The 121,896-nt window shown below is 46.1% G+C and overlaps 5 protein-coding genes across 10 annotated transcripts in view; 2 read left to right on the top strand and 3 right to left on the bottom strand.

Moving 5' to 3' along the window:
- Positions 1 to 516: 516 nt before the first annotated feature.
- On the top strand, positions 517 to 22,003 carry CDC20 (cell division cycle 20). Its single transcript, XM_088447291.1, has 11 exons — positions 517 to 592; positions 2,912 to 3,126; positions 4,247 to 4,392; positions 17,038 to 17,134; positions 17,227 to 17,355; positions 17,506 to 17,702; positions 17,791 to 17,885; positions 19,698 to 19,929; positions 20,358 to 20,483; positions 20,593 to 20,710; positions 20,793 to 22,003. Exons 2-11 carry the CDS (start codon positions 2,919 to 2,921, stop codon positions 20,966 to 20,968), a joined length of 1,524 nt encoding a protein of 507 aa, XP_088303417.1. The 5' UTR covers positions 517 to 592; positions 2,912 to 2,918; the 3' UTR covers positions 20,969 to 22,003.
- A 15,327-nt stretch (positions 22,004 to 37,330) lies between these two features.
- On the bottom strand, positions 37,331 to 66,298 carry ELOVL1 (ELOVL fatty acid elongase 1). Its single transcript, XM_088447309.1, has 8 exons — positions 66,096 to 66,298; positions 46,514 to 46,590; positions 45,674 to 45,864; positions 44,161 to 44,241; positions 43,717 to 43,773; positions 41,022 to 41,127; positions 40,793 to 40,929; positions 37,331 to 40,666 (listed from the first exon to the last, which is right to left on the bottom strand). Exons 2-8 carry the CDS (start codon positions 46,569 to 46,571, stop codon positions 40,424 to 40,426), a joined length of 873 nt encoding a protein of 290 aa, XP_088303435.1. The 5' UTR covers positions 46,572 to 46,590; positions 66,096 to 66,298; the 3' UTR covers positions 37,331 to 40,423.
- Positions 66,299 to 77,991: 11,693 nt separating this feature from the next.
- LOC148506077 (uncharacterized) lies at positions 77,992 to 96,487 on the bottom strand. 2 transcript variants are annotated; one of them, XM_088447290.1, is made up of 3 exons: positions 96,414 to 96,487; positions 80,297 to 80,720; positions 77,992 to 79,266 (listed from the first exon to the last, which is right to left on the bottom strand). In XM_088447290.1, the coding sequence occupies exon 3, from the start codon at positions 79,179 to 79,181 to the stop codon at positions 78,654 to 78,656; it is 528 nt and encodes a 175-aa protein (XP_088303416.1). In that variant the 5' UTR covers positions 79,182 to 79,266; positions 80,297 to 80,720; positions 96,414 to 96,487; the 3' UTR covers positions 77,992 to 78,653. The 2 variants fall into 2 exon arrangements, with proteins under 2 accessions (XP_088303416.1, XP_088303415.1); XM_088447289.1 differs by lacking the exon at positions 96,414 to 96,487 and having other exon boundaries at positions 80,297 to 80,787.
- Positions 96,488 to 101,434: 4,947 nt separating this feature from the next.
- MED8 (mediator complex subunit 8) lies at positions 101,435 to 117,064 on the bottom strand. The gene is made up of 7 exons (XM_088447308.1): positions 116,955 to 117,064; positions 105,574 to 105,692; positions 102,994 to 103,138; positions 102,770 to 102,910; positions 102,601 to 102,682; positions 102,056 to 102,301; positions 101,435 to 101,973 (listed from the first exon to the last, which is right to left on the bottom strand). The coding sequence occupies exons 1-7, from the start codon at positions 116,958 to 116,960 to the stop codon at positions 101,909 to 101,911; spliced, it is 804 nt and encodes a 267-aa protein (XP_088303434.1). The 5' UTR covers positions 116,961 to 117,064; the 3' UTR covers positions 101,435 to 101,908.
- Positions 117,065 to 117,067: 3 nt separating this feature from the next.
- The window catches only part of SZT2 (SZT2 subunit of KICSTOR complex), a 187,260-nt gene continuing 182,431 nt past the window's right edge, over positions 117,068 to 121,896 (top strand). For 3 of the 5 annotated variants that reach the window (XM_088447302.1, XM_088447305.1, XM_088447304.1), the window contains exon 1: positions 117,069 to 117,185. In XM_088447302.1, coding sequence (XP_088303428.1) covers positions 117,162 to 117,185 — 24 coding nt within the window. In that variant the 5' untranslated portion in view covers positions 117,069 to 117,161. Of the gene's footprint in view, positions 117,186 to 121,896 lie in introns of all 5 variants that reach the window. The other 2 variants (XM_088447303.1, XM_088447301.1) reach the window with 1 other exon arrangement.

The following is a 121,896-nucleotide window of genomic DNA, read 5'->3' as shown; positions in this document are numbered from 1 at the left end:
AAAATGAGCTGATTGGTGGTTGTGGAGCATTCACCTCCCACTTTTATGACCTCACAGGTTTAGCAGGGCAGACCTGAGTTCAGTGTGAACAGGGCTGACCTGGGAGTAACCCAGATGAAAGGTGCAGTGTAAATGGATCTGACCTGGGTCTGACCAGGGTTGTAACCCTGTCCAAAAACCCAGGTCGGACCTGGGTTTTTGGTGGAAAAGAGGTATAAATGATCCACTGCATGCACCCGGGACAAAAAACAAGCAGGAAAACTATCCACCATCACTAGTACAATATACAACACTTTTCCTCAACGGGTTTGCTTTCGCCCCAAGTAAAGATGGCTGCTCAGAACTCATGGTGCTCACGTCACGTGCATACAGCGGCAGGCTGCAGGCCGCTTCGAATCAAGCCCTGCCCAGCAGACTGTGCAGTTGGCCCTATCAGAAAGCCGCATCGGTCGCGTCCCATGGTTGTCCTGGAGACCATCACTGCCGAATAGCCAATCAGGTGGCGCCGCGGCCGGAGTTTAAAGCCAGCGGCGGAGAGTCGTGCGCATCCGCTGTGTGACCGTTACTGGTGGCTGCTGAGAGCGGTGTGAGGGTGAGTGCAGACCCGGGGCTGGTGCCGTCTCCGGGGACCATATACATGGTGGTGTGTGAGGGGCGCCTGAGGGTGTGCAGCAGAGGGGGGCTGTGTTGTCATCACTGCATGTTTATCAGGCTCTCCTCTGTTATAAGGAGCAGACCCCCCCCCCTCCACTTTTCCCTGTGTATTGTGTTACAGTAGGTGTCTCAGGGCTGTATCACCTATAGAGCTGTGTGTAGGCTTTATATAGACTCCCTGCAGACTTAAACTCACCTATGTACTTATTAATACACCAAATCCAATAATAGCAATCTGTTATATTCTTACTGTTATCTCCCTCTCTGCTCACCAGTGGATGTATATTGTATTTGCCTGAAACTGTATTTTAGTCTGGATTCTTCCCTTGTCAGATAAGTGAGAAATATATTTATTACATTTGCTGTAGCAGGGCAATAATGCGCCCTGGGCTGGCTCTGCACATGTGATGTGCACTGTGCGGGGTGGCTTTTTGGTATATCTGCGGTGTCCCATTCCAGGCACCCTGCAAGACAAAGGTGGCAGCGATTGTGTAGCCCAGTTAGGCGCTGTGTATTGTCTGGTTGGCCCTACAGTGCGGCTGACTAGAAGATATCACTAATGACCACGGGAGCACGCAGATTGACTGTAAACACTGAATGATCCGGCTGATATGTTCCGATTTGGCCGGGAACAACCTATTTGGGCGATATCGCTCTAGTGTGTACCCAACTGAAGACTTGCTTACAGGGTGTTGGCAAGGTATGTAGTTTGGAAGCTGGCGGTTGAAATGCCGGCATGGGACTAATGATGGGCGTCAAAGTCCCGATGCCTATCATTACCCACCTGCTGAAATTTCTACGCCCAGGATACCGAATGAAGGTAAGCTGGTTGTCGGAACCTCTTAGCTGTCGTAAGGGGGGGGGGTAGGTTTGGGGGCGCCTGGGGGGACTTGGGGTTAGGCTAGGGGAAGGGAGGGTTAGGTTTATGGTGTGGGGGGGAGTTAGGGTTAGGCACCCCTAAGGGAGGGTTAGGGGGGTAAAGGATGGGGATAGCCTACTTGCCTCCGCTGTCTGGATCTTCACCCATCTGGCTGCTGGCGTCGGGATTTCACGGCCGGCGGTTATACATACCAGTTCCGTTGGCACTGCTTGTATACCCATAGTTATGGCCCTGATTTCTACACAGTTGCAAAGTGCATCTGTTTTTCTCTAATGTAATTCATGAAGTTTTGGGGCCTAGTTAAAAAAAAATATTTGCAAGATATTCCCTGGGAAGTTGTTTTTGGGGGGATACCTGCAAATATTAAGGATCCCCAGATGTACTTTGCTGTGGTCCTTCCATGTTTGGCTCCAGCTGCAGGCCGCATTCCAGAGCTAGGCCCTAATCAGAACTCCTCTCCAGATGGCGTTATCCTATGGCAGCCCGTGGGCTACAAACGCGTAAAAAATTTCTCAGTCTGTACCTGATATCCGAACCAGGAAGAAGTGTAATAGCTTTGCTCTATCGCACTACTTCTAGCTCTTTGCTGGGATGGGCTCTTATTGTCTGTCTCCTGGCAAGAGGATTTTGGTAAATTTTGCGTGAAGATATTCATCCTCACTTTGGAAATTTATGTGAAAAATATTTATTGCATTAAAAATGTGGATTTGTGATCTGAGGGGAAAAGCTATCTCATTCTACAGTGCTTTAAACCTATAAATAACTAATTACATTTGTCGCAGGAACTATACTTATGTCTTTTGCGTACACACTGGGCGATATTACTGAGCGAGTGCAATAGCTCAGTAATCGTGCACTATAATGTTGGAAATGACCAGCGATGCGCGCTCCCACTGGGCATTCCAACTTCAGTCATCGCCTGAACATGCCGGACAATCTGCCCATAACGACAGATTGGCCATGTTCAGGAATGATGGAGGGTGCCTGCACTGAATGACATATCGTTCAGTGTTTGCACTACAGGGGATCAGGAAAGACTGTATGATCACGATGTTGTAATCGTACAGTCTTTCCTAATCACCCAGTGTGTATGCCCCTTTAGTTCATGGCAAGACCTGGCCCCTGTGTCACCTGTGCAGGTGTTCACTGTTGCATACAACCTGTAACTCAAGGTCTATGGCTAGTTTTAGCAGCTTTAAATTAAGATTAAGGCATGAATATAGTTTATTGAGGAATTTGTGCTGGAAGCTGGGGTTATCTATCAAGGAACCTCCTGGGATGTGGGTTTGTGCGTTTATGGGGGCATGGGCTTTAGTTAAAGGGTGCTTAATGTTTAGTCACACTGACGTCCTACAACTATAATTTACCTTCTTGCAGTTTGATCATGGCACAGTTTGTATTTGAAAACGATCTAAACAGTATTCTAAAGCTGGATGCGCCAATCCCGAATGCACCTCTTGCAAGATGGCAGAGGAAGGCAAAGGAGGGGAACTGCTCTTCTGCGAATACGTCGGTGAACACTAGTGCAATATCGCCCATGAGAGCTGCAAACCGGTCTCACAGTTCCAGCAAGACCCCTTCAAAAACTCCAGGTCTGGTTTCATTTAATTTGTCTGTCTGAGCTAAATATACTTTCATATGTCATAGGTGAGGGTAATCTGTATTGCTGTGGGTTTCGCTGAAGAATCTCACCCTATATTGCGGCAGGTGGCTTCATGACGAGCGCAGTGCCTAATGGCTGTCCAACTTGGCTATTGCGCATAGTGCGGTCAGAAGATCAACAGCCCTTATGTGGTCCTCTGCAAACTGTGCTAATGGGCTAGAGCAGTGGTTCTCAAACTCTGTCCTCAGGACCCCCCACACAGTTCACATTTTCCAGGTCACCCAGCAGGTGCACAGGTGTATTCATTACTCACTGATACATATTAAAAGATCCACTGGTGCAGCTAATTATTTCACTAGTAATTATGTGAGGAGACCTGTGAAACATGCACTGTTTGGGGTCCCGAGGACCGAGTTTGAGAACCTGTGGGCTAGAGCCTCTGCGTACGTGTTACAGTTGCTCTGTCAGTGAGTAATTATCCATTTTCTCTGGCAGAGCCCCTGACATTAATAACCCCGTTCTGCTGCAGCTTTGTTTAATCGCTTTTATAAGAACAGACCAGAGTGAAAAACTTCAACTACGCAATTTCTTTAGTCATGAGACGTGACAACCGTTTCTGGCTGGTAAATGTTGAGTATGTATGAAAATACCTATTTCTTACTACTTTTAGGTCTGACATGGAATTATAAACTAAATGGTTTAATACACTGTCTAGTTCAATATATAGGTTTAATAACTGGGAAAGATTAAGTTGATTATACCATTTTCAGACAGGAAAGGATCTAGTAACTTGCTGGGTCAACCTGGGTTAAAGTACGCAGGACTTTGATTCTGGTCGCGACCAGAATCAGTCTTGGGGTCAACCCAGGTTGCAAATCCCATCACACAGAAGGAGGACCTGGGTTGACCTGGCAAATTATTGGGTCCAAATGCTTGACCAGGAATTTCATCTTCTGTCTGAAGGGGAGGGTGGGGGGGGGGTACTGGCCTGTGCTCCAAACGCTGGGTTAAAGTCGGACCAAAGCCCCGGCTTTTGTGTGAAAGCAGTATTACTGGTTTATTTTATTTTTAATATTCTATATTGGTGACTGCGTTATTTGTCTCTTCAGGCAAATCTCAGGGTAAACTGCAGGGTACGCCGTCCAGAGCTGGGGGTGACAGGTACATTCCCAATAGGAGCACAATGCAAATGGATGTGGCCAGCTTTCTACTCAGCAAGGAGAATGAGCCGACTGACCAGTCCCCCACTAAGAAGGTAATGCATATTGCCCACTCCAAGCCACCCCACCCCAACAATTGATGATTTGTAGATGACCCTCCTAGATAAGTGCATTTGGCTGTTAGTTACTAAAAGAGGACCACGCACTGCAATAATCTTCCAGATGGCCCTAATATCCCTATGTGCGCTTTCAGACTGAGCTCCTCAAAGATCAGTTCATTATATTTGATACCACAGATGCATTGTGTACATGAGTACTGATGCTGTTGGTAGTACTGATGTCTTTAACATTGGTCAGAAAACCTTGTTTAGTCCTAAACATTGTTTCGGAACCACTGATGGATTCTGATGTTAACCCATATTTCTACTTATTAGAAGTAAAGTAGTTACTTGACACTACAAACAAGGGATTTGAACACCAAACCTCCTGTATACCATGTTTCTACACTTATCTTGTGAGCTATCAGTAATAGTGTGACTTATGTGCACCTGGTCATTCAGTTAAATCACCCTGTATTTAAAACACACATTACAAGCTAGTTTTTGCCAGTATAAAACCATCAAAGCTGAGCAGAACTATGTGTAGTGATCAGCCACCACATCCAAACCTCTGTACCCACACACTATATATAGATCTGCTTAGCTGCTAGGGATTTATACTACCTATTACCTCTAGCTTCATCTAGTTGGACTTATCAGGCTTCCTATGCAGGTTCAAATAGCTCCAAGTGTTATAGGTCTCTGAGTGTGGAGTGACAGCTAGTCTCTGATATGGCATGCTAGGAAATGTTTCTTCTTCAGCGTCCATAGGGATCCGCAGGGATACCTTGGGGATATTATGGTTGGAAGACCAGGCACTAAACAGTTAAAGCTTCTACTCCCAGAATGCCCTGGGTCCTTCCCCATATATACCCCGCCCCTAGCCATAGGACTGCAGTTGTTCGTTTGGTGCGGCAGGATCAAGATGCACCTTTGTAACGGGAACTGCTCAGATCAGTCCTAAACTTCTATTTTATGTTTTCTGAGTTGGCAGTATCAAGTATCTGAATTAAGACGCACGTACTGCGACTCAATCTACCTCCGCCGGGCCGCAACATCAGTAATTGTGCTGGTGATTTCGTCAGGTTGTGGCTGAGCTTGGTTAGCAGCAATGCTGCGACCTGGACTGCACCGGATTCTTGGAGATGTCGGGTAAGGCGGTTCCTCGCTTACGAGGAATCTCGTGCGGCGGTCCTTTTGGTGTCAGACTCATCAGAAGGTGCTGCTGTCAGGTCCCGGGATTGTCCACGTCCTCACTACACCAGCAGGGGATCGGCGTCTGATGCGATCTGCTACCACAAGGCCAGCGTACCTGGCTGGTTAACAGGCTATGGGGAGGTAGGCGCTCCCCCCGATGCAGACGCAGTTCCTACGAAGGGTTTCGCGCGTCTGGGTTGCTCCACTTACCCGCCACGTGTATGAGACTCTCACGGTCTACGCTCAGTGCACCCTGTAGCAGTTGGTCTCAGGAGGGTCTGGGTCAGTCTCCCTGTATACCTCTCCCTCGGTTAAGACAGTGCTCTGTCCTACCATTTCTTTGCGTTGCTGTAGTTGTTTTAGAGCCGGTTGTAATTATATTACATATGCATTGTATGTGACTGTTTGCTAGCTGCTGTATTGACACACTTTAATTTCTGTATGTCAATTATAAATATTTATATATTTATTAGTAAGCAAAAGGGGAAACAGGAGTTCAGGCAGGTTTTATTTATGACTTGTCAGTTATAACTCACTGCCATTGCTCCATGTGACCCTCAACTACCAGGATGTGTAGGGGTTAAATTGTACTTCACATTTACTTGTGAAGACTGAGCTGCCCCCCCCCCCCCCCCCCCCTCTCTTCTAATTGGAGATGCCCGGCTGCAATTGATCATGGAAATGTTTGCTGAGGGGAGATTTGGTCTCACTCTGAGTATAACTTTCTCCTAGGACCAAGGTATGAGCACTGGAATCCTACTAACTTTTTGGCTTGTATGAGTTAATTCAGTCCCAATTTTGCAAATCTATTTATATGCATGTAGATCCTACCAAACTTGTGTTTAGGTAGTTTATTTTATTGCCCTTTGCAAATATATTGTATGCATTTTATGTGACTTATGCTAACACTGCTGTAAAAAAATTAAAATATATCTAATGTTTTTTTTCCTAACTACCTGGTGTATAGAGGTTTGAGTACTTCACATTTATTTTTATTGGTGAAAAGGGTCACATTGCATTGTTAACCTTACACTGGTTGTAGGTTAGTTGCAAGTATTTCCCATGTCTCAGGACAAGGGTAAACAGACTGTTGTCCCTGTGCGGGTTTCATGTAAATCATGTGCAGTTGGACTCTCAGGACTTCATGTTGGAAGTGATGGACTGTGTTGATTGTTATGCACCTGTTCAGGGGTCACCTTGAATATCCTCCTGGTCTCGGGTTTTGATGCAGTTAGTGAACCGCTTATCAACCCCCACACTGCCTCCCACTTTAGATTACCCACAATGATTACAGCCTGCTAGGTTTCCTTTTTCCATACATCCTTCCTGGATGGAGGGTTTTGTACACTGTCCAGTATCTGGCTTTGAGCATCTACCTATCTGCAGATGTTACAAGCGAATAAGGAATTGGCCTTCTGAGCATATAGATGGACTGCACCATCCTCAGTCCACCTTGCTTTGATTCTGATATATCCATCTGAGGAGGCAGAGGATACACTGGTTTCTCCCTCTGGGTCTATCTTTAAGAGGAGGAGCGTCATTCATCAGTGGATGTTCCCCCTCTAGCAGGGGCAGTTAATTCAATCCTCATTATAGAAGATGAAGTACCAGCTCCTAAAGCCTAAGAAACCTGGTGTTCAGACACCAAAACGTGATTTAGGCTGGATTCCTCAATCTGAACAGCTCACTTATCTTATGGGGGAAGCGTGGAACACTCAAGGTAAACTGTTCCAGATTACAAAAATACTATATTTCTACTTCAGGGTCCATAGGGTATCCACAGGATACCTTGGGGTATAGGTGTGACGTCAGTCGCAGGGCACCAAAGAGTTAAGCTTTCAGCCTCCCAGGATGCACTAGGTCCCCCTCCTATACCCCGCCCCCGAGCCAAGGCACCTCAGTTTAGTTTGGTGCCCGGCCGGAGTCGGGTGCACCTGTTGGAGTGGGGGCTAGAAGAGCCCCTGAAGCTTATTCTTCATGCAGCTGTGGCTGCACAACTGGATGAACAGCATGGACAGTCAGTCCTGACGTCCATGCTGTCTTCCCTACACCCCGCCGGTACCAGAACGCCGGTACTGATCCGGGGATGCTGGTGGGCGTCTGGGGTCACAGCTAGCGGTGACCCCAGATGCTCCGGACCATGGCCGGATTCAAGGGGGACAGAGGTAAGCAGCGGGGTCCCGCGGTGGGTCCCCGCTGATCACATGGTCCTAAGTCCCCAGGCAGGGGGCTCCCTGGGGACTGGCTGCAGCGTGGAGCCAGGCGACCAACCTGCGCTTCCACTACCCCCTGGGACAGCGGACCGCAGCAGAGCGGTAGCGCTGCGGCGTCCCAGGGGTTAAATGCATGCCAGGGGAGCGCGCCTTCCCTGTCTCACAGCCGGCGCCTCCCCCGCTGCACACAGCCCTCTCTGCATGCTGCCGACTGGTCCTGTGGCAGCGCTCCTCCCCCAGGCCAGCCTCCTCTCTGCTCCTCGGCGGCCATCTTCTCCAGAACGCATGGTGAACGCTGCTGGAAGCGCTGGAAGGAAGCATCGTGGTCTGGGTCCCCCCGCATACCTCTCCTCCGCTGTGGTCAGGTCTGTGTATGCAGCGCTGTGTCCTACCAGGCCCTGTGTCTGTGTAGTTGAGTGATCAGCGCTGTTAGTGCAGGAATTGTTATTTTTCTGCATTGTATGTGACTGTGCTAGCGCTGCTGCCTGTAATCTTTTCTTCTCTAAACTGTCAGCTTTATTACTGTCCCTGTTCTTTCTGCTAAAGCCCTTGCGGTGCGGTGCTGCAGGGTGGTCTCTCGCCTATTTAATACTTAATTGGTGAGAGAGGTCACATACGTGGTGCCATCATGTCTGAAAGTGATTTTCCCCTCCGGCTACAGTGTACCACGTGCAAAGTACCGTTAGCAGAGGGGGAGGGTAGCGCGGAGGGCCTTTGCCGGCAGTGTTTGTCCATGGCGCGGCCTATTACGGTTACAGCACCGGTACAGGAGCCGCCCTGGGCTTGTTTCGCTCAGGCGTTAACAGCTTTAGTGGGCCAGTTAGCTCCGCAGCCCGCGTTTACTCCGATGGGTTTGTCCCAGCAGTCTGTGGTGTCGTCACCCATGCAGGGGTTCCCACGACAATTGGTGGTACCCCACAGTCTCCCTATTTCCCCGCTCCCGGGTTCTCAGGAGCCAGCGTGGGTTAACTCCCTGACGAGTTCTGTACAGCACTTGTCGGATGTGTTGCAAGGGGAGTCTGTGATGCGGTCTCATAAAAGGCCGGTGGCGTCTCTGTCCGCTCCTTATGAGGATGACGAAGGGACGTCTGATGATGGGGAGATTCTAGATCCTTACGATCAGGAACCTCTCCATACTAAGGACGCTGATGCTAAGTCCAAAGTATATATTCCTGGACTTATTCGGGCGGTCCGCACAGCCTTGGTGATTGAGGACGAAGTTCCCCCAGCGGCTAAATCTAAGTATGCCTTTTTCAAAGATGTGAAGGGCGATGCCACAGTCTTTCCTCTTTCGGGTCAGTTGGTGGACCATTTAGAGGAGGCGTGGAAACAACCTGGCAAAAGATACCAGCCGCAGAGACGCCTGGCGGTGGCTTATCCGTTCGCGGATAATTATTTTGCGAAGTGGGAATCCCCTCCACAGGTGGATTCTCACGTGACCCGTCTTGTCCGTAGTGCCACATTGCCGATGCCATCCATGTCCTCCCTTAAGGATGCTACGGACCGCAAGGTAGAAATCTGCCTGAAGTCCGCTTATTCCCTTGCAGGGGGGGCAGCACGGCCGGCTATGGCTATTTGCTGGGTTGCCAGAGCGATGGAGCGCTGGGCGGATTCATTAGAGGCTTCTTTTGAATCCGACTGTCCGGCCGATCAGGCGGAGTTGATTGGCAATCTCCGTGATTCGGCCACCTACATCAACGAGGCGGCTCTAGACATTAGTACTCTGGTGTCTAGAATTTCTTCAGCAGCGGTAGCTGCTCGTCGCACCTTGTGGCTGCGATCCTGGAAGGCGGACGCAGATTCCAAGAAAGGTCTGGAAGCGTTGCCGTTTACCGGAGAAGTTCTCTTCGGTCCGGATCTGGATAAGATTGTGGCCACGCTGGCGGCAGCCAAATCTGCCTGTCTCCCGTCGGCCGCTGCTCCTTCCTCGACAGGCTGGCCCTAAGAAATCGGTCAAGCCCCGGAAGCAGGCATGGAGTACCAGACGTCCGGCCCCCAAGCCAGATGACAAGCCTGCGGCCTGACGGTCCGGGCCTCCCTTTGGGGGATCCCAGGGTGGGAGGCCGCCTGCTACAGTTCGCCCAGTGTTGGTCGACCACTACGACAGACACTTGGGTTCTGGAGGTGGTTTCCCACGGATACGCCCTCTCCTTCCGGCACAGACCCCCGGCTTGCTTCTTCACCACGGGTCTCCCATCAGACCGGAACAAGGCTACGGAGCTGCGGAAGGTATTGCACACTATGCTCCAGGCTGGAGTTATAGTGGCGGTTCCATTCTCCCAGAGGGGCCAGGGTTTCTATTCAAATCTATTTTTGGTACAGAAACCCAATGGGTCATATCGTCCGATTCTCAACCTCAAAGCACTCAAGTCTTTGCGGGTCCCGAAGTTTCGGATGGAGACCCTACGGTCCATCATTCTGGCGCTGGAACCTGGGGACTACTTGGTGTCATTGGACATACAGGACGCTTACCTGCATGTCCCTATTCTTTGGCGCCATCAACAGTTCCTCAGGTTTGCAATCAGCAGCGACCACTTCCAGTTTCGGGCGTTACCTTTTGGCCTGGCAACAGCACCACGTGTTTTCACCAAGGTGATTGCGGTCATGGCGGCTTCTCTGCGGCTGCAGGGAGTCCGCATGTTGCCGTATTTGGACGACCTGTTATTGGTGGCAGGATCTCCAGAGCTCCTGTTACACCACTTGGACCTGACCATTGCACTGCTGCAACGGCACGGCTGGCTAATCAACTGGCAGAAGTCCACTCTAATCCCGTCTCGGAGGATTCTGCATCTTGGAGCCTTATTGGACTCGGGACAGCAAAGGATCTTCGTGACGGAGGACAAGATCTCTGCTTTACAGTCAAGGGTGCGCAGTTGTCTGCACAGCCGCCGGGTGTCCTTACACTCGGCGATGAGGTTACTGGGCTCCATGGTGTCGGTGTTCGACATGGTGGAATACGCCCAGTTTCACTCCAGACCTCTGCAGCACCTGATCCTGTCCAAGTGGAATGGGCTGACTCAGTCTCTGAAGTCCCAGACGATTGTGCTCACCCAGGAGGTTCGCCTGTCCCTTACGTGGTGGTTACAGACGACCCACCTCAACAAGGGACGTCCGTTCTGGGTTCCAAATTGGGTCCTGTTGACAACGGACGCCAGTCTTCGGGGCTGGGGAGCAGTTTCGGGTCCACACTTGTTCCAGGGCAGGTGGACGCCGACAGAAGCGGAGCTTCCAATAAATATCTTGGAACTCCGTGCGGTCTTCAATGCTCTCCAGCAGGCACAGCGGTTTCTCCAGGGTCGCCCGGTGCAGGTCCAGTCGGACAACGCTACCACCGTGGCCTACATAAACAGGCAAGGAGGAACTCGCAGTCGGGCGGCTCTCGTAGAGGTCTCTCGGATCCTGGTTTGGGCGGAGCGCAATCTTCCGGCCATATCAGCGATCTTCATCCCGGGAGTGCTCAATTGGGAGGCGGACTTTCTAAGTCGCCAGGACGTTCATCCGGGGGAATGGTCCCTGCACCCGGACGTTTTTCAACTACTGGTGGACAGGTGGGGTCTTCCAGAAATCGACCTCATGGCGTCCCGGCACAACAACAAGTTGCCGGTGTACGGGTCTCGCACAAGAGACGAAGGGGCGTCTCTGGTGGATGCTCTGTCCGTCCGGTGGACGTTCCGGTTCGCATACCTGTTCCCTCCGGTCTCCCTTCTTCCACGGATATTCCAGAAATTCAAACAGGAAGGAGGGACGCTCCTGTTGATAGCTCCCGCGTGGCCCAGACGGCACTGGTTCTCAGACCTTCAGGGTCTGTCCGTGGACATTCCTCTGCGGTTGCCGCTACGACCGGACCTTCTGTCTCAGGGTCCTTGCCTTCACCCGGACCTGACTCGGCTGTCTTTGACGGCGTGGCTGTTGAGACGGCCATGCTGAGGTCCCGGGGGTTTTCCAGCTCTGTGGTGCGGACCATGTTACGAGCTCGGAAACTGTCTTCCGCGAGGATATACCATCGCGTGTGGCATACGTTCTTCCAGTGGTGTCGACCGAGAGGTTATGCACCGCGGGAGTTTCGTCTGTCTCGGATTCTCGCCTTCCTGCAAGCGGGACTAGATCATGGGCTTCGCCTTGCTTCTTTGAAGGTACAGGTTTCGGCCCTATCTGTCTGGTTTCACCGTAGGATTGCTACAATCCCGGATGTGCGCACCTTTATGCAGGGTGTTCTCCGCATTCAGCCGCCCTTTGTTCCACCTGTGGCGCCTTGGGATTTGGCTGTGGTCCTGAGGGCTCTCCAAGGACCGCCGTTTGAACCACTGGGCTCAGTGGATCTTAAATGGCTAACAGCTAAGACTGTTTTCCTTCTGGCCATTGCTTCGGCCAGACGTGTTTCTGAGTTAGGGGCTCTTTCTTGTAGACCCCCTTTCTTGGTTTTTTATGGGAACAGGGCAGTGCTCCGCACTCGGCCCGAGTTTCTTCCCAAAGTTGTTTCCCAGTTTCATATTAACGAGGAAATAGTTGTTCCGGCCTTTAACTCACCGGGTCTTTCCGTGGGTGAGGCCTCTTTGGATGTTGTGCGGGCCTTAAGGACTTATGTTGACCGCACTTCTTCGTTTAGGAAGTCGGACGCTTTGTTTGTCCTCTTTGGCTTCCGTAAAAAGGGTTGGCCTGCTTCAAAGCAAACTTTGGCAGCCTGGATCCGTATGGCTATTTCTGAAGCTTATCTTCATGAAGGCCTACCGGTCCCTCCTTCTCTGAAGGCTCATTCCACTAGGTCTGTGGGTCCTTCGTGGGCAGCTCGACGTGGTGCCTCGGCAGTTCAGATCTGCAAGGCTGCTACGTGGTCTTCTGTCCATACCTTCGTGAGGTATTACAGGTTTGACACCTTCGCCTCTCAGGATGCTTCCTTCGGGCGGCGGATTCTCCTTTCTGCACAGGAGCGTCCCCACCCTTAAAGGATACTGCTTTGGGACATCCCCAAGGTATCCTGTGGATACCCTATGGACCCTGAAGTAGAAAATATGAGATATGGTAAGAACTTACCCTTGTTATCTCTATTTCTACGAAGTCCATAGGGTTCCACAGGACTCCCGCCCTGTCGCACCTGTGCTGCAGATGGGCTTTGCTCTGGTCACCGGTTTTCCGTCTCCCTCTGGTGAGAATGTGATTCTTGTATGTGTCCAGATCTTTGTTCTCTCTCTTCCTTCTCCTCCGGCCTATGGCTTGGTAACTAACTGAGGTGCCTTGGCTCGGGGGCGGGGTATAGGAGGGGGACCTAGTGCATCCTGGGAGGCTTAAAGCTTAACTCTTTGGTGCCCTGCGACTGACGTCACACCTATATCCCAAGGTATCCTGTGGAACCCTATGGACTTCGTAGAATTAGAGATAACAAGGGTAAGTTCTTACCATATCTCATATTTTTTATTTTTTTAAACCTCTCCCACAGGGAGAGTGCATTTGGTAAGAAATCCCCCCTACTAGGGAAACTTACATACCTTCCTAAAGGGTTAATCCCCAGAAGGTTGTTTGCACAACTCCCCCATCAGATCCTATCAAGGCTGTTCACGCTCTGCTAAATTCAGGGGTGATAATCCTTTAGCTAACAAGGAAGGAGTTATTACTCAATTTATTTTTTATTCAGAAGCTATATGGATCTCATCGCTCTGGAGACCCTACAGTCAATTATGTTGGCAATGGTACCTGGGGATTTTATGGTTCCCTGGACATACAGGATGCATATCTGCATGTGCCTATTGCACTATTCCACTAAGGGTTTCTGAGTTTTGCTGTTCACCAGCAACATTACCATTGCCTTTTGGTCTGTACACAGCCCCTCGGGTGTTTACCAAGATAATGGCTGTCATGACTGTTCATCTCAGGAGTCAGGATACTGCCATACTTGGATGACCTCCTGATATTGGCAGTCTATGGAGGTTTTAAAACCTCTCCAGCTGACCATTGCCTGTCTACAGGAGTAGGACTGGATAATCAATTGGAAAAGTCTTCCCTTCCTCCAACACAGCAGATGGTACATCTGGAGCTGCTACTGGATTCCCTGGCACAAAGGATTTGTGTACCAGTGGACAAGTTTTCGGCTCTAAAATTGCAGGTGCGCAAATTGCTCCGGAATCAGAGGGTATCCATTCACTCAGCAATGCGGGTCCTGGGGTCCATGGTATCCACCTTCAACATGGTGGAATGTCCAGCTCCATTCCAGGCCTCTACAAAAATTGTTTCTCTCCAAGTGGAACGAACAGCATCATCTTCTAAGGTCTCAGAGGATCCTTCTCACTCCAGAGGTTCGTCACTCCCTCCTGTGGTGGCTGAGAAAGGATGACCTAAACCAGTGGTGTCAAACTCTGGCCCTCCAGCTGCAGTGAAACTACACATCCCAGCATGCAGTGCCACAGTTTTGCTATTAGGGCATGCTAAAACTGTGGCAGGGCATGCTTGGATATGTAGTCCCACAAAAGCTGAAAGGCCTGAGTTTGACACCACTGATCTAAACAAAGGGCGTCCATTCTGCATTCCAAATTGGGTGCTTCTCACCACTGACGCCAGCCTTTGTGGATGGGGGGCAGTGATGGGTCATCACACCTTCCAGGGAAGATGGACAATTCAAGAAGGTCATCTGCCAATAAACATTCTGGAACTGCAAGTAGTATACAGAGCACTGATCATGGCACAGGACCTGATTCAGGGTAGGCTAGTACGACGATGACTACAGTGGCCTACTTCAATCATCAGGAAGGCACAAGTTATGCAGCCATGAAAAGTGACAGGTTCTAATTTGGGCAGAACGTAATTTTCCGGCCATCTCGGCAATTTTCATTCCCTGAGTGCTAAATTGGGAAGCAGACTTCCTAAGTTGCCAGGACATACACGCCAGAGAGTGGTCTCTCCAACTGGGAGTGTTTCAGCTCCTGGTAAACAAATGGGGTCTACCAGATATGGATCTCATGGCCTCACGCCACAACCACAGGGTCCCAAAGTCCAGGTCCAGAGACCCATCAGCAGCATTTGTGGATGCGCTGGCAGTAAGATGGGATTTCAAGTTGGCGTATCGATTATCCTCCTATTTCTCTACTTCCAGAAGTTCTCAGAAGGTGGAACGGTAATACTGGTGGCTTCAGCTTGGACCAGACGTCATTGGTTCACCGACATACAGAATCTGTCCATATAGAAAGTCCTTATCCTCTTCCTCTATGGCAGGATCTGCTAACTCTGGCTCCTTTACTACATTCAGACTTACCTCGACTGGCTTTGATGGCATTGCTCTTGAATTTTCCATCCTAAGAGCAAAAGGTTTTTCCAGTTCTGTAATTTAAATGATGCTTAGGGTACGGAAGCCTGCCTATTACAGTTTGGTATTCCTTTGGTCAATGGTGTCCCATAGGAAATTTGATCCTAAAATATCCAGGATTACCAGGGTACTGTCTTTTCCTCAGGTGGGATTAGACAAAGGTCTACTCCTGGCTGCTTTGAGAGTGCAGGTCTCTGCACGGTCAGTCTGGTTCCAGAAGAAGATTGCTTTATTTCCAAGGAGTTTTGCAAGTTAAGCCTCCTTTTGTTCCACCGGTAGCACTGTGGGATTTGTCTTGGGTTAAGGGACTACAAGCTTCCCAATTTGAACCTTTGGACTATGTAGATTTGAAGTGGTTAACAGCAGACACTTTTTTTTTTTTTCACCAGGATAAAGCTGTTCTTCGTACAAAGGAGGGTTACCGTCCTAAGGTAGTGTCCCGTCTTCATGTGAATGAAGAAATTATTCCAGCTTTTCAGGCTCCAGACCTTTCTCTAGATGGAGCCTCCCTGGATGTAGTTTACGCTCTCCGTATCTATGTGGAGCGTACAAAGTGTTAGAAAATCAGATGCTCTTTTTGTACGGTTTGCACAAATGAGGATGGGCAGCTAATAAGCAGATTCTGGTGAGATGGCTACGCCTGACTATCTCTCAGGGGTACACAGGCTGATCTCCCTGTCCCAAGCACGATGACAGCACATTCTACTCTGTAGGGCCATCGTGGGCATTTAGTCGTGGTGCCTCCACAAAGTTGTGTAAGGCAGCCACGTGGTCTTCTGTCTACACTTTTCTTAGGTTTTATGCATCTGATACTTTTGCCTCTCAGGATGCTTCCTTTGGGCGATGAGTTCTACTTTCTGCTCAGGAGCATCTGCCACCCTAGGGGAACTGCTTTAGGACATCTCTATGGACCTTGAAGAAAATTAGCAGAAGCTTTAACTGTTTGGTGCCTGCTCTTCCAACCATAATATCCCTATGGACCTCGAAGAAAAGGAGTTATCTAAGCAAGTCTACAGGATGCCGACTGTCTAAATACCAGCGTCGAAATCCCCACAGGTTGGGATCCTGGCACCAGTATCCAAACCATCTGCATCCTGAATGGTAAGTATCAGGAGGCTAGCGGGGTTAGGTTTAGGCACCATGAAGTGGGTTTAGGGTGCGGGGAGATTAGGTTTAGGCACTAGGAAGGGGGGGTTAGGTTTAGGCATCGGGGTTAGGGTAGAGGTAGTGAAAAAACTTACCTTGCGTTCCAATGGGTGTTGGTGTTCTGGCTATCATGATGTCGCTGTCTGTATTCTGAACAGCAGCGTTCTGACAGCTGGAATATCATACCTAACACCTTGTGGGTATATTACCAAAGTGACTTCTTAAAGGGCAATAATTTCAAAACCAGGAGTGTAGTATTTTAATACTGTCCTTTTAGATCCCGTGGCCAGAACTCGTGGAATGCTGCGGCTTTGCTTATTAAGTATACCCCTTGGTTATGAGTGAGCTGTATTCAGCTCGTACATTAATTGCTTGAGAACTCTTCTATATGAAGCCCTGTTTAACTTCCAGTGATCAGGTGCAATGCAGGTGGTCTTTAAAAGGGAGTAGAGCTGGTGATCTAGCACGTCTATAAATGCAGAAAATGAGTATCTCTTTAATGCAAAAGTGTATTTTGCTTATGGCACAAGTTAAAGTAATAGGCTGCTTTTCAATGCTTAATCCAGAGGTTCCCAAAGTCCGCCGTAACAATCCACATTTTAAGGATATCCATGTTTGAGTAAAGGTGCCTTAATTAGTACCTCAGTCAATTTGATTTAACCATCTGGCCTCAAGCATGGCTATCCTTAAAACCTGGACTGTAATGGCAGACTTTGGGAACCTCTGGCTTAATCTGTGTAATATTTAATGCTGGTTTGAACAGGGCACACTGCTAATCTGCTTGTCTTATTGCAGGAGCAGCAGAAAGCCTGGGCTGTCAACCTTAATGGGTTTGACATGGAAGATGCAAAAATCTTGCGGCTTGGTGGCAAATCTCTTAATGCCCCCGAAGGTTTGTAAACGTACCTGCGTATTTATGGGGCTTTAATATGATCATTGCTTGCTAATAATATAATGGTTTCCTAACGCTCTCCTGATTTGCAGGTTATCAGAACAACTTGAAGGTACTTTACAGCCAAAAAACAACCCCAGGTTCTAGTAAAAAATCCGGAAGATACATCCCCTCAATGCCAGATCGCGTCCTTGACGCCCCAGATATCCGGAATGATTACTGTGAGTTATTGGGCTGGAAAGTGCCTGCTGTCTAGTGTGGCTCAGTAAAACTTTTATTCCATGTTGTACTTTGTACGGAACATACTTGTGGGTTTTGTATGGCACCTGGGGGTATATTGTGTTATCCAATGACTACATTCATCCTTTCAGATCTAAATCTAATTGACTGGAGCTCCCAGAATCACCTGGCGGTAGCGCTGAATGACTCGGTCTATCTGTGGAACTACCTATGTGGGGACATTATTCTGCTGCTGCAGATGGAGAACTCTGAGGAATATATTTCATCGGTCTCTTGGATCAAAGAAAGCAATTATCTGGCAGTAGGGACCAGCAACGCGGAAGTACAGGTGAGCCTGTCCGAATAATCCCTACTTGCCCAACACAGCATGACTGTTGCATGGACTAATTTTTGTATGTTGACCCTGCTCCCTCCAGCTGTGGGATGTTCAGCAGCAGAAGCGGCTCCGGAATATGGTCAGCCACTCCTCTCGCGTTGGTGCCCTCAGCTGGAACAACCATATCCTCTCCAGGTGAGCAGTCTTATGTTTGAGTTCATCCAAATGTATATTATAATGCGTTCACTTCCTGTTGTGAATTATTCGTCTTTTGGTTGCAGTTGTGACTTCATAACAAGGCTGTAAATCAATACAGGTTATGTTATCTTAATCTGTAGTAACTTGTAATATTTGGACAATATGCTGGGTTCCTAGTGATCACTTTTATGTGAACTTGTATTTATATCAGCGATGAGACTAGTTTAGTTACCAGAGACGCAAACCCCTCCAGTAGTAGTCTGACAATCTTCATGGTCATCCAATTACTGAGCAAATGTGGCCCTAGCTGCTTTAAGAGAATGTATTGCAGTGTTATAGCACTGCAACAAGGCTTAAATATACTTGATATATTGTATGTTTCTGACCTCAATGGGGAATTTCAAGAATCAACAGCCCAAGTGACTGAAGTGACCTTCCTGGACCAGCAATGCTGTGAGTGATTTGTGATTTAAGATCCCTCATGAGGTTAGTTCAGTTCATGAAACAATGACCTCTATAGGCTAAAGGTCTACAGGGGCACCTGCCACGGCCTGAGACCTACCAGTTAAAATTGTAAGTACCCACCTGTGATCTAAATGTTTCAGAACTATGACTGAAATGGTCTGAGTACACAAATGACTGAGCAATGTTGCCACAGAGAGCCCTTACAAAATGACAGCCGTAAAACTATGGGCTTCGGTTATGTCATCTCCCCTGAAAGCTCCCAGTCTCTGGAGCAGTGGTTCTCACTGAAGAGTGACCTTGACATACATGACACAAAGTTTGAGATATATATATTAGAGCAATGATGGTAAACTGCACTAAACTGAAGTACGAAGTGATCAAACAAGGTCTGTCTTTTAGCTTCAAAGTCTCCAGTAAAGGACCATTGCTCAAAAGGTCCAAGAAATAATTCAATAGTGAAACAGCGCCATCTAGTGTATCAATATCATAACCGTGTAGTTATTCAAGTGTAAGTGTTTTTCTTTCAAACTTCAATGGCAGCCCAACTCTCACAACCATTTAGTTTGTCATGGCTGATAGATGTTTTGGCACGTGTCCTATCATTATATTCAGGAGAATAACCACAGGATCAGAGAGCCGTTAAGTGTGTCTGTACCTTATTGTACCCACTCCCATTGGTTTTTACATACCTCTCCCCAATTCTCCTTAACCATTGTAGTTTACTGACCTTAGGACTCTTTTCGTCTTCATTTCCTTTTAGCTCCTATCGTAATCTGTAACCAGTGATTCCCGACCCTCTGTCCTCAAGGCACACTAACAGTTCTGGTATTGGTTATTTTGATTTAACCATCAGTGCCTCAGTGATATCCATGATTGTACACAAAGTCACTAAAACCTGGATTGTTGGTGTTCCTTGAGGGCATAGTTGGGGAACCCCTGCAGTACACAGTAGCTGCCGGCTCCTCTCTGACAGATATTGTGATACAGAGATGTCTGCACTGCTGCGGCTGCCTGCTCCTGGCTACTCGCTGCTGCTGCAGGAAGCCAGGGGGCGGATGGGACTCTACTTTCCTGCTTGGGCTTGTCAACTCTCTCCTCCCCTTGCTCTGCTGATTGGCTTGAGCATGTCCTGTGGGACGAAGACTCACACCCCACTGTCATTATGTGTGACACCAGGGACCATTTTGTGACACTTGCAGCGTGTCTCACACCGTTGTGACTCTTTATTAAACTATGCAGTCAGGTCACTTTCTGTCCCGTTCTGGTATTAATGGGATATTTCAGGACACTGCTGCTATACAGGCCACACTAGGCTGCTTACTAACTGTTTGGGTCTTGTTTCAGCGGTTCCCGGACAGGTCACATTCACCATCACGATGTCAGGGTTGCCCAGCATCACGTGGCCACCCTAACTGGCCATACACAGGAGGTCTGCGGACTGAAATGGTCGCCAGATGGGCGATATCTTGCCAGTGGGGCCAACGATAACTTGGTGAACATCTGGCCGTGTAATCAGGGCGACTCTGGAGAGTACACACCTGTACAAACCTTCACCCAACATCAAGGGGCTGTTAAGGTGAGACTGGACTTAGTAGAAAGTATCCTCAAATGTTCCCTCAACTTTATTTCATGCAATTCTAGTCCTGGTGCCTTACTGTGCTGTTCTAGCTAGCATTATGCCCAATGGCAGATCCACAGTAGATGTTTGTGACTGACTCCTTGTGAATAGGAGTACCTTCTATTTTGCTTATTTGAGTTGGTGATCTAATCATCCATTGTTCATATTGGGCTATATTGAACCATTATAGTAGTGATTGGTGACTCCTGTGCCCTCCCCACCCAACTCTTCTATTGGTTTTATTAAATCTGTGTTGTGGACACTACTTCAATCATCATCTGTCTGGTGCTTTTATATGAGTGCGCTTTTCAGTCGGTGCTTTTAGCCTTCGCCCGATAACTGCCTACGCTGCACTGGTGTTGGACTAAATCCAAACTCTTTCCTAGGCTGTGGCCTGGTGCCCATGGCAGTCCAACGTCTTGGCGACAGGTGGTGGAACAAGTGACAGACACATCAGAATTTGGAACGTATGCTCAGGAACATGCTTAAATGCAGTAGACACCCACTCCCAGGTATGTGTTTTAAGATCCTTTTCGATGTTTGATTGCACCAGCATCATTGTACCATCTGTGGAAACTCTCTGAAAGGCCAATTTTTATACCCTGGTTTTTTTTTTTATAGGTATGTTCTATATTGTGGTCCACAAGCTACAAAGAACTGATATCGGGGCATGGGTTTGCCCAGAACCAGCTGGTGATCTGGAAGTATCCTACAATGACCAGAGTTACAGAATTGAAGGGTGAGTTATCGCTGTCACAGTACCCATTTTGCCGGTCTCTATGTACAAAGTGATGACACTCTTCCCACTGCTCTATTTCCAGGACACAGTGCTCGAGTCCTCAGCCTGGCAATGAGTCCAGATGGCTCCACAGTGGCCTCTGCAGCAGCTGACGAGACCCTACGGCTATGGAAGTGTTTTGAGGTTGATCCAGTTACAAAGAAGGAAAAGGAGAAGGCGCGCAGCAGCAAGAGCCTCATTCATCAGAGCATCCGCTGAGGAACGTCACTCCTTGTGTTTTAAACTGCAAGCTGTACACTTACTATATTTGAAATAAATGCCTGTTCTGTTTTTTATATCTAATTGCGGTCAGCAAATCGCCTTGGTTTTAACTTCTCAATGAACCGAGCTTGGTTTTTTTTTAGCCGTAATGAAGTTGTCATCTCTAACTGACCACTAACTAAGAATCTATTTATAAAGGGACAACTGTCTTAAACATTGTTTGTATTTTTTTTTTTTTTTTTTTAATGTGCTGAATCTGTATGTAGTAAAATCACTAATGGCAGAATGACTATCCTGCACTACTCACCAGTGGTGGAGATTCTTGGTGTGACTTTGCCCTACCTCTCTATAAGATGACCTAATGGAGACTATGGGTTGCTGATGCAGCGCCCTCTTGTGTTATAAATGTAGCACTTCCTGGTGTCTTTATTACACAATTTACCTCTTGCACACTAAACTTATTTTGTTAATTGCCTATTCTCTGGCCACTGCCACCTATTTTTATTATTGTGCTATTACTGGATGAGGCACTTTACTTTCTGATGTATGGGAGGTTGACAGATTCTATGAACCACTCTTAATAAAGCTTTAGAAAATAAAGGTGTATTCTCATTGGGGGGCCTTTGTCTTGTGTGATATGTGGAAATAGTGCTTAACATAAACTTTAAGGTTATGGCTATAAAATGTACATCTTGCCTGTACTATGATCATGGCTTCCTTGTACTGGTAATGTGTACAGCTCCTGTGGTTATAGTATTTGGCCTGGTACTACATGGGCTTGAGTCGCATAGTTAGTGTGCTGGCGTTTTTGTTATGGGGCTACGGCTATTGACAGGATGTTAAACTAATGTTTAAGGACATGCTTCTCTGTATTTGAAGCATTTTTATTCCATCAAGTGTTTTATAACGTTGGGTTCACACTAGACTACTTTGTAAACGAATAGGCCCAAAACTACCAATCGTTACGATAAAATTCTTTAAGTTGTCCAGTGTGTACAGACCATGTCACTGACTATGCGCGCTCCCTACATGTAGGTTTGACGGACGATGGCATCGGCAAGTGTGTATGCACTTGCCGAAACCGGGTCCCGTCGTGTGTGAGATCAGCTTGTGGGGTAGATTATAGGTTATTTAATCTTTATACTATAGGAAACACTGGATTAGACCATGGCTATTGGCTGGAGTAGAGGGGTCTGAGCACCAACTAGTTAAGCTTTTTCTCCCAGCAGCCCTGGCTACTCCTCCTCCCCTATGCCCCAGGCAGGACAGTTTAGTTTGGGGTCTTGCAGGAGCAAGCACTGTTTCTAGAGACTGCTTTAGCAGTATAGCTTTTTGTTTACTACTTATAGAACTAGTTGGCAGCCTGTCAAAATGACAGCACATTGTTCCGCCTGTGTAAAGTTCTGTTTGAGTGCTCAAACAGGTCACTTTTCAGCTCGGGGGGCTGCTAGTAGAAAAATTAGCACCAGCAGCTGTGTGCGTCCGAACAGAGCAGCAATTGAATTGCTTCATTGGGTGCCATCTAGCACCTGCCGGTGCCCAACATGTGAATTCCCACCCATAGAGTTTAGGAGCAGTGTTAAATTTTTTTTTTTTTTTTGGAGGGAGGGAGATGTATGGGCAGCACTAGACTTCCTATGAAACACCTGCATTGGTGAGTGGGTCAATGTCTTTGGCTGGTCCCCTAACACCGGGTACCTTAAGACACACACCGGGGGTAGCACAGATGGAGCTCTCAAGGTAATAACAGTTCCCTGCTTGCAGGGAGATGTGCTGTAGCTGCTGGCGCCTCCACTAGACCACCAGGTCCCAGGCAATGCACTGGGGAATCTTGTTCAGCAGGGAGAGGTAGGCTTTCCCCATTATCTTCCCCACTCCCTTAGGGCGTTCTTTCAGTAAAGGCAGCCGACCATATGGATTCTCCTCCTTGCTCTTCCCACCCACACTAAGATGTTGAGCAGCTATTTTAATCTGTACCTGCTTGTTTGTCTCAGGAGGGCAGGTTTGTGGCTCCTGTATGGCTCCGAAGGTCAGGTTGTACACGAAGCTTCCTGCTGCGTAGGGGTTGGATTGTTGAGCATTAACTGCCCATTGTTACAGCATTGAATGTTTCTGTGCATGTAATTGTGTTTAGGAGTACAGTTTATTTTCCCCCTTTTTATTTTTTCTTTCTGACCGCTTAGAGCAGTTTAGTAAACCCTCTTCTGTTAGCCCCACATATTGTGGTAGGGTCACATTCATTGCACTTCCCCTTTTTATTACACACAATAGTTTACTTGGCTGGTGTGTGGGGGGGACTGCCCTCCTATACCATGTCTTCCAAGGACAAGGCACCCAGGAATGGGGGTGCTTCAGTGTTTAACTGCAGTACCACTGTATTTCCTCCTTAGGCTCTGGACTACGTGTCCCATGTGTCGCAACCAGGTGGTCAGTCGGCCATGACTCCTTCCCAGGAACCGGCTTGGCCTACCGCTTTAACAGGTAATGTTGCTGTTGGCTAATGGATTGGCAACCACAAGGCTGGATCCACCTTCTAGTATCCCTTCAGGGGCCCAGCTCCCTCCAAGTAGTAGTCTCGGGGTACCTTACAGCCCGCTGCCATGGATGCAGTACTTGCATTAGCGCAGATGTCTATCTTTTCAGAAGATGCTTGATAGGGACCACACTTCCAGACGCAGACCCTCAAGGAGAGAGTTCTACGCCCATCTGGTAATGTTTCAAACTCTGGTTTCCTCAACTCACAAGGACGTTATGTCCAAGGCTTCAGATGCTGAGACCTTCTATCCTGGAGGACTCTCTATCACAGATAGGTGTAGCGGAGATGGTGGATGGTAGAGGAGGAGCTGATCCAGACCAAAAAGTGCAGTGGGTGGATTCTTGATCCCAGGAGGTACCCTATGGTTTCTACAAATGCTTGATGGTGTTTTTATACACCCTTTTGTCTGGTACGCAGCCTCTTAATCACTTTTAAATTGTCACTCTAAATAAAATTACTGTATCACACTATTGCGATTTTCCCTTGTTTTTATATTTGAGGAACAAGAGGTACCATAGTGTTTGAAGAGGAAATTGAGTGGCTTATGTGACTTTGGGCAGACCAGTGTACTATAAGAAAAAAAACGTTTACAATGTTATTATAAAGAAACTTTTTTTAAATTGGATTTATTCATTTATGGTGACATTGGACTTGTATATATTTTTTCTCTATTTATTCGTTTATTTCATTCTAAAAGACCGATTCAAGAATTTTGCATCTGGTGGGGATATCAACAATTAATTTTGTATTATCAATTGAACAACATTTGTTTTAAATTCATTCCCTATTGAGTTTTCTGCGCAGAGTGCACCTATATATTTGTCTATCTATTTGGAGTGTCTTTGTGGGTGAACACTCAGCACCTTTGCAGCATTATTCTCATACTCGTGAAGCGCTTGGAGTATTAACATTTGTTTTCTGCTTTAAGGTGGTTAAAGCTATCCTAGGATGTTGTGCAGGTGCCTAAAGCTAGTACTCTGGTTTATCAAGCATCAGAGGAAGGTTTTGGCAGAATTCCCATCTTCTGAGCAGCTACTGGACCTTCCAGTGGAGGCACCACCCAAATAGGTGCTTCCAGGTTTCAAAGCGCATTGCCTCTTTCTAACCTCTGCTGTGGATCAGACAAAATGAAAGTCGTCTCCTCAGGTGGATGACATTGTCTGCCTAGTGCAGAACACTCCTTCCTATTCCAAATACAACAGCTTTTAAGGATAGGAAGTTGGAATCTTCCCTCAAAGTTATTTATATGGCCCTGGCTTCCACTTGGGTGGCTAAAGCCATCGCAGGTTGAACAGACACCCGTCAGGAGGGCCTCAGCTCGGGTACACAGTGGAATTTGCTATTGGCATTACTGGAATACAGCAGAGAGGTGGCAATAGATACTGGTATCCTAACTGCCAAGGTGTCTGCATCCACGGTAGCTGCTAAGTGAGTCCTCTGGCTTTGTCCTGTTGTGCTGACAGACGCTCTAAAGGCTCTTCTGTACAAGGAGACATTCTCTTTAGTCCAGATTTGGACAAGATTGTAGCCACGGTGGTGGTGTTAAAGACTACCTCCCCTCTGCGGCGGCTCCTTGGTTGCAAACTTCTAATTTTCGCTCCTTCTGTTTGCAGGGAAAGGCCGGCCTTTCCAAAGTTTCCAGGGTTACACTTTGAAGGATTCAAGCCCTGAACTGAACAGCCCTGGTCTACCAGATGTCCTACCACTTGCCGAAACGTGCCTCCAGCTTGGCTGGGAGATTAGCTGGTTTCTGCTGTTATCCAAGACCTGGATGGCGACCATGTCTGATGCCTGGGTGCAAGGTGGTTTCTCCCTGGGCTACGCCCTAACCTTTCAGGAGCAGCCCCTGAACCAATGTTTTTCAAGTGGATCTAGGCAAAGCAGAAGCACTGAGGGAGTCTATTTGCTCCCTGCTGACCTCCTAAGTAATAGTTCCAGTTCCTCTGTCTCAGAGAGCTCACCTCTTCTCTACATTTCACAATTCTAGCACTGGAGCCAGGGGATTTAATGGTCTCCTTAGGCATTCTGGATATCTGTTTGCATGTTACTATATGGCTCAGCCACCGGAGCTTCCTCAGGTTTTGCTGTCCAGGAGGAGCATTTCCAATATTGTGCATTGCCATTTGGTCTTTCCACAGCCCCTCGGTCTCACGATTATCATTGCTGCTCATTTATGCTGCAGAGGTATCGGAATTCTTCCTTCTCTAGGCAGCCTTTTGATCCTCGCCTGGTCTCCATCCGTTCTCAGCAACACAGTCTCTCAATATCTGATCTCCAGTCCCACGGAGGGATCATCAATGGGAAAAAATCCTCCTTGTCTCTGTCGCAGGAGATGTACCTTCTGGGGGCCTTGCTAGAGTCTAGGGTTCAGTGGGTCTTCCTGCCAGAAAAGCTTTGGGACTTACAAGCCAAAATTTGCAAGTTCTTAAGTCATCACTGTACACTCTTGCGTGCAGATCCTGGACTCTCTAGTCTCCACCTTCGACATGTTGGAGTATGCCCAGTTTCACTCCCGGCCACTTCAGATGGTGGTTTTGTCCCAGTGAAACAGATCCCATTGGCAGCTCATGACTGGTTCCATGGTGTAAAGGTTAGCACTCTGGCTTTTGAATCCAGCGATCTGAGCAAGCAATTGTCCTCTCTCAGGAGGTTTAGCTGTGCCCTTTGTGGTCTAGGTGCCCCACTTAGACAAGGGCTGTCCCTTTTTGTAGTCAGCACTGTGTCTTCCTCACTACCAATGCAAGGCTTCACGGTGGGGGGCAGTAACCTGTCAACAAACCTTCCAGGGTCATTGGACAGCTTCTGAGAGCCGCTGTCGATCAACATTCTGGAATTGCAAGCAATCTTCAAAGCTCTCGGCCGCTCCTCCAGCATTGTATGGTCCAGGTACAAGGAGGTAAAGGAGGAGGTGAGTCTCATTCTCATCTGGGCAAAGCATTATCTTCCAGCTCTAGCAGCAGTAGTCATTCCCAGAGTCCAGATTTGGGAAGCGGACTTCCTCAGCCGCCGGGATGTCCACTCAGGCAAATAGACGTTTCATCCAAATGTCTTTCAGCACCTAGTTTTTCACCGGACGTTGTTTTGATTGTGTCTCGGCTCAACCACAAGCTGCCAAAGTACTGCTCCTATACCAAGGATCTGGGAGCCTTTCAGACGTATGCCTTGGCAGTCCGGTGGGAGTTCAATCTGTTGTACATCGACCCGCCAATCTTGTTGATTCAGTGGGTCCTCCACAGGTTAAAGTTGAAGTCTGGAATGGTCATCCTGGTTGCCCCCAATTGGCCATGGTGAGCTTGGTATGTATATCTCCTTGACCTCTCCATCGACACTCCGCTGCATCTTAATCTGCAGCCGAATCTTGTCTCAGTGCCCGTGTTTCCATCCGGATCTGGCCCGTCTTGCTGTGACGGCGTGGCTCTTGAGATCTAGGGGTTTCTCCAGGTTGGTTAGTCGTACTATGCTAAATGCCCGTAAGCCTTCGTCTGCAAAGAATTTATAACCAGGTTTGGCAGACATCGCTTGGTGCTTTGCCAGGAATTTTAATTCCAGAGTGTTTGGTCTCTCTTGGGTTCTCTCTTCTACAGGTCCGTCTAGATTTGGGCCACCGCCTCTCTTCTTTGAAAGTGCAGGTTTTCGCACTTTCTGTCCTCTTCCAGAGACCGATTGCGCTAATGCCTGACCTTCAGGGTGTTTTCCAAGTATAGACCCCTATTGTTCTTCCTTTTGGCTCCTTGGAACTTGTCTTTGGTGCTTCAGGCTTTTCAGCCATCACCCTTTGAGCTGTGGACATTCGTTGGCTTACATGCAAGACAATGTTCTTACTGGCTATTGTGTCAGTCTTGGGTGAGCTGTCAAGTCGCTCATTATTTCTGGACTTTCACTTGGACTGGGACGTTCTCCCTACTCGGTTGGGTTGCCTAAGGTAGTTTCTCAGTTTCACATGAACTAAGAAATCGTGGTCCCTGCTTTTCGTGCACCTTCTTGTTCACTGGAGGAGGCTTCTTTGGACTAGTTGGCATATCTGTCACGCTTCCGCTGCGGCAATTCTTCCTACCCAGTCTGTGGTGACTGCTCATTCCATTAGGTCTGGTACATATTGGGCAACTTGCTGCGGTGTCTTGGCTGAGCAGCTTTGTAGGGTGGCTACGTGGTTGTTCGCTCATACGTTCCTCTAGTTCTATGCCTTTGACACCTTCGCTACCGCGGACACGGCTTTTTGGCAAAGGGCTTTCAGCGCAGTTCAGGAGCATCCCCTCCCTTAGGCGGGATAGGTTTGGGCTGTCCCAAGGACCACAGAAAAAAAAGGAATATTCCCTCCACCACACTGCAGCAATGTCAACAAAAATACTTGAATCCTACATAATAGAAATTCAGAGGTATTAGTAGCACACATTGGCAAATATATGATTAAGCGCCGGGCCAAGGTGCCTCTATGCCGGCATCCCTAACATTAAGGGGTTCACGTCCGAGGTGCAAGGCACCCCAAAATAATCCAGCCAAGGACCATCCCCAGCGCATCACACAAAAAGGGAAAAAAGGCGATAGTGATGTGTAAAGATAATCAGTAAGTGTTAATATATTGAGAAAGACTTAAAATTACATAAATAATGAACAAAGAAATAGAAGGGTGATGAAAAAGTATCTATGTGAATTAAGTGGTGATGCCCTGATAAAGGCCCAGCCAGAGCAACTCCGGGGGCCCCACGCCCAAACGCTCACCCCAAAATAATTATTGCTACCTAATGGTAGCACCCACTCTGTCCCAAGGAGCCTGTGTTCCCTATAGTATGAAGAAGAAAAGGAGAATTATGCTCTTAACTGGTTAAATTTATTTTCTTCGGAATCCATAGGGGACACAGGGCGCCCACCGTGATGCACATGGCTTGCAGGGTTTTTACTTTTAAGGCCGGTACACACTTGACTGTGTCTAGTGTGTACTGATCTCGTTAGTGACTGGACCCAGCGGGGTGCCGGCATTGGCAAGTGCGTACTTGCTGATGCTGGGAGCGACAGTGGGTGCCATGCTGCATTCGGCAGCATGGCCCCGCTGACTATTGTAGAATGTTAAACTTAGTACACACGTAAAGTAGTTCATTGGTTGGAATAAAAATCTGGTAACGTATGGGAGTAACTGATGATCAGCAATTCGCTCCTAAATGCCAGAAAACAGATGAAAATAGTTGTCAGACAAGTTTTTGTTAAATGTTTGATCTAAACAATTTGTTCAAAGAACAGTTTTTGTCCATTTTTCGGCGTTTGGGATCAAATTGCTGATTGTCATTTGCTTTCATACCTTACCAGATTTTAATTCCAACCAATCAACTAGTTGGATAGAAAATCTTTACGTGTGTATGCAGCTTTATGTCCTGATCCCATGCAGGAAGGTAGTGTCAGAACCACTGCACGGCGCTCAAGTTATTCTGACAATGCTCCGTGTAGTAGCAAATGTCTTCGCAATGCACATTGAACTGTTTTTCTCAAAATTCAAGGCAGCTATTGACTAATTCAGCCAAGTAGAGAAGGAATAAGTTGGCATTCCTGGAAATTTCATTTTTTTTTTTAATTTTTTTTATTTGTCGTCTTTTGAGGTTTGAGTTGGGAGAATACCCCCATTGTAGCTTCCTTATCCGGTTTTGGAAGGGGCTGGTGTTCCTTCCATTTGCATTGGTTACTGGGACAAGAGCATAGTTTATGGGCACTGTCCTCTACTACCAGAGGTGGTAGGCATGTTCAACTCAAGGTGTGACCCTTTCAGCTTAGATAAATATAAGACTGTGCAAAGAGCAGTAGCTGTATGTGGTTCTGGCATGCTGCCTCAACGGAGTCCTAACACGGCTTGTAAGGAGCTGGAATCTGCCCCCAAAAGACACATGTTGTAGTAGAGACCGTCTGTGTTAGAATAGTTCACTTAGGTCAGTGGTTCTTAAACTCAGTCCTCAGGACCCCACACAGGTCATGTTTTCCACGTCACCCAGCAGGTGCACAGGTGTATTCATTACTCACGAACACATTTAAAAAAAAAAAAAAAAACCCACAGGTGGACCCTAAACAGTGCATGTTTTCCTGTGAGGAGACCTGGAAAACATGCACTGTTTGGGGTCCTGTGGAAAGAGTTTGAGAACCTGTGACTTAGGTTATTCATCTTTACTGTGTTTGTGGAGTTTGCGACATGGATTTACCTAAGGATTACAAAGAAGCATTCTCTGTGCGCCTGAGAAAGCTAGTTATGTGTAACCTTAGATAATTGTAATGATTAATTAACTGGCTGATTAAATTATTTAATGTCCACAGAGGGAATGTAAAATACACTTAATGGATAAAAAGGATGAGATCGCAGATGTCATAGATTTGGATGCAGAAGTACTGGGTACAGGTAATAGTTTTTGCGTGGTTCAGATGCAAAGCCACCCAATCTGGGAACAAATGCATTGTGAAGCAGCAACCACACTTAACTGTGGAGGCCCCCACTGAAATAACAGAACTCATTTGGGGAAAGCCTATTGTGCTCATGCAGTTTGTGAAGTATCAGACTGACTTGTCATCACAGGAGCAATGTCAGGCTGCTAAATTGCCTGAGATCTCCAACAGGAAGAAAAGCGTTTAGGGCAAGACAATCTGATCCTGAATGCTAGTATCTAAGTATCACACAGATAGGAAGATTGAGGCCACCCTTATCTCATGGCTTTCCCTTAAACCAGGGGTTCCCAAAGGCGGTTGTCAAGGCTCCCCAACAGGTCAGGTTTTCGAGATATCCTTGGTTGAGCATAGGTGACTTAATTAGTACTTCAGTCACTTTGATTTAACCACTTGTACTCAACCATGACTATCTCTAAACTGAACTGTTGAGGACCGCCTTTGGGAACCTCTGGCTTAAATCCATATTAGCTTTGGATTAGGTTAAAAAGACTGGAGAACGTTTGAGCAATTGGTGGATTGTTTGGAGTCTGGCAGACCCAGATCAGATTAGCTAAAGGTCCCCATACATCAGAGATTGATTGCAGCAATGGTGCAATTTGCAATAGATTGTGTATAAAAATCTTTCCCTTTTTCAATCTATTGCAAATTGCTGCAATCAATCTCTGATGTATGGGGGCCTTTACTCAGATGCAGCACATCTATCAGCATTCCAAATATCTGAGTGATACTTCCCTTGATGTGGGGCTAGAGTTTTGACCTGAACATTCTCTAACCTAGGGCCAGGGAGGTAGAAAGCAAAATGATGCTGAAGTCCCCTACCTTCCCCTGGGGTTTCAATCCTGAACTGGACAAGATTATTTCCCTAGACAGAGCGGCAATGAGCTCCTTTGTCCTGTTAATGCCCCCAAACTAAAGGAAAAGGGTTCCAATTTTTGATACCGTTCTTGCCGAAGAAACGGTTAAGGAGAAACACATTTTTCTAAATCAACATTTTCTAATCTACTGATTCTAGAGGCTCAAAGGGAGATTATTCCAGTGCTTTGAGAACTATGTTAAGGTCCCAGGAATTACTGGAAGAATATAACTAGGCAGTATGAGCAACACTCCCTGCAAGAAAGTTTTGACATCAGGAATAGATTAGATACTTTATTATTTTTGAAAGAACACTGGCAGTGTAGACACTTGTACTTTTAAGGAAACTGACGCAATTCGGCAATAAGACCCTCTAATAGAATCAATAGTAATCATGGTAGCCGAAATGTAGAAGTAAGGAAGTTTTCCTCTCACAAGGGGATGTAGTTTGGAAGCCAACGGTCTAAATGCCGACCGCCGGCTTCCAGACTTTCTAATCCCGGCCTGGTACTAATGACAGGCGTCAAAAACTCGACGCGTGTCATTAACCAGACGCTGGAAGACTGAACGAAGGTTAGCCGGGTGCGGGCAGCTGCGGGAGGGGGGTTTAGGGCTCCCGGGGGGACTTAGGGTTAGGCACCCCCCGGGAGGGTTGGGTTTAGGCACTTGGGGGAGAGGTTAGGGTTAGGGGGTACAATTAGGTTAGCGATACTTACCTTAGGGACGATCAGGATTTTCACCCTTACCGGGCTGCCGCTGTCGGGATTTGAACCGCCGGCCATGCATCCGGCAGTAATACCTAATACACCCCTCACAAGAGGAAATCTGCTTTCCAGACACGATTGTTTCAGGAGGCAGCTGCCTTCCATGCTCTTAATAGAGTCTAAACTACTTCCTAAAAATCCTTTGTCTTCAGGCTGACAACTTCAATAATCACCATGCTAAAGCTGCTGTAACCAGTGTTCTCCCCACGCTATATTTTTTGGACGGCCCGCCCAGCCCTGTGATGCGGCAGAAAGCTGGTGATCCATATAGAAACATCAGCACAGCGCGACTTATTAGCCGTCTCATCTCACCCTGCACTAACGTCTAGGCCTGGGCAGAGCGATTCACTCTACTGAGTTGAGCCAACTCGAGACCCGACCCTTTGGGGTATATACAATTAGCCGCGGGGTTTACCCCGCGACTAATTGTCGCGCTGGTGGTGAGTCAATTAATGGGGATTCCACACGCGGGTGTCCACGAGACCCCGCACGCGAGTCCCCCGCTGTCGCGCTTTACCTCGCACCTCATGTAGGTGCGAGGTAACAGCTGCACGAAGCCGCCCTTGTCGGCCTCACGCGCGACAGAATAACACTGTTTCCGCACTTCTCGCGGAAACTGTTCCCGCAAGCGAGCGCACATTTACCGGCGCGGGGAAAAAGCTATTTTATTGAATAGCTTAACCACACGCCGCAGGACTTTTGAGCCCCAATTACTCGCGGGAGAAGTCCCGCGGGTTATTGTATATACCCCTTTGACTGTGCATACTGAGGGGTATATACAATTACCCGCAGGACTTCTCCCGCGAGTAATTGGGGCTCGAAAGTCCCGCGGCGTGTGGTTAAGCTATTCAATAAAATAGCTTTTTCCCCGCGCCGGTAAATGTGCGCTCGCTCACGGGAACAGTTTCCGCGAGAAGTGCAGAAAGTGTTATTCTGTCGCGCGCGAGGCCGACAAGGGCGGCTTCGTGCAGCTGTTCCCTCGCACCTACATGAGGTGCGAGGTAAAGCACGACAGCGGGGGACTCACGCGCGGGGTCTCGTGGACACCCGCGCGTGGAATCCTCATTAATTGACTCACCACCAGCGCGACAATTAGTCACGGGGTAAACCCTACGGGTAATTGTATATACCCCTTAGCATTGGCTATCAGCGACTCTGAGTGAGGCACTGATAGCCCCACACTGCTGCTGATTGGTTCATCTGCACTGACTCTCCCCAGTCAGTGCACACCCCGGGACCCAGCTCTAGCGGTGCAACTCTGACTCCCCAAAGTCATGCACTGCTGACTCCCGACTCGAGTCAGTGAAGGCAGCCACGGCATGGGCACACTGGCAGGATCACAGGAATGATGACTCTCCCGAGTCCCAACTCCCGGAGACTACAGTAATAAAACTATACACTCTGTAACCACTGCTTCCTGGCACCCTCTGACTGTGAGAGGCTAGATACCCCAAACTTTGTATGACATCTAACTGATTCGAGACATTGTGTCGAGACAGTCACTCAGTAGCCATCTCTACTAAAGGCAAGCATTGCAGCCTCACAGCCCCCCCCCCCCCCTACCCAGTGCCTCCTAAACAGTAACTGTGAGATACCGAATGGGAGGGGGTTAGGGTACACGATGGGCTGCTGCTTACCCCCAAGTGTTTACATGTATAATGCCTCCCAGCAAAAAAGAAAAAATGGTATATAAGAGACCTTAGGGCACACATCCACTAGCAGACCAAAAATGACTGCACGATTACATTGTAATCGTGCAGTCTTTTCACAGTCTGTGCTGTCCCTACACTGAACAAGCAGTCGTTCAGTGTAGGGACATCAATCATCCCCTAACATGCTCAACCTGACGTTATCCTCGGGCTGTTCAGCATGTTCGGGCAATGATTGATGTTGGAAACAACCAGCGGGAGCGTGCATCGCTGGTCGTTTCCAACATTAATGTGCCCGATTCATGCGCGATTTAACGATAACTGTATCGTTCAATCGCTCATAGAAATCGTCTAGTGGATGTGTGCCTTAAAATTAGATCTGTCCTTAAAGGAAGGCATCAAGGAGGAGCTCAAACATGACCGTATCGGTCTAAACACCATGACCTTGACCAATCTGGAGTTACCGGAATGATTCTGTCCCTTTCTCACTTTAGTTGCACTGCTAACGGAGGGTCCTATAAATTGTTTTTAAATTTACAGAGAGTGTTTTGGTGAGTTCAGGCACTTTAAAATGTATCCATACAAACTTTAGCCATAGAACTTCTTTCCCTTGCTAGACATTGCAGGAAGAATAATAAATATAAAAATAAAAAGGGAGGGTTTTTTTGAACTGACAATAACGGCCATGTCATCCAATGAATTACAGGCACCACTAAAGGACCGTACACACTACACGATATGCTCCCTGTGCGATATCGTCTAGTGTGTCCCCGGCAGGGTGTGCTCAATGTCGTTCATGACATTGAGCACACCCGCTGAATGACATCATTAACGATATCATTCAGCACCAGGCTCTCTCCCCCATTCCCCAACATGCAGCAACCTGACGACATCGTCAGGTTGGCCTGCATGTTTACTCGATGAACGATAATGACGAACAACCCGCGGGAACGCGCGTCGACGTTACCGTTCATCATTTTGATGTTAAAAATGAACGATAAAGTGGACGACTGAACGATATAGTTATCGTTCAGTCGTCCACTTTAATCGCCCGGTGTGTACGCACCTTTAGACTTTGTATCGCCTTAAACTCCTCAGACACAGCAGAAAATAAAATAAATGTAGTACAAAACGAACATACTTCAATAAATTATATCAATGATTTGTGCCACAACAACTATATTTGGGCTAGATGGAAATCCATTTAACTACGGCGTTTAGGCCAAAGCTGCAGCAACTTAGCCTTATAGTGGCAAACCAATGAGTGAGCTCCCCACACCACTAGTCCTCAGGAATATGCTATACCTCTAATATAAGCACTCCCCCCCCCCCCCCCCCCCTCTCCTCACTAGCAGTTAAAGGACGGAGAACTTCTTACCAGTTACATCTTCACCTCTGGTGCATGGTCTAGAGTCTAAGGTGCCTGATGGCTGTTAAGGACTCGGGAATCCCAGACATCTACCTTTGGCATTAGTGGCAGAGTCCTTCCAGAGGCGTCCAATGGAATGGTCAGGCTGCAACCCCTTTATAACCAGGAGATGGCGGTTTAAAATTGATTAAAATAAATGAACTATTAAAGAAAAAGGCTGCAGATGCTTCCCAGAAAAGCGTGCCTGGCTCAGTTGGCACTAACTGAAAACTGAATAGCTCAGCAACTTATCAGGATACGGAGGCACCTGAGTAAAGCAGGCCACACAGCAGCGCCGCAATTCCCTGATATGCTGATCAAAACCGCCGATCATTGATCTGCACTCCGTCAGGGAAATTCTGCACGTTAAAATTCTCGCATTTGTTGATCCCGATAATTTCTTGGTCGGGAAAGGCAAATCAGAGAAATCCAAAATGTTGGCTTTCCCCGATGCCCAATCCCAGGTGTCGGGAGATAGGGTAATTGCAGAAATCAGTCACACATGTGTGGATCCATTTAGAGCGTATATTTTTAAAATTCCAAGGCTATCCGCAGCACCAAATTTGAATGTAAGTTTGGAGGGTGGGCAACAATAGATCAGGAGGGGAGTTAATATGCTAGTGTGTGTGTGTGTATATATATATATATATATATATATATATATTTTTTTTTTTTTATTTACACACTCAACTTTTATTTACTCCATTTCTCTGAATCCAACAGGGGGCATTGGATGGTCTTTACACCTCTTGTTCTTAATGCAGTTCTTCATTGCTCTCCTTGTTGGAGTTCTTAGTTAGAACCTTGCTCACTCCTCCTGGTTCCGTCCTTGGTTTGAAAAATATTAAAGTCCTGGTCAACAATTGAGGTAGAGGGAGAGGATCTTAAGCTTTAGGAGGGAGATTTAAAGAGGCAAAGTTTCTGTACTGCACCTCTATTCCTTGGCTTGCCATATCATCCCTTTAAACGGGACACGTGAGTGATGTGAATGGCCAACTATTCTCTGTAAAGCGCTGCGGAATATGTGTGCGCTATATAAATAACTGGTAATAAATAATAAATTACTAAGGTTCTGTGGCTGACCAAAGCCAGATGAAATTGAGACTAGAAGTCAGCCAGCCACAGAATCTGTGTAATTCATGTGTCCCCGGAATTAAAGGGATGATCAGGCAAGCTATATATTCCCCAATCTTTCCAGTATCACTAATTGGACTCCAAGAAATGGGTTTAACTCCATATTAAATCCCATAGCAAATGCAATCAACGCAGAGGGTGGCACAACATAGCAAAAAGGGGAAGAAAAAACAACTCCCTGCAATTATGGTTTACGGTTAGGAAAAAATAAAAAGAATTTATATGAACAGATAAGCCATTTTCAGTAGCTTTAGAATGTCTCAGTCACCCTATTTAAAAACTGTGGTACCTGTGTACTAATTTGATGCACAAAACTTAACCAAAAAGTTTTATTTTCATTTGCAAGTGGTGAGTCACCATAAATTAGTTACCATTGTTCCTACAGTGTCAGCACTAATGACACTAGTATTCTGTCTGAGCTCATTCATTTCATCTCATCAGTTTAAGGATCTGAACGTTAAGCAGGTTTTAAGTAGAGAACATTTTAAAGACCCAATGAATGATTAGGAAGCGGCAAGTCATTACTGACCTATGAACCGTTGTAAGTAAACGGTTTTAAATATTGTCCAGGAATCACTCAGCTCACGGCTGCACCTGATCCCCTGCTCTAGAGGTATGCAGTCTAAATGCCAACCGTCGGCATCCCGACTGTCTAATCTCGGTATGGGTCTAATGACAGGCGTCAAAATCCCGACGCCTGTCATTTTACCCACGCCGGGAGTACGACGCCCGGCATCCCAATCGAAGGCAAGCCGGGTGCGGACAGCCAAGGGGGGGGGGGGGGGGGGGAGGGGTTAGGTTTAGGCACTTACAGGGGGGTTAGGATTGGGCACCCCTAAGGGAGGGTTGGGTTAGTTAGTACTTACCTTAGCTGCTGTCGGGATCTTCACTGGTGCCGGACTTCTGGCGTTGGAATTGGTATTTCATACCGATCCTGTTCTAGACCACCTTTCACAATAATAAGTTGTACTCCTATTCTCCATGGTCATTAAGCTCTGAGGGTGTGTTCTGAACAAAAGGGCTCATTAGCAATCTTAATACATCACGTTTAATATTGCTGACTGAGGATGCTACTTGCATAGTTTGCATGTTCTCTCCGTGTACATGTGATTGTTCTCCCATGACCCAAAAATACATACTGGTAGGCATGTTGGCCCTCTGTGTGTCCAACATGGAATTTAAATTGCAAGTTCCACTGAAGCAGGCACTGCAGCTTATCTTGGCGCTATGTAAATGAGGGATAATGACCTAGTAATAGGTTATTTCAGACATGATCAGCTTTGTCCAACATGGATTGATTCACTACACTATAATCAATGCTAGAATTCGACATCTTCATGGTCAAAACGATCAAATAAAAGCAGATTATTAAACATTTCATTATACAGCGCCATTATATTACGCTGCACTTTATCGGAGGTTATATGGGTATATTTCTATCATCAATCCGTGATAGCCATTGCGGTTTGAAAGTCGAGAATCAAATGGTGTTTACAGTGCCTGACTGGTCCAATGTAGGGTTGGCGTGGTGCCCTCACACGATGGAATGGAGTTTTCACACAATTCAACCCAATTATTTAGCAGTAACTAGAAAGCAGATACGAGTGGCAGATGTTTTAATAAGACATACAAGGTGATTTGGGATACATTTTAGGGATGGAATAAGACAGTGAAGCATTTATAAGGCACACGTATGAGAATTACTTCTCGATAGAAAGCGATAAAGGGAATGTCACGAAGTTGGGGAGGACACACTTATTGCATTCACATAAAGCAAGCTTGGGCAACCTATCTTCCCCACCTGTCGTGGAAGTACGAAGGACATGCTGGGACTTACAGTTCCACGACAGCTGTACAGCGGCAGGTTGCCCGACCTCTGACATAAAGCATAAACCGTAGAGCGTGACAGTCACTTCCTTGCCACAGGCAGTTCATGCCTTTCATACCCTCTACTACAGCTAAAAATGAATATAAATTAACACAGGAGAACATACATACATATTCATAGACAGACCCACAGTTGGTCTCTAGGAGATATTGCTGATTTAGGAATACGGAAGGAAAGTTATTATACATTTACCTCTGTGAAGTGTATTTCATTTATGTTCCTACTTTAATTTAATTTCCCGACTAGAGAAAGAGTGGGTAACAGTCATCAGATTCATTTTAACGTTGACTCCCTATAACTGCACTGCGACAGTTCTGGACAGCCGAGTGATGAACCACACTTTAAATCACACTTTAAATTATATATGGACTATACCCTTATAACTAGTATGTCACCTACACCACAGAGGAAGCAATACCTGAGAATGCTGCTTCTATGTGGTAAATGCCACAGTGATATTAAATCAGAGTACTGGTTGCAGCCATAAAATGGCCACCTCATTATCATGTAGCTGAGGACAGTTAACTATCCTTTTCAATTATAGACCCATTCTCCCTATTCATTAGTACAGACATACAGATCAAAGCAACTAGGCCAGTCAATTTCCTCTGCTTTCCAGGAGGGCAATAATTAATGCGCGCTAACTGTCTACATACAATGCAGGCAGCCATTTTGTAACCGATGACATCACTGAAGCATGACGACACAGAGTTGGTGCCGCTTCCTAGCAAGATGATTGGCTACTTTCTAGAAAACGACTGTCTCTATTGGACATAGGTGGTCTATTAATCTTTTCTTGCCTTGAGCATCAAACTCTCATGCGTCATGGCGGATTAACTGTATTGAGCTGGACACACAATATACAGGTCATGAAAGGCGGAACAAGAAATGAAGACAGAACAGATAACGTGTACAAAACACTTACAGTTGGACAGGACACTGTAACTTTTAAGTTATTTTGCCATAAAGCAAAGTTACTTCCTCACTCCAGGTTTAAGCTGAATGAACCCTTAAAAAGTGTATTATAGGGCATCTGTACTGCAATACAAAGCTGCCACTCATCTTACAGGTAAATAACTACTTGAGTTCAACACCCCTCACAAAGAGCGGGTGTGTACGGCTAGGCACGAGACCACTGACCCATAAGTTACAGTCAGTGCATATGAAATATTCACAGCTAATTGGATGTCTCCAAGTTACCGACGTCACAGCTAGTAAAATAAAGCACTTTTACAAATATGCAAAAGCTTTCTAATTGTATTTTACTAGTCACCTACACAGTGCGGAGGGAGCCATTTTGTTGGAGAACAATTCACTAATAAGATCACTTGAGGCGTGAGGTACTTCAGTAAGGTTGCTAGTTCCTAATGAATCGAGAAATATTGATCCAGCCCAAAACATAGCTGCCTCCATAGGTTATAGCGTATGGGTCTAATTTTACCATAGTCATTATATCGATGTTGACTAACAGCTTTTCAAAAGTTATGAATGAACTGCAAATGTTTTTTTTCATGACCTTATGTAAAATTTGGAACAAACCATACTGATAGTATGTAGCGGAGATCATACCATTTCACAAAAAGGGGTATTTGTACTGTAACCAAGGGACCCAGTGCACTTTCCATACCGTGCCGCGCCTCTGCCATTAAGTCTAACGTACAGTATCATCTACAACAGCTTGCTTTGGAATTACTAATGTGCAGAGTCATTTATTAATAGTATTACACAAAACTGATAAATATTCTGGCAGACTTGCGGATAAGTTATGAGGAGACCCCAACTCAAAAATAGCTGTCCTGGCTGTCACCGAGGCGTTCACGGCTAGAGGTCCCATGTTAGGTCCGGGTGTATTTTCCATATACAGGAGTGATTGCCTCTGCTGCTAAAAAGGGATCTCCGACAGAAGTCCCTGAAGCAGCAGGTACACGTTTTACAGTGGTATATACACATATATAAATCAGTGGCACATGAAAAAAGTGAACACGGTACGGACAGGACACGGCGGTGAATTAAGTGTAAGGAACAGATAACAAATGCGAAATATGTGAGCAAAGGTTGACAATACTCCCTCCTACAAGTCAGGCAAATTAAAGATAGCCTAAAACAAACAAAAAAACAGCAATACTGTTGTCTCCTTCACACAAAATGACCTAAAGGTTAAAAAAGAAAAAAAAAAAAAAAAGACAGAAGTCCCAGTATTCAAGTATTTCAGAATTCCTGCACCATTTACAACCTGGGCACAGATTTCCTTCACTGTGGCCAGCGAAATCCCAGTGTAAAAAAAAAATATAACACCCAGACTGGAGGCGGGGGGAGGGGGCTGGAGTTGGGAGGAGTTAGCTCCCAGTCTGTTCTCCAGGTGAAAAAGGAGATTTACTGGAATGCGATGCAAAGGAATCCGGATTCTTGGCGACTGCTGCGGGACCGGTACAGTAAAGAAAAACACGGAGAATGGTTGGAGTGAGACGACCTCTTCACACACTCGGGAGCGGCTCGATGCTGGGGGGGGAGGGGGGGGGGGGGGAGGGGGGAGAGAGACACGGGGTGCTAGAGCAGCAGGAGGGACACAGGACTCAGACGCACTCGCTTCATACAAACAGTCTTTTAGGCACTTGAATTTTGGCTGGTGTAAGCCCCAGATTTAGTCGGAAACCAGTTTGGCAGTTTTTACTGGCCATCAAACAGCTGGGTTTCTCGGCTTAGGTGAAAAAAAAAAAAAAAGGTGACATCTTCCCACATTTGCACCCGCTACACTTTGTGCGGAAATTTCGGGACATCACACACGCCTTTGGTCTTGCATGCACCTAGTTTGCCTTCGCTTTGCCGTTCCTGGCCTTGCCGTTCTGATGCACTGCTCCGTTGGAAGCGGCGCTGGCCTTAGGGAGGCGTCTTCCTTTGGTGTAGGCCTGGTACCAGAAATTGGAAAACAGGATGAAGAAGACTGTGCCGTAGATCCAAATGAGGTGGATGAAAATGGGAAACTGATAGCCGCAGCTGGGCATGAAGTAATACTGAGTAATGTGAATGGAGACCAACACGAACTGGATCTGGGAAATAAAGAAAAAAAAAATAGGGTGACTTGGGAGAGAGAACAGGGACATGATGAGATCTGGCTGTGCTCATTAAACATCATCTGTGCCACGCTTTGCACCGATGCGCATCCAATCTCTTACCAGCTGGATGGCGGTCATGTGCTTCTTCCACCACAGGTACTTCTGGAATCGCGGCCCGGCAGCAGACAGTCCATAGTAGAAATACATAATGACGTGGACCAGAGAATTAATCATGGCGTGAAAAGATCCCATACCGCCTGTCAGTAAAAATAGGCAAGGTCAGCCAGTCAGGAAGCTGAGCACAGACGTACCTTCCACTGTCAGTCAACAAACCCTGGGATGTCCTCACCTGGGCCAAACTTGACTCCCCACCACCAGCTGAAGGGCAGAACCGAGTGATGGAAGATGTGCAAAAATGTGATCTGACCGTTTTTTTTCCTCACCACAAAGAAAACCTGCAGCAAAGAAGACAAAACAAAACTGAAACGAAACACAGAAAGCAGCCCAAAACCTCTCCAGTCACAGGAACACTGTAGCTAAACATGATCATCTGTCTACGCTCATACATGAATCACGCATGGACTACTGCAATGCTCTCTACCTGGGTTTCCCAGAAAACAAATTGCACCGCTTACAGCTGGTACAAAATGCACCTGCCAGGCTATTAACCAACTAGCCCTGTTCCTGCCACATAACACCCATTCATCTTCTACCTTCACTGGGCTGCCTGTAAGATGGCAAATCTATTACATCACCAGGGTCTAAAAAGGTACCTGAAGCAGCTTCTGATCCCTTATTGCCCCACTAGCTTACTTCAATCTACAGATGAAAGACCATTAGCAATATCAGAGGGAATATTTACTAAAGTGTGGGTTTTTAAAAGTAGAGTTGTTGCCCATAGCAACCAAATCAGATCCTACTTATTTATCTAGCACCTTCATTGGTTGCACATAGCAACCAGATTCTAGTTATCTTCTAGAAGGTGCTAGATAACTAACTAGAATCAGATTGGTTGCTATGGGCAACATCACTTCTAAAAACCTGCACTTTAGTAAATATACCCCCTAGAATCTCCCCCTTAAGTCATTTAGGGTCCAGCTTTTAGCCTGGTGTCTCAGACTCTCTAGTACCCATTTCCATGCTTAGGCCCGTATTCAATTTGAGGATGGACTTTTCGCCTCCTTTGCCTGTTTTCCAGGCAGAAAAGTATCGCGCGCGTGCCAGCTATTTCCCGTATTAAATTTCAAAAGTAGGCGAAATTGGGGACCGGCGAAAAAAAAACGGGAATTTTCGGGAAATAATCCTAGGACCCCCCTAAAGATGTCCAGACCTGGGGGGATCACTATGGGTACCCCTGTTTTTGCCTGCAGAAGAGAGTCTGGTTTTTAAATAGCCGCGGTAGGTGCATAAATGCGGCTTTGAAGAAGGTGATGGAGAAGAGCATTTAGAAGTTTTTTTGGGGAAAAATAACTATGGGCATCAAATTTGGGGTACTTGAAAATGCGTGCTAGCATATTTTTAAGTTCCAGAAATGTTTTTTTTTTTTTTAAATCTGCAAAAATGCACCTGCGCTACACCCGCAATGAAGAAAATACCTGCCGCATATAAGGGCAGCCCTCTGGACTCAATTCTGCTAATCTAGAAATGTGTTCCCTATTTTTTTTTTATTTAAACCCCATTTTTTTTTTTTTTTAACACAGATCGCTTTAAGGCGGCATTCCCAAGGGTGCAAGCTATTTTTATTTTTTTTTTTTATATATAAGCCTACACCCCTAAACCCCAATTCTGCACTTTTTTTCGCTAGCAAAAGGCTGGCGAACAACTATCCACGTGTTTTTTTACATTGACTTTTCGGCGAACAATCAATGTAATTGAATACAGGGATATTGGAAATAGGCAAAAATGACGTACTTAACTGACTTTTCGCTCCATATTGTATATGGCCCATAGTTTGAGAGACCTCAACTATAGAATCCTTAAAAATAGTCTCCAGACTAACCAGTTTACTCACATATTTCATTAATGCCTCTTTAGTTTCTAAAAGAGAAGGCAACCCAAACGCTTAACTATCTTTTTTTTTTTTTTTTAATGCACATGTAACGCTCTGAGTCCTACTGGGAGAAAAGTTCCACATAAATGAAATTATTACATTATTTCCATCACTAGGTAAAATGACAGGTGGGTGGGGAGAGGGATTTCATAGGAGGGGATTTTGCTTTCTGAAAACTAATACTTGTTTGTACCCATCCTCTTGCTAATGTTATGAAATGCATGGTTTTATTTTCCACCAACTATTTTCTATCTACCAGTGGTTTGGGTTTTATTTTATGCTGCCCTTGGATATGACACAGCTCTACTTTGTGCACTTCGAACAAATGCATCCACAGCGCTGTTTTGTGTCGTATTGAAGGTAACAGATACCATGAAAAGAGAAATAGATGAGTAAAGAATTTGATGAAATGCAACAGAGGAAGTCAGCAAGATGAAAGAAACAATGAAATTGAGGTGGAAAACCCCCTTTTAAACCTAGAGCTTTCCCAAACAATAGTAGATGTTATGGTTGTATACACGAAATGTAGACCCATAATCTTACTGCCCATGGACGTATTAAAAGAAACATACAAGCCAGTATTTATCTATATATAAATGTAAGTGAAAAAAAAAAAAAAAAAATGTGAAAGGCAACTTAGATAATTACAATACTGTAAAAAAACATTTTGTAGTTGCCAAACATTCTAGGTACAAGCTCTGCATTTAAAATTGACTTTGGTTTCTGCATTATGAATGCATATATAATATGCGCAAATAGTAATTAACTACATTTATAGTAAAATGCTGAATTTTTGGATACTTTGGAATAAGTGACCACATATATTTGGAGATATCAGCACATTTGGGATTTTCACATTGGCTGTATTTTTAGGTGTGTGAAAAACATGACTTGATGGAGGAGACTTGTATCTTATCGGCCTTCAGCGAATCGGGTTCTCAATCAATGGCGTTTCTGTTTGTGTAATGTAAACGGCGCAAGAATCAGCACTTACTGTATCAAGCAGTTCAATAAATTTAGAGAATAAGAAGAGCCAAGCCACTCGTACCATCTATGGAGAAGAAATAAAGCAACATACATTTACAATGGGATCAACGAAAATCTACATCTGTCCCAGGATCCTATCTGTGCTTTACACCCTATGTCCCATTGGGCAGTCATGGTTTATAATGCCATAAATCCAAGAGGCGCCAAGCTGAGGAGGGAGGAGAAGCAGGGTACAGGTTACTATGACAGCTAATGAAAGAATACAGATAACGGGAGATAACAGCAAGCTTATCATCGCTCTGTTTATTGTGCAAAGTTCAGCAGGTGTCAGGCAGTGGAGCGCAGGAAGGAAGGGTACAGCCAAGGCCACTATGGGAATATGGATTTATAGTGCCGTATCCTATGCGTAACTAAAAGCCAGCCCCGCACCAGACTGCGTGCACACACTCACCCGTAAGGCCATCGGTGAATCAGAGACATCGACGGGGTCACATCGCCAAGTGTAACCAGTCAACCAGCCCGACATGAGGAACTAAAGAGAAGACGTCACCCATAATTATTCCTTTTATTAAAGCCAGTGTTATCGTTATCGCTGCTCTAAGCTTTATCATGACTTGATAATGACACAATATGCTGCTTGTTACATCCTGTAATAAATGGGAGACTCATAGAGGAAATGGCTAATATGTTCTAAGTATTAGACCCTATGCTCAGAACCAGCCAACTGGTAAACGGTCATTACAGTAACCAACTGCCCGCCTGGCAGAAAAGAATGCTCGCAGTACTGCACATAGTGTCAATATATAACCACACAAACCTGCCCATCGCCTACCAGCATTGTGAGGCTTTCATGTTTCATCAAACCATAAAATACCCAATGTACTGAACTATTCTAGTACTTTAAATACAGCAATGCAGGGTAAGACCGTGTAACATCGGTTATGGGCTAATGGTGGATACACACCTAGGCGACATACCCGCCTATCCAGGGATCTGCAGACCAAGAGGCCAATGGGTAAGACAATACACACTTACCTATCTGCCGCTCAGTGTGTCTGCACTGACATCACAGCTGGACGGGCATCTAAATTTGCCCGCCCAGTTAAAAGGTCAGTCACTAGTGGCTCCCTGCAGCAAGTGTAGGGGCAGTTGCCGGGTGCCCGTACACATAGCCAGATGTGCCAATATATCTGCAAGCTATATCGGCATCGGCTGTGCTGCAAGACCAATATGATAGGTCTGTGAAAGACGTCGCTTAGAGACATATCATCTGTACACACCAATAGGTTGTCTTTCTGCTGATCGAAAGAGAAACAACTACTAGCGAATACCCAGCAAAAGGGACAGGATTGCCTAAAAACTAATGGCAAGTCATCTTGCACACAGCAGCCACAAAAATCAGCTATAAAATATAATAGAAAGCATTTATGTAGGTGGTGAAGGGGCAATACATGGTGTGAAAATATATTTATGCCGTAAACTCTTGTTAGTTTTTTGAATGATGGTGGAATTTTTCCTTTACAGTAAAAGGTATTTAAAAATGCTAGATAACAATATGCATTTATTTTCATTTATCACAAATAAATGGTCTCAAACCCTTTCCTGGAGATCAGTCATTATCTGTATAATGCTATTATGCGGAGTGGAGCCGCGTCTATTGGTAAAGGACTCAGTAGGTCGCTTACAGGTCTCTCCCCATTGGCTAGATGGCATCACCACAGTCAATCACTAACCACAATCCAGTACAGCAAAGTGTACAATTAGGACAATGCCTAAAACCTCTTATGCACCGCAGGGATGCTCATTTGGACAGATGCACACACACACATACAGAAGTGTTGCCCTGAAGCAGAGGCAAGCAACCTGAAGCTCTTTGCCTCTGTGGAACTACAAGTCCCAGTCTGCCAGCAAGCAGGGCTTATAGTTCAACAACTGTCACTTGTAACCCACAAGATGCAGCTTACCTCATAAACTATGTAAGCGGACAGGGCCACCAGTCCAAAGTTGTACACCACCATTAATGGCTTGAGGTCAAAGGCCTTCCGATTGGCCATTATTCGAGGCCCAAGGTACAGTACAAAGATGACATAACCCAGGAGAATGGACATGGGCAGGAACGGAGAATACATGAGAGGATAGTGACTTATTCTTGGATCTGAGGAGAGAAATTACATGTTGTTAATGCAAAATAAAATGGTTAAAATTAAAGACAAGGACTTATATTGAAGGCACAAATGAGACACTGCGGCAGTGCATTACAACCGTGGGACAGATCATTACTAGCCCTGAACACAACATCCGGACTCATGTGTGAAGCAGGGAAAGAAGCCACTAGAACCATAATCAGAGACCAGGAAGAAATGCATGAGGCCTGCAGCACCCACAGATCCGCTGACAGCTGGAAGAATGAGCTGGTGAGAGACAAGCAGCTGACAGGACAGGTGATACCACAGAGAGAGAGCACGGCCATCAGAATATTTGAATAATATAGTATTTACAGCTTTTTACAATTTGCATCTTCTATATACACATCACTTACAAATAATAATAATGCAGAATCATAAATGTGTAATAAAAATCTGTGCCCCAAAGAGCTTACACTCTAGAGCTTGTTTTTAAAAAGTACCATTTTTCATTGTTAAAAAGGACTCTGTCTGCACAGAATGGAAACTGTGGGATGCGCCTCATGCCTCAGTTACACTCGGTGCCTCAGGCCTCAGTGATGTCACTAGTTCCTAGTGAGTGGAAAGGCTGAATAAGTGTAAGCTGGACAAAGTAAGGATAATGATCGTTGAGGATCTCACCTGCCCCTTTAATGAAATCATGGTATCGCTGCGTCCACTGCGAGAGTACGGCCTCCATCTTCCCAGCTACTCACAACCTGGTGACATAGGCAAGAACTGGAGTTTAGTAAACGGTTCACGTTGCCAATGGCTGGAGGGCATCTTTGTAACATCAACATAATAAGGAAGATCATCGCAATATTTCAATTAAAAAAAAAAAAAAAATCAAACAGTTTTTATTTTTTGTTTTACTTTCTTTCCAAATCAGGTGCCTTGTACTTAGACCCCTGACAGGTCTGCATTCATAACCTGCGGGAGTGCCTACACATGGCTGGTGCACTATCTAGGCAGTCAGTCCTCAGAACATTTGTTAGGTGTAATGAGAAAGGCTAGCTTCATTAACATTAGCAGCTGCCTTTCTGGGGCACCTAGGTGACAGACATGTGTACCTGGCGCAATGGAGACTAAAGCTGGCCACACACTAGACCAACTTACATCCAACCAGCCAACTAGCTGATTGGTTGGAATGAAAATCTGGTAAGGTATGAAAGCAAATGACCATCAGCAATTTGCTCCCAAACGCCGGAAAATGGACAAAAACTGTAGTTTGTTAAATGTTTGATCTAAACAATTGGTTCAAACTTGTCTGACGGCCATTTTCATCTGGCATTTAGGAGCAAATTGCTGATCATCATTTACTCCCATACGTTACCAGATTTTCATTCCAACCAGACAACTAGTTGGATGAAAGTTGGTCTAGTGTGTGGCCAGCTTAAGATGGCATCATCAGGCATAGGCTGAAGCCCAAGTACCTCACTCCTCCCAACACCATACAGTGTTTATATTGGCAACCTCACTCAATGAGGTTAGGCACAAAATGGAGGGCAGGCTGGCTGTGCACTAGTTCCAAGGGTGTGGATTTAGGCATAACATTAAGGGGTCTATTTACTAAGCAGTGTTAGGAGACAGAGTGAAAAGTGATAAGGTGCCAGCCAATCAGCTCCAAGCTGTCATTTTTCAAACACAGCCTGTGAGATGACAGTTGGGAGCTTATTGGCTGTCACCTTATCACTTTTTACTCTGTCTCCTAACACTGCTTAGTAAATAGACCCCTAGGTATACAATATGACGGAGGCAGACAAGCAATTATTGACGTTACACATATATTTAGATCATTTGCACTATATAAAGCTCCGCTAGTGTTCTCCCCAGTGAAATGATGCGAGAAGAAGTGGCAGGGAATAAATCTAGTTTCACTGCACAAATCAACACAGCCCCGAATAAACAGACTAGCACATACATTATATTTATAACATCACATGGATACATGCCACGAACATACAAGACAGCCTCATCCATTTATCTCACAGCAGATATAATACATCAGCTCTCCAGCTGTCGTGTAACTACACGTCCCAGCTGGTGAACCACAGACCCTCAAGATGAAAAATAGGACAAGGGGACTCACTTGGACCATAACGTAAGCACTAGGACAGTTCTGTGACAGCCAGGTGCATTATACACTCTGCATGCAGCATTGAGTACAGCAGGAATCAGAATTCTGAATAATGTTCTTTTCCTGCATTTTCATTCACGGAAATAACACATCACAAAGCACAGTGGGAACAACTCCTGATACTTCTCACGTTTCAGGTCAAAATTCCAGATAAAGTGAAATACTAATCCCCAACTCTATAGATGCCAGACTATCCTGTTATCTATATTAGGTCACCAGTACCCATATCTATGATGAGCACACCTTTTCATCAACACAACTTAAAACCTGATTATCTGATACATACGAGGAGTGAACACCCCATTAATTCCTCTGATACACATGGCATCGGTACTCCCAGACCTGCCCTGGCGTCTCTCCTCTCATCATGCCCGATTTAGTGCAAGAAATAAAACAAGGGCGAGGGATGCTGAGTACTTCTGATTCATGATACGCAGCCGTCAGATTAATGAGACAATGACATTGGAGCACGGCAGCATAAAGCCTGGGCAGGGAGGTCACAGTTTGTGCTGTAGTGAATAAGAGAAGGGATTATGGTGTCTGTGGGAGATCCTAACCCATTAAATATACCTCAAGACCCAAATTTGTTAAATATTCCAAGAGGTCCCTACAGTTTTGGCAATTTATAGGCTCCAGGCACCCACTATTAGTCTATAAAGATCCTTAAGAAAGTGGTCACTATTGAAGCTGAAACGTTATCCACAAGGGGATGTAGTCAGGAAGCCGAGGGTTGAAATGCCTACCGCCGGCTTACCGACTGTCAAATCCCGGTAGGGGTGTAATGATAGGCGTCGAAATCCCGACGCCTATCATTATCCCTAGGATGGGATCCCAACGCCCAGCATACCGAACGAAGGGAGCAGACAGCCGCGTCGGGGGAGGGTTAGGGGCTCCCAGGGGGACTTAGGGTCAGGCAACCCCTGGGAGGGTTAGGGTCAGGCACCCCTGGGGGGAGGTTAGGGTCAGGCACCCCCCCCCCCTCAGGAGGGTTAGGTTTAGAATGTGGGGGGGGGGGGGGTCAGGCACTAGGTGGGGAAGGTTAGGCACCCCTAAAGGAGGGTTAGGGTGGGGGGAGAGGGTTAGGTATAGTAAAAAATACTTACCTGCCGGGATCTTGTCATGCCGGTCTTCCAGCTTCGGGATTTGAACTGCTGGACTCAGGTCCGGTGGTCAAACATACAGATTCCCTAACAAGAGCCCGATTTATGGGACCACTTCCGAGCGATCTCAGGCCTGCATATTTCAGTTGCTTGGCTACTTGGTTTAGTTTTTTTGTTTGCATTAGACTTAAATTTGTCCAGTACTTTAATAAACAAATACTATTGCTGTAGCCAAACCTCTGAGATTGAATAATGGCAGGCGTGTTTTCAAAAGGCCAAAAGTGGCACGATGGAGGGTGCTGAATTATATACACAGAGGACACAAATACACAATTATTAAGAGAACACACATCAGCAGTTACATTGAGTGAAAGTAGATTTATAAGCAGACATAGGGGAGGGATGAACAGTAGCTGTGAATAATGGGCACATGTGGGTTTATAGTGTCATTGCCGCCCCACAATTACTTTTCAGCACTACAGGTAGCTTTAGAGGTAGCCTAGTATTTTCTTGCTGTTCCTATTTCCATTGGCACAGTTATGCTTTGGTCTAGCCCAGTAAAAGTTATGTTTTGCATCCAGCCCCTCCCTAGTCACCTACACATGGATTTAACGGGAAAAAAAAAAAAAAAGTCACTCGCCCACAAACCAGATAAAATGTGAAGAAGTGGTCTTCCCAATAGCAAGTAAGTCCTACTACTGCAGTGATTCCCAACCTCGGTCCTCAAGGCACACTGACAGTCCTGGTTTTAGTGATACCCATGCTTAAGCACAGATAGTTAAATCAAAATAGCTAAGGTACTAATGAAGTCACCTATGCTCAACTATGGCTATCCTTAAAACCTGGATTGTTAGTGTGCCTTGAGGACCATGGTTGGAAACCCCTGCACTACTGTATCAACAAGGCACCGCTAATCATCATATAGGATAGGGAGACCCTGGCCTACTACAATCACAAGGTGCAGTTTATATGCATGTACAGCACTTATCCCAGCTTTGGTACATTACGTCGACATGGACATTATGTCGGCATTCACCATGTAGACTTGGTGTATGGTGACAGAGTACGTACAGTATTTCAAGCCTAACCCTACCGTAACCACAGCCTAACACTCAGGGGCGCATGAGAAGAGGAGGGGGCCCGTATGCAGTCTCTGTCCGGGGCCCCCTCCCCTCTCTCTCAGGTAGCACAATGAGCGCAGCAGTAGACTCTGGGCACTAGTCTGTGCCCAGAGTCTACTGCACATGTGCAAAACGCAGCGGCGGCCATTTTCCATGTGATTTTTTTACAGAGCCGATATCGCCAACATGGGACTCCGGACAGGTAAATATTAAAAATATGGGTGCAGGGTGTGCGGTGTGGGCCCCCCTGGATACGCCCCTGCTAATACTAACATGTTGTCATTCACATTGTCGACATAATGACCATGTCAATATTATATCTATGTGGACATAACGACTACATACCTTTATGCCATAAATGTCCAAACTTCTTTTGCTTAGTATTTCTCTGTGCCCTTATTATAAATGTACACTAATATGTCCTGGGGTTAATGCAATGCGATACCCAACCTCGGTTCTCAATGCACACTAGCAGTCCCGGTGTACGGATATCCATGCTTAAACAAAGATGCTTAAATCCAAATAACTGAGGAACTAATTAAGTCACCTGTGCTCAAGCATGGCTAACCTTAAAACTGTGACTGTTCCTGTGCCTTGAGGACCGAGGTTGGGAAACTTTGGGTTACTGAATCAGGGCAATGTCCCGCAGTTCTCTAATAGGCCAATAAACAAATAATCCGTAAATTGCCCGTAGATCATGTAACTGGGATGAAAAGAAGGTGAAGATAATAACATCGACAAGCAGCATCTACCTTCACCTCAGGATAAATATGTGGCACAAACAAGCCGGTGAGAGAAGTGAGAAAGCACTAAGGGATGGGCGCGAACTCCCAGTATCTGTCAGTAATTATCTGTACATTTTTGCATTAATACAAAACTTGATAAACTTGCCATTGCAGGCCTGCCCACGCACAGCAGGAACACTGTGATCTCAGGGACCTGTGAGATACCCCACGCCTCACCTAGCCCAGCAAAGGAGTCGTCAGTCAATAGGGAGCCGGAAACATACATTATAATCTTATAACAACAGTTTCTTTGGTTTATTTCAACCCTATACATTTAATGCGGTAAATTACAACAATGCTACAAATTTAGCATTATTTTACTATTTGGGCCGGATTTCTAAGAAATTTTCTATTATATGCGATAGGGTGAACCAACATTAGCAGATTTCCATGTGTAGATTGACACTCTGTAAACGCCCAGCAAAATTCTACATTCCGAGTCAGGGTGCACTATGTGGGAGGATAGGGAACGTATAGCAGCAGGGAACCAGTAGCATTAGAGTTAGTATCTGCTACAGAATAGATCATCCATGCATGTTCTGCAGCAGACTTGGGTGTGAATTCCAGCAGGAAATCTCACTGCTAGGCAGAAACTAATTATACCAAAATACACCACACTGATGGCACAACAACACTGTGAGCCTAATTCAGCATTAAAAGTAAATAAAACAAGGAGCAATTTGCACCTTGGCAAAACCATTCTGCACTTTGGGTGGGGAAGATTTATAATGTGCAGAAATCCATAGTTGGGAGGGGCAGGTCGTAACTTAACTCTTTATTTCAGTGTAAAAGCAAGTCTGCCCAGTATTTGTTCTCTAGATGCAGAAGCAGCCGATCGTTTCTCTTCATTAAAAAATAATTAAAAATGTATGTGCACCTCTTGTATTGTTCCAGTAGCAAATTGGTCCTTGTATGCTCCTAATGTAAATACACTATGCAATTATCGGCGACCCGATCCGCAGGTTAGGGGCAGATCAGGCTCATATTTGCATAGTGTATTGCCGCGGCCGATCATCGATGGCCAATCACAGTTGGCCATGTGAAATCTTCAAACATGCCTGACTGATCCGATCGGTTGGCCGCATCTGGCAGAGTAAGCGCTGCCGCGGCTGGCAGTCTGATAATTTCCCTTTTCCTTCACATGGGATGAAGGGGGAAATGTTTTATATGGCCACTGGATCTGCGGGGTTCAGGCGGTCAGATAAAATGTTTGTCGGTCTGACAATTTATACTCAGCATACTGCAGGTCTGTGGAATGCTTTTAGGTCAGAAACTACTTCAGCCGTGGAAAAGGAACCACGAGATTAGGGCCTACCCGATAGCTGTAATAGCACGATCCAAGCCAAGCAGCAACAACCACATAGCAAATAGATTCTGGTCTACTTTGGTGTCCAATTGTTTGGTTGTACATGCAGTTTTTCCACTTTCAAATGTTCAGATTTCCTGGTCTCTATCAGTTTTTGTACTGGTTTTCCAGGAAAATTCCCTGACATTTGTTTCTTAAAATACTGTGGTAAGTACATAACAGGAGAGCTGACAACACTTACCACAGTACAAATAAAAATTCAAAAACTGAAAACAGGAAAATAATGAAAATGTGGAAACAGTACAACTTAACATTGCCAAAGCGCAGGAAAAAAATATCCGAAAGTGAAAACACTGCTGCAAACTAGGATAAAAAAAAAATGGGGGGGGAAAAAAAAACCCAAGAGGGGAAACACTGGTGGGACCTACCTCCTAATGGTGCCCCTGCTGGTCAGCAATGCAGATTTAAGACAAAAGGCCGTATTCAATTTGGAGCGAAAAGCCGTTTTCGGCGAAGCTTTTTCGCCGATGACGTCATTTTCGCTGATTCGACTTATCCCTGTATTCAATTTGCCCGACTATTCGCTGGCGTTAAAAGCTTGCACCACGTAACCAGTGGAAAAGTTTGGCCTATGAATACTCGGCGTAAAAATTGCGGTAACCCCCCTAAACCCTTTTAACACCCCCCTTGATGCTAACTGCATCAAAAAACCCCCCACTAAAGACACCCCAAAAAAGCACTTTAAAAAAAAATGGGCAAAAATAATCAAAGTGAGGGTAAAAAATAAAAAAACACTAACGAAATTGCATTTGGTGGGATCTGGAATTATGGGGGTGGGTTTTTTTTGATTGCAGGTGTTTAGCTGAAGGTGCGTTTTTGGCGTTTTTTAAATGCTCGACTTTAGCAACTTTATGCTTGCAGCCATTTTCATGTACCCCAAATTTGATGGAACTATGTATTTCCCCCCCAAAAAATTGCTAACTGCTATTCTTCACCACTGTCAAAGACCCTAAATAGCGCCTATCGAGACCATTCAAAGACCCCAAATACCTTCAGCAGGGCTAATCGGGGGTACCCATAGTGGACCCCCATGTCAGAGCATCTTCTGGGGAGTGTCAAGCTGATTTCCCCAAAAACGACTCGACTTCTCGCCTGTTTGCGTTTCGCCGGGTTCCATTTTCGCAGATTTGAAATTGAATACGGGGATACGCGAGGACGCGCACGATCAGTTTTTGCCGGCAAAACCTCTGATGATGGCGAAAAAAGTCTGGCCTCGGACTTTTCGCTTCAAATTGAATTCGGCCCAAAGGAGTAAATTTACTAAAGTGAGAGTTTTTAGAAGAGGAGATGTTGCCCAAGGCAACCAATCAGATTCTAGTTATCTTCTAGAAGTTGCCAGTTACATGTTAAGTAGAATATAACTGGTTGCTATGATCAACATCTCCTCTTCTAAAAACTCTCACTTTAGTAAACCCCAAAAGATGCCTATTTATCAACTATTATTTATGGGATATTCCCTGAACACAGGTGTTTTCGGGGGATACCAGCAAATATTAAGTATCCCCTGAATGTACCATGGAGGGACCGCAGCACGTTTCCGATATCTGCTGCAGTCCTTCCATTTCCGACACCAGCCGCAGCCCCCATACAATTCTATAGTGGTCAGATTTACTAAGCTCCGGAAAACTTAACTCTGTTACGGTAACAGCCAAACAGAAAATATAGTCACCTTGAGCAGTAACTATACGTTCCGTTTGGTTGGTTTCAAAAATTGTTTCGTCCCAACTAGACCAAGATTGTTACTAGCAAGCAGGTGATTTATATACGTATATAAATTGTATTTTAGTAGACGCCAGGTATTGTAGCTGCAAAACTTAAATTTTATTCTCTGTTACGATAACGCCAACTCCAGACGGCGTTAGCCTATGGGCTACTAACTCGCTAAATTTTTTGGAGAGGTGGCAGTCATCAATGAGGGGGCGGTAACCAATGGGCTGGCCGCGCATTTGTTACCGGGGACCAGAACCAGGAAGCGCGATAGTGTTATACTATCACACTGCTTCCAGCTCTTCGCCAGGACGTCCCCTTAGCAAATCTGCGTGAAGATACTTATATTCACTTTGCGAATTTGGGCACAATATACAGCTTGTGAAAAATCTGCCCTTAAGATTTCTATTACACTAATCTTACCGGTAGCGGCACATTCTATCTTCTGCAGATTATTTTTTATTACATTCTCTTCTAGGATCAGCAGCAGTAAAGTAATAAAACAGCAGTGCAGATCATACACCATATGGAGGATAGGCCAAACCGTGTAACATGCCTATTGTGTAACAAAGTATTGTGCAGCCTAATTACACATGAAATAAAAAGTACCACATTTAGGGGCCTATTCATCAAAGAGATAAACGGCCCGGTAACCATGCGGAAACGCTAGTGTCTGTATATTTAAGTTACCAGGCCATTCATCATCAGGGGTCCGATAGGATCCCCTTGGGATTCAGAAAACTGAAAGTTTTCGGAGTTTGCTGCCGAGAACAAGCGCCATCTTCAGACGGCGCTTGCTCTCGGCTTCCTATGGGAAGGAGTTCCGGGGAATGCGAAGAGGGCCGAGCGGATCCCTCCGCCGCCTCCTCAGTACCTCTCCGGTGGCCGGGACGACGGGGGAGCAGGTTAGTAAGGCAGCTACAGAAGTAGCTGCGATACTAACAGAGAGGACAGCTGCTTTTCGGAGCTGTTGTCCCCGCACCGAAGCAATAATGAATTGCTCCGGTGTCACATTTCCTCCACTGCAAGTTGGATACCTAAGTATCCGTCGCAGCAAGTCCAAAACGTCATCGTCGGAGGCCATACTTCACTAATGACTGTCGCTCTTACATTTAGAACCATTTCAGAGGCTTCTTTCTGATGGGGTGATATTTACTGCTTAGTCACATTCATTTTATTATTCCTAACATTAGATGGCATATCAATGCGATAACTTATCTCCGCTGCAAAGCGAAGTGACTGCAGAAATCTAATGTGACAGAGGGGGAGAAGAAACATGTCTCAGGCTATGGGGCCTATGTATCGAGTTATTTTTTTTCCATAAAATTATGTAGAAACTGCAGTCTACATCATTTTATAAACTGTTGTAGGTGTTCATTGCAGCACCCTGCCACAATCTGTGCAGTCCTTCTGTGCTCTGGTGCTTCTAGCAGCCTGGTCTGTATCTCAGCGGTTTGTTGCATCAGTTGAGTGTGCTAAATGCACCAGAGCAGAGAGTGACACCCCAGGCAGGAAAGAGGAACTGCACAGGCTGCGCAGGTGCAGGGAGCTAGAATGAACACTACTGTTGCTATGTACTAATAGCACAATGCAGGAGACGTCACAGAAATCTCCTGCAGAGTGCTGATTAGCACTGCAGATTGCAGTTCCCATTATTCTTAATGCGGACTGTGATCTCAACCCTATGCACCAAACCTTTTCGGAGTTTGACCGTTAGTTTACACCATCTTTAGTGGTGTAAACTGCTTTAGGCCTCTGGAGGCTTAGCAGCAGGAAATAGATCTTCTGACCTCGCTCACGCAGCCTCCGGCTGTCGGAGGAAGCCGACACTGTGCACATGCGCAGTGTCAGCTTCCCCCTGAGAAGTCTTCCACCAACGTGAAAGACTTCTACAGTATGCCGGGGAAATAACTCAGCAGTTACCGCAACCGCTGTCCCTTCGAGTTTCCCTTGGTACGTAACGGGGATGTTTTAATTAAACATGAAAATATCCGCTGTGATGCAGAACCTTAATAATCTCAGAAGTTTATGTTGGCATTCACAATGCCGACAATCAGGTTGATATGGTTACCATGTCCATAGTTAATTATTACAGAATGTCGACATTATGATTTATTACGGTAAGGTTAAAATGTTGACCTTCGGGTGTTGACATATTGATGGGAGGCATTATGTCTGTATACCACAATGGGGCGAGTCCTCATTGTTCACCCCTGTGCCTGGCTTTTCTAGATAAAAGGTGTTTCTGAATGTTTTTCCTTATAATCTTATCTATGGGAATGGAGAGGTATTTTAGGAATGCCCAGCTGACTGTAACCTAAAGAAAAATAAGGAGTACATAAATAATACAGTGGAATTTACAATAAAAACTATCTGCACGGACATTGAAGTACATATGAAATGGGAATCCCCGCAACCCTCCAGCATTCCTAGTATGATTCATACTTCCCACCAACAGATAACATTAATCATCCATTCAAAAAAACAAAAGAAGATTTTGGCCACAGACCTCACAGATCCAATAATACAAATATTTCAGTTTTCGGTAGCTAAAACATTCCCATGAGAAGTTCTCAGAGGCTCATAAGCCGCCCCAGCAGTGCCCTCAGCTATTCCAGGTGGATCATACACATTATAGAAAAGTGCTAAACTGATGATGGAGGATTTCTCAGCGACTCGGAAGTGTGTGGAACCTGGAACCCACCACAAGTGTTACACATGGAACGCTGCTGGAAGCTTTATAGACTTAAATACCCCAAATCTGAGAGCTTTTACAGCCATAGGGAGCAATAAATACACTGTACTCTGTATATCAGCCCACGAGGACACTGACCGAAAGTTTGCAGCACCCTTCCACCAATCAGCTGCCTCTCGGTGCCACCTGACTAAAGCTGGCCACACACTAGACCAACTTACATCCAACCAGCCAACTTGTTGATTGGTTGGAATGAAAATCTTGTAACGTATGGGAGTAACTGATGATCAGCAATTTGCTCCTAAATGCCAGAAAACAGATGAAAATGGTCGTCAGACAAGTTTGTTAAATGTTTTATCTAAACAATTTGTTCAAACAACAGTTTTTGTCCATTTCCCGGCGTTTGGGAGCAAATTGCTGATTGTCATTTACTTTCATTCCTTACCAGGTTTTCATTCCAACCAATCAACAAGTTGGCTGGTTGGATGTAAGTTGGTCTAGTGTGTGGCTAGCTTAAGGATGTGATTGGGGAAAAAACCTGAATGCCTCAACATATTAAGGAGGGGTCAGTTACCTATTGCTATAAATGTGTAGGGTTTTGACCTCTCAAGCAAAAAAAAAAAAAACAAACAAACAAAAAACTACAAGTCTGAATTAAATATTCTTTTTCAGTGCCTGTAATCTAGAGGTGCTCAAGCCTGTTATTTCAGTTGCCCTCCGCTATAACAGATAAACTACATACAAATTATTTTCTCAATTGGTGAGCGTTTCTCAGCGTGTCTGATATGTACGCACCAGAAGACACCACCCCCTTTACCGGAAACGCAAAAACTGCTGTGCTCCAGTAGAAACTTGGTTGGTCCCCCCTGGAACCACCATTACCATTATTAATGAGGTTGCCAATTTCTGAGCCCTCTAAGTATACCATATTCAGGATGTGGTCCATCTGCATTACATGAATTTATCCCTCTTTTTATACATCCCAGTACTATATATGCCTTTGATGCGGCCGTTTGGCACTCTGCGTTGCTACAGTTGTACCACGGCTTCAGCACATATTCTCATTGGTGACAACAAAACACCAAGGGGTATATTCACTAAAGTGCGGGTTTATAGAAGTGTAGATGCTACCCATAGCAACCAGATTCCAGGACCCCACACAGGTCACGTTTTCCAGTTCACCCAGCAGATGCACAGGTGTATTCATTACTCACTGACACATTTTAAAAGATCCACAGGTGGAGCTAATTATTTCACTTATGATTCTGTGAGGAGACATGGAAAACATGCACTGTTTGGGGTCCTGAGGACAGAGTTTGAGAACCTGTGTTCTAGATAAATAAATAGAATCTGATAGGCTGCTATGGGCAACAACTCCACCTCTATACACCCGCTTTTTAGTAAATATACCCGCTGTAGTGGTTTGGTGCTTCACTTTGTTTTGTAATACAGCTTTTCTCTGTGGTCCTACGGATTGATATGGGGAAGGGGCGCATACACAGAAGACTCAGGACAAACTTTAGTCACCTGCGAGCCCCAACAGAAAACCTAACACAGGGGTCTTCAACCTTGGCCCTCCAGCTGCTGTGCAACTACACATCCCAGTATGCACTGCAACCTTTTTGATGTAACAGCATGCTAAAACTATGGCAGTGCATGCTGGGATGTGTAGTTCCACAGAAATTGGAGTGCCAAGGTTGAAGATCCCTGACCTAACATAATAATTCTGAAGCTGGCAAGGCTTGCTGACACTCCGGTCGACAACTGCTGGAGAACCACAAGTTCTCATAAAGAAAAAAGTCCCAAACTAATAAATGATCGGTATGGAGGCAACTGCAGTATTCCAAGGGGGGTACATTTACAAAACCGCTGAAGAGCTTCTGAAAAATAACTGGCCAACATGCCTTATATCTATAGAAACTGTACTGTCCCCAAGATAGCACTATGCGTCTTTTTTTTTATTAATATTCCACCACAGATTAGCCAAAAGGTTCCACCATGGTGATAAAGTTGGGGTGCAGGAAGTATGACACTGGCACCATCCAATACAGATACTGCAGCGACATTATCCTGCCTCTTGCAAATCACTATTATAGTCACTATGTCATAGTGATATAACAAGGTCATTGCACCTGTGATCACCTGCCTCCCTGCTACAGTGCGTACCAGGAACCGGGGACAGGTGGTCCGTGCAGCAGTTACTCTAGTTGTTAATATGTGACTGATGAAGTTGGTCTTGCAACAGTGTATTAGAATCGATAGTCATTAAAAGCTCTGCAGCTGGAGATTAATAACTGGACAGTTAATGAGACAGATCTCCAGCAGAGAGGGCGGAAACACAAAATAATAAATTATAGCCTATGTCCATAAGGGTGTGTGTATGGAATATATATATAGCATTCTGAAAGAAATAATACAAAGCAATATTTCCATCTAAAATCCTAATAATGAATACTACCACATGTGAAACAAAACACAAGTAAAAGCTCTAGAACTGGGGATACTGGTTTGGATTTTGTTCTGTGGCATTTTTGTCACAAAGATGAAACCATTTTAAAGCTGGATTCATTCATTTAATCACACTAAAGATGTTACTTGTACGGACATCACACCTAGAATTCTCCGTCTTTGTTGAACAGGAGCTGTTGTATTAATAACGGAGAATTATACTGTGAGGGAAAGGTTTTCCTGTGCTTGCTAAAAACTCTGTTACAGATGTGTCCTCGTGCAGCTAGCGTCAATGCGTCATGCATCGCGACTTGCCTGGCGTGAGTGGGCCGTCAGGTCCCGTGCTATTCCGCTAGCGTCAGTCACCTTTTTTCGCGGAAAATGCATCTAAGTAGCAATATGATGTGACTAGGACACACCAGCAGACTGCGTGGATTAATGCGATATGTGACACTTACACAGATTCTGGTGCACCCAGATAGATATGAAGCACAACGGAACTTGGAATGAAAAAGCTGCGGCTGCTGCATTGTAACACTTCGTATACAGATTCAGAGACTAATTCCCCTTTCACATCGCAATGCCTGGTTGCACTCAGGATTTTGTTCACAGGACCATCCCGGGTGCGACCCGGACGAGACCCCTTTCAGATTGGCGGCCCGACACGGCAATAATACTGGGTCGATGACGTCACCGACACTCACTAGTGTTCACTCTAGGTCCGGCGCCTGGCAGGGCACCGAACCTAGAGAAAGGACACATCTGCACGCGCTGAAGGGGTGCTGGATCCCGAAAAGGAGCACGTCGTTAAGATGCGTCCCCTTTTCGTCACCCTTGGGGGCATGCTCAGCACTTACAAACATGCCGGGCTGCCCCCAAGCGCTACTATCAGCATGAATGGATGCTGGGCGCATACGCCTGGCATCCATTCACCGGTGGTGACCGGTACACCGCAGTTTTCCCCACCTGCAGGACACTGCGACCCGCGGGTGGGGACCGCACCCGCAGGATGTTTCAGCTGGGCGTTGCTTTTTCCCTTCAGAAATAGGGCAGGGCATGATGCCCCACTAAAACAGCCTAGCAGGAATTACTAATCATGTGTTGAGAACGGGACCCGGGTTACCCGCTCACACTGCATCGCAAGCAGGTTTGAACCCTTCACGTGACCGAGGTTGAAGTGCCGGGGTCACTCGACCTGGCTTATTTCAACTTGACCCTTTCACACTGCACAGTAACCCGGGTTATTGCAGCAAGTGTGAAAGGGGTATTAGTCACACACAGATATACAATATACAAGTGTCACACATCAAATTAACCAGCATAGTCTGCTGCTGCATCCTACTTGCATCGCATCTTATGGTGCATACACAAGGGACGATTTGTCCGTCCCGTGTGTCCCCGGCAGGGGTGTGCTCAGGGTTGTTAACAACACTGAGCAAACGCTGAACGAAATTTTGAACGATTTCATTCAGTGCCGGCTACCCTCCCTCATCCCCAAACATTATCATCAGGTTGGACAGGAGGTTTGGGCGATGAACTGCAACTACCAACTGCAAACAGGAGCGCACGTTGGTAGCTATTCATCTTTTTAGGGAAGAAACTGAACGATTTTTTGGACGACTGAACGATAACGACATCGTTAAAAAAAAAAATCGCTACGTGTGTACGCACCATTGGACGCATTTTTGGCAGAAAAAGATGCCCAGCACTAGCAGAGTCTGGCGGGACCCGGCACTGCAGAAAAGATGTTACAAGCTTGTTTATATACAGACAAGTCAGCTGTATCAGAGCTCTAAGTCAGAAATTCAATTAAGAGACGATAAGCTGCTTTCATATGAGAAGTTCTCACTTTTCTTGACAAGAGGTTATTGCCCAATTTAACTGTGAAGTTAAACACCCGATACACTGCATAGGATTTGATGCAACATTTTTCACCATTTCCTGAGCCGGTGAATAGTTGGGGAAAGTCCCTATTTTAAAGGCAAAAATGTCAACACTTGGTTCAGAACAACTGGGGCACCCTCAATGACTAATTAGGTAAAATTATTTTTTTTTATTAGCTTAGATTGGCTAATAAATCACATGTCATTTTTGTAGTGAAAATCTGCAAAGTGCAGGAAAATGGATTAACGGATGTGGGACAGGTTTATGGGGTGTTGTATGATTGGGACAGGTGTTTTTAAGACTGCAGGTGGGTGTAAAGAGGCCCATTCACTAGTGACGGATCACAGCGTTCCTGCGATTATGCAACCCGGCATCTTTGGATCGGTGAAATGCAACATTTTGGTTTTCACAGATTTGGGAATCACGATATGACCGCGATTTGCAAATTGGTGAATTTTTACATGGAGAATTTCACTGATCCTCCGTCGGATCGCGGAACATTGATGGCCGCCGGATGTCATTTCCGATCCCATCGCAGGATCCAGCAGACCGTCAGGTAGTATATGGTGGCCTTTAGAGGTGTATTTTAACTTTTTTTTTTTTTTTTTTAAAGTGACACAGACATATACTTACAGGCATTTTTAGGCACCCCTAATCTAAGTAGAGCCTACAGAATCCTAATTAAGAATTATTATGCAGAATAGTACAGGCAGCTTTCCCCATTTGCCTCTATAATTAACAAGTGTAAAAGCAGAAAGAATTATAGGGTTAAACACTTATCACCCATTTTCTAATTGGATCGTACAATAAGTTAGCACTTGTATACAGGTGTTAATTATCGGGCATTATGAATGATAAGTTAACATCCGTGAAAATATCACTTTTGCCTCTAATTGAATCTCCCCCCCCCCCCCCAAGCCTAGCGACAGGCAACCTGATACACTTCAGGAACCACACCAGGCGGCCCTCTAACATTCATAAGGGCCGCACATTGCTCACCTATGCAGCCCCATTACACCTGGACAGTCACAGGTGGTCACCCACAGCCACATTACATTACAGCTGGAGAGCCCCAGGTTGCCATGTACAACATTGTATTGTGACAACCAGAACAGAGCCACCATCTACAGCTTGCGGCTCCATGACAGCTGAAGAGCCCCAGGGTGCAGTTTCTAGCAACACCAACAGGATGCAGTCATATTATGACTGGAGAGACCCAGGTTGCCATGTACAACATGCATTGCCACAACCAATACAGAGCCAACATATTTCAGCTCCATGACAGCTGAAGAGCCCCAGGCTGCAGGTTGCTAGCAACACCTACAGAATGCAGCCATATTACAGCTGGAGAGCCCCAGGGTGCCAGTGTCTACAGGAGGTATATTTAACATTCGGCCCTTCAGCTGCTGTGGAACTACACATCCCAGCATGCCCTGTTACAGTTTTAACATGCCCTAATAGTAAAACTGTGGCAGGGAATGCTGGGATGTGTACTTCCACAGCAGCTGGAGGGCCATATGTTGAATGGTATACACAATCGGGAAACTAGCTGCCTTAATACCGACAGCCGCTTCCCGACTGTCATATCCCGGCGAAGGTGAAATGATGGGCGTCTAGATGTAGACGCCTGACATTTCCCCGACGGCGGGAGACTGGCACCCGGCACCCCGATCGAAGGGATGCCGGGCGCCGCGAGCGGAGAGCCGCAGGCGGGAGGGTTAGGGCACCCAGGAGGGAGCTTATGGAGTAATACATATATGGAGTAATACATATATGGAGTAAACCCCCTGGTCTACAGAAAGCAGTGACATCGCTGGCGAGACTCATGTAGCCATGTACAGCATGCAGAGCCACAATAACCGCACAACCGCCGGAGGCCATCAACTACAATATGCAGCCTCTAGAGCAGGCCTGGCCAACCTGTGGCTCTCCAGCTGTTGTGAAACTACAAGTCCCAGCATGCCTTGCAACAGCATTAGCATTTCCTAATAGCAAAACTGTAGCAGGGCATGCTGGGACTTTTAGTTTCACAACAGCTGGAGAGCCACATGTTGGCCAGGCCTGCTCTGGAGAGCCGCCGGTGGCCATCAACTACAGTATGCAGCCTCTAGAGAGCCGCCGGTGGCCATCAACTACAGTATGCAGCCTCTAGAGAGCATCCAACCTTCTATTAGATAGAACGCCTGGACCTGGCAGTGTATCTGTGCCTGTAGTATTGGCAGTTAATAACCGTGTACAATGATTTAAAAGTTTTACACCCAGATATTTTTTTTGTACCTAAAAATACAAAAAAAAAAAAAAAAGCGTCATAACCACAGTTTAGGAAGTTAAAGTATATGCGACGAGGCACTGAAGAGGTGGGCAGATCTGCTGGGCCAGTGCCGCATTGCCTAGATTATGACTGAAGTCAGCTTACCCTGCACAGTAGAGAAATTAAAATAAAAAAAAAAGTGTAACTGATGCAAAGTGATTCTACGGAAAGAAGGGATAGGAAGTGTAACGTGAGCATTTCCCAGCCTGTGACCTTGCGAGAACCACAGCATTACTACAAACTGCCATGACCAAACTGTCCTCCTCTGCCAACAGGAATACAGGCGTGTATATTACATCACAGGCCATGAGACTGCACGCAGGGTATCGTGAAGCCACACGCTGGTCACATGAGTCTCACCGACGCTGCTAGATTATGACAGCCAGCCTATGACTTTACTACAAGATTCTTTCAAAAGAATATGAATAATTCAGCACTATAATCTGAGCCACACACCCGTCCCCTCCCAACAAACTCACACCCATTGTGTGCTGCTGTGTGTTCACCTCTCACCCACTTACAGCTACCTCTCCAGAGTTCTCATACAAAATTATTTAAGTTCAGTCCAGACAACTTCACAGAGGTCTCCCCCTTCCCCCTTATCCTAATAAATGCAATGGTTACATAATTGCTAACTGCTGAGAACTATTAGCTGGGGTCTCAGTGATACTTTGTTGTCTCTCATATAGTTTCCTGAACAGAACCTGGGAATGAAACCAGTACATTGTAATTCTCATGTCGTCAGAGGGACTTGCACCATCTCCAAGTTCACTTTTTACACGGTTATTACTCCACAAGCTCACCAGCCCATGTCACTGTGTGTATTACTCCACAAGCTCACCAACCCGTGTCACTGTGTGTATTACTCCACAAGCTCACCAGCCCATGTCACTGTGTGTATTACTCCACAAGCTCAGCAGCCCATGTCACTGTATGTATTACTCCACAAGCTCACCAGCCCATGTCACTGTGTGTATTACTCCACAAGCTCACCAACCCGTGTCACTGTGTGTATTACTCCACAAGCTCACCAACCCGTGTCACTGTATGTATTACTCCACAAGCTCACCAGCCCGTGTCACTGTGTGTATTACTCCACAAGCTCACCAGCCCGTGTCACTGTGTGTATTACTCCACAAGCTCACCAACCCGTGTCACTGTGTGTATTACTCCACAAGCTCACCAACCCGTGTCACTGTGTGTATTACTCCACAAGCTCACCAACCCGTGTCACTGTGTGTATTACTCCACAAGCTCACCAACCCGTGTCACTGTGTGTATTACTCCACAAGCTCACCAACCCGTGTCACTGTGTGTATTACTCCACAAGCTCACCAACCCGTGTCACTGTGTGTATTACTCCACAAGCTCACCAACCCGTGTCACTGTGTGTATTACTCCACAAGCTCACCAACCCGTGTCACTGTGTGTATTACTCCACAAGCTCACCAACCCGTGTCACTGTGTGTATTACTCCACAAGCTCACCAACCGTGTCACTGTGTGTATTACTCCACAAGCTCACCAACCCGTGTCACTGTGTGTATTACTCCACAAGCTCACCAACCCGTGTCACTGTGTGTATTAATCCACAAGCTCACCAACCCGTGTCACTGTGTGTATTACTCCACAAGCTCACCAACCCATGTCACTGTGTGTATTACTCCATAAGCTCACCAACCCGTGTCACTGTGTGTATTACTCCACAAGCTCACCAACCCGTATCACTGTGTGTATTACTCCATAATTTCACCAGCCCGTGCCACTGTGTGCATTATTCCATAAGCTCACCAGCCCAGTGCCACTGTGTGCATTATTCCATAAGCTCACCAGCCCATGTCACTGTATTACTCCATAAACTCACCAGCCCATATCACTATATTACTCCATAAGCTCGCCAGCCCGTGTCACTGTGTATATTACTCCATAAGCTCACCAGCCCGTGTCACTGTGTATATTACTCCATAAGCTCACCAGCCCGTGTCAATGTGTATATTACTCCATAAGCTCACCAGCCCGTGTCACTGTGTATATTACTCCACAAGCTCACCAGCCCGTGTCACTGTGTATATTACTCCACAAGCTCACCAGCCCGTGTCACTGTGTATATTACTCCACAAGCTCACCAGCCCGTGTCACTGTGTATATTACTCCATAATCTGACCAGCCCGTGTCACTGTGTATATTACTCCATAAGCTCACCAGCCCGTGTCACTGTGTATATTACTCCATAAGCTCACCAGCCCGTGTCACTGTGTATATTACTCCATAAGATCACCAACCCGTGTCACTGTGTATATTACTCCATAAGCTCACCAGCCCGTGTCACGGTATTACTCCATAAACTCACCAGCCCCGTTTTCGCTCTACGTTTCCCTCCAGCAACAAGTTACTGTACATGAATAAAGTCTCTTAGGTTGCCATCCAGTCCCTTAGTTCCACTCCCTGAAGATATAGTGTGATTGGGCAGACCTCCCTCCATCCTGGGCACGGCACACAAACTCTGCCCGGCACATCAGTTAGCAGCATCCTGGGCCTGTCACCTCCCCACATGCCCACTTTAGTGGCAAAGAGGCACCAGAGGAGTTCTCCTGTGCCCCAGGCCAGGTGACTTGGAGCTAACAAGCCCTTGAGATGCCACCTTCGCCCCTCCATGAACCAACTTTCTTACCTGGTGTTGTGAAAAGCAATCCTGCAGCTCCAGAGCCTGACAGAGAGCGTGAGAGAGGAGAAAGGAAGGAGAGAGAGAGGGAGATCTGGGTAACCACACCCCTGTGTGACTCAACTTCGCTCCGCAAACATCAGACATCCGAGCCCCAGCCTGCTGCTGCTGCTGCTGCTGATGGTAAGAGGGAGGGCTCAGCTCAGATGATCTGGGCCTGCAGAACAGCAGCACATACATACACACACACCCTTCCTACACCACACCCTCCCTGGCTGCAGCTGTAGGAGTTCCAGCTTCTAGCCTCAAGCAATCTGACAGTGTTTCCCCCCCAATGCTGGGGAGTGGGGAACTACAAGTAGCTGCATGCCATGTCAGCACATGCTGGGGCTTGTAGTGCCACTGGTTGCTCCAACCTGCTGTGCCTTCTATTAATAGCTGCAGTTTAGGCATAATAAGCCGGTGCCACTAAGTAACAATCAGTCACCCTCCCTGGGTGCGCCTGATCCGAAAGTGGCAACAAGTGCCGCTCTGGGGGCAATCAGCTGTGCAGAGGATAATTGTGATGCTCTTTTTAGGACATACACTTCTCTCCCAGGGGGCAGGTGTGTGCCAAGTGCCGCTAACCGGGAGAATCTGCTAAGTACATGGACTTGTCATTAACCCATCTCTGGCTGATCACCTGCAGCCCTGCTCCTTCCTGAAATCTGCAGCACCAAGCAACACCAGGGCATAGGGCTTCATGCAGTTATAGTGCTGTGATTGAAAACCACTTACACTGTGCAACATTTTCCATGTACATTCTATGCCAGGTCCATACTGTTACTGGCATGCCTTTTCATGGGAGCAAATGTTGTAGTGTTAAATTTTTTTTTATTACAGTACTTTTTTTTTTATAACTAAATGTCACCATATATTATTGTACTCCCTGGCATTTTAATGCAAGTAAAAACAAGAGTGAATATTTATGTCTACACAAATGGAATTGTTACTAGTGTATAGAGGTCAATGTGTTTGGTAAAGCACAAACAACACACCTGTGCAGCGAGCTCGATTTAAATACGTGTTGTAGTAACATTAATACATGTGAAAGCATGACAATGTCAACAACGGGTACAGGTCCCTACAGTGCATTACAGTGTAGCGTCACTTGTCAGTGTTACGTCAGTGATTCAGTAAATATTTGTTGTTTATTTTTTTAAATGTTTATACAAAATAAAAAGTTGCATCGAAAAAATGTCACAGCTATTGGAGATTTTTTTAAATCACTAAAAATGCTGTATAGAATTCTCACGTAAAGTAATTTAAAGTGGCACAAAAACAGTAGGTTCACAAATGCAGGTTATAAAATGAATAAAAAAAAGAAAAGTTTGAGTGAAAGCAAATACAAAATCACATGCGTTGTTTATTTATTATTTATTTCTCCAAGGGATAAATGTATTATCGTGTGCTTGTAACCCAGAATAGCGTGATGTTTTAATGCTCCTGGGGCCCAGTTATTTCTACATCATGTAATCAGTGACTGAGGGAGTACTAAGTACAGAAAATAAAATGACTTTGTGTGGAATGCATGTCACAAATTATCTAAGGCAGGGTTTTCCCAAGAAAGGCCATCGCTTATCCCGATAGGTGAGTTATGCTGGGTACACAATGTCCGATTTTTTTGATCGGGACGAGGAACGGGGCTATTTCTCAGCAATTTGAAAGCCTCAATATCTGTGCTACACATTATTTATTAGAAGCTCCCGATTTTTCACCACACTGATTTTGCAAATGTCCGTCCACAAGTAGGATGGCATAGTGACAGGAAAACATCGGGAATATGAGCAGATTATTGAGAATGCACACTCACTGCTCCATTCTGGGAAAATGAAGCAGAGATTTTCAGTCTTGACCGACAGATCAGGTAATCGAAGTATTTGTGTTTGTTGATGTTTTCTGTTTTATCGGAAAAACGCTGAAACGGTCGTTCATAGACACTATACAATAAATGAGGCCAATCACCCGATTATTGGCAAATCGGCCCAACAATTGTATAATGTGTACTTGTCTGTATGACCTAGTTGGTCGTTACCCAAAGAAAGATCTGGTAAACCTGTTGAATGTACCATATTGATATAAATAACTGTTAATACCTAAAATAAACAACACATATACTGCAGCACTTTATAGAGTTATTTGGTTACTCCCATCTACACAGTAGGGTTACTTTTTTTGCTGGAGGCTAACTAGCCCTACAGTATGTTTTTTTGGCTTGAGGGGGGAAACCAGAATGTCTGAAGGCAGCACAGGGAGAACATACAAACCCCACACAAATAGGGCCTTGGTAGGAACTGAACCCAAGACCTCAGTGCTGTGAAGCAGTAAGCTATTTATTGCGCCATGTTGTACATATGAGATGTAGACATCATGTTGACAGCCAAAAGGTCGACACATAATGTTGATTGTCATGTTGACACCGTACATGTTGACAGTTAAAATGTTGACAATATAAATTTTACAGTTGGGCTCAAAATTGGGTGTCGACATTATGTACCGCTCAACATTTTCAACATGTCGGCATTTTATCAGTGTCAACATTTTGCCAGTTGACATTGTGGTTGTCGACATTCAGAATAGGTTGAAATTTGTTTCTGTCGACATGTTGTACCTGTCGACATTATGGTGTCTATATAATGACTGTAGATATAACATACGCTTATCTGGGTGTTATGGTCACTAATATAGCAATATATATTATCCATGTCCTGTATTGTATTGTTCTGTAAGTCGCTTGTCTACAACTTCCTTATGTGCTTTGTAAGGCGCTGCGGAACATTTGTGGCGCCATATAAATAAATGATAATAATAATAACACCGAACCCAAATTATATTCAATAAATACGGACACGTGTACAACATGAGTACTGCGCCATACATGAGCTGAGTAACCCCGAGTTCTAGGCGTGCACATGTATATGGGAAAGGTTATCTATTCTGTGTTTACATTGTCTTGTCCCCAACCCACTCCTGAAACAGGAGAGTGGAAGTCTTCAATATCTGCAGCTCGCCCTCATAACATTACACATTCCACAGTCACAGAGTGACAAGCACCACACTCCTTGACACAAATACCTCTCTCTTCTGCCCCCTCCCCTGTGTCAGAGTAAGTGGGCTGCAGCTCTCACACCCTCCAAGTGTGTTAAAGGTCTAGTGCGGAACATTCCTGGTATCCTAGGGGATGGGGCAGACAGCCAAGACTAGGGTTAAGGTGTGTTGTACATGAAGGGGGGAGGGAGGTTAAAGGTATGTGCCTGTCTGTGATGGGTGGGAGAGAATGAGAGAGTTGTGTCTGTATATGTGTGTGTGTGGGGACCAGGGGAGGAATGTATGAGCTTGACAGTGTAGGGAGGAGACATCTGATCACTATACAGTCAGTCCCATTGTTCTGAGGACAAGGAAATGTAACACTGCTCCATTATATAGATGTAATGCCATATTCGGAGATCTAAAGAACAGTAACCAGTCTGTGTGCAATGGATACAGCACAGAATAGTCAGCATTAATATGAGACTGCACACACAACACTCCGTACAGCCAGTAGTGCCTGTCCTGACCGACACCAGCAACACAATCTTCTCTCTCAATAACTCTCCAGCAGGCCCTGGTGTTGGATATACTACTCATACACTGTCTGCCAAATGGGGGTCCTGATCTCAAGACACCCAGCGCAGCACCCTGCCCTGCTCAGCGAGCAAGTCACAGGGTCTGGAGCTCATACTATTAGCTGTGTCCGGCACTGGGGATTAGATAAACTTCTTTAAAGGGAAGCTAACCATATAGTCGCTCCAATAGGCATCATACACATTATCTATGTCACTAGGTCAAACATTAAAGGTGCGTACACACTAGGCAATATCACTGAGCGATTGCACGATTACGACATCCTAATCGTGCAATCGCTCAGTAATCGTGCACAAATCGTGCAGTATAATGTCGGAAACGGCCAGCGATGCGCACTCCCGCTGGTCGTTTCAGACATCTATCATCGCCTGAACATGCAGGACAATCTGCCGATAACGACAGATTGTGCATGTTCAGGAATGATGGAGGGTGCCTGCACTGACCGACATATCGTTCATTGTATGCACTACAGGGGATCAGGAACGACTGTATGATTACTATGTCGTTATCGTACTGTCTTTCCTAATCGACTAGTGTGTACGCACCTTTATTTATTGACCTTGGTTAGTTGCAAAAATTAGGTGACTATCTCATCTTTCTTCTTGGCCAACACCATTGCGCTAAAACGTCTTCTTGTCTGGTGGATGCACCAACTATCCAGTCTCACATTACACTAATCGCTGGAATTTGACCTAAATTTTTCTCTCGAAAGAAAAAATGGAAAAACATTGTTTTCTATATGACATATATAGAGGTGTATATGCCTGATATACATATCTGCTAGAGCACAAGCAGCAATGGGGAAGTGGGATAACTGACCACAATCTGCTACTTCCCTGAAGCTAGTGTCACAGGAAGCTCACATGGTGATGCACCGTAGGGCACTGTAGCTCTAAGTGCTCTGCATGAGTGGCCAAACAGCACCTATTACCAGAGCCCGAATGATCTGTTGACGGCCTTGATTATGGCTTCTGATGAGATTCTGGTTGTTTTTAACAGAGAATATGTTCATCTACCTTACATGGAGTGGTGGCAGCCATCTTGTGAGCTGAACCAATTTTCATAATGCAGCCAATCAATTCACTAGAAACTAGTGGCTTATACTTCAATATCATAAATTCTTAGTAATATGATAGGCACAAATAGGCTGATGTCTCAATTATGTCACTGTCACCAAGTCAAAAGATAAGCAAAAAGTGCATCATACCTCAGTGACATTACTAGCTTCTACTAAAATTATAAAATGTCTACTGACTCAGTGATGTCACTAGTTCCTAGAGAAACTATAGACATAAAGGGCCATCATACCTCAGTGATGTCACTAGTTCCTAGAGAAATTATAGACATAAAGTGCCTCAGTGATGTCACTAGTTCCTAGAGAAACTATAGACATAAAGGGGCATCATACCTCAGTGATGTCACTAGTTCCTAGAGAAATTATAGACATAAAGTGCCTCAGTGATGTCACTAGTTCCTAGAGAAATTATAGACATAAAGAGGCATCATACCTCAGTGATGTCACTAGTTCCTAGAAAAATTAGACATAAAGTGCCTCAGTGATGTCACTAGTTCCTAGAGAAATTATAGACATAAAGGGGCATCATACCTCAGTGATGTCACTAGTTCCTAGAAAAAATAGACATAAAGTGCCTCAGTGATGTCACTAGTTTCTAGAGAAATTATAGACATAAAGGGGCATCATACCTCAGTGATGTCACTAGTTCCTAGAAAAATTAGACATAAAGTGCCTCAGTGATGTCACTAGTTCCTAGAGAAATTATAGACATAAAGGGGCATCATACCTCAGTGATGTCACTAGTTCCTAGAAAAATTAGACATAAAGTGACTCAGTGATGTCACTAGTTCCTAGAGAAATTATAGACATAAAGGGGCATCATACCTCAGTGATGTCACTAGTTCCTAGAAAAATTAGACATAAAGTGCCTCAGTGATGTCACTTGCTCCTAAATAAATTATAGACATAAAGTGCCTCAGTGATGTCACTAGCTCCTAAATAAATTCTAGACATAAAGTGCCTCAGTGATGTCACTTGCTCCTAAATAAATTATAGACATAAAGTGCCTCAGTGATGTCACTAGCTCCTAAATAAATTATAGACATAAAGTGCCTCAGTGATGTCACTTGCTCCTAGAGAAATGATTGACATAAAGGGGTTTATGTATCAAGCAGTGAAAATTGTGGAGAAGTTGCCCATAGCAACCAATCAGCTTTGAAGTAGCATGTATCAAGTACAGTCTATAAAATAATAGGTAGGAGCTGATTGGTTATTATGGGCAACTTCTCCACTGGTCCACTTTCCCCTGCTTTTTACTGCTTGATACATAAACCCCAAAGTGCCTCAGTGATGTCACCAGCTCCTAGTGAAATTATAGACATACGGTGCATTATACCTCAGTGATGTCACTAGCTCCTAGTGAAATTATAAAGTGTCTCATGCCTCAGTGATGTCACTAGCTCCTAAAGAAATTATAGACATAAAGTGCCTCAGTGATGTCACTAGCTCCTAAAGAAATTATAGTCATGAAAGGCATTATACCTCAGTGATGTCACTAGCTCCTAGTGTGTCTCATGCCTCAGTGATGTCACTAGCTCCTAGTGAAATGATAGACATAAAGTGCCTCAGTGATGTCACTAGCTCCTAAAGAAATTATAGACATAAAGTGCCTCAGTGATGTCACTAGCTCCTAAAGAAATTATAGACATGAAAGGCATTATACCTCAGTGATGTCACTAGCTCTTACTGAAATTATACAGTGTCTCATGCCTCTGTGATGTCACTAGCTCCTAGAGAAATGATAGACATAAATTGCCTCAGTGCTGTCACCAGCTCCTAGTGAAATGATAGACATACAGTGCATTATACCTCAGTGATGTCACTAGCTCCTAGTGAAATTATAAAGTGTCTCATGCCTCAGTGATGTCACTAGCTCCTAGAGAAATGATAGACATAAAGTGCCGCATGCCTCAGTGATGTCACTAGCTCCTAGTGAAATGATAGCCATAAAGTGCCTCAGTGATGTCACTAGCTCCTAAAGAAATTATAGACATAAAGTGCCTCAGTGATGTCACTAGCTCCTAAAGAAATTATAGACATAAAAGGCATTATACCTCAGTGATGTCACTAGCTCCTAGTGTGTCTCATGCCTCAGTGATGTCACTAGTTCCTAGTGAAATGATAGACATAAAGTGCCTCAGTGATGTCACTAGCTCCTAAAGAAATTATAGACATAAAGTGCCTCAGGGATGTCACTAGCTCCTAAAGAAATTATAGACATGAAAGGCATTATACCTCAGTGATGTCACTAGCTCTTACTGAAATTATACAGTGTCTCATGCCTCTGTGATGTCACTAGATCCTAGAGAAATGACAGACATAAATTGCCTCAGTGATGTCACCAGCTCCTAGTGAAATGATAGACATACAGTGCATTATACCTCAGTGATGTCACTAGCTCCTAGTGACATTATAAAGTGTCTCATGCCTCAGTGATGTCACTAGCTCCTAGAGAAATGATAGACATAAAGTGCCGCATGCCTCAGTGATTTCACTAGCTCCTAGAGAAATGATAGACATAAAGTGCTTCATGCCTCAGTGATGTCACTAGCTCCTAAAGTAAATATAGACACAAAGTGCCTCAGTGATGTCCCTAGCTCCTATATAAATTATAGACATAAAGGGCATCATACCTCAGTGATGTCACTAGCTCCTATTGAAATAATACATGCCTCAGTGATGTCACTAGCTCCTAGTGAAATGATAGGCATAAAGTGCCTCAGTGAAGTCACTAACCCCACTTGAAATGATAGGCATAAAGTGCCTCAGTGATGTCACTAACTCCTAGTGAAGTGATAAACATAAAGTGCCTCAGTGATGTCACTAGCTCAAGGTGAAATTATAGGCATAAAGTGTCTCATTGGTGTCACTAGCACCATGTGAATTACCAAGCAGCACAGATATACTGTATACACGTACAAAGCCCTCTCTTCCAGCTCCACTGCTCCCTACACTCCAACCTCATCTCCAGACCTTCTCCGGTCGGCCAATGACCACCACCTTTCCTCTCCTCTGTTTACTATATCTCACTCCCGAATCCAAGATTTCTCCCGTGCTTCCCCCCACCACTGGAACCATCTCCCTCAGCTTGCATAGCTTCAAAAGGGCGCTGAAAACCCACCTGTTCATAAAAGCATACCAGCCAACCGCTTAACCTTGTCACCACCTAGTTTACCTCACTCTCTTCCATCCTCCATCTTTCCTATTTCTGCTTCCTGCCCTCAGCTCCCCTTACACTGAAGCTTCTTGTGTCATCCGTTTGTTTCCCCTCTTCCCTTTAGACCAGGGATGGGGAACCTCCTGCCCGGGGGCCTTATAAGGCCCCCCGAATCATTTGGTCTGGCCCTCGGAGCTTTCTTCTGCTAGCCTCATTTGGCTAGCAGGGTACCTAGAATGGCACCCTGCAGCCTGAATCTATGCAGCAGTGCCACCTGGAGCATCCTTAGGATGCTTCAGACGGTCACACCGCTGCCCTTACAGCTCCCCGGAGCATCCTCAGGATGCTCCGGGCATTGCTGTAATCACCGGCGATTGTGGTCCCGCCCCCGTGTGACATCACGCGGAGGGGGCATGGCCTGAACGAGGCTCGCAAATATCAAAATGGGCCTTGGCAGAAAAAAGGTTCCCCACCCCTGCTTTAGACTGTAAGCTCCAAGAAGCAGGGCCCTCCTCCCTCCTGTTCTCACTACCTACTTCTCTTGCACACCAGCTACACTTTACACCTCCTCCTTGGGCTTTCTGCCCCGACTCTACTCCTTCGTTCTTTTCATACCTCTATCAGCGGCTCTAAACCTGTTGCGCTCACGGTAATGGGTGCAGGTTTCAGCTTACCCTGCATATTCCCCTTGCTTCATTAGCTGTGTCGAGAGTTGTAGTGTTATATTGCTGCATTATACTGTTACTGTATTGTACTTCTCTACCTTGTGCTGTCTTATTGTTTGCCCTCTGTACAGCGCTGCGGACCACTCATGTCCCCCTATGAATAAAGTTAAATAGTAATAATAATAATAATAATAATACATGGACACTTTAATGTTTCTAGCCAGTATGTTACTATACTCTGAAGACAATTTCTCTTTGTACAGTAAAATCCACTCGTACATGGAGTTGAGATTTTATCCTGTTTATAAATACACTTCCTTTAGAAATGACAGAATGAAGAGGGAGCCTGTGAGCCATCTCCCGGCTTATCTATTATCACATGGAGACTGGTGATCTAATCATGGAGGAGCTATTTATGACCAGCATCGCTCTGATAACCTTTCTGAAGCAGATAACCGTCACAGGAACGAACGCATGACTCATGTATTGATCGGAGATATAAAGGTGCCTGCCTGGGGATAACAAAGTAAGCCCAGTAATGACGTCTTCCTTCCACTACTATTCCTTTGTATGTATAAAGGGCGGCCAGGATCCCGACAGAATTTCATAAGGGTCCTAACCAACCTTTCCTGCAGCCTAACCCCCCCTCCAGCAGCCTAACCCTCCCGCAACCTAACCCTCCCCTCCAGCAGCCTAACCCTCCCTCCAGCAGCCTAACCCTAACCCTCCCGCAGCCTAATCCTCCTGCAGCCTAACCCTTCCCTCCCGCAGCCTAGCCCTAACCCCCCCCAGAAGCCTAACCCTCCCCTCCCACAGCCTACCCCCCCCAGCACCCTAACCCTCCTGCAACCTAACCCTCCCCTCCAGCAGCCTAACCCTCCCCTCCAGTAGCCTAACCCTCCCGCAGCCTAATCCTCCTGCAGCCTAACCCTAACCCTCCCGCAGCCTAATCCTCCTGCAGCCTAACCCTTCCCTCCCGCAGCCTAGCCCTAACCCCCCCAGCAGCCTAACCCTCCCCTCCCACAGCCTAACCCCCCCAGCAGCCTAACCCTCCCGCAACCTAGCCCTCCCCTCCAGCAGCCTAACCCTCCCGCAGCCTAATCCTCCTGCAGCCTCACTCTTCCCTCCCGCAGCCTAGCCCTAACCCCCCCAGCAGCCTAACCCTCCCCTCCTGTAGCCTAGCCCTAACCCCCCCAGCAGCCTAACCCTAACCCTCCCCTCCCGTAGCCTAACCCCCCCAGCAGCCTAACCCTCCTGCAGCCTAACCGTAACCCTTCCCTCCCCCAGCCTACCCCTAACCCCCCCAGCAGCCTAACCCTAACCCTCTCCTCCCGTAGTCTAACCCCCCCAGCAGCCTAACCCTCCTGCAGCCTAACTGTAACCCTTCCCTCCCGCAGCCTAGCCCTAACCCCCCCCAGCAGCCTAACCCTCCAGCAGCCTAACCCTCCCGCAGCCTAACCCTAACCCTTCCGCAGCCAGCCCTGCCAGTCATAAAATATGTGGGCAAGCAGAGGCGCAAACTTTATGTGGCTGGGGTACGGTACTCTGGGTCTTAAGGTGCCCACACACATACCGACTTTTCATCCAATTAGCCCAATTTCGACGAATCGTGACGAATCGGGTAAAAAAAAAGTACAAATCGTGAATTTATACTCACGAGCACGATGCCGATGCGCGTCCCCGCTCGTCGTACATCACATCCTCTGATCTGCCGTGCTGTAGGGCAGATTAGCCAACCATGAACATGATGGAAGTCGATCGTGAGGGGTTTTTTCCCTCACGAAGAATCGTACAACGCGGAATTTGACTGACTGGAGCCTGGACACGCCCCATCGCCATCTTGTGCAGCATCGTGTATGGAGCAAGACCGTCGCACATTGAGGAGCCTGCACACTGGATTCTTGTTTTGGACAATTTTTGGTGAGTATTGGTACAGTTTAAATACAACCACACTGACCACCAATATGTGCTCCCCACTGCCCACCAATGTGTGCCCCCACGTAATAAATGCATGACCCAGCCACCGCTCGCTGGAATGAAGCATTAAGCTCCCACTGCCCACCAATGTGTGCCCCCAGGTAATAAATGCATGACCCAACCACCGCCCGCTGGAATGAGGTGGGCGGTGGTTGGGTCATGCATTTAAGCTCCCACTGCCCACCAATGTGTGCCCCCAGGTAATAAATGCATGACCCAGCCACCGCCCGCTGGAATGAGGCGGGCGGTGGCTGGGTCATGCATTAAGCTCCCACTGCCCACCAATGTGTGCCCCAGGTAATAAATGCATGACCCAGCCACCGCCCGCTGGAATGAGGCAGGCGGTGGCTGGGTCATGCATTAAGCTCCCACTGCCCACCAATGTGTGCCCCCAGGTAATAAATGCATGACCCAGCCGCCGCCCGCCGTATTGAGGCGGGCGGTGGCTGGGTCATGCATTTAAGCTCCCACTGCCCACCAATGTGTGCCCCCAGGTAATAAATGCATGACCCAGCCACTGCCCGCTGTATTGAGGCGGGCGGTGGCTGGGTCATGCATTTAAGCTCCCACTGCCCACCAATGTGTGCCCCCAGGTTATAAATGTATGACCCAGCCACTGCCCGCCGTATTGAGGTGGGCGGTGGCTAGGTCATGCATTTCAGCTCCCACTGCCCACCAATGTGTGCCCCCTTACCTAACTACATCATGGGTCCACCTAATAATTAATTAGAAAACCAATCAATTTTTTTAAAATTAATAGACAAAAATATTTAATCAAGATAAACAAATACATTCCAGGAAGATTATTCACATTGAAATAACATATTATATTAATAATAAACATGTTTAAAAATCAATTCAATACAGATAAAATAAAAATACATTTTAAGTAATATAACAAAAAAATAAATAAACACGTATTTTACAAAATAATCACCATACATTACATTTAAAAACACACATTATTTAAAGCTGGGGGTGTTCTACCTTTCGGTCTCCAGCTGTTGTGGAACTACAGATCCCAGGATGACCTGCCACCCACCTTTGGGAAATAACAGCATGTTAAAACTGTTTTAGGGCATCCTGGGATCTATAGTTCTACAACAGCGACAGGCCCAAAGGTGGAAGACCCATGCTGTCAAACAAAGAAAAACATTATATTACCAAGCAATGAACACATGACATTCCTGTAAAAGAAAACAGGATTAGAATACCATAAGAAACCTTTAAAAACCTGTAAAAAAGAAAATATTAAAACATTAAAAATGTGAACTATAACAACATTACATTTTTAAAACCTGTAAAAAAGAAAATATTAAAACATTAAAAATGTGAACTATAACAACATTACATTTAACAAAACTATATACACAAGTATTTAAATGTCCTTTTTTTTCTTCTTCATAGATAATGTCCATGGATTCTGAACGTGAATTCGTAACAGGATTCATTGAAATCCTGCACTCGAAAGAGTGTATGTGGAAGATCAGTTCTCGGAAGTACCACAATAAGTCGCACAAGTTGGCCGCACTAGAGGAACTTTTGGTGTATCCGAAAAAATACATATCTGATGCAGACCTGAAAACTGTACGGCAAAAGATTCAAAATCTCAGGACAGTATACATCAAAGACAAAAAGAAGGTGGATGACTCCAAAAAATCAGGAGCGGGCACAGATGAAATATATACTCCTGCGCTGTGGTACTACCAAATTATGTCATTCATCAGTGAACAAGAGCCTCAAAGGGAATCAATCATCTTGATGTCTGAGCGTGAGGGAGAAGAGGAGGTTGCAGAAGTCTTGGTAAGTAGTGACACAGTTTAAACCAAAATCCTTAATGTTTTTGTTGTTAAATCCCAAATGTCCAATTTAGTCAGTAGTTCACAGACAGTCCTCCTGCCATGGTACAGCACCTGGTCCATTAAAATAGGTCATGTACTCCTCCCTCACTTCTTTGGCACGTGCGGTGTATGTTGTTGTAGTTGGTGGTGCAGACACAGATGTCAGATGTTCAATGTCCTTCGGGGGTCCTACATCTTCTGGTCTAGCTGGGACTGGTCCTCGTTGAGTAGATTTTCTTTGCAGAAAGTTGTGCAGCACACAGCACGCCATTCTATCTTCTCCACATGTAGATTGATGGTGGTGTGGAAAATGCGGAAGCGGTTGCTCATTATTCCAAATGCATTTTCCACAATGCGCCGTGCCCCGGATAGATGGTAGTTGTAGATCCTCTTCTCTCTGGTCAGGCCCCTCTGTGCAAATGGCTTCATCACATGTTCATGCAATGCAAAAGCCTCGTCTGCGACGAAAACGTAATTTAGGCCGTGCTTTGTCTGGTCCAGTGAGGGCAAGTTGAGGGTTTTGTTGGCGAGTCTCTGGTAGAAAGCTGTCTTTTTGAAGGACCCACCATCCGAAGCACGCCCATTCTTGCCAACATTCACAAACAGAAATTCGTAGTTGGCATTCACCACTGCCATGAGAACGATGCTGAAGAATCCTTTGTAGTTGTAGTAATATGATCCGGTGTTGGCAGGTGGGTTGATGTTGATGTTTCCCATCAATGGCTCCTCTGCAGTTAGGGAAATTCCAACGTTGTTCAAAATCTTCCGCGATCCTCTTCCACTCCTCCACGGTGTTAGGAAACTGTAAAAATAGTAAAAAAGGGGTTAAAACATGACTATAATATTTTTTATATCTTTTTTTCCCTATATAGACTCCCACCCAAGACCCTGATTTAGCATCCACACCGGACCTCAGTCTGCTCGGTGGTGACAGTGAGCCGGAGAATACCACACAAGTGGAAACTCCACTTCCACCTGGACCCTCATCTTCTCAACAACCCCAAAAAAAGAAAAAAAAACAAGGGAGAAAGGAGAATCTTACTGAACGTGAGGACAATGTTTTCCAAAACGCAGAACGGCTGCTGCAGAAACCCCCAGATGCAATAGATGATTTCACAGCTCATGTGAACAGCACATTGAGAAATATGGATACAGATATCCAAAGAAATTTTCTCAGGTTAAACTACGACCTGTTGAGTCGCTGTATGAGCAAAAATATCTCAAATTCTACATACATAGCAGATCCAATGTTATTTTCCCCTGCCCCAAATAGGTATGTCCGCCCCCCCCCTGCCCAGTTAGATATTACTCCCCCACCAAGCACCACAAGCACCAGCACGACCTTGTATAATGCTCTGCTGGATGCAGAAAATGAGTCGCCCCAATATACAGAGATGTAAATTTTTTTTTGCTTTTAATGTCACCACATTTTATGAATTCTAATAGGTGCTTGCTGCATGGGATAGGGTGGTGATGGCGCCATTTGGATAAGGTCACTACGCACATGGCACAAGTACACATTGCTGGAAGCCGGGGCCACAATGTGTACTTGTGCCATGTGTGTATTGGCCTGTTCAAACTGGCGTCTGACCCACCCTATCACATACAGCCGGCTACCTATTGGGATTCATAACATTTGGTGATAATGTTCTTTTGTGAAATTGTTACAAAAAAAGTATATTGCACACAGTTTAGTGCACACTTTCAGTTGCCTGCAGGTCAGTGCACATTGTACTAAATGAAGGCTATTTTTGGCTATATATTGAGTAAAAAATTAAAAAAAAATTTCTTCACACAAGAAACCAATGTGTGGTGTGTTTTTTTTTACTTACCTTGCAATAGTGGTACTGTAGCACTTTAACGATGGCTTTGCAGGTCTCCGGAATGATGACACCCAAGGACTGAGGTGAGATGAGTGTCCCAAATTTCAGGTCTTCAAATGACCTTCCTGTAGCCAGGTACCTCAGGGTAGCCACCAGTCTGTCTTCAGCAGGGATTGCCCTCCGCCACCTTGTCCCCTGTCTCTGGATGTGGGGGGGTCACCAGATGCAGCAATTCCTGGAAGGTGGTGTCATCCATGCGCAGGTAGTTCCAATATTCATCCAGGTTGTTCTCCTTGATCTCCATCAGCAGGGACATGTGAGAGCGGGTATCCCTTTGTAGCAGCCACTCCTTAGTCCAGCATGCTCTCGTCCTTCTTCGCTGGGCGCTCTTCCTAATCTCCCGGACCCCAGCTTCAGCGACCAACACTCTATACTGATAGGGACGCATCAGTACAGAATTCAGGAACAGGATAGAATGCAGGTAGGTAGCACACACTTGCAGGTAGAATAAACTTTGTAAAAGGCAAGCCAAATACAAAGAGCACAGTAGCAATGTACAGGATTCAGCAGGAATACACCTAGCATCACTAGTAGCAGAGCAGAATGTACACAGATTTTAAAGGGTGCCTGCTCCCTAGCTAGCCCCTCCCATTGTTATGGCTATTTAAATTTCCCACCAATTGTCAAGAGCCTGTTTTTTTTTTTTTCTCACGATTTGTTATGGCCAATCCCACGATGCGTACGATCCGATAGATCGTGAGATCGTAAAACAGATTGGGTGTCTTTTCTCCAAAATCGTGACAACGACGGCAAGGGAGCTCCCGTGAAAGTTCATGAGGAAATTGGACAAGAAATCGGATCGTGAGCATATTGGTATGTGTGTGGGCACCTTTATGTATAGTGTCCCTAACTGCTCCAAACTGTAAATCACATTATAGCTGTAGGATTGGTGTTCGTATATTATTATTATTATCATCATCATCATAATAAGAACACCCATCCTACAGCTATAAAGTGATTAACAGTCTTGGGATTATAAAGAGACTACTTGAACATTATCTGTGTACCAATAAGGATTTTTTTCAGATTACAAGTCGGGACTATACATTTGACATAGAGGGCCGGATTTAATTAGGGGCGAAAAGTGCCGTTTGGAGATAAGTTTCCGCGGATTCGGACTTTCCGCCTGTTTTCAAAATATCTCCATATTCAACTCCAGGATGATTTCGCCTAAGCGGAAACTCAATGCAATGTAATAGGCGGAAAAATATCTCCTATGAATAGCAGGTGAAAAAAAAGTGCAAAATCGTTATATCGTTAGGGCAGCACAGACGGTGTAATGGTTAGCGTTACTGCCTCACAGCAATGAGGTCATGGGTTCAATTCCCACCATGGCCCAAACTGTGTGGAGTTTGTATGTTCTCCATGTGCTTGTGTGGGTTTCCTCCGGGTACTCCGGTTTCTTCCCACACTCCAAAAATATACTGGTAGGTTAATTGGTCCCCCCCCAAAAAAAACAATTAACCTGTGTTTGTGCACATGTGGTAGGGAATATAGGCCCTCATTCAGAGCCGCACGATCTGAGCAGAGCGCACGCTCTGAATCAGGGCCGGCCTCCATAACTATGGAGCGTCCTCCTGGACGCTCGTATAGCTGTGGGTCACCACCCACAGCCTATACGAGCGTGCAGTTTGATGGCCGCGATGGTCATGACCATCGCGACCATCGAAACTGCGAGCTGGAGCCTGCGGTTGAGGTTTTCAACCGCAAGGCCCGGAGTGATTTTGGCTCTATCTTAGGAACGCCCCCGTCAGGGAGGCACGCCCACTAAAGGGGGCGTGCTGTCAATCAACATCGACAGCACGCCCCCTTTGATCAGACACAACGAGCGAAGGAAAGTCCTTCGCTCGTCGCCTCTGGCGCATGCGCACGACGGAGCTCCCTCCGTCGTGCGCATGCTCAGTGCAGAACATCGACCCACTTGCGAGCGGACAGCCGCTCGCGAGTGGGTCTGAATCAGGGCCATAGATTGTAAGCTCCACTGGGGCAGGGACTGATGTGTATGGCCAAATATTCTCTCTGTAAAGCGCTGTGGAATATGTGCGCGCTATATAAATAACTGGTAATAAATAAATAATAAATACATTTTGGGGTGCAAACGTGGGGAAACGACTCAGAACCCTTGGGACAGCCCCCAAAGGACAAATCAACTAAAAATTAAAAAAAAAAAAATACTTCAGAAAACCGCAAAAAAGACATGTCATTTTTGGGGTGAAAACGTAAAAAGTGGGGGGAGTACTCTAAAAACTAGTGAAATAGATTTCTTGGGGTGCTGTAAGGAGGGACAAGGCATGTATGAGGGTGGGTTTTCAAGTTTTTTAAAAGTTCACTTTAGAGACATAAAAATATGCTAGCACCCATTTTCAAGTACCCCAAATTTGCCTGGACTACTTATTATCACCAAAAATTACTGCTTTATGCCATTGTTCACCACTTCAGCAAAGACCCTAATAACAAGCAATTTAAACTACTTAAGTACCCCAAACACTTTTATTATGGCTATTAGTACACATCTACATTGATTCCCTATGTTAGTGCATCTTTTTTGGGGGTACAGACTGATTTCCCCAATTCTGACAGTACTTTCTGCCTGTTCCGCATTCGGTGCTTTCCGTTTTCGCGTGTTTAGGAATTAGAATAGGGAGAAAAGTGGGGACGCGCGAGTAATGTTTTTGCCTGTGAAATATGCGAAGGAGTAGGAAAGTCGGACAAGCGAAACTTTTCCGACTTTTCGCCTCTAATTGAATACAGGCCAGAGTTAGAAGGATCTCACTGAGACTATCCAACTCCCTCATTTTTTCCTTATATTAGAAATGCATAACTGAACATAAAGATGACATAAGCACAATTTACTTGATTTAATAATTTTTTCTGAATTTCTAAATAAGATACTTTTGGCCTAGGTGTGCGTGAAAAAAATGCAGATACTCTAGGGTGCCGTGATTCAAGACTATTTGGGAACCAATGAGATAAGAGATGCTTATTGAATTGCAGGACTTGTGAGGACCAGATGATTGTTAATTATGTCCTGATATGTTACAGATTAAAGAAGGTGTAGTTTCTTTTTCATATTGTGCACCTTAAGGCCCCCCCATACATCAGAGATTGATTGCAGCAATCGTGCAATTTGTAATCGATTGTGTATAAAAATCTTTCCCTTTTTCAATCGATTGTGGCAAATCTGCAAGCGATTGAAAAAGGGAAAGATTTTTATACACAATCGATTGCAAATTGCACGATTGCTGCAATCAATCTCTGATGTATGGGGGCCTTTACAAAGTGATCACACACATACATTATGGAGCATAAACCCACATGCACACACAGCCCCTCAATGAGAGTCCCACCACCCCCAATCACATGTAGCCCCTCAATCACAGTCCCACCACCCCCAATCACACACAACCCTCAATGACAGTCCCACCACCCCAATCACACACAGCCCCTCAATCACAGTCCCACCACCCCCAATCACACACAGCCCCTCAATCACAGTCCCACCACCCCCAATCACACACACAGCCCCTTAATGACTGTCCCACAACCCCCAATCAAATACAACCCCTCAATGACTGTCCCACAACTCTCAATCACACACACAGCCCCTCAATCAGTCCCACCACCCAAGTCACACACAGCCCCTTAATGACTGTCCCACAGCCCCTCAATCACAGTCCCACCACCCCCAATCACAAACAGCCCCTTAATGACTGTCCAATAACCCCAAATCAAACACAGACCCTCAATGGCTATCCCACAAACTCACAATCACACACATCCCCTCAATGACTGTCCCACAACCCCCAATCACACACACAGACCCTCAATGACTGTTCCACAACCTCCAATCACACACGCAGACCCTAAATGACTGTCCCACAACCCCCAATCACACACACAGACCCTCAAAGACTGTTCCACAACCCCCAATCACACACGCAGACCCTAAATGACTGTTCCACAACCCCCAATCACACACACAGCTCCTCAATGACTGTCCCACAACCCCCAATCACACACATATCCCCTCAAAGACTGTTCCACAACCCCCAATCACACACGCAGACCCTAAATGACTGTCCCACAACCCCCAATCACACAACCAGCCCCTCAGTACTAGCACACAACTCAGTAATCACACAAACTGCATGGGCGGCAGACAGGGAGAAAATAGGTAGCAAATATAAAGGTTATGGGACTTTTCTGTATGGGAGGGGAGATATAACGAGCTGACAACACCCGGCCTCTCACATATCCCACTTATACCCCTTTTACACCGGAGCTAAAACCCGGGTTTTTGAAGGGTTAACCCGGGCAGCTCCCTGGTGTAAAAGGGGAGAGGGTTGGATCGCCGGGTCGAGTGACCCGGCAATCCAACCCAGGTAACTAGCAGGGTTTAACACGGGCGTAGCCCGTGAAACCCTGCTATGGGAACAGCGCACTCCGGGTCACGAAGACCTGGAGTGCGCTGCTAGCCGGCCGATTGGCCCGGCTTCAGTGGCGCTTGGAGATGACGTCATCTCCAAGCGTCCACTTTCACTCCGCAAAAGCCGGGTCTATGCAGACCCGACTGCGGTGTGAGCGGCGCTGACTCGGGAATATCCCGAGTCAGCGTCGGCAAAATTCCGGGTCTGATCCGGATAGGAACTTTGTTCCAACTCCGGGTCAGACCCGGAATTTAGGTGTAAAAGGGGTATTAAAAGTAAACCTGCAGAGAGAGAAGGGCGATCTGAGGATATCCAGCTGTTTTGGCACTACAGATACCAGAAGACAGAGTGTAAACAGTGTTATGTACTGTGTTGCCCTCAGCAGTCTATGTTACTGATAAAGGGACACAGATTGTGGCTGCAGCAAGTAGGAAAGAAACAATAAGCAATGACATTCCACAGCTGAAGTTCTGAAGCTTCAGCAGAATGTCAGGAAGTTATCTGGCTGTGACACTGGCTTAGTAATAATGTCAGGAAATAAGGGATTCCAGAAAGGGTGGTGAATACACGGATCAGGCTCCCATAAGAAGAGGCAGGCCATAACTATAACACGGAGACAGAGACAATTTATCAGAGACTGCAGAAATGGATTTATGGGGATAATAAGATAAGTGCTAATGCTAGTATTTCATAATATTTGTGTGAATAAAATAATCCTTCAGATCACTTTTATTAGTTTGCATATAACCTCCTACGCCATTTATGCAATTGTTCAATTTATCTCTATCACTTAGTTCTGTTGGCAACGCAAGTCATAATATGGTCTTCGTACTGTTGTCTACAATCTCTATTGCTATATACTCTGGGCCAGAGGTTCCCCAACAGTTCAGGTTTTAGAGATAGCCATGGTTGAGCACAGGTGACCTAATTAGTACATCAGTCAATTTGATTTAACCACCTGTGCCCAACTACGGATATCTCTAATACCTGAAATGTTGGAGAGCCTTGAGGACCGTGTTTGGGGAACTCTGCTCTGGGCTACAAAACCAAAGTGTTTTGGGGGTGGGGGTAGAAGAGGACTCGGCTGACGGAGACTTCCCGGCCTCTTTCTCTTAAGATGCCCATACATCTGACCGGTATTTCCGCAATCCTGCGATGCGATCGGAAATGCCGATCTGCCGGGTGGAAACGCCAGGCGGCCAACATCGATGGTCAGCGATCTGTCGCAGGATTGCTGAAATATTACATGTTAAATATCCCCGATTTGACGATCGCGATGATTTATTGATCGCGATCATCAAATCGGGAAAATCCAAAATCTGGGTTGCAGCATCACGGGATCGCGGCAATCCATCATTGATGGATTGGCCCCATTAGTCAGCCAATGTTCCTGCAGATTATCCGTTGATGCATTGTACAACACAGCTTGGACAAGTAACGCATGCAGGAGGCAAGATGCTTCCAGTATGTGCTTGTAATGAAAGAAAATAAAGCACTAAAGCTGGGTACACACTGGAACAACCCGGCGATCTTACAAACGTTCAATACCATGTAATGATATATCGGGTCAATGTACACACTACATGATCTGCTGCACGACGATACGATATATCGTACGTCGCATTGTCTCATCTGTGGTGCAGCACATTTGATAGGATGCGACCACACAATTCATAAAACGATGATTTGGGGGTACACACTAAACAACGGTCATTGCGATCCATATCGGACTGCAAGACTGGCCAATATATCGCATAGCGTGTACCCAACTTAAGAGCCAAACTTTGATTATGTGGTCTCACTAGGGTTTAACCTGATTTGTACACGTCCTTACCAAGGGAGTAGCTAGAATCATGTACAGACAGGCTGCCTAAAGCCCTGTTTATGCTACATGTCCTCAGAAGAACTGCAGGCTGTCTGGATCTCCTCCCTGGAGCGCAGGCAGGGTTATTTGTAGCCCTCGCAAAGCACTAGAGTAAACTTTACTAAATGCAAACAGGCAAATAAACAGCACGGCTGGCATAGTGGTCAGCATTACTGCCTCACAATCCTGAGGTCATGAGATCAATTCCTGACCAAAAACTATCTGTGCGGAGTTTGTATGTTCTCCCAATTTTGGAATGAGTTTCCTCTGGGGTCTCTGGTTTCCTCCCACACTCCCGGCCGGATCCACTGAGCATGCGCGGGATCTCGCAAGTATTGCGAGATCCCCGCGCGCAGCTTGGAGCCGGCAGCCGCCGCAGCAGGGACAGTGCTGTCCCTGCTGTGGGGATAGGGCAGCGCCAGGCTGTAGCTGTCGATAGCGACAGCTGTAGCAGGCAGAACAGTCAGGCGATCTGACCATTCATACATGGCCCAGGTTATCGGCGCTGCTATGTTGCAGATAGCAGCGCCGATAATGACAGGGGGGGCATAGCGCCTCTGTCATTTACCGCCCAAACTCCAGATCATACAATGGGGGGAAGCGGTATCAGCGCACATAACGTGCGCTGATACCGCTTCAGGGCTTCATACATCTCCCCCCCCCGTGCGATAGGGAATACAAATTGTAAACTCCACCGAGGGTCTGATTCAGCAAGGAACACACGCTAGAAGACGCACACACCCAGCTGCTGCGAGAATATGCTAATCAATGCATACGCACGGAGACCGCAGCACAAGCAGCAGACACCCAGCAAAACATAAAGCCGCCCAGCTATGCCGTGATTGACAGTGTAAACATCGGGAACATCGACTACCATCGAAGCTGCGTGTAAGCTAAGGTTAGACCTGAGCCTGCCACAGGACTTGAGAGATTCCTGCACGCAGAGAGGCATCCAGCTGCGTGTGGCGCTGCTGAGATTAATTTATGCACGCCCCTACGTTCGGCCGACCACTCCCCTGTCACCACCCACAAACGGCATTTCCAGTCAATCAACATCGAAGGTCTCTGCGGACTCCCTGCGGACTCTGAGAGAGCCCTTACCGTACTCAGCAACCTGTACGCGCACGAAAATGCTATGCATGTGCAGATTGCAAACATCGGCTCGCACCGTGCGTTCTCTCACTTGTGTTGCTTGCTGAATCAGGCCCACAGTCAGGGACTGATGTGAAGGACTAAAATATTCCCTGTAAAATGTGTGCAAAACTGGATCCTATGTCTAGAATAGATTACACCTGTATACTTATTATCCAATTATTGCAAATAAAGTGAGAATTATTCCTGTATATGAAAACAGAATAATTTCCCTTTAACACTTTCAGTTTATGATCTAAGAATATTCAGTAAAAGTTGTGAATATAATTTATCCTGCAGAGAAAACCTCATTGTACCCTAATGCACAGGTTCTCAAACTCGGTCCTCCGGACCCCAAACAGTGCATGTTTTCCAGGTCTCCTCAGAGAATCACAATTGAAATAATTAACTAAACCTGTTGATCTTTTAAAATGTGTCAGTGAGTAATGAATACACCTGTACATCTGCTGGGTGACCTGGAAAACGTGAACTGTGTGGGGTCCTGAGGCCCTGATTCAGAGCTGGACGCTCTGACAGAGCGCTCGCTCTGAATCGGGGCCAGCCCTCTTACTTTTTGGAGCGGCCTCCTGGACACTTGCATAGCTGTGGGTGACCACACACAGCTATAGTGAGCGGCCAAAATGATGGTCGCGATGGTCAAGACCATCGGGCTTGCGACGAGACCCTAAGGTAGGGTCTCGTCTGCCGCAAGTCCTGGAGTGCTTTTGGCTCTATCAGAGCCAAAAGCACTCCCACTGACATCACTAGAGATGTCAGTGGGGCCGGCCCCAGACGGTAGGCGTTCCCATGGGAACGCCTCCGTCTGGGCAGCCACGCCCCCGGCACGCCCACCAAAGGGGGCGTGCTGTCAATCACCATCGACAGCACACCCCCTATGGTGCGAGACCCATAACGACGGCTTGGCCGTCGTTATTCGGGTCTCGCGCATGCGCACGATGGAGCCACCTTGGGCAACATCGACCCGTTTGCGAGCGGGTCTGAATCAGGCCCTGAGTTTGAGAACCACTGATGTAGGTGATTTGATCCACCATAGTGGAAATAAATGATCAGTAAGAATAATGGCCCTCATTCAGAGGCGTACGCTCTGAGCAGAGCGCACGCTCTGAATGAGGGCCGCCCTCCATAATTCTGGAGCGTCCTCCTGGACACTCGTATAGCTGTGGGTCACCACCCACAGCCTATACGAGCGTGCAGTTTGATGGCCGCGATGGTCGTGACCATCGCGACCATCGAAACTGCGAGCCGGAGCCTGCGGTTGAGGTTTTCAACCGCAAGGCCCGGAGTGATTTTGGCTCTATCAGAGCCAAAATCACTCCCACTGACATCACTAGGCTTCTGACGGTAGGCGTTCCCTTGGGAACGCCCCCGTCAGGGAGGCACGCCCCCGGCACGCCCACCAAAGGGGGCGTGCTGTCAATCAACATCGACAGCACGCCCCTTTGATCAGACACAACGAGCGAAGGACTTTCCTTCGCTCGTCGCGTCTGGCGCATGCGCACGACTGAGCTCCCGCCGTCGTGCGCATGCGCAGTGCACAACATCGACCCACTTGCGAGCGGACAGCCGCTTGCGAGTGGGTCTGAATCAGGCCCAATATCAGCAAGCTAGAACTGTTAAATAGATGTGTCTCAGACACAGACTCTTGTCTTATGGTGCATACACACAGGACCTGATTCAGAGCCGGACGCTATTTGCACTCGCTCGTTCAGAAAAAGGGGCCGGCAATTTAAATTGAGCGCTCGCTCTTTGCGGTCTGTTGACACCTCTATGTCTGAGCGAGCGAGCGAACGAAACATGCACTCGCTATTTTGTAAAGACGCCCCCTGACCGCTCGCATCCTACGTCATCTCCGCTATTTATTTGATTAATCGAGTACATCGAAAGGCGTCTGAACTGCTCGCAGTGCTTGTGGTTGGATTTTCCTACCGCAATCATGCGAACAGTTCAGGCTAAGAAACAACCAAGTGACGTGGTCGATGATGCTGCTTTGTTAATTATGCACACCCTTAAAACGCCCGTTTTGACCGTTTGGCACGCCTGCGTTCGGATCTCCACTTCCCGTTTTCAAGCAACTTCCCCTGTTACCACCCACAAACGCCTCATCCTGTCACTCAAATTAGCAGGCACTCGCTATTTTGCGAGCGCTCGATTTCCGACCGCAATGACTGGTTGGCGCATGCGCATTACGACCCATACGCATGCGCAGTTGTGCGAACATCGCTCGGAGCGAACGAGCGGCCGCTTACGAGCGGCTCTGAATCAGGCCCACAGTACGATCAGTCAGCACCTTCCCGGAGTGCTGGATGACTTTTAATGTCCATCCAGCACACCACCACCGACAGCCAACGATCGCGGGTCCCTATAGTAACCTGGTCAATATCGATTGGCCTGCATGCACGGCATACGTGCCCGCGCATCACAGGTCGTTGGTGGGTTGGAAGGGACCAAAATATGCACGATATGATCGATATCATTCATATCGAGCATTTTAATCATCCCGTGTGTACGCACCATAAGGCCAAGTACTGTACACACAGGGCCTGATTCAGACCCGGTTGCGAGTGCTGAGCACTCACAACCGGGTCGATGGTGGCCCACAGCGCATGCACACGACAGAGCCGGCTCCGTCGTGTGCATGCGCGAGACCCGGCTAGCGACGGGCAATTCGTCGCTCCGGGTCTCGCACCAAAGGGGGAGAGCTGTCGATGTTGAGTGACAGCTCGCCCCCTTTGATGGGCGGGCTGAGGGGGTGGCTGCCCAAACGGAGGCATTCCCATGAAAACGCCTGCCATTTGGGGGCGGCCCAGCTGACATAACGAGTGATGTCAGTGGAGAGATTCCGGCTCTGTTAGAGCCGAAATCTCTCTGGGGCTTGCGGCCACGAGACCCTACCACAAGGGTCTCGTCGCAAGCCCAATGGTCGCGATGGTCAGGCCGCTCGCAATAGCTGTGGGTGGTCACCCACAGCTATGTGAGCGGCCAAGAGGCCGATCCAAAAAAAAAAAAAAGCCCGGCCCTGATTCAGAGCGAGCGGCTCTGAATCAGGCCCACTGTACAATATATGGGCTAATAAGTGCTTTCCCGGCTGGTCAGTGTGATTATTGGACAGTGGGGGTCACTCAGACCAACTCGCTAGCGGCAGTACGCTCGCAAGTGGGTCGATGTTCCCCACTGCGCATGCGCGCGACGGAGGGACCTCCGTCGTGCGCATGCGCGAGACCCGGACTGCGACAGCCAAGCTGTCGCTCCGGGTCTCGCACCAAAGGGGGCGTGCTGTCGATGGTGACTGACAGCACGCCCTCTTTGGTGGGCATGCCGGGGGCGTGCCTGCCAGACGGAGGCGTTCCCATGGGAACGCCTACCGTCTGAAGCCGGCCCCAATGACATCACTGGTGATGTCAGTGGGAGTGCTTTTGGCTCTGATAGAGCCAAAATCACTCCAGGGCTTGTGGCTGGGAGACCCTACCGCAGGGTCTCCGTCGCAAGTCCGATGGTCAAGACCATCGCGACCATCTTTTTGGACGCTCGTATATGCTGTGGGTGGTGACCCACAGCTATACGAGCGTCCAGGAGGACGCTCCATTTTAATGGAGGAGGGCCCTGATTCAGAGCGAGCGCTCTGGTCAGAGCGTCCGGCTCTGAATCAGGCCCAGTGTGTACACAGCACCCGGAGCCCACTGTTGTTCATAAATCCGACAGATCAGTGCAGCACGATGTTTGTTGTTCCTGGCGAGCCGATATTGTGCAGCAAATGCAGTGTGTACAGACATCGCCTGACACACTGCATGTAAAAACATTACCTCAACAAGGTGTAGTGTGTAAACAGGAGATCACAGGTTCTCTAGATCGTATTATATAGAAACGACGTGTAGTGTGTATACAGGAGATCAGATGTTCTCTAGATTGTTTCATATAGGAACGACGTGTATTGAATATACAGGGAATCACCAGTTCTCTGGATCGCTTCATATAGGAACGACGTGTAGTTTGTATACAGGAAATCAGATGTTCTCTGGATCGTATCATATAGGAAGGATGTGTAGTGTTTATACAGGAAATCACATGTTCTCTGGATCGTTTCATATGGGAACGACGTGTAGTGTGTATAGAGGAAATCACATGTCCCCTCGATCGCTTCATATAGGAACGACGTGTAGTTTGTATACAGGAAATCAGATGTTCTCTGGATCGTATCATATAGGAAGGATGTGTAGTGTTTATACAGGAAATCACCAATTCTCTGGATCGCTTCATATAGGAACGACGTGTAGTGTGTATACAGGAAATCAGGTTCTCTGGATCGTATCATATAGGAAGGATGTGTAGTGTTTATACAGGAAATCACATGTTCTCTGGATTGTTTCATATGGGAACGACGTGTAGTGTGTATAGAGGAAATCACATGTTCTCTGGATCGTATCATATAGGAAGGATGTGTAGTGTGCATACAGGTAATCACCAGTTCTCTGGATGGTATTATATAGGAATGACGTGTAGTGTGTGTGTATACTGGTTCTCTGGATCGTTTCATATAGGAACAACATGTAGTGTGTATACAGGAAATCACATGTTCTCTGGATCATTTCATATAGGAAGGACGTCTAGTGTGTATACAGGAAATCACATGTTCTCTGGATCGTATCATATAGGAACGACATGCAGTGTGTATACAGGAAATCACCAGTTCTCTGGATTGCTTCATATAGGAATGACATGTAGTGTGTATACAGGTAATCACCGGTTCTCTGGATCATTTCAGATAGGAACGGTGTAGTGTGTATACAGGATATCACAGGTTCTCTGGATGGTATTATATAGGAATGACGTGTAGTGTGTGTGTATACTGGTTCTCAGGATCGTTTCATATAGGAACAACATGTAGTGTGTATACAGGAAATCAGATGTTCTCTGGATCGTTTCATATAGGAACAACATGTAGTGTGTATACAGGAAATCAGATGAGCTCTGGATCGTTTCATATAGGAACGACGTGTAGTGTGTATAGAGTTAATCACATGTTCTCTGGATCGTTTCAGATAGGAACGACGTGTAGTGTGTATAGAGTTAATCACATGTTCTCTGGATCGTTTCAGATAGGAACGATGTGTATTGTGGATACCGGAAATCACAGGTTCTCTGTTCTCGGCTGTTGTGGGTCATTTTTAAATCACAGAGGAAATCAAACTTCAGTGGCAGGGGAATGTCACAGTACAACTCTCTCATATGGGAACTCCAGCATTACAGAAGTACTTAAGTGTGGGTTTTTAGAAGTGGAGATGTTGCCCATAGCAAGCAATCAGATTCTACTTATCAATTATCTAGCACCTTCTAGCAGATAATAGCTAGAATCTGATTGGTTGCTATGGGCAACAACCCAACTTCTAATAACTCACAGTTTAGTAAATATACCCCTTAAGGTCAACTAGGGGCATATTTCGTAAGAATCGTCTTTGCTAGTTTTAAACACACATCGCAGGGACACAAGAGCTTTTCGCAAACAAACTCACAATTCAATAAAATCGTGTTTGACCGAATCATGTTTTCCGATGGTTTATGGAATCGTGTTTGCAAGTGTGTTAGTGCAGTTGTATTTTGACTGAAATGCATAGAAATGCTCAGCTGAAGCACTGTCAGATCAGTGTGATCTGTGCAGTTCTTCTGTATACTATTGTACAAAGGCGTGGGGTCCAGTCCTCCCCCCTCCCCAAGCATAATCAGCACCAGACTTTTGAGCCCGTTCTGGTCCTGGAAAAATGGCGTGGGGATCGCTCATATTTCCAGTAACCAGCACCAGGCTCAACCAACTGAGGGATAATGCCACAGTAAGTGGGACACACACAAAAAAGTGGTCCCCTCCCAAGCATACCCCAAGTGAAGCCAGGGGCTCTTCCCTGCACCCCTGGTGGCAGTGGGTGCAGGGGTAATGGGTTATATTTAGTAATAATATTCTTTCGCAGTGGGACTACAGGTCCCAGCAAGTCTGCCCTGTGGCACTTGTAGAACCACAAGTGCCAGTACCTGTACTGTGAAGAAAATATACATAAAAAAAGATAGCAGCTGCTGATTGGCTAAGAGTGGTCTGATGCTAAGATGCAGGAACCCTCGCGGATGACCTGTCAAGACTCAGAGGAAGCGGTGTATATACAGCAATGTATATACCCCATGTCTGTGCCCATGGGATCGGGTAATCAGGGTTTTTTTTTTTTCCTTTAGGAGGACCGGATCTTACATGGACAAGAGGACCGACCAGCCCAAGGGACTAGGTATGTATGTAGTAGGAGTGAATGTGTAATAAAGTGTTAAAACATGCGGGGTGTGTGTGTATACTGTCTTTTTTAATATATTTTCTTCAAAGTGGGGGTACAGGTGGCAGTAGCCTGCTGGTTCTTGTGGTTCTACAAGTGTCACAGGGCAGGCTTGCTGGAACCTGTAGTCCCAAGAACAATATTAATACTAATATACTCTGTGCTGCTGAGGGAGCCTGTTCCTCCCATTATATAACTCTGAGTCTGTGACCTCCTGCTGCTTCCATTTCCCTCCTCTCAGCATGTCACATGCAACTCTGTCCTCACTAACATCCCACTAATTTCCTAAAATACTCTGTGCTGCTGGGGAGACCATGTTTCTTCAACTATGTAACTGTGTGTGGCTTCCTGCTGCCTCCATTCCCCTTCTCGTGTCATGTCACTGTACCCTGTCACATGCAGCCCTGTCCTCACTAACACCCCACTCATGTCCTTATTTACTTTGTGATGCTGGGGGACCCTGCTTCTTTCATTATACAACTCTTTGTGGCTTCCTGCTATTTCCACTCCCCATCACTTTAAAGCATTACGTTGAATTAATAAATGTGTAAGTAAAGGAGTTGTCAGAACTGGAAGTTTCAGTAGCAATCTCAGTTCAGCCAAGAAGCCAAATACACTAAAGAGGGATTGACAGTCAGAACAATATAGGGTTCTGCCCACCCGTGACACAGGCAGGAATGATTACTCATCAGGCAGGAAGCAAAGGTATTCGCTGTACGCAGGTTTGCTCCTCTCTCACCACATATCTTTCTGGCGCCTGTCTGAGCATTCAGACAATTTGAAGAGGAATAAAGAGGGGACAGGATATTTGCAGAAAGAGATTTGCCCATAGTACACTGTACAAAATAAACCTACAAGATTTACTAAAATAGGCATTTGTGTAAATCTAGGGATTTTCTTTCATTCAATTATATTTCAGAAGGTTTACTAGCTGGCAAAGGTTACATATCTCTTAACTAGGTGGACTTGTTAAGTAGGATTCTGGATTGGACCAGGAGTCCTGGGGAGAAGCAGTGGGTGGACTTGGAATCTTATTCCACAAATCTCCCATTACAATTTCTACCGTGGTGTTCTAAGGTGTCTCACTCGGACCACCCAACAGTGGGTCCTACTCTATCACTGTGGAGGAAGATGCTCTCAAAACCTGGTATTTCCTCGGTGGTGTCTCCACTTACACTAATTGTACATAACCTCCTTTTTACTCCTGGGATTTCCAGACGTTCTATGTCCTCCTGGTCAAAGGCAGGTATTACTAGAATTGGACACTTGATTTTGGGTGGTGCGTTTAAGTCTTTTAGAGATTTTTCGGCTGAATCAAATTTATGCAGTCACGACTACTGGTTCTACCTACAGATCCGTCACTTTGCTTCTTCTCTGGGAGGTCTTGCTAAATTCAATAGAGACATGACTACTTTTGAGACCATCAGGCGTATTCAATTTGGAGCGAAAATGTCGGAATCGTCAAGTCTTTGAAAAAAAACTGGGATAACTTTTCACCACTGAATAGGTGGCGAAAAAAGTGCAGAATTTGGGGTTTAGGGGTGCAGGCTTAAAAAAAAATAGCCTGCAACCCTGGGAATGTCATTTAAAAATAAACTGTCAAAAAAAAATTAAAAAAAAAAAATTAGGGATACCCCAAAAAAATAATTTAAAAATTGAGGTGAAAAAAAAATAAATAAATGGAAAAAAGTGTTTAAAAATAGGGAAATAAGTTCAGGGGTAATCTGTAAGTATGCGGCAGGTGTATTCTGGAATAGGTTATTAGTGGCAGGTGTTTTCTAGAATAGGCTATTAGCGGCAGGTGCATTTTCGCAGAATTTTAAAAAAATGACTTTAGGGACATAAAAATATGCTAGTACCCATTTTCATGTACCCCAAATTTGATGGGACCACTTAAAAAAACGAAAAAAATAACCCAAGTGCTCTTCTGCACCACTTCTTCAATGTCGGAAAAAAAAACACCTGCCGCGGCTATTTAAACTCCGACTTTCATTAGCAGGCTAAAACGGGGGTACCTATAGTGTTCCCCCATGTTTTGACAGCTTTAGGGGGGTCCTACAAATTATTCCAGGTAAATCCCGTTTTTTTTTTGCCGATCCTATTTCGCCGGCTCCCGTTTTCGCAGCTTTTTAATTGAATATGGGGATAAAGCGGGCGCGCGCCCGACACTTTATCCCAGGAAAAGCTCCGATGTGGAGCAAAAAGTCCAGCACGGACTTTTCGCTCCCATATTGAATACCCCTCTATCTGCTTTAATCCTAGTGTTCCTGTTCATGTAATATCTGGCACATATCAAACACTTCTGACATCCCATTTACCTGATAGTCCGGCATTCCAAGATGTTTGGGAATGGGAATTTCATTCTAGGGTTATACAGATGAATTGGGAGAAGGTGTATCAGACGGCTAGTACCTGCTCTTCAAGTCTGGAAGTTGTGGAAACAATATAAAGTACTGTCGAGGTGGTATCGATGGCCGGTTGCATTACATAAATTTTCTCCAGGAGTGTCTCCGCTCTGCTGGCGTTGTCATCAGGACAGGGGTTCGTAATACCATATATGATAGGACTGCCCATTGATTGTCACGTTTTGGAAAAAGATTATAGCCTTGGCATCAGAGATTCTGGGTTCACCTGTCCCGACTGGGCCTGATGTTTGGCTCTTATCACACTCAGATATACCCATTTCTAAATATAAAAAAAATCTTTATTCAAACATCTGAATAATGCAGCCAGAGCGGTTATACCAGTCCGTTGGCGTTCTTCTGTACCTCCCTCACCCTGGCAATGGTTCCAACGCATAGATTTCTTTATGTCAATTCACGAAATTTTTAATTCGACCCCTGAAAAGCATTCTGATTATGTGACACTGTGGTTTGGTTGGATGGACTTCAAATCTTCTTCTTCCTATAAGGATTTGATACCCTGAGATGAAGTATAAGTAACTGTTTTCATGAGCTATAATATGTAGCTTTGGTTATATATTTGCCAACTAGATCTTGAATGGCCACATACTTTTATTATATATTAGATATCTGTGTTCTGCTCTAGATCATTCCTTATGCCCCTCCCTCCTTTGTTCCCTTGTGTATCCCTGTTGGTTGTCTTGTATTATGTTTATATGTTTTTGATTGTATTATTATTTTTTGCAGTTTTATGGATATATATATATATATACAAATTGGATGTCGCACTAGTGTCTTTTTGTGTATCTTGTTTATTATATTGAATGACATTGTTTGTTTAGTATTTCTTTATCTCTGTTCACTTTGAAAATAAAGAATTTATAAAAAAAACAAAAAAAACTATGTGGACTTTCTGTTATTTGCTTTAATTTACTAATACTGTAGGGGAGATTTATCAAAGCTTGGAGAGAAATAAAACACCAACCAATCAGCTCCTGTCATTTTTCAAACACAGCCTGTAAAATAACAGTTAAAAGCTGATTGGTTAGCACTTTCTCTCTCTCTCCAAGCTTTGGTAAATCTTCCCCTCTATATCTACAATGTTAACATATTAATTAGAGATGTGCGGATTCGGATTTACTCAGTTCTTATCGCCATTTTACCGCAAGTTCTGATTAGTTTGGCTATCCAAAACACGTGATAGCTGATAGCCAATAAAATGCCGTTTTGAGATCCGAGTAAATCCGAACCCGCTCATCTCTAATATTAATTAGAAATGGGACACCTTCATATTGCATCAACTGTATTGTACAAAAATCATTCTTAGTAAATTGTCTAATAAAATCTAATTGCAGTGGTTTTTCTCCCAATTATTTATGGGTGAAGCTGACAACTTACAAGTACTTATAACGTGAGTTTATTCAGACTACGAGGCACGATCTGTGCTGTATTGGTTCCTACTGTGCAGAATTTTCTCCCAGCAATTTCCTCACTTTGTCACAACGCGTTTCAGTGCTTTCCTAGCAACCTGAGTTACAAAATTGCTGCGGTGACAGCCAAACACAGCAAACAAAACATTCTTTTGTTTGAAAAAAAAATGTTTGACTGGAAAATGGCTAATGCCCCAAGGGGCATTTCTTTCTGACAATACTTGTATTACTGCATTATTTGCAGTGCTGACATCTGGTCAACCGACCATTCTTCTGAGCGTCATACATACTTATTCCATTTGTTGATACTTGATAATGTTCTCTCCTGTTTCTTATCATACCGCTCCAATTGCCCCATAGTGATAACCCGCTTCCTCACCAGTTCTCCATTTATAAATCTGCAGTCATTAGTGTGACTAAAGCTGGGTACACACTGACAGATACATTGGCCTGATCAATTGATCGGCCAATGTATCTGCTGCCCGTCGGGCAGTGTGTACCCGCGATGTGTGGGTGAACATCGGCATTCACCGACATATCGCATTGGCTGTGCTGCGCAGCCGATGGACAGATACACTGGTGGCCAAAATTGCAGACACTTTTTGAAATTTGAATGTTTATCAACTTCGAATGCTTATAAAAACTCACACTTCATGCAGTGCAATGATTCATATATCAAATGAAAGGAAATTTAATGCTGAATTCAACACAAACAGAGGTCAAATATTTGCATTACAAGTGAAGTTATGCCGTGAAAACAACACTTAGGGATTTTCACCCTGTGTACTTATGATGTTACTGTCCTATCAGTATTTCATGGGTATCCTTTATTTTTCAAGACCGCAGCACAGCGACGTTATCCAGGATTGTGGTGTAACGTGAAAATGGTCTTTCGTATGCAGCAATTGCGAGAGAAATTGGTGGGAATGTGACAACATCAGGAGTACGAAAGTTTTGTTTACGCTATCAGGTAACACAATCTATACAAAACAAAGAAGGAAATGGTCGGAAAAAGTGCACAACAGCTGTTGATGATAGGAGAATAAAACGAATTTGCGTCAGGGACAGATTGATGTCATCTGCGGCCATTAGCAGTAAACTGAGTGCAGCTGGTGTTTTTGTCAGTGGAAGAATGGTACGGAGAAGACTAACGGAGGTTGGCCTAAAAGGTAGGGTTCCCCGAAAAAAGCCATTGCTGAATAAAAAGCAGCGGCAGAAATGAATACAGTGGGCTAAAGAACACATTGCATGGACAGAAGGTCAGTGGAAACAAGTGATATGGAGTGACGAAACTAAGATATCCATATTTGGTAGTGATGGGAGAAAATGTGTGAGACGTCGCATCGGGGAAGAGGTACATCCAGATTTTATTCAAGCGACAACAAAGAATCCTACAAGTGTTATGATCTGGGCATGTTATGACAGCAGATGCTGTAGGCCGCCTTTATGTCATAGATGGCACACTGAACAGCAGAAAGTACATTGACACTATCCTACAACCAAAACTTCTACCTTCTATCAGGGATCTTTTTCCAGATAATGCCCCATTTTTTTTCCAGCCGGATTCAGCTCCCTGCCACACTGCACGGACATGCAAAAATGGGTTCACGGAGAATAACATACAGGTGCTGGGATGGCCAGGAAACAGCCCAGACCTGAACCCCATAGAACATTTGTGGTTCTGTTTGAAAAAACTGGTACATCTGAGGTGTCCATCCAATAAAAGACAATTAATTGAGGCTATAATTGTCTCATGGCACCACATAAAAAAAGAAGGAAGAGCTCCAAACACTGGTTGGCTCGATGACACATCGCTGTGCTGCTGTCTTGGTAAATAAAGGATACCCAACGAAATACTGACAGGACAGTAACATCATAAGTACACAGGGATTATCACCCTAAGTGTTGATTTCACGGCATAACTTCCCTTTTAATGAAAATATTTAACCTCTGTTTATTGTGTTGAATTCAGCATTAAATTTCCTTTCATTTGATATATGAATCATTGCACTGCATGAAGTGTAACACTTTTTATAAGCATTCGAAGTTGAAAAACATTAAAATTTCAAAAAGCTTCCGCAAATTTGGCCACCACTGTATGTCTGCAGACCGCCCGTACACAGCGGCAGCCGCGAGGAAGGGGGTGGGACAAACCCGACATGCATCCTGGTCGCCGGGACCCGCAGCAAGACACAGATGATGGCCATTCAGTGTGAAAGAACGACCATCATCTGCAGATATATCTGTCAGGTGTGTACCCATAAAGGTGGGTACACACCTAACAGATATATCTGTAGATGATGGTCATTTATATACACTGAATGACCATTATCTCCAAGGCAGCCGTGGGTCCCGCCCCCTCCCCACGGCTGCATGTGTATAGGCGATTGGCTGATCGCTCATACGCACTTACAGATGGACAGACATATCTGTCCATCGGCTGTTCAGCACATCCGATGTGATGTCTGAACGATGTCATTCACAGACATATCGCTGGTACACACTGGCCAACAGGCACTAGATATACTGGCCAATCAATTGATCGGCCAGTATATCTGTCAGTGTGTACCCAGTTTAAGCAGTTCTGGTTTCCAGCACCATATCTATACTGATAATCTAACACTTCACACTTCCCTCTCTGAGGGGTATATTTACTAAGGTGCGGATTTTTAGAAGTGGAGATGTTACCCATAACAACCAATCAGATTCTACTTAACATGCATCTAGCACCTTATAGAAGATAATCGTTAGAATCGGATTGGTTGCTATGGGCAACATCTCAATTCTAACACTAAGCACTTTAGTAAATATAGCAAAGCACGCAAATAACGAACAGCTGTCTCCTCCCCGATGTCATCCCTGTACTCCAAATTTAACCTTACTTTGTGTGTTCCAGGATCCAGTCAGACTGTCGACAGGTTCAGAGTGTCACCATAGACATAAGGTCGACGAACAATTGTTGACATTCACATTTAATGTCAACAGTAAATTTGCGTGTTATTTTTAGGGTTAGGCATAAATATGCAAAATAAAAACGGTATGTCGTCGTGCTGGTGTCGACATTTTAATATTTGTGAATGTCGCCAAATTGCTAATTGACCTAATGTCCATGTCGACATTTCATAACACACCCCTGCCAATAACACCCTTTAGAACATATTAGACTGACATATGGAAGTGTGGCTTTGCGCTGTATGTAAAATAAAGGAGTAGCGGACCAGCATGGGGGAAAAACATTACAATGTATATAGATAAAAATAATAAAGTGTGTGAGATTAATATGGCTCGTACATGCAATACAATATATCACATAAGACTGGCATGGAGGCGTGGGCTATAGAAAAAGATGTATATGACTATTGTAATGTTAAAGCACAAGGATAACAAGAGTGTGGTTGCAGGACTACAACAGGTTACTTATAATTAATATCCCGAGCTGCTAATGGATTCTCAGATATATTAGGGTATTCCTTTTCAAAAATAATAATTATACAACATTCTAATAAGTTTTCTAATTCACGTTTTAAAGCAAATTTATTTGCATTGAATTTATAAGCAATTTATAAGCTTGAAAGTACGTCACAGAGCAGAATGGGCACAAACCCTGAATCTTGTCCCACCCAATGCATGGCGCTCGGGCAGATGTGGGCAGTGATCATCCTGGTTATTCTTCTTGCTCTGTTGCTTTCATATACGTGCCCACCTGGCATTCCGTCTGGGTTGCCCCTCCACATGAAAAGCGTTTCACTCAACTGAATAAAACAGAATGCAGCTCAAAACGGAACTTTAAACAGGGGGTTATTTGATGCCAATGGAAATCACAAGAGCCGTTCGCACAGTCTGACGTAATGAAGTGTAGACGGGCAACAAATACTCCAAGTCACCGGCCACTTATCCTACACAGAGTAGCCATGTGAACGCACAAAGGGGCAACATAGGCCGAAAGCTTTTGTGCAAGTTCCCTAGCTCTGGAAGGAGGCTTCATCGCTGATATGGGTGCATGGAGGCGGACTTAATGTTAGTCTTTATACTGCTGGGCATTTTACCTGTGGGGAGATAGAACATGTTAGTTTAAGCAGACCAAACAATCAAGATATACTAGATGTTGGTAATAATCAGCATTGTTACCTTGCTGGCCAGCCTGTGCCATCTGTACCCCGGGCATGTGCTGCTGCTGGTTGGAAGGTAAGGACATGGACCCCTGCTGCATACCGGTGGCCCCCTGTAACATCCCTCCAGCTCCAGTCTGTCCTGGACCCATGGGCCCACCAGCTCCTGGAGGGCGACGGTTCGAGAGCCCTTTTCCAAACGCTACTGCAGCCACGAGGGCGTTTGTGTCTGCAGGGTTATAGGTCTGCTTGTTCTGTCGCAAATCTACAGCAAGGAAACACAGCAGACCCCAAATTAACAACTCGGCATATACTATATCCAATCTTACACTCACCATTTACAGTGCAACCTGGATTTAGGACGGTGCTATTGTATAGTAAAACTTAACACTCTGTTGCTGGACACATATATGTATATCTCTATATCTATATCTTAAATAACCAAAAACACCATTTTAGTAGAAACAGCAAGCTTGGCTCTAACTTTCCCATTCCAAGAGGGAATTTGAACCCACAGGATACAATGAGAGCATTATAGTAAAGTATCAGCACCAAGACACTCACTTCCAACATCAGAGTCCCTGTCCTCCTTGATGAGCTTCTCCAGCAGGTTGGAGCACATCTTATTCATACTCTGCACTTGTTTCTAGAAAGGGGAAAATTCATTGAGAACGTAAAATGGGAAATGAGGAGCTACTAACGGAGTGCAGGAACTGTAGAACGTTATCTATACCTGTGCAGCCTCAGGGGTGATGCGAGCCGCCTCTGCACTTAGCTGCTTTTCCTGTTCTTCCACTTCCGGGTCTGGTTTGGTCCTCAAGTGATCAGGCACCACTTCGTGACTGAAGACGGGAACCCTTCCCTCCGTCAGGCGCTGCACATATTGAAGGTAAAGATAGTTGAGGCTATTGGAAAGCTCCAGGAACACCTTGAAGGGACAGTGTCTCCCACCCTTACCATTATCTCTTCATCTCGATCAGGTGTCAGGAGGAGGGGGATGATGACCTGGTTTTTCAATAGTGGAGTCTTCTCATTTTTTAGCACTTTATTCAGAGTGTTCAACTGTCCAGACAGCAGAGCAAAGTTGTCCAGCACAGATGGCCTAGGAAGAGATACCTGTGAGACGGACATCATGAATGGTCTAACGGGAGGAATCTGGAACATTAATGTTATGAAAGCCTGGACAGGTCTTGGACACTATGCTGAAAATGATGGAATGCCCGGAAAAGGGACATCTAAGGCCTGAGAAGAGCTAACTGAGCAATGAACATTATGCAAGCTCCATAAAGAGATCTGCAATATAGACACTATAGAGGCACGGATATCAGATTTTGTGGTCCGAGAGATGGAAACAAGGTAAAGTCCATGAAGAGACATTTATGAAAAATATTACGGAAAGTCTGAGAGAAAAGTAAAAAAAAAAATATCTGGGAGATAGACAAAGAGATCCGAGGTGCACCCTGAGCCAAGGTGACTGATCATTACGGTAGAAATAAAAAGAAACTATTTTTGAAAACTATAAAACGAGCTTTTTAAAAAGGGGCATCCGCAAGACGGACACAATGGAAGATGTGATTAAACCTCCAACTTGCCTCCTGTACATCGTTTTATGATTGATAAAAGGTTAATTGCGAACTTAAGAAGCAAATGGAAAGCTGGACACGGCGCGAGAAAGGGTTTCTGAGAATGCATTAGTGAGGCTGATTGGAGCACAGGAAATCGTTTCGAAAGATACATTCATTACCATTACGTGAAGATATGACTTGGAATAATCACTAATAGATTTGAAATGTAGTGCTTAAAGCAAGGCAGCTTTCATGCAGTAAAAATACAGCCAAATGTTATACAAGTAATATGGAGACTTAGACCTGTATTCAACTTGGAGCGAAAGGCTGATTTTGGGCAAACTTTTTCGCCGATGACGTCATTTTTGCCGATTTCACTTATTCCCGTATTCAATTTTTGTGTCTTTTCGCCTGTGCGAAAACTCAATGCAACGTAATAGGCGATAAAGTTTCGCCTATGAATACCCAGCGGAAAAAAGTGCAGATTTGGGGTGCAGAGGTACGGAAACCGCTCTGCACCCTTTGTACACCCCCCGTGATGCTAAGTGCGACAAAAAACTCTAAAAAAACAAAAACAAAGCTAACCCAAAAAAGCACTTTGAAAAAGTGGGTGAAAAATTTCTAAGTAGGGGTACAACTTCAAAAACTAACCAAATAGCCTTTGGGGGGGGGGTCTGCAAGTATGGAGGAGTTTTTTTTTTTGTCGATTGCAGGTGCTTACTGAAGGTGCGTTTTTGGCGCTTTTTAATGCTTCACTTTAGCGATTTTTACATATGCTTGCACCCATTTTCATGTACCCCAAATTTGATGGGACTACTTATTTTGGCCAAAAAAAGTTGCTAAACGATATTCTTCACCACTCTCCCAAACACGCTAAATAGCTCCTATTGAGACCATTCAAAGACCCCAAATACCTTTTGCAGGGCTATTCGGGGGTACCCATTGTGAACCCCCATGTCAGAGCATCTTTAGGGGGGTGTCAGGCTAATCTCCCCAAAAACAACAGGACTTTTTGCTGATTTCTTTTTTGCCGGGTCCCGTTTTCGCCAATTTGGAATTGAATACGGGGATATGCACAATAGGTTTTCGACGGCAGAACCTCCGATGACAGCGCTCCAAATTGAATATGGTCCTAATTCTGCACGAGATACCTTCTCGCTATACATTAGAAAACTATCACAGTATGAGAAGATTGCAGTTTAAAGTGACATTACAGTAATTTATATTTTATATAAAAAATAAAAAAAAGTCTAATAAAGGGTCTAAAAAAAAAAAAAAACCCCTGGAAATAATTTACAGATCTTTCCTTGTGAAGTAAAATAGACTGTTGTGAGCGAGATGCGTTTTGTACAAGTTACATTCTTGTAGTGTGAAGCACACGTTCCTGCCCTTTACCCTGATAATATGGCCACCAGAGGCCCTGTGTTCCCAGGTCTGTAGCTGATATTCTAGCTCACATCTGTCACACAAGTGGTGGGTTCTCGTAGTCATGTTCGTAATTAGCAAACGGAGAAGAAATAAGGTTCCAGGAATGACTCTCACCATCCCGCTAAGACACACTAGTGTTAAACAACATTATCGATTTAAAAGCAGACAAAACTTTGTAATTGTCCCCGCTGTAACATAACGACAGAAGCGCTTTTAGTATATTCTATGTACATAACGAGCATTATTAGATTTTACACTGCAGGCAAATAGGAAATTGACGTGAAGCAGATGCTTGTTGGAAAGTGTGCGTGCACAGGTGAATTTGCTTACATATCAAAGAGAGCTTTATAGGCTCTAAGAAAGTGTGATGCATGCTTAATCTGCATGCCTGTTTGTCCGAGGTCTTATTGGACATTTATCGATACTATAGGAAAACCCTTCGGTATAGACACAGCTCTTTTCCCCCTTGTAAGAAAGATCTGCAGAAGGCGGTTACTGTAGGTGGTAGGGCTGCCATTGCGTGAAACCTGTAATTCTCGCTCACCAGGTCAGACGCTCGTACTCATTTTCTAGTTTACAGATGAATCCAGCTAACGAGTTCTTTATGTCGGATATTTGAACAATAAGAGTCTCCAGACTGGTTTCCAGCTGCTTCTCTTCTCGCTGCAGAGGAAAGGACAGAGGGCTATGAATGGGAACCAAAGCTATAATCAATCCTTAAATACAAAACATTTATATTAGGGAGTTATTCTCTCGCGCTCTCTATATATACAGAATATCATATAGGAAAGGATGACGGTGTATGTAATGACTTTGGGGTCTGATTCAGAGTTGGATACAGTGTCGACTTTCGGTCGCAAATGGGCGATGTTTCAGTCTGCGCGTGTGTCAGAGTCACACTGCGCATGTGGTGATGGCGGTCACAGTGTGGGCTGGGACGCAGAGTGATTGACAGACAGTGACCCTTTGAAGGTGGTAATGGGGGAGCGGTGATTAAAACTCGGGCATGTTACGACTGTTTCGGGGGCGTGTCCCAGCCAGCAACTGCAAATTTGTGCGCAGTGGTTAAGGCTCCGTGATGGACATTCTGAGCGACCATCGGGTTCCTAAGTCGCCCGATGCTGTTTCTCTGTGTGCAATTGGCGGACTTGAGGTGCTGCTAGTGGGCATCTCAATGCAAATCCTGGCAGCTGCGACATTTACATATTAATCTCATCATTGCTGTGCACAATACGTGCACAGCACTGATGGGCATTGCCTTCACCTCTGAATCCGGCCGTTATATAAAACATGTTATATTGCAATGATGGCATAAATATTGGGACATTGACAGAATTTTCAGATTTCGGTCTCTATTCACCACCACAATGGTTTTGAAATGAAACAAACAAGATGTGCTTTAACTGCAGACTTTCAGATTTAATTTGAGGGTATTTACATCCAAATCGGGTGAACGGTGTAGGAATTATAAAAGTTTCAATATTTGCCTCCCACTTTTTAAGGGACCAAAAGTAATGGGGCTATCAACTCTAAAGCTATTTCATGGACAGGTGTGGGCTATTCCCTCATTATTTCATTATCAAATAAGCATGTAAAAGTTCTGGAGTTGATTCTAGGTGTGACATTTGCATTTGGAATCAGTTGCTGTCGACTCTCAATATGAGATCCAAAGAGCTGTCACTATCAGTGAAGCAAGCCATCATTAGGCTGAAAAATCAAAACAAACCCATCAGAGAGATAGCAAAAACATTAGGTGTGGCCAAATCAACTGTTTGGAACATTCTTAAAAAGAAAGAATGCACCGGAGAGCTCAGCAACACCAAAAGACCCGGAAGACCACGGAAAACAACTGTGGTGGATGACAAAATAATTATTTCCCTGATGAAGAAAAACCCCTTCACAACAGTTGGCCAAATCAAGAACACTCTCCAGGAGGTAGATGTATATGTGTCAAAGTCAACAATCAAGAGAAGACTTCACAAGAGTGAATATAGAGGGTTCACCACAAGATGCAAACCATTGGTGAGCCACAAAAACAGGAAGACCAGATTAGAGTTTGCCAAACAACATCTAAAAAAGCCATTACAGTTCTGGAACAACATCCTGTTGACAGATGAGACAAAGATCAACTTGTACCAGAATGATGGGAAGAGAAGAGAAGGAAAGGAACTGCTCATGATCCAAAACATACCACCTCATCAGTGAAGCATGGTGGTGGTAGTGTTACGGCGTGGGCATGTATGGCTGCCAATGGAACTGGTTCCCTTGTATTTATTGATGATGTGACTGCTGACAAAAGCAGCAGAATTAATTCTGAAGTGTTTCGGGCAATATTATATGCTCATATTCAGTCAAATGCTTCAGAACTCCTTGGACAGCGCTTCACGGTGCAGAAGGACAATGACCTGAAGCATACTGCAAAAGCAACCAAAGAGTTTTGTAAGGCTAAAAAGTGGAATGTTATGCAATGGCCAAGTCAATCCCCTGACCTGAATCCGATTGAGCATGCATTTCACTTGATGAAGACAAAACTGAAGGGAAAATGCCCCAAGAACAAGCAGGAACTGAAGACATTTGCAGTACAGGCCTGGCAGAGCATCACCAGGGATGAAACCCAGCGTCTGGTGATGTCTATGCGTTCCAGACTTCAGGCTGTAATTGCCTGCAAAGGATTTGCAACAAAGTAGTAAAAAGTGAAAGTTAGATTTAGGATTGTTTAGTTTGTCCCATTACTTTTGGCCCCTTAAAAAGTGGGAGGCATATATAGAAACCGTTGTCATTCCTACACCGTTCACCTGATTTGGATGAAATTACCCTCAAATTAAATCTGAAAGTCTGCAGTTAAATCACATCTTGTTTGTTTCATTTCAAAGCCATTGTGGTGGTGAATAGAGGCCAAAATATGAAAATTTTGTCAATGTCCCAATATTTATGGACGTGTGTGTGTGTGTGTGTGTGTGTGTGTGCGCGCGCGCGCGCACACACACACACACACACACTAACATCTTCCAGCATCACTCCCTCCTACATATTATTCTATATATAGTGCTCCATTCTATATCATAACAACCTTTATAAGTCATGTATTAGTCACTGCATACACATTTAAGGGTAAGATTTGAGTTTGGGGCGAGATGTGAATCACGGGTGTGTTTGGCCATTTTTTACCACTTGCAAATTCACTAATGGCAAACTCCGGTGAGAAATCATGGAACGCTCTGCAAAACTCAGGTGAGAACACAAAATAGGAAAAAAAGACACCATCGGCCAAACTTGCAGGTATTTTCCATAGACAGGAATACAACAACTCTGGGCCTGATTCAGAGCCGGACGCTATTTGCGCTCGCTCATAAAAAGGGACCGGCTATTTAAATTGAGCGCTCGCTCTTTGCGGTCTGTTGACACCTCTATGTCTGAGCGAGCGAACGAAACATGCGCTAGCTATTTTGTAAAGACGCCCCCTGGCCGTTCGCATCATACATCATCTCCGCTATTTATTAGATTAATCGAGTACATCGAAAGGCATCTGAACTGCTCGCAGTGCTTGTGGTTGGATTTTCCTACTGCAATCATGCGAACAGTTCAGGCTAAGAGACAACCAAGTGACGTGGCCGATGACGCTGCTTTGTTAATTATGCACACCCTTAAAACGCCCGTTTTGACCGTTTGGCACGCCTGCGTTCGGATCTCCACTCCCCGTTTTCAAGCACCTTCCCCTGTTACCACCCACAAACGCCTCATCCCGTCACTCAAATTATTGCTATTTTGCGAGCGCACGATTTCCGACCGCAATGACTGGTTGGCGCATGCGCATTACGACCCATACGCATGCACAGATGTGCGAACATCGCTGGGAGCTTACGAGCGGCTCTGAATCAGGCCCTCTGTCCTAAATAGAAGTTTTAAACAGACCCCCTCCTGAGCTGCGTGTTTGGCAGAAACCTACTGTGGCCGCGGAGGCCGGCCACACGTGAGTAATGGCTGCCGTGGCACTGAAGGGGTTAACCCCCGTGCTGCAGCGCCATTTTTAAAATGAACAATGGGCGCTAGGCACCATGCTCTAATTGTGTTACCGGCGCTAGGTTTGATGCTGCCATGGTCGGACTCGCTCTGTGGCCAAGCCAGCGCTGTGATTTAACCCCGGTGCGTCGCACTGGGGGACTGTATGAAGCGCCACATGCTGCCGAAGGTGAGCTCCGGAGGAGCGGCGATGGCTGTTAACCCCCAGCGGGCCGGGGCCGGGGGCTGTATGTTGGCACCGCAGCCCCGACTCATCACCGGCAGCTGCGGCTTTGCGACAGGAGGGCTCCACGCTGCCCCAGCTCCACAGGATTGCCGCTAGTCCCTCAGTGCCAGCTGCTTACAGCGGCCAGGCAGCGGAGGACAGGGGTGGATGCCGGTTCCTGGGGGGGACTTAGGGTTAGGCACCCCCCCGGGAGGTTAGAGTTAGGCACCCCCCCCCCGGGGACTTTAGGTTTAGGCTGCGGAGAACGGGGGTTAGGTTTAGGCACCCATGCGGCCAGCGGTAATACATATCACGCCCGTTAGAGAAGCCCAGCGCTGAGCAGTATATATAAAAAAAAAAAAACAACACATGGGTTCAAATAAAATGTATCTAAAATGTATGTGCAGCACTGAGCCAGGAGAGCAGGTCCTGGGCTGCAGTGCTGCAAGTATTTAAAAGCCTGATGCTGTGCACAGGCACACAAGGTGAATGTGTTTAAAATGTCATGTGTTTTAAGTGTATAATTTCTAAGCAAAGTACACTTACCTGTGATTCTCTGGACGGCCAGGGGATCCAGAGTCCTCAGTGGGCTGCTGGATCCCCCAGCCCCTTCCAGAAGGCATAAAATGTCCTCCTATGCAGCCTCATGCCGGCCACACTTACACAGATCAGTGAGCGCATTGGCGGGTGTGTTAGCCTGATATGTCTATAAACCAGGGCTTGACAAATTTTTCTAAAACCTAGGAGCCAGGATGAAAGTGTAGGAGCCAGACCCCACCTTCCCCCAGGGCAGCATTACTGAGCACCTACGCCCCTGACAACCAACCCCCATGGCCACACCACTAACGGGGTACCCCAGGTAAAGCACCCTCCCACAGCCACATTACGGAGCAGCTAACCCCCTTCTCCAGGCAACCAACCCCCAGAAAGACCACCCCTCCGCAGCCAAAAAACCTGGGCAAGCAAAGCCACCGCCGGCAGTGGTCGAACCAGAGAGTGGTGGGCCCAGATGCAAGAATATGCTTTGGGCACCCCTCTGCAGTGCCCCCAGTAGTGGTCCCCCTATGCAGTGCCCCCAGTAGTAATCCCCCCTCTGCAGTGCCCCCAGTAGTAATCCCCCCTCTGCAGTGCCCCCAGTAGTAGTCCCCCCTCTAGTAATCCCCCGTCTGCAGTGCCCCCAGTAGTAGTCCCCCCTATGCATTGCCCTTAGTAACACCCCCCTATACAGTGCCCTAGTAACACCCCCATTATACAGTGCCCCCAGTAGCGGTCACCCCCCCTATGCAATGCCCCCAGTAGTGGTCCCCCTATGTAGTGCCCCTTTAATCAGTGCCCCCAGAAGTGGCCCCCCTATGCATTGCCCCCAGTAGCAGTCCCCCCTATACTGTGCCCCAGTAGTAATCCCCCCTCTGCAGTGCCCCCAGTAGTAATCCCCCCTCTGCAGTGCCCCCAGTAGTAGTCCCCCCTATGCAGTGCCCCCAGTAGTAGTCCCCACTATGCATTGCCATTAGTAGCACCCCCCTATACAGTGCCCTAGTAACACCCCCATTATACAGTGCCCCCAGTAGTGGTCACCCCCCCTATGCAGTGCCCCCAGTAGTGGTCCCCCTATGTAGTGCCCCTTTAATCAGTGCCCCCAGAAGTGGCCCCCCTATGCATTGCCCTCAGTAACAGTCCCCACAGTAGTAGTCACCCCCTATACAGTGCCCCCAGTAGTAGTCCCCCCTATTCAGTGACCCCAGTAATAGACCCCACTATGCATTTCCCCTAGTAGCGGCCCCACCCTGTACAGTGCCCCAGTAGTGGCCCCCCCATACAGTGTCCCCAGTAGCGGCCACCCCCACCTATGCAGTGCCCCCACAGTAGCGGCCACCCCCACCTATGCAGTGTCCCCACAGTAGCGGCAACCCAAACTATGCAGTGCCCCCACAGTGTCCCTAGTAATGGCCATCCCCCCCTATGCAGTGCCCCTTAAAAAAAACACAACTTACCTGATCCATGCTCCTGTCGACGACCGCCGCTGTCCGCTCCTCCAGGCCCGCTCTGCACTATGGGAGAGACGTCATGACGTCTCTCCCATCACCTGCTGCGGGGTGAGCTGGAAGGTGGAGCTCATGAGTGAGCTCCAGCCGGATCACTCTGTGAACTACGCAGCAGCCAATGAGAGTCTGTCTGACTCTCATCGGCTGCTATAACAAACATACAGCTGCCGCTGGCAGCTGTGTGTTTGTTATTCTGTAGTGTGGAGCAGGCTCACGGTCTGCACTACAGGGTCCGGGGGTTGCTGAAAATTTGGTCGCCAGGCAGCCAAATCTGGTCGCCATGGCGACCTGACCCCCGGGTTTTGTCGAGTCCTGCTATACAGACATATCGCATCAGCTGTGCAGCACAGCAGAATTCCTATATACCAGTGCATCAGCTGAAGTGTACGGGCGACCTGCCGATTGCCCGCCCAATTGTAACGTGAGGCCCACGCATCAGGCAGACGATTGGTATAGTCGTCCTAGTGTGTGCCCAGATTAAGATAGAGTAAGTAACTGTGTACCTGTTTAAACCATGTTCCAAAGCAAGAGCTGCAAATACATTTTTTTTTTCATTTGGGGTAAATACTGGCAGCTTTTGCATGTAGCCCACAAATGCTCTCAGTTAGGACACACCCTTCCAAATCTGTACATTTTAAAACTAGTCAATCTGCAGTGCAACATGGCGTTACCAACATGTACACTTACCGTATATACTCGAGTATAAGCCGACCCGAATATAAGACGAGGTACCTACTTTTACCCCCAAAAAACTGGTAAAAGTGTGGGAAATGGCAGCAGCTGGTAGTGCCCCCAGTAGTAATTCCCCCTGGTTGTGCCCCCAGTAGTAATCCCTCCTGGTAGTGCACCCAGTGGTAATCCCCCCTTTCAGTGCCTCCAGTGGTAATCCCCCCTTTCAGTGTCCCCTGTAGTAATCCCCCCCTGGTAGTACCCCCAGTGGTAATCCCCCCTTTTAGTGCCCCCTGTAGTAATCCCCCCCCTGGTAGTTCCCCCAGTGGTAATCCCCCCTTTTAGTGCCCCCTGTAGTAATCACCCCCTGTAGTAATGGCCCCCTGTAGTAATCGCCCCCTGTAGTCCCCCCCCCCAGTAGAGAGAGATGTGATAAGAATAATTTAAAAAAAAAATCACTTACCTGTAACTCCCGCTCCTTGTCCCGCCGCTATCCGCTCCTCCGGCCGCTTTGCATGGGAGAGACGTCGTCATGACGACGTGTCTCCCATTACCCACTGCGGGAGCCGGAAGATGGCTCCCGCAGTGGGAGCAGCAGCAGCCGCTGAGAGTCTGACAGACTCTCAGCGACTGCTGATTACACCAAACACGCAGCTGCCGGCTCCGTTGTGTTTGTGCTGTGTAGCGCAGGTGTCCTGACATTTTCCTTTAGAATTTTCTGGTATAATTCAGAATTCATTGTCCCATCAATGATGGCAAGGCGTGATGCAGCTAAACAGCCCAAACCATGACACCACCACCGTGTCTCACAGATGGTATAGGGTTTTAATGCTGAAATGCAGTGTTCTCCTTTCTCTAAACAGAATGCTTCTCATTTAAACCAAACATCTCTATTTTGGACTCATCTGTCCACAAAACATTGTTCCAATAATCTTCTGGCTTGTCAGGTGATCTTTAGCAAACTCCAAAAGTGCAACAAGAGCAATGATCACGCCTTTGCCTTGGCATGATCTTTGTTGGGTCAACCACTCCTGAGGAGGGTTAATAATGGTCTGGAATTTCCTCCATTTGTACACAATCTGTCTGACTGGTGATTGGTGGAGTCCAGAGATGGTTTTGTAACCTTGTCCCGCCTAATTGAGCATCAACAACTCTTCTTCTGGGGTACTCAGAAATCTCCTTTGGTCGTGGCATGATACACTTCCACAAATAGGTGTTGTGAACATCAGACTTTGATAGATCCCTGTTCTTTTAAAAAGACAGGTTGTCCAATCACACCTGATTGTCATCACATAGGGCCATTTTGATATATTTAACATTATTTGCGGGCCCAATGCAGACCACGCCCCCTTCATATAATGTCACATTGGGGTGGGGCCACACTCACCAGTGATTACAGCAATGCCCAGAGCAACCGCAGGATGATCCAGGGAACTGTAAGGGCAGCAGTGTGACCATCTGAAGCGCCCTAAGGACACTCCAGGTGGCACTGCTGCATAGATTCTGGCTGCAGGGTGCCATTCTAGGCACCCTGCTAGCCAGATGAGGCTAGCAGAAAAAAAGCTCAGAGGGCCAGACCAACTGATTCCGGGGGCCTTATACGGCCCCCGGGCTGGAGGTTCCCCATCCCTGCCATAGACTGAAAATACCTAAATCTAATTTCACCTTCAAAATATCTGCTAAGCCTAAAGGTTTACATACTTTTGAAACTCACAGATATGTGATGTTATATAATTTTCCTCAAAAAAATAAAAAAAGAAAATATCTAATTTCTTTTGTCTCATTTGGTTCTCTATCTACTTTTAGGACTTGTGTGAAAATCTGAGGAAGTTTGAGGCAAAATTTCAGCAGAAATATAGAAAATTCTGAAGGGTTCAGCACCACTGTAGGTCTTTATTGTTGGACCAACAGTACATATACTAGACTACCTCCCAACATTTCAATAAGAGGAAGAGGCACATATGCGCTTGCTGCAGGAGAGGGCCCAAAATAGGGGGAGTGGTCTAGCAACAAGTGGGAGTGGTCTTCCAGGTAATGCCATGCTTGCGAGCCACGCCCCGTTTTTGTCATGCTGGGGGCCTGCCCAGCGCTCCGGGAAGGTGGACAGCTCCCAAGCCTCGTCCAGATCCGGCAAAGTGTATATTGATGACGCGCGCCTTCACCGCTGCTCAGCTATGCAGAAAACATATTTACACAGAAGGATACTGTATACAGTATAATTTATAGGACTGATGATACAGGGCACATTATATTACACAGGAGGGCACATCATACAGTCCAATGTATAGGACTGATGATACAGGACACGGTATATGACACAGAAGGGCCCTGTATATACAGTATATGACACATAAAGGCCCTGTATATACAGTATAATGTATAGGACTGATGATACAGGTCACAGTATACGACACAAAAGGGCACTGTGTATACAGTATAATGTATAGGACTGATGATACAGGACACTGTATATTATATAGAAGGGCACTGTATATACAGTATAATGTATAGGACTGAAGATACAGGACACGGATTATATAGAAGGGCCCTGTATATACAGTATAATGTATAGGAGTGATGATACAGAACACGGTATATGACACAGAAGGGCACTGTATATACAGTATAATGTATAGGACTGATGATACAGGACACAGTATATTATATAGAAGGGCACTGTATATACAGTATAATGTATAGGACTGATTATACAGAACACGGTATATTATATAGAAGGGCACTGTATATACAGTATAATGTATAGGACTAATGTTACAGGACACAGTATATTATACAGAAGGGCCCTGTATATACAGTATAATGTATAGGACTGATGATACAGGACACGGTATATGACACAGAAGGGCTCTGTATATACAGTATAATGTATAGGACTGATGATACAGGACACGGTATATGACACAGAAGGGCACTGTGTATACAGTACAATGTAAAGGACTGATGATACAGGACACGGTATATGACACAGAAGGGCACTGTGTATACAGTACAATGTAAAGGACTGATGATACAGGACACGGTATATGACCCAGAAGGGCCCTGTATATACAGTATAATGTATAGGACTGATGATACAGGACACGGTATATGACACAGAAGGGCCCTGTATATACAGTATATGACACATAAAGGCCCTGTATATACAGTATAATGTATAGGACTGATGATACAGGTCACAGTATACGACACAAAAGGGCACTGTGTATACAGTATAATGTATAGGACTGATGATACAGGACACTGTATATTATATAGAAGGGCACTGTATATACAGTATAATGTATAGGACTGATGATACAGGACACGGATTATATAGAAGGGCCCTGTATATACAGTATAATGTAAAGGGCTGATGATACAGGACACGGTATATTACACAGAAGGGCACTGTGTATACAGTATAATGTATAGGACTGATGATACAGAACACGGTATATGACACAGAAGGGCACTGTATATACAGTATAATGTATAGGACTGATGATACAGGACACAGTATACAACACAGAAGGGCACTGTATATACAGTATAATGTATAGGACTGATTATACAGAACACGGTATATTATATAGAAGGGCACTGTATATACAGTATAATGTATAGGACTAATGATACAGGACACGGTATATTATATAGAAGGGCACTGTATATACAGTATAATGTACAGGACTGATGATACAGGACACGGTATACGACACAGAAGGGCTCTGTATATACAGTATAATGTACAGGACTGATGATACAGGACACGGTATACGACACAGAAGGGCCCTGTGTATACAGTATAATGTATAGGACTGATGATACAGGACACGGTATACGACACAGAAGGGCCCTGTATATACAGTATAATGTATATGACACAGAAGGGCACTGTGTATACAGTATAATGTATATGACACAGAATGGCCCTGTATATACAGTATAATGTATAGGACTGATGATACAGGACACGGTATATGACACAGAAGGGCACTGTGTATACAGTATAATGTATATGACACAGAAGGGCACTGTGTATACAGTATAATGTATATGACACAGAAGGGCACTGTGTATACAGTATAATGTATATGACACAGAAGGGCACTGTGTATACAGTATAATGTATAGGAGTGATGATACAGGGCACGGTATGACACAGAAGGGCACTGTGTATACAGTATAATGTATAGGAGTGATGATACAGGGCACGGTATGACACAGAAGGGCACTGTGTATACAGTATAATGTATATGACACAGAAGGGCCCTGTATATACAGTATAATGTATAGGACTGCAGATACAGGACATGGTATATGACACAGAAGGGCCCTGTATATACAGTATAATGTATATGACACAGAAGGGCACTGTGTATACAGTATAATGTATAGGAGTGATGATACAGGGCACGGTATGACACAGAAGGGCACTGTGTATACAGTATAATGTATATGACACAGAAGGGCCCTGTATATACAGTATAATGTATAGGACTGCAGATACAGGACATGGTATATGACACAGAAGGGCCCTGTATATACAGTATAATGTATATGACACAGAAGGGCCCTGTATATACAGTATAATGTATAGGACTGATGATACAGGACACGGTATATGACACAGAAGGGCCCTGTATATACAGTATAATGTATATGACACAGAAGGGCCCTGTATATACAGTATAATGTATAGGACTGATGATACAGGACACGGTATATGACACAGAAGGGCCCTGTATATACAGTATAATGTATAGGACTGATGATACAGGACACAGTATACAACACAGAAGGGCACTGTATATACAGTATAATGTATAGGACTGATTATACAGAACACGGTATATTATATAGAAGGGCACTGTATATACAGTATAATGTATAGGACTGATGATAGTTACAGTGATATGATAAGATAATATCAGGATATATCGGGCTGATATAACGCACAGAACAACGTATAATGAATGACCAGCAGACCTGCATCACTGCGCCGATCCCAACTCCTCCACTACCGCCGCCTTGTGACCATGGAGACGGAGCACTTCCGGTGCACGCACAAATATGTCCGGGTTACAAGGATAATTTCCGGGTTGAGGGGGAGGGACTAGTTAGTGTTCGTAAGGAAAAGCAGCCCCCCCCCCAGACCGGAGATAAAGGAAGGGGGGTGGGGGGAGTCCTGGGGACATGGCGGAGAAAGCAGACACGGAGGTACCCCCGACACCCCTACACCCGCACTTACACCCTCCAGTCACCCCCACACTGCACAGACCCCTCCATACACCCGCCCACCACAATGACACCCACCATATAGACACACCCTATCAACAAACCCACTACTCACCCCGCTATCCACAGTTCCACTTCAGAGACCCCCCCTATCTACAATCCCACCACAGATATGCCACCATCTACAATCCCACCTCACAGACACTCCTAACCTCAAACTGACCACAGACACCCCCCCCTGTCCGCAAGCCCACCACAGACACCCCCCCCCTGTCCGCAAGCCCACCACAGACACCCCCCCCTGTCCGCAAGCCCACCACAGACACCCCCCCCTGTCCGCAAGCCCACCACAGACACCCCCCCCTGTCCGCAAGCCCACCACAGACACCCCCCCTGTCCGCAAGCCCACCACAGACACCCCCCCCCTGTCCGCAAGCCCACCACAGACACCCCCCCCTGTCCGCAAGCCCACCACAGACACCCCCACTGTCTGCAAACCCACCTCAGACATCCCCCCTGTCCGCAAACCCACCACAGACACCTCCTGTCCGCAAACCAACCACAGACACCCCCCCTTTCCGCAAACCCACCACAGGCACCTCCCCTGTCTGTAAACCCCCCCCCACACATCCCCCCTGTCCGCAAACCCACCACAGACACCCACCTCAGACATCCCCCCTGTCCGCAAACCCACCACAGACACCCCCCTTTCCGCAAACCCACCACAGGCACCCCCCCCTGTCTGTAAATCCCCCCCCACACATCCCCCCTGTCCGCAAACCCACCACAGACACCCCCCACAGACACGCCCCCCTGTCCGCAAACCCTCCACAGACACACCCCCCCCTGTCCGCAAACCCTCCACAGACACACCCCCCCCTGTCCGCAAACCCCCCACAGACACCCCCCCGTCCGCAAACCCCCCAAAGACACCCCCCCCGTCCGCAAACCCCCCACAGACACCCCCCCGTCCGCAAACCCCCCCACAGACACCCCCCCGTCCGCAAACCCCCCACAGACACCCCCCCTTCCGCAAACCCACCACAGACACCCCCCTGTCCGCAAACCCACCACAGACACCCCCCCCCTGTCCGCAAACCCACCACAGACACCCCCCCCCTGTCCGCAAACCCACCACAGACACCCCCCCCCTGTCCGCAAACCCACCACAGACACCCCCCCCCCTGTCCGCAAACCCACCACAGACACCCCCCCCCCTGTCCGCAAACCCACCACAGACACCCCCCCCTGTCCGCAAATCCACCACAGACACCCCCCCCCCTGTCCGCAAATCCACACAGACACCCCCCCCCCCCTGTCCGCAAATCCACCACAGACACCCCCCCCCCCTGTCCGCAAACCCACCACAGACACCCCCCCCCTGTCCGCAAACCCACCACAGACACCCCCCCCCTGTCCGCAAACCCACCACAGACACCCCCCCCCTGTCCGCAAACCCACCACAGACACCCCCCCCCTGTCCGCAAACCCACCACAGACACCCCCCCCCTGTCCGCAAACCCACCACAGACACCCCCCCCCCTGTCCGCAAACCCACCACAGACACCCCCCCCCCTGTCCGCAAACCCACCACAGACACCCCCCCCCCTGTCCGCAAACCCACCACAGACACCCCCCCCCTGTCCGCAAACCCACCACAGACACCCCCCCCTGTCCGCAAACCCCCCACAGACACCCCCCCTGTCCGCAAACCCCCCACAGACACCCCCCCTGTCCGCAAACCCCCCACAGACACCCCCCCCTGTCCGCAAACCCCCCACAGACACCCCCCCCCCTGTCCGCAAACCCACCACAGACACCCCCCCCCTGTCCGCAAACCCACCACAGACACCCCCCCCCCCCCCTGTCCGCAAACCCACCACAGATACCCCCCCCCCCCTGTCCGCAAACCCACCACAGACACCCCACTTTCCCCAAACCCACCACAGTGGCACCCTCTGCCCACAAACCTACCACAGAGGCACCCTCTGGGCTTCATTCAGCTTTGCGAATAGAGTGAGAATTAACTGATCATCTTGGTGAAACCATGCTGCACTACATCTGGGGCAAATTTAAAATGTGCAGAGAGATTTAGATTTGGGAGGGAGGGGTCTGAACTGACATCTAAATTATAGAGCAATAATAAAGCTGTGCAGTATTTGCGGGCTACATACAAAAGCAGCCATTATTTACACTACAATTAAAAATGTTTATGCACCCCTTGCATTGCAATATGGTTTGTCCTAGTACACAGTTAAGTGCTACTTCTCACTCTATTCCCAAAGCTGAATCAGGCCCTCTGTCCACAAACCCACCACAGCAGCACCCTCTGTCCACAAACCCACCTCAGCGGCACCCCCGTGTCCACAAACCCATCAGAGATAACTGCCCATAGAGAGACCACCATACTACTACCCACCACAGACTCCCCCTCCCCCCCCCGTCCAGTCACAATCTTAATGATCCCCTCCTTCCATTCAGACTCGCACTGCAGCGACATCCCCTGTCCACAAACCCACCACAGAGACAATGCCCCATAGAACTACCCCCATATAGCCACGGACCTTATACCCCATCTGCCCTCTATTCAGACTCCCACCACAGAAATACCCCCCTCCCTCAAATAGTCCCCCCCCCTGCATACCTACATACATCAGAGATGCCCACCCCATAAACACGCCCATAAACTGTCCCTCCTTATGTACACCGCCAGTTGTTTGACACCCACTCTTATCTACTCATCAACAGTAACACCCTACTTTATAAACACACATATCCCACTCTTTATACAGTACATAGCTCTATTTCAGTGACAAACCTCTTTTTGTACTCTTGCAACCTAAAGATGGTGCCTCTCACTTACATAAATCATAACATGTCCTATACTCATGCACCATAATAGTACTATAAATAAATTACTCTACAACATATTCCACAGTAACCGCTACGGATGTACAGTATGTCTTCATTGAGACCCTATAAGTATAGAATGGGTGTATTTATTAAAGCTGACCTGTCATCACTGTGTAAAATCACATCAGTGTCTGTAAACATCAAATAATTATTTGTGTAATTAACTTGCTTTTGATTTAAAAAAAAAAGTAACTCTTGTCATGTCATTGCCTTTCCTCAACCTAGAGCTACATTACAATTTGAAAGGAGAACTAAAGTCTCTCCTGTAGCCATCAGAGGCAGCTGCAGTGTTCAGGCTGTGGAGGGGGACATAGCAATTCAGTTGGTTTCCGTACCATGGTGTGAAGTCTGATTGGTTGACTGAAGTTCTCTTCTCCACATTTACCTGCGGTATCTGTTTTAAGCTGTGCCCAGTGGGGGGGGAGGGGGGGTGATTTCCCACGCCTGCCCCGGTAAAGTACCCCACATTTCAGCAGTCATGATGGTTTAAATCAGGGATGTGGAACCTCAGGCCCGGGGGCCGTATAAGGCCCACGGAATCATTTGCTCTGAGCTTTTTGCTGCTAGCCTCATCTAGCTAGCAGGGTGCCTAGAATGCACCCTGTAGCCAGAATCTATGCAGCAGTGCCGCCTGGGCCATCCTTCGGTCACACTGCTGCCCTAACAGCTCCCCAGAGCATCCTCACCGGTGGTTGTTGCCCCACCCCCTTGTGATGTGTCACGGAGGGGGTGTGGCCTGCACCAGGCTCACCAGGCTCACGAATAATGTTATATCTATCTATCTATCTATCTATCTATCTATCTATCAAAATGGCCCTCGGCAGAAATAAGGTTCCCCACCCCTGGTTTAAATCCTAAATTGACGGCGTGGAATAGGTATTTACTGTATTTCGTTCAATGTCCATTCTCTTAATGGAGATGGTATCATTTAAATTGTATATTTTGACTTCTACATTAGCACAGTGTTACTGGCAAACATTGTACAAAAATGAAATAGAGCTGTGGCTGGCAGGTAAAAGTCTGTGGTCTGTGCCTGCTGTGCCTTGTACCATTCAGGCAATTATGATCCTGTAAGTCTCCCATATTTTATAATGCCTGACAACCTGTGGGATGGCCCATATTGTGGTTTGTTAGATGAAGCTGTGCTTTAGATTGTAACTTGTGGTTTGTTTACCATCAGACAAGTGGCTCATGTAGGATTGGATGGAAACGCATTTGCGCTTTTTTTTTAAATTATTTTTTCTCCCAGCAAATTGCATTTATTTCAACAGCACATGCGAACGAAAACTCTTACGGATACCTGCCTATGCCGAATGTGGTGCACTTTGCACTTACGAACCCTTGCACCTAGTTGGATGGAAGGGGAGTTGGGCAGGGGCATGTAAGTGCCATTGCGATATTGTGGGCATCCAACGCTGACCACATAAAGATGCATATGTACTTGTTTCGAGGCAGGTCACCTGCTCAAGTTTTGGTGCAAAATGTTAACTGATATGATTAGTGGCTGTTCCTGATTGGCTGAATGCGTCAGAATTAGGCATGTACATCGAAGGAGGTAACCATCGATTGTGCCATTGGTGCTTTGCATCCTTACTAAGAGCGGTAGGCCAATCAGTGAAGATTGTGATTGGGGGAAGGGCCAAGCAACATGCCAATCAGAGAAGGGGGTGAGGCTGAGCTCTCTGCCTCCTTCGCCAGAAAACCAAATTGCTGCCTCTGTGCCATCGATGGCATTGAACCATCAACCATCCCTAGGGATGGCCATCGGTAGGTCATCCAA

This window comes from Taudactylus pleione, unplaced genomic scaffold (genome assembly GCF_031769625.1).
Source record: "Taudactylus pleione unplaced genomic scaffold, aTauple2 ptg000428l, whole genome shotgun sequence".
Taxonomy (NCBI): domain Eukaryota; kingdom Metazoa; phylum Chordata; class Amphibia; order Anura; family Myobatrachidae; genus Taudactylus; species Taudactylus pleione.
This window is presented reverse-complemented; position numbering and strand designations above follow the sequence as displayed.

Bases quoted from the DNA above. Each gene is read 5' to 3' on its own strand.
- CDC20 (XM_088447291.1), top strand. From the start codon at position 2,919: ATGGCACAGTTTGTATTTGAAAACGATCTAAACAGTATTCTAAAGCTG. The intron at 3,127-4,246 runs GTCTGGTTTCAT...TTGTCTCTTCAG, and splicing joins GACCCCTTCAAAAACTCCAG to GCAAATCTCAGGGTAAACTG. The intron at 17,135-17,226 runs GTTTGTAAACGT...CCTGATTTGCAG, and splicing joins ATCTCTTAATGCCCCCGAAG to GTTATCAGAACAACTTGAAG.
- ELOVL1 (XM_088447309.1), bottom strand. From the start codon at position 46,571: ATGGAGGCCGTACTCTCGCAGTGGACGCAGCGATACCATGATTTCATT. The intron at 45,865-46,513 runs GTGAGATCCTCA...TTCTCTCCTCAG, and splicing joins TGATTTCATTAAAGGGGCAG to ATCCAAGAATAAGTCACTAT. The intron at 43,774-44,160 runs GTGAGTGTGTGC...TCTTCTCCATAG, and splicing joins ATTCACCGATGGCCTTACGG to ATGGTACGAGTGGCTTGGCT.
- LOC148506077 (XM_088447290.1), bottom strand. From the start codon at position 79,181: ATGGGAAACATCAACATCAACCCACCTGCCAACACCGGATCATATTAC.
- MED8 (XM_088447308.1), bottom strand. The intron at 102,911-102,993 runs GTAAGGGTGGGA...CAATATGTGCAG, and splicing joins ATCGAGATGAAGAGATAATG to CGCCTGACGGAGGGAAGGGT. The intron at 101,974-102,055 runs GTAACAATGCTG...ATCTCCCCACAG, and splicing joins GGCACAGGCTGGCCAGCAAG to GTAAAATGCCCAGCAGTATA.